Raw genomic sequence first — 142,991 nt, forward strand, 5'->3', positions numbered from 1 at the left:
TTTGCAAGGCAGAATGGAGGAGCAGACCCAGGCCCCAGCTTTGCAGTCGGTTTCCACAGCAGCCCAGCTCCTGAGCAACCTTAGCTATACCTGGCCCATAGAGATTAGCTAGGATGGATTCAAGGGTTAGAATCGACTCACAGAATGCCCAGTGTATGGAACAGTTCCTTCCGTATGAGCTAGGGTCATCTTTCAAGTCATCAAGGAAACTCAACAAAGTGTTGGGAATAGAGAATAGATTTGATCACCATAACTCCTTCCCACCCACACCCCCATTTCCCCACGCACACTCATGATCAATGCATTTTTAATTGGGATCCATGCCTGGCTAGTCAGGTCTCAGAAGCCCCTTTGAGCTGAGTGGCTCGGGTAACTCTGGTCCTTGGACTGAAGGTAGCTCTGATTTGGGGTGACTGGAGTGGGAATGAGGCCACATTCCTGCCTTGGCCCCTGTAGAGTTGGGGTAGGGGCACCTGCTGGCTCCCCAGTTACCTGATCTTTCCAAGCTTGCCATTTCCCTTCTTCTCTATGGTAGCCTGTTAGCTCGCACACAGGACTCCTGGGATCCATTTGCTCCTGGGCAGTAAGTACTTCCCTGCTGGGACCTTGGGTCTGGAGGTCCGTTAGGGTCTCTGGAGGAGCAGCCAGAGAGCTCCATGGGATAACCCTTCCCTGTTTCCATATCCAGCCTCTTGGCTTCTGAAGTGTCTGAGGGGAGGCCTCATGGCAGCCGAGTGAGAGTGGAGAGTTTTCCACGCTGGAATTCCAGCAACGCAAGTCTCGGTGGAGGAACTCTGCACACAGCCAGAGGGTACATTGTGCAGACAGTACCTTTTGTGGGTCTCACTGCTTGGGGGCTATGAGCTCTCCGAGTGTTGCTCTGGAGATTGTAGTCAAACTGCTACCTCTGCAACCGGGAGGGATCCCATGGTGGCTTCCTCACCTCTTGCCTCATGTCTGTCATGGCTGCAGGTCTGTTCCTTCTACCTGATGCCACTGGAACAGAAGGCATCCAATAGGTGACATACAACCTCTGTTTTCTTCTTCCCACAGATGGATTGGGTCCAGGAAGTCAGTCATGGAAGGTTCCCTGGCCTCCAGTACCCAGTTCAGCATCCTTCCCCACATTAGGGTCCAGGCAGCTAATAATAACTGGGGGAAGTATCTGACTGGTCCCCGTGAGTTCAGAGACGCAGACCTGTCATATGTATGCATGTGCTTAGCCTCTGAGCCTCCCCCTCCCAATAGGACACCCGCCCCATGCTGAGCCTCCCCTCCCAAACTTGCTTCCAGTGCCTGACTCCATGTTAAGGGTTAGCTTCCTCTCTGTCACTTTTAGACAGGCTCTCTCCTCATGGTGGCAACAGGCTGCTGAAGCCCAGCATCATATCTTCCAGGTTGGTACGTAGCATAAGACACCCAGATCCACAGATATTTGTTGCCAAGAGGATAGAAGGAACTGACAAGCTGGCCTGGGTCAGGAGTACAGCTTTGTCATCCAAGTGAGCTGAGAGTGACCACCCTGGGGCCCTCCGCACAGGGCCCAACTCCATGTTCTCAGGACTGTCGGGTCTGCAAAGGGTCCCATAAGTCTCCAGGGTCTCCTCTGGTTTCTTGCAAACCCACCTTCTCTTGGGATGAGGGAGCAGACCAGCCTCCTAGGCTGCTGTGCATGTTCTCATGGAGAGGGATTTCACTGTTACCTCTGTTATTCCCCCAGCCCTACCTGTCCTGAAGACCCCAGCACCTCCCTCTGAGCCCTGGAGCCCCGTGCTACAGTCCAGGGCTGCAGTCTCTGCAGTGAGCATGTGCTGCAGTCTCTGCAGTGAGCATGCACGTTGCGGTTTCTGCAGTGAGCATGCGTGTTCTGCACAACTTCCTTTCTATTCAATCCACCATCTTTGGACAGAAGGCCGCCATGGGGCCTCCTGCATGCCAGGCTTGAGTCACCTCTGGAATGTGGATTCTCATTCGGGGCTCAGGGACTTGAGTCATCTCTGGAACGGCCTATGGAGATTTTTGAAAGGTGGAAGGGCCCTCTGGAGCGGGTTGCCTCAACAGGGCAGTTGATGGATGGGAAACACAGTGACTCAGAGAGTCACAGTGACTCACCTAGAGTCACACAGCACAGAGATGACAGGAACATGGCTGGAGCAGAGGAAGCCTGTGGGGACGTCCCTGGCTTCTGAGGCTGCTCAGCTAAGAAGAGGTGAGGTTAGAGCCCAGGCCAGCTGGAGTGAAACCTCAGGCTCCTGCTCACATTTGGCCCCCGTGAGTCTGGTTCTGTTTGCAGCAAGCTGGCAGCCAGCTACAAGCAAGCCAAGGGCTCGTTTCTCCAGACACAGAATGTTCCAGGTCCTCTGCACCCATGACTAAGTACTGGCAATGTTCTTTCCTTCCTGGCTGGTTCTGCCTGATATGCCCTGAGCAAGAAGAAAGAAAACAGTCTAGATCCTTCCACTGGACATGAGGTATTGTTCCTGCTCCCAGTGAGTCACCCCAACAGAAAGCTGCTGTGTCATGGTGTGTGTGGATTAGCCAGGACCCCCCTCTTCAGCTCATGTTACCATTGAACCCCAGACTAGAACATTCTCTTTCACTTCTCTTGTCCCTGTTCCTCACCTCATCTCTGCTCCTTGCATTTCCCCAGGCAGACGTCACTGTCCTCCCGTGACCGGCCCTGTGCTCATCTCTGAGTGTCTCAGGCTGTGAATGGTGAGTCTGGATTTTGTGTTGACAGCTGTTGCTCAAGGTCCTCTGAGCGAACCCACACCCCTTCCTTGAGCTGGTCCACTGCTGTTTGATAGACAGCTGCCATCACTCGCATGCAAACCCAGGAGTGCAGTGTAAGCAGTGAACCTCAGCACTGGGCCGGGCACAGCCTGTGCAGCTTACAGAGAGCCTGGGTGCCCCGTGCGCTCAACAATGGGCAGTGATTGTAAACACGGTGCTGCTCAAAGGCTCAGATATACAAACCGAATCATTTAAATAACAAACTGAGTTCTTGCTTGGGGCTGAAGAGTCCAAGCCTTGGTGAAAAGGGAAGGGAACTGGGTCAGTGATAAATAGACTCTCGTAAAGAGGCTGTTTAGACCCTAAAGTGGGTCAGGGCTCAACCCTGTGCAAATTAGCTACTGTTTATTTAGCGGCTACTCTCTGGTGCGTGTGGCTGCGCTGCTGGAGACTTAACTCATTTGAGGATTGCATTTCAGTAGAATATCAAAGTTCCTTTTCTAAAAATAGCTTTCCCAGGCTGGTGAGATGATTCAGTGGGTAAAGGCACTTGTATGAGGTCTGAAGACCCAAGTTCAATTCCTGTACCCACATGTCGGAGAGAATTGACCTGTAGGTTGTCCTCTGACTTCCAGAAGTGGCACCCACATACCTTCACACACACACATACACACACACACATGTACACATACACACATGTGCACACACATGCACAAACAAACACGCACATGCATGCACTTAATGTAATTTAATTTTTTTGAGACAGAGTTTTTTTTCAGTGTAGCTTTGGAACTTGTCTTGGCACTCTCTATGTAGAGCAGGCTGGTCTCAAACTCATAGAGATCTGCCTACCTCTGCCTCCCAAGTGCTGGGACTAAAGGCATATCCACCACTGTCCAACTGTAATTTAATTTTAAGAAAAGATTTTTGGCCTGGAGAGGTGACTCAGTGATTAAGAGCACTGGCTGTTCTCGCAGAGGACACGGGTTCAGTTCCCAGCACCCACACGGTGGCTCAGAACAATATATAACTCCAGTTCTAGGAGTTATATATCCTCTTTTGAACTCCTTGGGGACCAGTAACACACATGGCACACAGACTTTCACGCAGACAAAACATTGCACGTTTTAAAAAAAGTCTTCTAGGGACTGGAGAGATGGCTCAGCAGTTAAGAGCACTTGCTTCTATTCTAGAAGGCATGAGTTTGGTTCCTGGCACCCATGTTTGGCAGCTTACAACCACATGTGATTCCATTCAAGGGGAACTGAGGCGCCCTCTGTTGGCCTCCAAGGGCACCTGCACACACATACACATACACAGAGGAAAGACACACACATCCTCTTTCTCTCCCCTCTTTCCCTCCCCCCTTACACTGGTGGTGGCATGTGTCTCCTCACCTGCAAGCCTAAACTTAGACTTCTAGCTATTTGTAGAGAAAGCTTGCTGACACCTTCTGAAGCCTCAGGTTTCCTGCCTGCTCTGTGTGAGCAACAGAGAGACCTCTCTTGGGGCTACTGCTAGGTGGAGTGAGATCACCTGCGTGTGGCGAGCACCCTCAACACAGCCCTGCTCATGCCCGCAGCTCCCTCTTACCCCCACTTTGTCCCTGCTGCTGACCACCACTGTCCAGCTCCTTCTATGGATGAGCATAAACCAACGTGTGCAATGATGCTCCCGCAGCACCGTCTAACGCGCAAGCCGAGGGCTGACATACTCCAGAGAACTCAGGCTGGCTCACAGGATGTCACCCTGATGGAGAGGACAGCGGGCTTTGGTGCTTGGATTTGAGTACCACCTCCCACACTCTGCAGCTGGCACTGGGCATCCATCATGTCTGTCTCATGCCTCAGTTTCTCCATCTACAGAACAGGCATGTAGGCAGTACCTACTACACAGGATTAAGTCAAGTATGGTGCCTGGCATGAAGGGTGGAGGCTACAGGGTACACGGAGCCCCCTACGTGCAGGCGTACTAGTGGTGAGGTTTAATTCAGAAATTAGACATGGTAAGAGTCGAACATCCTTCACAACAGAACACACATGGCACTACGCTGCAATTAGAGAGGCTAGAAAGGATTTCTGGAATGTTCTGTGCAATATTTTTGGACTCACGGCAATAGCTGGCCCTCTTTTTGAGTGTTGCTTATGACTTGAACCCCGCAGTGTCCAATCTGACTCTTGCCCAGCAGGTAGCGGGATAGAACCCGTCCTCACCCTTTTGGCCAGCTTCTAGTGTCTCAGTCAACATGGACTGGACTTCTGTGAGTGCCCTGTGGCTCTGTGACCCGTGTAGATGGGCATGGGACACAGACTTGGGAGGGAACGATCAGGGCCACTTGCGGATCTCCTCCACTGCAGGAATCATCAGCAGGGCAGGGTCCTCCGCTTTTTGAGAAGGTCCTGGAGGAAGCAGTCCCAACTGCCACTGGCCCCTGTGCCCTATGCAGATGGCTGTGCTGGAGACAGTGTGAGGCAGGCTCCAGTTGGGGACGCAGAGGCAAGGCTGGCAGTCAGAGCAGCTTTCTTCATGCCACTTAGCTTGGGCGGAGAAGGCATGACAGATGAGCTGCCATCCCGGAGAGCCAGCTCTGAGCGGCCCACAAACAGTTTTTATAGAACCAGGCACTCACTCAGCGGGGCCGCTGTGTGTTTACCGACATTTTAAACGCATGTCTTCCACCAGCCTATAAAGCCACAATTAGCTGGAGCCTAATTTATGAGCATGAGCTGTGGCTGGGGGAGAGCTGGTGCTGTCCTGGCTCGCTGTGAGTAGCTGGGGACTGCGGGGAGATGGTGGAGGGAGGCCCTCGGGTGTCTCCAGAGCAGGAGGGGTGCAGAGGGTACCCTAGTGCAGGGGTGCACCCTCAGCAAAGCATGTCTTAGTTCTCAGATCCTCATGACAGCTCCCGGGGTCACCTCTGATGTTCCTCCCAATTAGTAAGTGAAGAAGTCGAGACTCAAAGATGTTAAGTGACTTGGATGCGGGTCACACAGCCTGTAGGATTTGGGCAGGCTAGCAGTTCTTGGTACTGTTAGGGACTCTGAGAGCTGACAGTCCTGTCAAGGCTTACCAGTCATGACCATATAGCCAATGGGGAGCAGCTCACCCTCTCTCCACTGTGGCTTCCTATCTCGTTAAGATGACGATGGTCAGAGAACCTACGTCCTTAGGCGAAGAGTTGGGAAGAAGGCCTCAGCCACAACTGGTGGGCTTAGAACTGTGAAGGGGATTGGCTTCCAGCTCTGGAGGTCAGGGGTCTGAAGTGGTTGCCCAGGAGGCTCAGGGTGGGGGGAAGGGGAGGCGAGCTCTGGTTCTGGGGGTACCTGTCCATCCCTGGTCCTCTGTGATCGTCTCGAGTTCTACCCATCTTCACCTGTGTCTCCCTGAATTTCTGATCGTCTTCTGTCTCCTGGAAGGACATATGTCACTTGTCATGGTTAACACAGAATGCTGTCAGAATGCTTAATTTTGGGCCAGAGAGATGGCTCAGGTGGTAAAGTGTTTGCCACACAAGCGTGGGCCTCGAGTTTGATCCCTAGAACCCACGTTTAGACAAATCTGGGCTCCATGGTGGGTGCTTGTAACTCTGTGCTGGAGAGGTAGGCAGCAACATCTGGGGCTCTCTGGTCAACCAGCATAGCAGTGTTCCGTGAGCTCCTTGTTCTGTGAGAGAGCTTATCTCAGGAACTAAGGTGGGGGGCGATGGAGGAAGACACACAGTGTCAACCTTCAGCCTTCACTTGCACACGTGTGCACACCCCAAATGCTTAATTGTGTCCCCAATTTTCCAAATTAATTATATTCACAATCTTGGAATGGCCATGTCTTTGGGGACCTCCAACTGCTGCGCTTGTGATAAGGGCTCCAGCTGTGTGGTTCCTGCTATCCCCAAGGGCCAATGAGGAGTCTGTAGAGTTGCCCCCATCCCACTCTTCCTGCAGAGCACACATCTGGCTCTGCTCTGGGTCTCCATCTCTGGGTCCAAAGACCCGCAGACTCCTGGTCACAGACCTCTGCATGGGTACCAATGATGACAGCTGCTTGTACTGTGTGAGGTGATGGCTGGCATAGGCTGCTTGGCTCTCAGGAAGCTCCTAGATTCCCCAAGTGCTGACGGAGGGGTGATTGTGGAAATGTACTCCAGCTTCTGCTGTGGATTCCCCTGGGAAGTTTTGAGGAGGCTGTTAGAGGTTGCCCAAACCCAGGGCAAGACACAGTAGCCTTGGACCAGCGAGACTTGGGTGGGAAGGTCCCCTGCCTTCCCGGGCCTGTCTTTTCTTGTGGGTAGCAGGATGGGATCAACACAGTGGACACTTTTGTTCTTGAAGTGAATGTTGGCTAGCTGTTAGCCGTCTCAAGTCACACAGAGCTCAGACACTGAACTAGAAGCAGAGGTGACTCAAGAGTCTCTCCTGTCCTCAACACCCAGTGACAATCATTGTCTGTTGTCAGTGAGCAGTAAGGAATTCTATCCCCTAGCTTTTGTTTAGTTTTTTTTTTTTTGAGAGATAGCCTCAGTAGCCCAGGTTGGCCTTGAGCTCACCCAGTTGCTGAGGATGACCTTGAACTTCTGACTTCACAGATGGGCTCCAATGCATTGGCTCTCTTTTTCTATGTGTAGTTTTCATTCACTGGGTTGATGCCGCTGCTTTCATTCTGAATCTTGCTTTCTTCTCATTTCTTTTCATTGTTTCCCCACGCAAGGAAAGAATCTTCACAGACGCCATTTCTGATAACCAGATCGTATTTCGCACGGTGACTGTGGAGCCGTGACTTAAGTCAGTATTGTTGAACATCTTGGTCTTTTCCAGGGTGGTGACCATGTTCAGAGTGGGTACGGGGAGTGGGTGAGAGCTGGGGGGAGCCCGCAGCAGGGCTGGGGACACAGTGTGTTTGAAAGTCTGCCTGAGCTGTGGTCATCGGCCACCTGCTCAGCTGTCTGCCCAGTGGGAGCCACAGTCCCTGCTGTCAGCCCTCCTCCCTGGCAGGTGGCTTTATCTTCATTTCTGATGGCTCCGCAGTGGTCCAGCCCTGACACTTCCTCGTTATGTCTCTCGATCTGGGAGCGTCTCTGTCAAGTAGCTAATGAACTGTAAACAGACACTCCAGTGTTCTGGGGACCCTCTGAGCAGCTCCGGAGGGAGGGGCTGCGAGTTGCTACCAAGAAGAGCACAACAAAAGCAGACTGTGACAGCCTCTGGGGAGTCAGAGAGTGGGTTCCCCTCATGTTCTGTCCCTGTCAGCATCTAGGACATGGGAGAGTGGGGTGAGTGGGGAGCTGCCCGGGTTTTGGACCACTCCAGGGTCCCTGTCCTTGTCTTTTCCCAGATGTCTTCAGTCCAGACCACAACTGACCTATCCAGGGGACCATGTGGATTCCTGGGTCCCCAGATTACAGAGCAAGGCTCCTGCGGTTGCGTGAGGTTCATGACTTGACTCAATTATCAGAGTTTGCTGGGGAACACTGACCTCGATTGGAGCCCCACAAAGCTTGGCCCAGAAGTCCCCTCTCTGGACTCCACCTTCTCAGAACCAGATTTTCTGCACACAGGTCTTCTGGGACGAGTCGATTTTTGTCCCCTCACTGCTGCTTCCTAGGACCAAGCTTCCCACAGAGTATCCAACCAGCCCCCCTCATGCTTACGCCATGAGGCCTTTGTCTTCACCCCCACATTAGCAAAGGGAGTGTGAAGGTCTGTGGGGGCTGTGGGCACAGTGCTACCACACTGGTTTAGAAGGGGTGCCCAGGATGCCTGCCTCCCCCTGAGCCACCTCTGGAAGGAGAAAATGGACCAGCGGGGCATCAGGCTTGCTTCAGCCCCTTCTCCGCTCTCAGGACTTGGCTGTGTAATTCTCACATCACACAGTAGCTGGTTCAGCTTCCAGCACTGCCTCCCTGCCTCTGAGGACGCCTCGATCTCCTCAGCAATCGCTGTTCCCCACCCACCCCCAGGCCCCTGACAATCGTTAATCCTTTTCATCTCCCTGGCTTTCCTTGTTCTGGACATTGGATATGAACAGAGTCACACCGCGTGTGGTCCTGGTGTCTGGCTTCAGCCTGCTCACCTGTGTTGTAGCAGAAGTCAATGAGTACTCCTTTTTCTGTTGAACAGTATTCCATTGTATGGCTAGTCTGCATTTTGTCTGGTGGAATTTTGTGTATGTGTGTGTGTGGCGGGAGTGCGTGTGTGTATGAGTATGTGTGTGAATACATGTGTGCATGTGTGCACGTGTGTGTGAATGCATGTATGTATGTGTGTGGATGTAGATGTGGATGTGTTTGCATGTGTGCATGTACATGCATGTGTGTGTATGTATGCATGAATGTAGTTCAGGGGACTGAGCCTCATGAATACTGGACAAATCCTCTATCACTTCGCTATGTTCCAGATGGACATGGTTTTTTTTTTTGCACCTAGGGGCTTTTACCATTAGTGCAGTTATGACTATTTATGTACAGAGTATTTTCTTCCTCATCCTCTCCTTCCTTCTTCCCTCCTCTTCCTTCTCCCCTCCCATTCCTCCTCCCCTCCCATCCCTCCTCCTCTTCTCCCCTCCTCTTCTTTCTCCCCTCCTCTTCCTCTTCTTCTATTCTTCATTTTCTTCTTCTCTTGCTGGGAATAACACCCATTTGCCTTTTAAATTTTATTTATTTATTTATTTTTATTTTTGTGGCAAGATGGTTTAGCTCAGGCTAGCCTCAAATGCATTATGTAGTTAAGGCTGGACAGCCCTGAGTTTTAGGCCTTCCTCACTCCATCTCCTAAGTAGGGGGATTACAGGTATGCACCACCATCCAGGTTTATGGGGGGGGGGGCTGGAGCCCAGGGACTCAGGCGTGCGGCAAAGACTCCGTCCACTGAGCTACCTCTCCAAGCTCTCTTTTCTGTTTTAGTAGATTTGCCCTCAGCAGGCTGTTCTCCCTCTCGCATCAGCACAGCCCGATAGGATTTTGATACCTGGTCCAGGCTCTGTTGAGACCGTACTTCAAGTAAAAGACATTTCAGTGAGATAAGACGAAAAACAAACTCTCGACTTTCCCTGAAGCTATAGAGAGCTGATTCTAATCGGCTTCCGAAAAATCCGCCCTTGCTGATGCTATCCCTAAGAAAAGAGTTTCTGCGGCACGCTAGCCTCAGAGATGGCTGGGCTGTTGGCAAAGACTCTTCAGTCTGAACAGAACCCAATAATCCTGGTTGTTTGTTTGACTTCGTAATTTACTACCCTTTAAGTGACTGTCCTTTCTCTTTGTGAGTGAGTGGTTCTGAAAACAGAGGAAAGCGCTCTGTCAGCGTTGGTGAAAGCCCCTGGGGGGGGGGGGGCTCTGGGGATTCCTATCTGAAGGAGAAGCTGGGGGCCCGGGGGGCGCACTGAGATCTTCATAGCCAGCCAGATGGACTCTGTTATAACTCCTTTCCAGACAGGACAGGGAGACGTAGCAGGGATGACAGCATGCCACAGGCTGCACAGCTGGCAGATGGGGAAACGCAGCAGCTTGACCCAGAGGCCACACTGCTAACAGAGGGTAGGGCAGTGCTGCTGGGCAAAGCAGCACCGTTTGTCTGCTGGACTGAAGAGTGGGAAGCAGAGAATAAAGAAGTCAGCAGCTGAGGAATCAAGCGTGTGGGAAAGGGGAGGGTGAGCCTCAGCAGCCGGAGCTCTGGAGCCAGGAAGGGAGAGGGAAACTCAGAGAAGGGGCGGGAACTCAGGAGTCTCAGGTCAGGACCAGGCAACTGGGGGTGGGGCAGGCCTGGGAGACAGAGAATTGCTCAGGAGGTGCTTCCAGAGTAAATGATGCTGGTCTGAAGGGTAAGAGAAGACTTGAGGCTGATGCCAAAGGCGTGGCACAACTCAGGGGACTGGGTAGGACCTGGGTAGGGTGCCGACCTTGCTTGGGCAGTTTCCTTAGTATAGTACCCAGGTCATTCATGAATGACAAGGGAATGCCCAGAGAAGAATCTCAGTGTGTTAGCCCTCTGCCAAGCTTACCAGGTGGGCAAGACTGCTACCCAGTGTGTAGCCTGTGTTCCTGCGTCACTTTTCCTCTAGGTGAAAGCTGACAATCTAACAACGGAGGGACTGACCAAGTGTTATGTCGCTGGGTGGAAGGATAGCTCCAGTACAGGACTTCTGGGCTAGTCTGCAGAACCTTGTGAGGCACTGTTAAAAGAAATAGAAAAGAAAAGGGGCTGGGGGTGCGGCTCAGTTGGTTGAGTGCTTGCCTCCTTGCAGGAGGCCCTGGGTTTGCCTCCCCAGCCCTGCAGACATGGTGGGCAGCACAAGATGGCAGGAGAATCAGAAGTTCAAGGCTACATAGTGAGTTTGAGGCCAGTCTGGGATACATGAGACACTGTCAAAGGCAGGGAGCTATGGAGTGGGTGACAGTGTGGGAGGAGGGGAGACAGAAAGAGAGGGAGGGAGGGAGGTAGGGAGGGAGGGAGGGAGAGAGAGAGAGAGAGAGAGAGAGAGAGAGAGAGAGAGAGAGAGAGAGGATGTCTCACTATGGGATCTCATTTGAATCAAGACTGGGGAACCTTTTGTCTCACATCATGTACCTCAGAGGCTATATATTGGGAGCTGAAGCTTTGAAGATCTCTTTCCAGAGGAGTAGGGAACAAAGCCCTGGCTGTCCCTATCCTGGAAAGTTACTCTGTGCCGAAGATGTCATGCCCATCTTCCCAGGACACCAACACCCCCAGCTATTTTAAGCCAGGTCAATCAAAGGTCAGCTACTAATCCACTCAGTGTTGCCAGCTGGCCAATCTGTGGGACCGTTTTCTCAACTGAGGTTCTTTTTTTTAAACGCCTAGCTTGTGTCAAACTGATATAAAACTAGCCAACACAGAGCTTAAAATCAACATTGAGCATCCCACAATCACCTCTGCCTCCAGCTTCAGTGTATCTAGCTCCCTCTTCTGGCTTCCACAGACACCTACACTCAAGTGTGTGCGCGCGCGCGCGCGCACGCGCGCGCGCGCGCACACACACACACACACACACACACACACACACACACACACACACACACACACACACACACACTTAAAGCAGGACTTCAAGTTTGACCCAATTGCAGTGCAAGGCACACAGCAAACCCTTGGGAACCTGACCCGGAGGTGATATGGGCTCTTTATCTGAACTCTGCCATGCCAGTTCAGAGACCTCAGTGTTTGCAGTTCAGCCCTCTTCTGGCGCTCTAGTGCATCTGGGGAAGGAGTGGAGCCTGCAGGAGGCTCTAGGGAAGATTTATACGTATGGGTGAGTGGTAATTTCCATAACAGACATCATCCTTCCAGACCTGGAACCTTGAAGGGAACACCTTCTGAATGAGCACTCTCAGGAGAAGCCCACAGTGTCCTCCTCCTCTTCCCTAGCTAATGAGCCGAGACTCCAATTACAGCAGGGGCCTGTGTGGTGAGCAGCTCTGACAGTGGCCTTGAAGGAAAAATAGCAGCGCCTGGGGCAGGGGCAACTTCCTAGCCTCATCACGCCTGCTGCAGGCGAAGGGACTTTGCTGGACAGTTAGGGCCTGACAGGGACTGGAACGAGCTGGGAGGAGGGGGTGTGGACATCGGGAGAGTGACGTGGGGGAGACCGTGTCGGTGCCCTCCAGTTCAGTTTGCTGGGCAAGCTGCCATGGGTCCCCATTTAGCACCCTGTAGCTGAAGAGTGGAAATCTTGTGAACAGTCTCATGTGGCCTTCAGGTCTCATTGTCCCCGCTTGGAAAACAGCGGGTTATTGTTTTTCCTGACTCGGCAGTCTTGCCTCTGATGAGGTTAGAAGTTTATTTTGGCTCTAAGTGGGAGGTCCGTTATAATGGAGAAACTTTAGTAATGGGAGTGACTGGTTGCCATGGCAGCCTGCTTGTATCTTGGTGGACCAGGGAGCAGAGAGAACACAGAAAGTGGGACCTGACTGTAAACCTCCAGACGCCCCCCCCAGAGCCCCAGCGATACACTTCCTACAACTAAGCCCCACATGCTGAAGGTTCTATGACTTCCTAAACAGTCTAGCTAGGGACCAAGTGATTAAACATAGACATTTTACATCTAATCCACGATAACAAATGAGCACAATACATGCAATCTATACTTTGAGAGAGTTTGGGAACACAGGAGACACTGGATGTGAAAGTCAGTTACAGGCAGAACATGGGGTCAAGGGCCATTTACAGACAGATGCTGCAGCTGGGGGTCACAAGGTCCAAATGAGTCCCTTGTCCTTCAGATGACAAGAATGAGTGTTAGAGAGAGGAAGAACTGACCTGATGTCCCCCAGTGAACGAGTGAGATGGGACCAAGAACCAGGGTCTTGATGCTAAGTCATGCCGTCTCTGTCCTTCCTGTGGTTCTGCTGGGTACAAGTGGGTTGTCCAGGTGTCTGTGGCTGGCAAGATGGAGGACGGGCTTGCCAGCTGTGGTCTTTCTGGTCTTGTGACTGCAACGTGGTACCCCTGTTGTATGTTGTATGTGTTTATGTGTGTGTAGATATACATGATGGATATGCATGTGTGTTCCCGTAGAGGTCAGAGGATTCTTCAAATATTATCCACATTGTTTTGTTCTATTAAAAAAGGTTTTGAAAACTGTTGCTTATGTCTATGTGTGTGTGTGTGAGAGAGAGAGAGTGTGGCATGAATGAATGCTGTGTGTGCGGGGATGTCTACAAAGGCCAGAAGAGGCAATCAGATTCCCTGCAGCTGGAGTTGCACATGGTTGTAAGTCACCTGCCATGAACGGTGGGAACTGAACTCGGGTGTCTTGCAAGAGCAGCAAGCGCTCATACCCTGAGCATCCCCCAGCTCCTTCATCTTATTTTATGAGGCAGCGTTTCTCCTGGAGCTCGCCAGGCTAGCTTGACTGGTTACAGGTCACAAAGGCCTATATGTCTTTGCCCTGATGCTGGGATTACATTCATACAGTGCCATGTTAAGCTTTGTCATGTAGGTCCTAGGGATTGAACTCAGGACCTTGTGCTAATACAGCAAGTTCTTTGCTGACTGAGCTGCCCCACAGCCCACCCACAACATAAATCCATACTGCCACTTTTGCCTACTCTTAACTGTTAGTGTGTGGTCTCTGTGGTTGGCATCCCATTGGCCCGAGCCCACATGTCCCACTGTCTACGGTGAGAAAGAAGGAAAGCCCAGGAGAGAATTAAAGGCTTTGCCTGCTCTTCCTTTCTCTATGACCTGCAAGCCCCGCCCCCATCCCAGCCTACTTCCATGTCCCTGGTTTTACTTCTTCTATGTCTTCCTCTCCTTCATTCTTTTGTTCGCTGTGACATCCCCCCTTACTTTGCACCACACTTGTGCCCGCATCATCCCCTTTCTGGTAGCTGCACTCTTCTCTCGGGATGCATTTTGTCCAGCTGGCCCCATGTCTGACTCTTCTCGTTGCTCAGATCTCATCTCAGACATCACCTGATCATAGCCGTCTCTAGCCACCCAGTCAGTGACTCCCACCCAAGACACAAATGGTCCCAGTTTCCAGTTATGTTCATGCTCCCACCCTTACTGGAGGGGAAACGGCCCGAGAGCAGGAGAGTTCATTGGCCAGCATATAGTAAGCTTTCAATAAGCATTCAATGTATTGGGGCTGGAGAGATGGCTCTGTAGTTAAGAGGCCTGGTTGCTCTTCCAGAGGACCCAGGGTCAGTTCTCAGTACCCATATGTGGTGGCTCATGACTGTCTGTAACTCCCTTTCCAGGGCATCTGACACCCTGTCTACCCTCAGTGGGCACTGCCCACGGGAGACACACTATATACATACACCCAGGCAAAACATTCATACACATAAAACAAAAACAAATCCAAAAATAGTTAAGAAAGAGTTCAGTGTGTAAATTGCTCTGTGTGTGTGAGCACGCGCGCACACACACACCTGCAGGAGTTTGTGTGCACTATGTGTGCATGGGTACCAGAAGAGGCCAGAAGAGGGTGTTGGATCCCCTGGAACTGGAGTTACAGGAGGGTTGTGAGATACTGGATGTGGATTCTGGAATCTGAATTCAAGTTCTCTGCAAGAGCATTACCACAGAGTCATGTCGTCAGTCCGAGGTCATATATTTATTAAAAAAAAAAACAAAAACCTCTCCTCTCACTCCCTCAGAAAGTTTTCTCAAGCTGGAGAAGTTTAGGGTAGAGAATGGGGTAGACCAGCTAGAAGGTATGGACTGAGGATGCTGGGGGAACCTGGCAACCAGGTTTGCTTTGATATGTTAAATAGGCACCTCAGTTAGTCCTGTGTCCCCGGCTTGATACCTAACGGGCTAGATCTTATTCCTTTAGCTGACGAAGGAATTGTTTTGTCTCAGGGTTTCAGAGGTACAGGACAGCTCAGGGTAGCCAGGGAGGACACAGAGGGGTGAAGGGCAGGAGAGACCAGGAGAGGCAAAGGGGGAGGGGGAAGGAAAGGTAAGCCCGAGTTCTCAGACGTCCTTCAGTTATTCCTTTTACTCCCACCAAGCCCCCCACCTATAGATGTTGGTGGACACATTCAGAGTATATCCCCCTCTATTAACCATCTCTGGAAAAAATCCTCATAAATGTACCTTTTTAGTGTCCGGGCTTTAAAAAAAAACTCTCTATAGAAATCAACAAAATAAAAGATATCAAGAAAAAAAAAGAAAGTTTTCTCAAGTGTAGGTAAATCCCAAGGGTCCTGGGTTGTTTTTTTTTTTTTCATGTACTCTGACAGTTCCAGCTACCAGGAATGCCTGTTACCTGAGTATTTGCTGGCATGCAGAAACCCGGGGAGAGACCTGAATTGGAGGAAGAAGGTGTCAGTGGGAGGTACAAGTTGGGTGTTTTCCAAGCCAATCTTCTCATTACACATACATTTTTAACGCTGCCAGGGTTTAATTTGTTATATAAAGCTGGAAACAGCAGCGCCGCATGTAAATAGCAAACTGTGGGAAGACGGCTCTTTGCAAACATGACTTACGGAGCCTCGCCTGTATCCTTAGCCGGAGAGCGAACGGAATCTCTGTCCACGGTGCTGAAATAATCAGACCCAGGACTTACCCTCTGTCCGACGTGCTGAAGCGACCCTTCCCATTTCCTGTTGTGGGTTTTGCCCTAGCAGTGTGTAGTCACTAAATCGTGGGGTCACCATGCTTCACCATGGTGAGGTCATGTTCCAGTAACCGATGAAGGTAGTTGCAGGCTATAAAATAATCCCACACACCTCTGGCATCTCTTGAAACCCACTCAGGAGTTGCCACTGCTGTCCCGCCCCTCCCTAAAGGGGCCCTGTTCCACCGGAGTGAAAGAGTGATAGGAGGCAATGTTAGTTGCCTTTGTTGCTGTTATTAGACACCATGACGAAGGCAACTTGTAGAAAGGGGGATTTATTGGGGCCCTACAGTTCCAGAGGGCGGATCCACGGATGTCATAGAGGGGGTATGGCAGGAGGCAGACAGGCAGGCATAGTGTTGGATCAGCCACTTAGAACTCACATCTTGATACCACAAACATGAGGTAGGGAGGGAGGAGGTGGAAGGGAAAGAGGAGGGGGAGGAGAAGGGAAATGAAGGAGAAAGAAATGGGGGGGGGGGAGCAAGAACACTCATTGAGAATGCAGTGGACTTTCGAAAGCTCAAAGCCTGCCCCCGGTGACACACCTCCTCCAACAAATCCATACCTCCTAACCCTTCTCAAATGGTTCCAACTGGGGACCAAGCATCCCCAAATATGAGCCTATGGGGGGCATTCTCATTAAAATCATCACAGATTCCAAACCCTTTCAGCCTCTCCGTGGGGCATTTTGGAACACATCAAGATTAGTTAAGGACATAGGTGCCACAGGCCTTGGCTCACAGGCCCCACTTACCACAATTGTCTCCCAGACTTAGAATGCAAAGTCTGTACTGACCCTGTGTCTGGAGACCCATGTTCAGGAACTCCCGCATGTGACACAGCTCCCCTCGAAATGGGACATCAGGATCCCGTGTGGCAGAATCATATAAAAATCATATAGAAAGGACACATAATCTCAGCAAGGGAAGATGAAGCAGGGGGATTGAAAGTCCAAGGAAGGCTAGCCTGGGCTACAAAGTGAGACCCTATTGCACGTAGAACTTCTTGCAAGGGTAATTGTTAACCGCTTTTCGGAACTCTGTCCCCACAGATTAGCCTTTCTTATTCCTTCACTTCATTTCATCTGGATTCTTCCGGTTTCACTTCCTCCCTTCCACACCATGTCTTCAGTTCCGGTATGCCGTGCACCGGTATTTGTTTTTTGTGGATGTGAAACACTTTTCTGTGTACAATCAGCACATTGTGATTCATTTGTTCCTTCATTGATAGGCAATGGGGCTGTCTCCAGCTTGAGATCTTTGGAAGAGAGCTGAGTGTGGTTTTGTGCATTTTTTTTCAGATGGGCTAAACACCCGGCTGTATTGGATATGCATTCAGGATTGGGATCGCTGGGTCACAGGGTGGACATCAGTTTTCAAATTGGTCATATTGATTTACAGTCATTAAAAAATTTAATTCCTCCCTCCTGGCTTTTTCTTTTCTCCTGACCAGCAGAGACAATGTTCTGGAAGTCTCCGTTTGGATAATTGTGGCCTGAGAGTTTCTGGGGCACTTTGCTGATCAATATTGATTAGATGACTTCCCTGCTAACCTCTGCCTGGAACAGAGACATTTTTCCTTCCTCCCTGTCACCGACATGACCCTTTCTGTAATGGAATCTGAATGAGATGATCCTAGCTGTAAAATGAGTGACCCCCCCTCTTCTATCTTTCACATCCTGAGCTAGAATGTGACTGAGAGAAGAATCCAGTCAAGCAGGACTTTGTTCTCCACCCTCGGAGCCACAGTGTGGTCCTGGGAACTCTGGACACTCAAAGGCTGGCCTCAAATCTGCAGGAAGCTTTCTGCTCCAAGACCAAGATGGGCACAGAGGCAGTAAAAAGAGAAAACCATTGCTTCCATTTTCATCTTTCTCAGGCATTCTGAGATTCACAGAGACCGTTGCTGCAGTTTTTAGGAAACTGTGTGTGTCTCTGTGTGTGTATCTGCATGTGTTCATGCATCCGTTTGTGTGCATACAAAGACCATAGAGGAAGACATTGAGTGTCCTGTCGTCTTATCATTTTCCACCTTATTTCCTTGAGATAAAGTCTGTCACTGAACCTGGAGCTTGGCTGTCAGCCACTGAGCCCCAATGTTCCTCCTGTCTCCACTCTGCACCCCTCCAGTCCTGGGGTGACAGGGGTGCATGTGGCCATACCCAGCTTTAGTATCTGGTCCTTGTGCTTGCACTGGCTCTTAGCGAGCCATTACCCAGCCTCCGAGTTTAAGTAATTCTAAAGCACAAGCTGGATCTGTGTCAGAGACAGGGCAATAAACCCAAGGAGCCTGTGGAATATTTCTCACGGTCCTCAACATTGATCTGCTCGTGAGGACCTCATCCCCTTTGTCCTGCTGACTGTGTATTCTGACTTTGGAGTCACAAGGTTTTCAGCTATGTAGTTACTTTTCTGTGGAACCTATTTGTCCATGTATGTCTCTGTGTTTATATATGTGTATGTCTGTGTATATGTCTCTGAGTATGTATGCATATACCTGCATGTGTCTATCTTTCTGTGCGTATGTTTCTATGTATATGTATGTGTATGTTTATGTGTGTGTGTCCATTTGTGTATGTCTGAGTGTTCATTAGTCTGTATATGTGCATATGTCTGTGTATTATGGCTACTTCAATGGTTCTCAACCTGTGAGTCACGACCTCCCACAGGGGTTGCAGGTTAGATATTTAAATTATGATTTGTAACAGTAGCAACATTACAGTTATGAAGTAGCAACAAAATAATTTTATGTTTGGGGGGGGTCACCACAACATGAGGAACTGTATTAAAGGGCTGAAGCTTTAGGAAGGTTCAGAACCACTGGTCTCTATGTTTATGTCCATAGGTGCATATGTCTGTATATGTGTGTGTCCATCCACACATGTGTATATCTGCCTGTGTCCATTTGTGTGTCTCTGTGTTTCCTGCTGCTGCCTGTGCCTCTTCTGTGTCTCCTAGTCTCTGTGTGTCTTATGTCGGTCTCCCTCTCCCCTCTCACTCCAGTTTTCACTGGGTTTCTGGCCTCCCCCCTTCCCTTCCTCTGGCCTCCTTTCTCCCTCTCTGTTGCTTCTCCTCCCACTTCGCTGCCCTCACTTACTCTTTGGAGAAAAGATCTCTGAATTCAAAATATCCAAAAGGCTGGTGCAGAATAAAGCAAAGCTCCTGAGTTCTCTTGAGATGGAGCGTAGATGCTCACGGCCCCTTCTGTTGCTACGGTGGAGACAGGCAATGCTTTGTGCTGAGATGTTGACCCAGGGCTGGGTCAACAGCAGTCTCAACGTTGCTCTGTCTTCTGAATAGATATCCAGGGAGCTCTTGGCTGGGCTGAGTTGGGGTTAAAGGACTCAGGGCATAGCATGGGTGTGTGTGTGGGGGGGAGCAGAGCTTGTTTGTGGGGCCCCTTGGTTTGGGTTTGCTCAGCCTGGACAGTTGGGGGTCAGGCAGATGGGGTGAGTCATGGTAGGATGCAGTATTTACCCTGGGACCTTGGGGATCTTGGAGGGTTCTGTGGACTCCCTACACATCTTGGGATATTCTGAATCTGCGGTTGGGGACACTCTAAGTCTCAAGGGGACTTAACTTTCTCATCAGCCATCCAGGTTACCTGCAGGTCTTACAGGAAGTGCTTTCAAATCTGCCACAGCTGCAAGAGTCTCAGTGGCCCTTCTAGCCCCGCTGGCCCAAGGATGGTCGCTGTCAGCACTTTCTCTCTCCGTGAGGATCAATAGAGCCCTTGGATGTGACCTCGAGTTCAATTATGGCTTCAATTATGGAATAAAGAGGCTGTTATCACACCTACCTCTTATTAGAAACGCCATGCTGGGGGCTGGAGGAGACCGGTCCTGAGGGAAATCATTAGCCCACTAATTTGAAATCAATTTAAAGTGCATTTGCTTAATGATATGAGCATTGTGAATTATCTATAAATTGTTAATTTAGTTGAATGTCACACCAGATTTTCATTTTATGAATTGGGTTTGGGGGGTTGGCCGATGTGAGGGTGGGTGTCACTTCCCTTCCTCGCCTCTGATGCGAAGCTCGGCCATCTCTCTTGTGCTTTCAAGTTTGTGACCTGCAGCTACTCAAGAGCCTTTGAGTGTTTGAAGCAATTAGGGCAGGAAAGGGATGGTGGTAAGTGCTCACACGCCTGCCTGCCGCACACCCCTGTCTACACTGCAGTGACAGTTCGGGAGTGAAGGCAGAGCAGGGCTGACCCCCTCCCAGCTGCTTCTGCCTGCTCCCCTCACTAGGGTTCACCACCTCTGTCTGAACCGGGAGACAGGAGTCTTGCCTGTGAAGCAGATTCCTGGGATGAGGGAGCGCGCAGTGATGGGAGCCTGTGGGTTTTCCACAGCAGCTGGCATGGGAACGAGGCTGATGCCGTCAGAGGCAGCTTTTCTTCCTACAGACTGGGCACCTGCAGAGAGGAGGTAGCACCAGGTGGGCCCCTGTGGGCAGGCAGGGACCTCAATGCCAAGCCAGCTGGAATTCATTAGCCTCTGAATTTCTGCTCCATGCCAGCACTGTTCTGAAAACTGCAGTTAAACCGTGAATAAAGATCTTGGCTTAAATAAGAAAACAGACTTCCACCTATGGTCACTTTGTACCCACTGCGCCACATGCCCTGCTGAAACTGTGCTGTAGCAACACTGTGTGACGTGTAGCCTTGCCTTGTTCAACTGGCCACGTCTGGGAATGGTTGATCGTGACCCGGGGGCTGCTTTCGTTTCTCTCACAGAATCCGAATCTTCAAACTATCGCAGAGGACTTTTCAGCTCTTTGGTAGGACGGACAGACAGCCTCCCTCCACCGCATCTGACCCAGCAGTCCCCACCTCCTGGTCCATTTGAACTTGACACCAGGCCTGGGTCAGAGCCTGCCAGCATCCTTCTACTGGAGAAAAGGATGCTGGCATCTTGGTTGCCTAGCTGCCCTAACAAAGTACCCAAAGTGGGTGTGTAAGAGCTTCTGGTTCTGAGGCAGGAAAGCAGGATGCTCACAGCCCATGGCCCGGGGAAGCCTATGGGTTCCATCTTTGCCTCACCCCAGTTTCAGGTACTTTGTGGTCCTTAGGTGCTCTCTGACTTAAAGATACACTGCTCTGGTCCTCCACTTGACCTGGCGTGTATCTCATCTGTGTGTGTCACTTGTGCGTCACTGAGCCATCCCCTCACCCAGCCCCACATTTCATTTTATAATATTCATTTTCAGTCATAACAAAGTCCCACAGGCTGGGGCTTCTACGGCAGACATTTATTCCCTAGACCTGGTGCTGGCGGGGCTGGTTCTGCCGAGGTCCCTCTGTTTGGCTTGCAGATGGTAACTTGACCTGTATCCTCCATAGTTGGCCCTCCACGCTTTGTGTACTCTTGATTTCTACATCGTGATTGCTTCTCCCCTGTAGGGACAGCAGCCAGATTGGGTCAGGGCCCATGTTGTCAGCCTGGTTCCTACTCCCTCCCCTGTCCCCCACCTAAAGGCCCCATCTCCAACGAAGTCACACGTGAGCGTCCAGGATTAGGGCCTCGGTATATGGCTCTCGGGATGGAGTGGAACACAGTTCAGCCCACAGCACCAGCCACACTTCATTAAAAGCAGTTTACTCTAATAACCTCACTTTAACTTGGTTCAGTCTGCGAAGAGCCTGCTTCCCAGAAGCGAGGCCACGTGTTGAAACACCAGAGGTCAGGATTTCTAAATATCATTTTTTGGAGAGGTGATGTTCAGCCTATAAAAGGAGGCTGTGTGTACATTCCCATACTCTCTGGGAACCTGTCATTATGGACAAGCCTGAGCTTGTCTGCCGGGTGCTAAATGACCCACGGCCTTGTGACACATCTTTCAGTCTAAGAACCCACCAAACCTCCAACCCTTGAAAATACAGCCACCCAGCTAACCTTAGCTGAGTGCAGACTCATGAAAGAGTCCTTCTAGGGTCACAAAACCACCTAGAGGAGGCCGGCGGGACCTAGCTTTGTGGTCCTATGGGATCATGAGATAATCATGGAATTTTTAGTTTCTTTATATTGTTTTTAAGTGATGTGTGAGGTCAAAAGAAGTCGCTGAGTCCCCTGGAACTGGAGTTGTAGGTGGTTGTGAACTGCCCAACATGGGTACTGGGAATCAAACTTAGGTCCTCTGTAAGAGCAGCAAGTCACTTTGACTGCTGAGCCATCTCTCCAGCCCTGTGTGCTTGTTTGGCTTTTGTTGTTTTTGTTTTTTGAGACAGGGTTTCCTTTCCTGGCTGTCCTGGAGCTCACTCTGTAGACCAGGCTGGTCTTGAACTCACAGAGCTCCACCTGTCTTCTGCTTCGGAGGGCTGGGATCAAAGGTGTGTGCCACCACTGCCTGGCATGTCCTTGTTTTAAGTCAGTAGACTTTGAGGGAATTTGTTGGGTATCAAGAAATAATAGATACACTGAGCCTCAGTGGCAAAGGGAAGGTCACAAAGCTCTGAAGCCAGGAGCCAAAGGGTCGTGCCTCAAGCATCAGGCACTGTAGAAACATTCTCTTTGAGCCCCTCAGGAGTCTAAGCAATGTGCTGGGCGCAGTGATGCTCACCTGTCATCTCAACACCCAGGAGGTGGAAGGAGGATCGGAAGTTCAAGGTTGTCTTTGGATACGTGTTGGGAGTTTGAAGATAACCTGGCTATGCATGAAACTCTACTTAAAAAACAAGAAAGAGTAGAGGGTAATGGGTGAGCAGGCGGAGCTGGGAGGCAGGGCAGAAGGCACCGTGACACCTCCTACCCCAAAACCTGTTCTGTCCCTGTGGTGGTTTGAATGAGAACGGACCCTGTACATTTGAATGCTTAGTTTCCAGTTGGTGGACTATTGAGAAAGGATTAGGAGGTGTGGCCTTGTTGAAGGAGGCGTGTCACTGGAGATGGACTTTGAGGTTTCAAAAGCCCGGTCTAGCTTTCTCTGCCCACTGCGGTGGATCAGATGGGCGCTCTCAGCTACAGCTCAAGTGCCATGCCTGTCTGCCTGCTGCCACGATGCTCCCAGTCACGACTGTTAGGGACTCACCCTCTGAAACTGCAAGCAAGCCCCAATTGCATGCTTTTATAAATTGCCTTGGTCATGGTGTCTCTTCATAGCAATAGAACAGTAACTAACACAGCCGCATCATGAGAGCTCATCCGGTTTCTCATGTAGATGGAGGTTTAGTGTGTGTGTGGTATTCAGGCAGCATTCACAGTGAACACATCATGCAAGAGCTTGGACGCCCATCCTCTGCCTCCATGGTGCACCTCCCTAGTGGAGGAGCCTGCCAAGCAGCAGGTCCTTAACAGCACAGAAGGAAGGCTAGGTGCTATGTGTTGACGAACCTACACTTGCGGTCCCCACAAAGGCTTCTGGGTGAAGCCAGCTCCTGCGGGAGAAGATGGCACTACACAGTGCAGTGGCTTCAAGATGAGGCTAGCCCATGCAAAGGCTGGGCTGAGTTGTGGCTTCAAGATGAGGCTAGCCTGTGCAAAGGCTGGGCTGAGTTGTGGCTTCAAGATGAGGCTAGCCCGTGCAAAGGCTGGGCTGAGTTGTGGGTTCAAGATGAGGCTAGCTTGTGCAAAGGCTGGGCTGAGTTGTGGGTTCAAGGTGAGGCTAGCCTGTGCAAAGGCTGGGCTGAGTTGTGGGTTCAAGATGAGGCTAGCCTGTGCAAAGGCTGAGCTGAGTTGTAGCGTTGCTCATGTTAGGGGTGGAGCTTGGTTAGTGAGGCCTGAAGGTGAAGTCGAGTGGCATGAGATGATGGGGGGCATGACAGTGAGACCCCAGAAGCTGTGTGAAGAACCCCCATTTGAACTAGAGCTTCCAGGAAGTGCTTCAGTTATTGCTGCCAGAGTGTTGCGTAACCAGCATCCCCAAACACAGGATCTTTCTGTTCTAATCATGTATTGTCCACTGGGAGTCTGATCTATGCTAGCACCATCGAGGCTTGGTGGCAGGCCAGAGGAAGGGTTAAGCTGGTCCTGCAGGCTTCTCAACTTCCTGGAGCCAGTAGGCTTGGGGACCATGTCTTTTACTCAGAGAGGCAGAAACACAGAGGGGCAGCTATATTTCAAACCTTTACTGCTTCCTGCTTGCGGTATTCCACTGACTAATGTGGGTCCCACAGCCAAGCACACTGTCACAGGGAAAGAAAGCATATTCCGCCCCAGTCAGAAGGACAGCTGGGGAGGGAATAGCTCCTGCTTATTGAAGAGCTTTGGGATGCTAAACACATCCATCTACTCAGGGTTGGGAGAGACCTGTCTGATAAGAAAGACGACAGGGAAGATGGCGTGACAGGTATTAGTGTGGCCAGGACCTGGGCAAACATCATCTTATTAAGGCACAAAGACCACGCTCAGTAGGTATTATTCTATTTAACGGATGAGTGAGCAGGTAAAGATGGAATTGTGACTTGCTCAGACACAAGGCCAGCAGGGACAGAATGAAGGAGCTATTGTGAGAGCATGGCAGGGGGGCAATGAGCTGAACTCTGACCTCCTGCTACCCAAGACAGCCCGTTCTGGGCATCCTCACTGCCCCTTCATCTACACCTAGGCGTGGTGTGGGGGAGGGGGTATCAAGACCATCGTTGCTTTGATCTCACCCCAGTCTCTCTAGCTCCAACCCTGTCCTTGCTTGGGAAAGGTGTCGGGGTGGGTACCTGGCATTGGCACCAGCAGCTCCCGGGAGGGTATCAGATGCAACTAATGCCAGCTTGTGTTTGTTGAGGCCTTTAGTGGGACCCCTCTCTCCCTCCTGCTGCTGAAGCGAGCTTCTCAAGAAGCCGGTGTCAGCCACCCCACTCTTTACAAGAAAATCATCTACATGATCGATTCCTGCAGTCTGAACACCGAGCGTGCAAAGATTTATGGTAGGAGGCTTTCTCCACGGCTCTCTGCCTCCGAGTAGCATCCCCACCCCGGTGCACACAGGTAACCACTGTGCCGTCTCTCCCTGTATTGTTCTCCAGAATTATTTAATGCATATGCAAAAATGAAAAAAAAATAAGTACAGGTTCTCTCCTGTTTGGGTTTTGCTCAAACACATAAGCTAGTGGATCTCACAGTTTTACAACCTCTCCTCTCATTTAATCTTCGCTGGCAATTTTTCCATCCCGGCACCGAGGAAACTCCCTCGTTAATTTTCGGCTGCAGAGCACAGACCTATGGAACTCACATCCCCTGTCCCGGTGCTGATGGATGCGGAAGGTTCTGGTTCTTTGATAAACCGGACCAAGCTTCAGCACATACCTTCTGCTCTCTGCCAGGGTTAAATTTACCTGCAGGATAAATTTGCAGGAGCAGGGGTGCTGAATCTGAGGGGCGGCATGGCTATCACTTGGTTACACACAGACAGCCCTGCATGGTTGAGCAGATTACACACGCCGACAGGCGGTACCTGAGAACTCGCTTCCCCAGAGCCTCGTCACCAAAGTCTACCAGGCGGCTAGAGAGTGGGCTTCTGTTTGGAAAGACTGTCGTTGTTCCCCCATCCTCCCCAGGACAAAACAGCATCCTCTGGCAGATGGGGAGGTGGGCACAGCCTTGTCCATTCTCCCAGCTTGTGGTCAGCTAGCAAGGAGGACAGGGGCACATCTCTGGCAGCAGCTTCCTTAATGGGACAAGACGAAGGCACTTTCTGAGGCACACTGAGCATCCTCAAGGGACAGGCGGCACCCCTTAAGAGCAGAGTAGGCACCCCTAAAGCAGCAATCATTGACATCTGGGCTTGGTAGAGAAGTAGGGCCAAGGGGTCTTTGGTGGGTGAAGGGATTTCACTCCCTCAGACCTCACTAGTGCCCTTGGCCCCTCCTTCGTACAGAGGGCTGTCACCTTGGCACACCGATGCCTGCACATGGTGGGTCCCCCCCCCCCCCGCAGGCTGGTTACTGAGCTCAAGTGAACAGAGATCTCATTAAACTCAGCGAAGCTCATTAAGACTGCAGCCCACATTGGCGTCAAAGGAAGGTCAAGCCTCTATTCACGGGAGCTGGTGCCTCTGGGACCCAGTGGTGCCAGAGCTCACAAAGAAGATGAAGGGGATCAAAGAGGCAGACAGCTGTGTGGCCCAAGTTCCCTAGGGCACCCAAACTGTTACCACCATCTTCTCCCAGGCCTGCTTCTGCTTTGGGAGAACTGCATGGGAACTGGGTCTATCAGCCCCTACACAGGGAAGAAGTATGACTGAGAAAGTACAGTTGGATGTTGAGACTGCCATCCTTGGAGGAGACAGCAAGCCTGGCCAGAAGCCACTGTGCCATACAGACTTGCCCTCTCTGATACCCAGACTGCGCATCTGTACATCAGAGGCTAATTTATAGGCACCCCAGGGGTCACAGAGTTGCCCAGAAGCTAGGGAATCTGAGCCACAGTCTCCTCCATCCTCGGCCCATCTATCCAGCATCCCCATAGCCCTCTGAAAAGGTAGCGGTCCTGGGAAGAATGAGCTATTCCTTTGAAGTAATGGGCCAGGCAGGGCTCTCCCCGAGGAAGCGAGCATCAGGTAGAGGGCATGTAAATGAACCAGCTCTGTATTAAACTGGGTTATTGGGAAGGGCTCAGGAGACATCAGGCCTTCTGGGATATACTGTCAATCTGCCAGGCCCCTCTCCGACTCTCTCGACCTGCCGGCCATTCATTAGCACCACACTCATGTTGTAGTCAGCTAGAAGGGCCCTGTATAGACAGCTACCACACAACGAGCTCCAGAAGCCCTGGGTCAGGACCAGCCTGCTCCCCGGGACCTTTTCCCCAGTGACAGGCCTCCCGCGGCTCCAGCTTTACCAAGAGGAGAGTATGTTAGGCAGCCCCTGAGCTTGTTTCAGGAGTCTAAGAGCAGGCTCCTTGGTCTGACTGTAGCCTCCAACCCCCTAGTAATATCGCCCGCCTTTGTGAGAGGTTATATGCTTTCATGGTTGAGGATGCACCTTGGGGACACACTTAGGCTCCACGTCTGGCTCATGATCCAGGAAATCCCATCTCTTATGTGCTGGCTCTTTTGAAAGCATCATCTATACCTGATGACCAGAAGAGCTGATTCCTCCTGGGTGTGGTAGTGCAGGGGCAGAAGCAGGTGGACCCCTGAGTTCAAGGCCAGCCTGTCTGTAGAATGAATTCCAGGACAGTTGGGCTACTCAGAGAAACCTTATCTTCAACTCCCTGCCACTCTGCCTCAAAAAAAAAAAGGAAGAAAGAAAGAAAGGAAAAGACCAGACTGTGTGTGACAACCCTGCCCCTGTGTATGATGTCTGGTCCTGATGTCTAGTTCCACAGACAAGAGCTTATTGGGGGTGAGGTCTCTGAAGCCAACAAGGTTAAGATGGAGCCATTAGGGTGAGGTCACCTCCAGCATAGCAGATGTCTCTCATAGAGAAGGTTGAGGATATAAAGTGACAGGCACATAGAGGCCGGGAGACGCCCAGCAGCCAGGGGAGGGGGGCTGGACCAGATCCTCTCTTTGGATCCCCAGTGGAAACAGGTCTGCTATGAGAGCTGAGGGTCTTACATCTGTGATGCCATCATGGCCCCTCAGGAAAGAAATACCAACTCTAAGAAGAGCATCTGCTATATCACAGGCCAGCCCGTACCAGGGATCTTTCCATTTCTTCATGGTGGATGGTGGGTACAAAGGTTCGACAATCCCCCAACAAACACTGGGCGCTAGGCCATGCCAGGTGTACACTGGGCAAGGACACAGTGGTATCTGTCCTGCATTCCAGCCCCCCCTTCAATATCTACTAGTGACTGGGTGAGCTGGTGTGTAGACCACCCCGGATTCCTTTCTCACCCTCAGGGATCTGTCCCAGCTCAAGCCGTGTCCAGCTTTATATAACTCAAAGGTCACGTGTTTGTTCCCGGGAAGGCCAGTGTCTGTCACAATGCCAGGCTTTCAGAGATGCCCAACGATGGGGCTGAATGGGTCCCATAAAGTCAGAAGCATCTTCTGAGCCCCAACCCCCACTGGGAGGCCCCAGCCTCACACTGAGCCCAGAGTGCTCCATCTCCATACTGGACACCCCCATCTGTCCAGGTCCGGTGCCACCCTGGGTGGGGCTGCGCGTGAAAACTTAAGTTATTGCATTATTAAGAACATGATGGAGCCAGTGAGGCTGGAAATGCTTGTGTTAATAGCAGTGGTTTGCAGTTTCGTCTCACTTTAATAGGGACCATCTGCCGTGAGCAGGCGGCTGGCACAGCCAGCTCCTCCCCGTGCGTGCAGCACCCCAACACACATGAGTCATCCGTTCTCAGTCAGGTGAGGGAGATGAGGTTTAGGAACTGTGGGGGTAGCTGAGCCAGAACTCCAGGGAGGGATGTTGAGGCTCCCTGGAGGTTAGGGCTGGGGCTAGGACATGCATGACCCCAGGAAGTGCTTCTGTCTCTGCTGGCCTGGACACAGGCCTGGCGATGACTACAGGGTCATCAAGCACTGGCTGCATAAAGCTGAGGGGGCGTGGCTCAGGGGGTGTGTCCCCCTGGATCCGCTGTGCTCTTCTCGCAAAGGCCCAGGGAGACCTGTGCTCTGAGGCAACTTCGGCTCTGCCCTGATCCAGCCACAGGGCAGCCCCTGCCTCCTGGTGCCTCAGTTTCCACATCTGTAGAGTGGGAGTCCTGAAATGTCCACCCAAGCAGGCCGTGAACACTGAAGCGGCATGAGAGAAGACCCTGGTAGGGAGCCACCTGCTTGGTGGTGACTAGATACGGGAGGAGGGCAAGCATCCTCCACGACCGGGCAGACCTCAGTTGGGGAGAGAGGATGGAGACCAGAGAGTATGGAGCTGTCTGACTCCACTCCCAGTCTGAGCTGTGATGAAGGTGGTGTGGCCCACACAGCTCTGAGTCCCAGTTCCACGAAGCCTGCGAGCGGAACTAGTTGGAACTGGGCCAGGAAACGGAGAGCCTCTGCGTCTCAGCTCCCCTCGTCCTCGGCTGCAAGGTGAGATGCTGGAGACGGGACCCAAGCACGGGGCTATAGTGTAGCCCCACTGGGCAGGGGGATCTTGTAGCCGCTGCGCAAGAGCACAAGGCAGGCACCCAGCCCCAAGGCTCCCGCCAGCAGCACGGCACCCAGGGCCTTGAGGAAGGAAGTCCTGGTCCGGGTGAAGGAGCCCGGGGCCATGATGCCCAACAGGGCGGTGCTGACGGTGAGCGTGTAGAGAATGGATACGCCCGTGTTGAGTGCCACGATCTTCCCAAACTTGGCGAATGGGGCGATGATGCAGAAGAAGAGCGGGACGGTGGCGATGACGGTGGTGAGGGCGCTGGACACGATGGCCACGCCAACATGCCGGACGGCCTCCAATGTCCTCCACTGGCGCTGAGAGCTGGCATCCTGAGGCAGTGGAGAGAGAGTGGGGAGGGCTGAGCACCCACTGCAGGCATTAGACCTGGGCTTGACTTTGTGTATGCGGGTGAGCATACACTGCTGCCCCAGGCTGGCTCTGCCTGAGACTGGCTCCCACCTCTAAGTGGGACTCTCACAGGGAGGGTCATAGGGCACAGACATGCTGAAAGGATGTAGGTAGGAGGATATGCACAGTGGATCCTTATACATGGGGGCTCTGACTGGAGTTATTCCAGTCTTTCAACCTGAAAGTGATTAGGAGTGTAGCTGACTTAATTCTGTCACCTTTTGGTCCATGTCTTCACATCAAACCTAGGACAGGTAGCTTTAATTGTCTACTTGATACAGCCTAGCGTCACCTGGGAGAAAAGTCTCAGTGAGCGGCTGTCTGCATTGGGTTGGGTTGGTGGGGATGGTTAACAGATGTAAGAAGACAAGTCTACTGTGGGCAGCACCACTCCCCAGGCAGGGGAGGTCCTGAGCTGTGCAATAGTGGATAAGTCAAGCTGAGCTCAAGCAGCAAGCGAGCTAGCAAGAGAGCATGCATTCAGTTTCTCTCTGCTCTAGACTGAAGAAGTATGTAACCAGATGTTTGAAGTTTTTGCCCTGATCCATCTATAATGTTGGACCATAAAGTGGAGTTATAAAGCAAATAAATGTTTCCTCCTCTAAGCTGGCTTTTGTCGGGGGGATTTTATCACTCAATAGGCATTTAACTAGAGTAACCCCACCTCCCATCCCTTCCTTAGGTTCACAGCAAGCTTTGGCTGTTACATGACCCAAGGGCTGCAGGGCTGTGCTCGCATGGCTGGAAAGACACCCCGTGCTTCACAGGGCTGTGGACTGCGACGCTGCATGTTGGGAACAGCTCCTAGGATGCAGCTTGCCTGTGGGTGGAGTATGGGATGTTCATCTGTTCTTATGGGCCCTCCCACTGACCCAAGGTGGGAGCTGAGTCAGGGGTCAGGCATACACAGGACAGCTTACCTCAGCCTGGTGTGGGGGTAGATTTTCCCCAGCTAGCAGATAGCCTTCTACCAGATGGACACAGTAATCCACAGAGGAGCCGACCAGGATGGAGAGCGAGATAGCCTCCACGGCTCCCATCTCCCAGCCGCTCCAGTACATGATGGTCACCACAAGGCAGACAATGCCTGCAGGAGGGACGGCAGAGGTACACTTAGACATCCCCCTATCCACGTGGTCCTAAAGGGTCCCTAGGAAACGGGGGCATCCAGAGTCAAGAGGGACGAGGGTCAATGGCAGAGAGAAGGGAAGAGATGAGGGAGGGGGTGGGTACAGCAGCGGGTCACTCACCTGAATGATGGCACAGAGATACCTGGTTCCACTCAGGGAACACAGGCATGTAGTTTCTGTGTGTCACGGTCACATAATGCCAAACTGAGGGTCTTTTCATAGGGGTGAGAATGGCAACAAGGCCTTTTCTAGGACTGGGTGGCCAGAGGCTCAGAGGTCCAGAAGACTCTTCCCTGGTCCCACTCCCATGAGCCCGGCCTGTTGTCGCCTGCCCCAGACCCTTACTGACCTCATCCCCAGGACACATCACCCTTGGCACACATACCCAGGATACTGAGGAGCACAGGCAGCAGGAGGAGGACATGGGTGGTGAACACGGCCACCGCGGCCACACAGATGAGAAGCGAGAGGACCAGGCCGTACAGGGCACTCTGTACCCCTGCAAGGGAGGAAAGAAGGGACTCAAGGGCTGCAGTGTGAAGAGACTGTGTCCTTGACCCCAGGACAGAGGTTATTGGCTTTGTAGGAAGAGGCAATCACAGCTAGTTTCGCCATCTTGAGCTTTTCTCTAAGGTCTGCCCACAAGCAAAATTTATTTGGAGTTCAAGGAGTTAAACAGGGCCCCAGAGCAGAGCAGACCCTAGGAAGGGCCATGACCCTACTTTTAAAATTATTATTGTATGTGAGCCCATTGATCCAGCACACAGGTAGGGGTCAGAGGGCTTAGGGGAGTTCGTTCTCTCTTTCTGCCATGGGTTGGGGGACTGGCTCAAACGATCAGGCTTGCACAGCGAGTGCTTTTATCCGCTGAGCCATCTCACTGGTCCAAACGTTCCTTTCCAGGTGGCCAAATTCAAGATCACACATGGCCAGATGCCACCGGCAGGAGAGGACCCACACTCTGGCCTCTCATCAGTAGTCTGGCCTCTCATCAGTAGTCTTGGGTTCTGAGCCAGGACTCGGGATAGCAGCAGAGGAATGGCTACTCACAGCCGGCCTGCAGGAGGGTTGGACTCACACCCACCTATGATCTCCATGAAGATTTGCTTCCAGTGCTCGCAGGTCTGGAAGCCTCGGCGCAGGGCTGAGCCCTCAGGGAAGGTCTGCAGCTGCTGCCGGAGGAAGCTCTCCCAACGCAGGTAGTCCGAGTAGGTCTGGAAGGAGGACTTGCCCTTGTATGTGGTCTGCAGGGGACATGGGCTGGTGAGACTAGTGGGTCTTCTTGCATTTCCTAAGAGACAGCTACTCTGTGGCCACCAGCGGAGGTGTCCTGCGAGAATGTGGGGGCTGAGCCATCCCCCATGAGCTGCCGCTGGCTCTGAACCAACATAATTCTCTCTTAGACTCCTCCATGCTTCCTCATGTCACCCTCTGCCTATTCGGGAAGCCCCTCCACGTGACCCTAAGACTGGTTTCTTTCTGTTCATGACGTGCCTCCTCTGGGCTCTCAGAACATCTGGGCAGATGCTTGCCTCTTGGCTGGTTATGCAAGCTTGCAGTGCTTGGGCAGCCTGCTAGCTCACAGTGCACAGCCCTAAAAGGGACCTAGAACTTTCTTTTGTGTTGCCTCACTGACCTAGTTCTGCTATGATCTAGACTCAGCATGTCTACTCACAGGTGTGTGTGTGTGTGTGTGTGCACATGCGTGCATACATGTGAGTGAGCGCTGCTGAGGTTCAGCTGGGAAGGGGATGACCTGCTTGGTCGTGGAGATGTTCAAGGGCATCTCCAGTCTCAAGTTGGCTGTGGCATCAGCTTGTAAAAGGGAAGACGGTTCCACCACATGCTACGAGACGGACGGATCTTGAAGGACATGTTGCTCATGAAAAGGACAAATCTGTGATTCCATTTATATGATATATTTAGTATAGTTAAACACAGGCAGAAAATAGAGTGGGGGTTGCCAAGGGTTGGGAGGAAGGGCAAGAACTTGGCGATTAATGGGGACAAAGCTTTTGTAGATGGATGGTATCAACGACAGTACAACTGTGACAATGTATTTTTCTTTCTTTCTGAGACAGGGTCTCACCATAAGGCCCTAGCTGGCTAGAAATTCACTATATAGGCCGTGCTGGCCCTGAGCTCACAGAAATCTACTTGGCTCTGCCTTCCAAGTACTAGGATTAAAGGTGTATGATACCATGCCCAGTTGCCAATGTCACAAAAAATTTTATGTTTAAATATCATGGGAGGTCTGCCCCTTTCTGAACGGAGATGGAGGAGGAGTGGATGGGGTGTGTGTGTGATAGATGGAAGGTAGAGGAGGGAATGGGAGGAGAGGAGGGAGGGGAATTGTGTGTAAAATGAATAAAAAAAAGTCTAAAATGCTGGGATGGCCAGTCTTCGTTGTCAATGTGACTAGATTTAGAGTCACTAAGGATTCGATGAGACACACCCCTGGATGTGTACGCTGAAGGTATTTCCAGGAAGTTACAGTATTGAGAGGAAAAGACCCACTTTGGGTATGAGTGGCATTGTCCCATGGGCTGGGGACCTAATTAAATAAATGTTAGGAAAATACTTCTGAAATGCCCATATTCTTTCTCTACTTCCTGGTTCACCATGACAGGAAACACTCCGTTCCACCACCCTGTCTCAGTCATGAGGGAGTAAACTCTTCCTCCCAGTCAGGTATTTTAGGTCATAGTGATATCAGAAAACTGGTACCAGGAGTGGGGTTGTTACTGTAACTAACCCTGACCATTAGTTCTTATGCCCCTAGAAGTTTGAAGGAGGAATTAGAAAAACTCTAGAATGTTCTAACCAGAGTTTATTGGGCCATTCTGGTTGGAGCTTGGAAGATCAGAATGCCGACAGGAATTTGGACAGTAAAGACTGTGTGCTTGAAGTTTCAGAGGAAGCAAGGACTCCTTTGGAAGTTAGACTTTTATTCATGTTATATTCTGGCAAAAATCACTGTCTACATCTTGTCTATTTCTCTTCATGGATAATTTTTAATTATCAATTTGAAATACCTGCAATGACCTGAGAAGAAACTCTCAGTGAGAAGCTGTCTGGGTCAGGTGGACCTGAGGGCATGTCTGGGGGATTATCTTGATTATATTACTTGAGATGAGAAGACCCACTCATCTTGGCACCATTATCTGAGTAGGGAAGCTTGAACTGTATAAGACTAGAGATGAGGAGGTGGAGAGATGGCTCAGTGGTTAAGAGCACTGGCTGGTCTTACAGAGGACCTGGGTTTGATTCCCAGCACCCACATACTGGTTCACGACCATCTGTAACTTCAGTTCCAAAACATCTCATGCCCTTTTCTGTCCTCTATGGGCACTGAATACATGTGGTATACAGACATACACATAGGCAACACTCATACATTAATAATATTAATAATAATAATGATAATAGTAATAATTTTAAGAGAGTGTAGAGATGAGCTCACACACACATGCATTCATTACTTTTTGCCTCCTGACTATGACGGAGGTGTGCCCAGATGTCTCAAGCTCCTGTCATTGTGACTTATTATGACGGACTGTGGCCTGGAACTCGGAGCTAAAACACACCTTGTATCCCTTGGGTTGTTTCTGTCAGGTATTTATCACAGTGTGACGGATAGTTTCATGTCAGCTTGACACAAGCTAGGGAACCCCAGCTGAGAAAATGCTTCTGTTAAGACTGGGCTGTAGGCAGGCCTGGAGAGCATTGTTTTAAATTAGTGATTGATGGGGGAGGGCCCAGCCCGTTGTAGGTGGTGCCATCTCTGGGCAGGTGGTTCTGGCTTCTATAAGAAAGCAGGCTGAGCAAGGCAATAAGCAGTACCCCTCTCTGTCGGCCTCCATGTTCCTGTCCTGTTTGAGTCCCTGTCCTGACTTCTTTCAATGGACAGTGATATGGCAGTATAAGGCAAACTCATCCTTACACCCCCAACTTGCTTTTGGTCATGGTGTTCCATTGCAGCAACAATAACCTTAACTAAAACAAACAGCAACTGGGAAGATATTAAGCAAGTCTCAAAACATGGTGAGAGGACTCATTTAAGGGTGACGGATTAATTAATTTAGCCAAGGAAGTTCCAAGGCACAACATTGAGGCTGTGGCATAGTTAATGCTGCCCATTTTTAGCCAAATTTATGGTAAAAAATGAGCATTCAAAAACAAAAACAGAGTAGAAGGATTCGAAAAACATGGAGTCTTCTCACAAAGGTAATCAACTGAAAGCTGTAGGAGAAGGATTGTTTCATAGATTAGCACTATCAAGGAAGCCCAACCATTTTGAACTAGGACAATAGGGAAGGAATTAGACTCTGGGGCATAAAAGTGATAGCTCGTTTGGAAGATTTTCCTTGGCAAACACAGGACCACCCAGGGAAGTGTTTTTCTGAGTTCAGCCACCTGGGCACTTAAAGGCTACTGAAGCCATGGCCCAAGGGGGGGCCATATACTGCTCAAGTTGGTGTCAGACAGTGGTATCATCCACACGTGCTGGTTTGCAGGTATGCAGGATGCAAGAGGCATAGGTCATGGAGCCTCACAGGGGCTCACAGTTGAGCGCTTCCTTGAGTCTCAGAGGAGACTCTGAAAGCAAGACTTTTGAAAAACATCAGAACTGTTAAGAATAATTTTTTTTTTGAGACAAGGTTTCTTTGTGTAGCTTTGGTGACTGTCCTGAAACTCTCTCTGTAGACGAGGCTAGCCTCAAACTGAGTGCTGGGATTAAAGGCCTGCACCACGACTGCCTGGCCAAGGATCATTTTTTTTTTCATTGTGAGATGGACATGAGCCTAAGAGGGGGCCAGGGTTGGAAGAATACAACTTAAATGGATACATTCAGGTGTCAAGATGACAAAGGGGTGGACTTGTAACACATTATCTTTATTGTTAATGTCATGGTGTTTAGAACCGCCTAGGAGAGAGCGTAGGTTTTAGGTTTCTAGAGAGTACTGAGTGAGGTGACTCACCTTGGATGTGCATGCCTCCCCCCCCCCCAGACTGGGGTCCCAGGTGCAACAAAAGAGAGGGCCATTGGAACCACCATTCTTACTATGTTACTCTGTTTCCTGGCCTATCCGGTGTGTTCTGCTGCATCTCCCTCACCATGGTGAACTGAACCCTCCCAAACCCTGAGCTGGAATAAAGATTTTCTTTCATCAGTTGTTTCTTTTTTTTCTTTCTTTGAAGAGGGAGGGTAATCAGCAACAAAAAGGCAACTAATTCAGACACTAAGTTTTATAGAGGAGGAGAAGAAGAGGAAGAGGAGGAGGAAGAAGAAGAAGAGGAAGAAGAGAAAGGAAAAAAGAAAAATGAAAAGGTTAGGGGTCTCCAGCCCCCTGACCTGCACCAGTGGCTTCATGGTTTATAGGACAAGTGACATTGACTGTGGGAGGGTGCATGAGTGGCCGGAGAGTAAGCACTCGCTCCCGCTTGTCACCTGGTCTCAATTTTACCACTCCTAGCAAGATGTGCTGTCCCCATTTATCTCCATGGAGCTATGTCTCCATAACAGCCAGACTGGGCTGGGCAGGGGAAGACTTTTTTTCCTCCAAGACAAGCTTTCTCTGTGCAGCCCTGACTGTCTTAGAACTTGCTCTGTAGACCAGGCTGGCTTCAAACTCACAGAGATCTGCCTGCCTCTGCCTCCCGAGTGCTGGAATTAAAGGCGTGCGCCACCAATGCCCAGTTATGGGAAGGCTTTTAAACCCTGCTTTGTAGGCGGAGAATCAAAGGACAGAGGGAACTGGGGACCTGATCTACAGTGTCACTGGCACCAGGATCAGGTAGAGGCTGGGACCCTGGTCTGCACAGGGAGGCAGCAGGACACCAGGGAGGGAGGCCAGACCAGGTGATATGACGGTGTGCATGCATGAGTACACTTATTCCTGTACCTCCCTTGGCGGAGCCGAGGGAACATAAAGATGAAAGAAAGGCATCTCCTGGGCCCCTTTCCTCCCACAGACAGTTAATCTATGTGGCAGAAAGGACGAAGCTGTGTAGTCAGATGGGTAACGCTTGCCACTGACAACTGCTAGCTGTGAGCCTCAGGCCAGAGCCGAGGTATTTTTCCCTGGTGGGGCAGAGAAACAGGAGTGTAGGGGGACATGCATTCAAGACAAGCACACTACGCAGCGCCCCCAGGCTCACCGACTCAAAGGCCATGGAGATCCACTGCACACGGCCCTCCTTGACACCCACCGCCCCGTGGGATAGCTGCCCTGGCAGCAGGTTGGGCTCAGGCAGCTCCTTACACTCGGGGTGCAGCATCTGCAGGAAGGAGGAGATGCTGTACCCTGTAGGAAGAAGCAAGAGGAGGTTGTGACGGGAAGAGTGGCCAGTACCACACATTACACCCCTCACCTGCCTCTCAAGCTTCCGATGTGTCTGTAAGCATTGGGCAGTGTCACTGAGAGACCTACAGCCTCACACTTGCTGCTGAGGTGGGAAGTAACATTTTGGGCCACCTCAGCCAGGTAGTCTTTGGACCAGCAACTGAGCTTGCTCTCAGTTTTGGGAGGGCCCCCCTCCCCCGCTTGAGGTATTCCTATACATTACACTAATACACATATCACACCTTAGGTGTGTGTGCCCATCCACTCGCAAGCCCGTGCATATCGGGAAAATGTTTGTATGGAGTTGTGAGCGTTGTATAGGCACGCTCCAGCACAGACATCCAAACACTAGGCATGCACTATCGCGCCGTGTCATGTGAACCACGATCACACATACCTGAGGGCAAGCACTGGGCCCCGCCCGGCTTCACCAGCTCCGAGTTGCCCGCGATGGCCTTGCAGAGGCGACACAGGTGCCCGATTTCTTTGAAGAGGTCAAAGCTGCTGTCGTAGATGACGCTGCCCTTTCCCAAGGAGACACACCGGCCCGGGCACTCAGTGAGTTGTGGACTCAGTCCCAGGCTCCCCTTTCCCACTGTGGGCTCAGACCCTTCAGCCGCTCCCCTTAACTTTATTACCATGTCACCCCCTCATGTGGTGCCCACTGCTCCCCTTGCTCTTGCCCTTCTGGTGCCTCTGCTCCAGTAATAGCTCATCCCGCAGTCCCCTGCCCTTGTCTCTGTTCTTCCTCTCAACTGGACACAATGCTTTCCTCCTTGGCTTCCAGCCCGCCCTATCTTGCCTGCCTGTCCCCTCCTCGGTCTCCCACCCCTGTTCTGCAGACGGACACTGGAAAGACAGAGCTCAACTTCTTCCTTTTGTTACAAACATGTGCTGCCATGTCTGTGCCCAACCCAAACATGACCTCTAGTGACATTTTAAGTACACCTGCAAGGTCGTTCAATCACACATGTTCAGTGATGTCTCCATACTTCACCCCGGAGGAGGACCAGAGGACAGGTTTCACATGTGACTCCTCTCATCTCTGTTCCCGCCCCTAAAGGGGCCATATAGCCAGCGCGGGTCCCCAAATGTACCCATATTCTTGAGTAATTCTCAGTCAGTTCTGCTCAGTCCTCCAGGGGAACAACGCCCCCTCAGGGCTGCCATGAGTGTATATGAAGGACTGGACGGGCAAGCCATGCACATGTGCCAGTTTTCAAGGTTGCTGCTGCAGCCGGGCCCTCCTACACCTGTCCAAAGTGGCCGTACCGGGTCCCCGATAACGTGGTTGTCCATCTGCTGGGTGCGGTTGATGCCAATGATGCCGAAGACCACGAAGACCATGGCCCCGGTATCCACCAGTGGCCGCACTGCTGGCTTCCCACAGCCTGTGTTCACACAAGGGTTGAAGCCAAAGGTGGCAGAGATGCGGGCCTTGGGCACTGCAGGGGGGAGTCAGAGCCGACACTGAGGGGAGGGCCCAGGCTTCTGAGGCCCCCCTCGGTCCCCCCAGGGATGTGCCCCGACAAGTACCTTTGTCACTAGGCACGAAGAAGAAGCCTTTGGTGGGCCCATCGGGGCTGGAGCTGAGCAGGCACCCGGGTGGCGCCACACACAGGCGCCCGTGGAAGGGGGGCTTGTGAGACTGGGCAAAGTACAGCTTCCTGTGGAGGCAGGGAGGCCAGGCTGAGTAGGGAAGGCCAAGAAAACTCAAAGGATGTGAGGTGAGGAGGCCTGGCTGGCCTAGGAAGTCCAGGAAAGGTCGGGGAAGACGAGGCAAGGAGACCATTTCAGGGGTCACAGAGGGTGGGAACCAAGCTGTGTTTCCCCTGGCACAGGAGCAGAGGGTACCCAGGGCTGGGAATCTCATGGCTTGCTTTATCCCTGCCTTTGCCAAGACTAGCCTGGCCCTGATCAAGGCTCTTCCCCCGGCTCTCAGTCTCCCACACTGGCACGGGTTGGGGAAGCACAAATGTCCAGCTTTGGAACAGCCCTCCAGAGTTCAGGAAGGACCTAGGGCCGGCTTTAGTGTCCCACCTCAGCAGCCTATAGACCCTTTGAAACCCGAGGAGTCAAGGAGCCTTGAGTTTGCCACCGGCTTCTAGTTTCTTCTAGAATGCTCATCCAGGGAGCTGCTAGGCTCCAGGCCACATCTGTGCATACAGAACAAGCCCAGTCCTGGGCTCGGCAGCAGTCAGTCCACCCTGAGACAAGGATATTTAGCGGAAAGGACCCCGCTAGAGCCACCTCAACACCCGCTGCCTCCTGACTTCACCTCTCTGCTCCAAATGAAGTCAACCCGTGGTGATGGGGGAGCTGAATGCCTGATGCCAGTTCCCAGTCAGACCACAGTGCCCAGGAAGCACACTTACCATAGGCCTGGCACTGAGATACCCTCCTGGAATGGGGCTGGGCTGTTCCCGAGTGTGAATCCTAGTCTGCCAGCATGCAGCTGCCACTTGGTAGTCTCCTGTCTCCCAGAGAGGTGCTCGCTACCCCATCCTGCCTCCAGCATGTGGACACACAGCTCACATTTGGTGTTAGTGAAATGAATGCCTGAATACTTATGCCAAGACAGCCTTACCTGATAAATAAGGCTGTGTTCAGAACACAAGGGTATAAAGCTGGGGACATATCTGCCTTGGGGGCTTGAGACTCCATGTGGTGCAGAATGCAGCTCTCATTCAGCAAGAATTAGGTGCCTGCTGCATGCCGGGGGGGTGGGGAGACTGAGTGTAAAGCAGAAACTGCACCAGATACAGTCTGCGCCATTCCCGGGCAGTGTAGGAGAGGGCGCAGGAAACCAGCTGCTTGCTTATTACAAGTGAGTGAGAACCTCGGACAGGAAGTGTGTCACACACTCATCCGGCCAGCGGAGACCTACTGAGTGCCAGACACCACACCAAGTGTGGGATGCACCAGAACAACCTCTCAGAGCGCCCGAAGGGCACCTTTCCTGGGGTGGGACAGGTCACCTGCCAGACGAACATGCCTGCATGGAGAGTTTGGGGTGATGTGGGATGGGGCAGGGGCTCTGCTCAGGGACAGCCTCCCCCAGGGGGTGACATCAGGCTAGAAACTTGGATCTGGAGAAGTGAAGCTCAGAAGGACTTGAGCAGAATGTTCCGAGTACAGGATACGGTGACCGCCAATGCCCTGAGGTGGATCCAAGAGATGGCCATGGTGACAGGAAAAGCAGAGCTGACAGGAACAGTGGCAGACTGGGCTTGGGGAATCGTGGGCCCGTAATCTTTGCTAATATCTCCTTGCCTAGACTGAGAGAAGCGAAGAGAAGCAATGGTCTGGGTGGTGCACACAGGTCTATCTGCCTGGCTCTTACCGGGTATGCTGTTGCTCCTTGGTGGCCACGTAAAAGCTGAAGTCAAACTTCCAGCCCCGCTTGGCGTCGCAGGCCAAGGCCGTCACCATCCATTTGCGGGAGGGGCTCGCCGCCTGGAGCAGCCCTACTGTAGACATACAAGCGGTCAGCTTCTTGGTGAAGTCACCAAAAGGCGCTCTATACACCTAAGCAATGGGTTGACAGAGACAAGACACGTGACTCGGGGAGGCTGCCTGGGCCTGCCCGGCCTCAAGGTCTGTCCCCTCCCTCCTTGGCCTATCTCCCACCCTGTCCTGCTTCCCAGAGCTCAGAGGCCTAGGCTTGAACTTGAAAGCTGGGCAACCCTTCCTCTCTCCCTTTGCTCCCTTTCTCTCTGAACCTCATTTCTTTCCACCAAGAACTCACTGGGCTAGGCCTAATTGTCGACTTGACACAACCAAAAGTCATTTGGGAGGAGAGTCTAAATGAAGGACCCTCTGCACTGGGTTGGCCTGTGGGGAATGTCTCGATTAAGTTAACTGGTGTGGGAAGAGCCAGCCCACTGCGGGCAGCACCATTCCCTAGAAAGGGGGTCCTGAACTGCATATGAATGGAGAAGCAGAGCTGAGTACAAGCAAGTGAGCATGCATGCATTTATTTCCCGCTGTTCTTGACTGGAGATTTGATGTGACTAGCTGAAGTTCTTGCCTTGATTTCCCCACAATGATAGACTGTAGCCTAGAATTGTCGACTGAAATAGACCCCGCCCTTTCTCCCCTAAGCTGCTTTGCATCAAAGCATCTTATCACAGCAAGAGAAACTAGGAAACTAGGTGTCTCCCTGGGACAGGTTCTGTGCCTGAATCTAAGGACTAAGCCTGGGCAGGATGGGCAAGGCCCCGCCCTCATGGACATGGCAGTGGGGATGCTGTCAGATTCCAGATGGGCCAGAGTCAGTCAGGCAGGGCCATCAGGTGAGAGAAGGGGCAGGGGAGAAGGGCATTCTGAGAAGGAAGGTCAGGCAGGGCCGTGGAGGGAGGGAGGGCATTTGTGGTGGACAAATCTAACCAAGTAGGTTCCTCTGTGCCAGACACCTAGACGGTGGGAAAGGGTAAAGGAACAAGGATGGTCCTCCTGTTGAGGGGACACTGACTGTGGGCTTATCCTGGAAGGCTGTCTTCTGGGCAACCTCTTGGTTATAGGATGAATTATGGGCTGCCAGAGGGGACACTGCATTCCATCTGTCAGGTGGCACACAACTCTTGTTCCCTGTCCATTAAACCCCATTTCATAGATGAGGAGACAGAGGCTCAGAGAAACGGAATCACCTGCTCAACAACATGCAAGTTGCACATGCCAGAGCTAGGACTCAAACCAAGGTCTGCCTGGACGTCTGTCTACTATGGACTGGACCTCATGTGCCTGGAGCAGCTCAACCCTCAAGGGCCCTGCTACCTGCCTACATGGCCAGTATCCACCAGCATGGCACCAACGGCCCCTCCTCAGTGCCTAACTCCCTGACAGCCGAGGCTCACCTGGAAGGATGGCACCTCTCCATCTCCAGGGGATACAGCTTGCCAGGGGGCTGGTAGGCTGGCATTGAGGGACAGCCTGTAGACAGCCGGACGTCCTTTGCTCTTCACTTTGGAGATGTACACAGTGCTCATGGACTCTGAGAAGAAGCAAGGGATGGAAGAGGAGTGGGCAGTGACCTTAACAGCTTCGGGTGGACAGAAGTCCACCTTAGCCCTGTTGGTTGAGGAGCTGAGCACTGAGCTTGGGCTCCTCCTCAAGGATTGACACTGGCCCTTCTACCAGAAAGGGTTTGTGGGAATGATAGTGGGAGGTGAAGGTAATGGAATGAGATCGTGGTGGTGACGGTCATCGGGCAGGTGACAGTGATGGTGGAAGGTGGTAACAGTCAGAGAGTCACACAAATGATGTTGGAGACACCAGCAATGAAGTAGGCTGGTGCTGCCATCCATGGGATACAGTGTCAAAGATGGGGCTAGGTCTGTAATGGCAATGGTGGGAACTGCCGGTGACAATGAAAGTGGGTGACAGGGAAAGGATAAAGATAACCGTCCACGAGGGTCACTTCCCCTTGTCCCAGCACTCCTTCCGGAAACCCCCGAGAGATGAATCAAGGCTCAGGACACCCTTATACTGACTCTCAGAATGGCCTTGGTGACTAAGGCAGGCTCATGGAGGCTGCAGTTGGCAGAAGCCTTGAGCTCCCCTTGAGTTCTGGGGGCTGTTGAGATGGCAGATGGGGACCCTGATTTTTCATATGTTGTCCTTAAACGACCCAAGGACACAGGTTCTTGTTCCCATGGAGGGGGGGTCAGCTCTAGGTGTGACCTGTTCTCCGTGTGGAGTCAGACACGGGAGAACCAGGATGCATCTACCCACCCACCCCACTCACCCTGTGCAGTGGCCTCAGGCCGGCTGGCCCAGGAAGCCCCAGAACCTCGCTTCTTCTTCTCCAGGGATGTCCTGACATTGTTCTGCAGGCTGTGGGGCTTCTCCTGGAACAGACCTGCCCCCACACACTGAGTCAGGGACATGGGGGTCCCTCTGGCCACGCCTGGTGGTCTAGGAGGACAGGCTAGGATCTGTGAAGGGCCCAGAGGCTGGGAGGAGTGGCTATCAGTGGTTTGAGGGAGAGTCAACAGAATCGAGGAAAGCATCAAATGTTTATTTTGTCCCCATCTGGCGATGTCCCCACATGCCTACTCTGCGCCTCACTTTCCCAATTATCAGGGGAGGGTAAGGCTGGGCAATGGCCTGCCTTATCGTAGCATGACAGACAAAATGTTGGTTTAAACTGAGAGAAATTTCACACATTAAAATATCAGCCCTCATAACCACCCAAGGTCAGGGTTATTAATCGCATCGGCAGAGGAGAAAGTCGTAGTTTCGGGGACCAGGGACAGCATAGGAAATGAGGGGAGTTTGGGAGAGGTCGCCCTTTGTAGATCCATAGCCCTCTTTGCTGCCACACAAAGAAGGGGGTGAGGTGGTTCTCCTTCAGATGGCTGCTCTGGCATCTGTCCAGCTAGCTGGGAAGTAGCAGGGGTCAGGCGGGGGGGGGGTCCCTGGGAGTGCGTGTTGTGAACATAGAGAGTGGCTCTGAGACCCAGGGGCTGAGCTGGGCTGACTATGGATGCAAGGCTCTGGGTACCTGTCTGCTCCAGTCTGCTATCATGCATTCGGCTCATGCCATGACCAAGGGGGAAGTCTGGGTTAATGGGAACAACGCCCTAACTAAGTGAAGGCAATTAAGCACTAGCAGCCGGGCTCCTCTCCTGAGCTGCAGCCACTTAGCTCAGTAAAGCATTCTCTCATTCTGGTTCTGCCTAGCAGGGCAGAGTGGTTTCACTTGCTCACCTTTGCCGCACCCCCACCCCCCACCCCCGGTCCTCCTGTCCCAAGCAAGGGCCTTGACCTTGGAAGCCACTCTTCCCCCTCTTGCTCATCAACACCTACTGTGTCGTCCTCCTAGAGGTACCAAATCTCTCCTAAGACAGTGACTCTTGAGCCCCTCCATGGCTCCTCCAGAGATGATGCCAGCCTCCTGCCCACCTCCAACTGGTCCACCAACCCAGCTCCCCCCAGGACTCTGCTCCTCCCATCAACACACGGGCCAGTCTCGGCTCCTGCAGCCACTCCTCTCGGGCTTGGCTCTGCTCTTCCCCCAATCACCGCCACTGCCCGCAGCCTAGAGCCCTCTTTCCTTGCCCCTGCCCACCTGGCCTCACTGAGCTCCTTCCTCTCCTTCGGCCTCACCCATGCCTTCCCTCCCCAGCTCTATTAGCTTGGTGACTCTCATTCTTTAAGTCTCTGCTTAGACACCACCTTCGGGCAGCCCTCCGAGATATCCATGCCCACAGAGCACTCTCTCCTCCCTCCACAAAGGCTCCTCTCTGCTATTGGAACAGCTTGTCCCTGACTCAGCAGTGTGGACCCCCAAGCCCAGGATGTCTGTCCCTCCTGCTCACTGCATCTCTGCAATAGTTCATCTCTCAGGCCAACAGTGGGCTCAGACACCACAGGATGTGGGCTCAGCCGGTGGGGATCCTCACCTGAGCAGGTGATGCAGGAGATGCCCTCGGCACTCAGGTTGTACTTGAGGTCCAGCAGCACCTGGATGTTGGTGTCAGGCCGGAAGAGCAATGGGGCCCGGCTGGCGGGGCGGAGCCGACTGGCGAAGACCAGGGACAGGATGAGGATGGAGGCGAAGAGTCCTGTGAGGAAAACGCCGTGGAAGGTGGATGAGGCTGGCACTCCACCCTGGCGGAACCACTGTCAGTGTGGAGAGTGGGCAGGGGGGAGTAGTCCCACCAGAGGCAGAGACAGCTATGGTGTTTGTGGAGTTGCTGGGCCCGGCTGTAAGGTACAAACTGACACTCATCCACAGGGCCAGTGTGGCACTTTGAATGTAATTGAGCCCCCCCCCCCCCATAATCTCATAGGGAGTGGTATGATTAGGAGGTGTGGTTTTGTTGGAGTGAGCATGGCCTTGTTGGAGGAAGTGTGTCACTGTGGAGGCAGGCTTTGAGGTCATATACACTCAAGATACTGCCCAGTGTCTCAGACCACTTCCTCTTGCCTACAGATCAAGATGTAGAACACTCAGCTCCTTCTCCCAGCAACATGTCTGCCTGCACGCCGCCATGTCCTGCCAGGACGATAATGGACTGAGCCGCTGAAACTGTAAGCCATCCCAATGAAATGCTTTCCTTTATAAGAGTTGCTCCAGCCATGGTGTCTCTTCACAGCAACAGAAACCCTAGTGAAGACAGCCAGCTAGTGTCTCAGAGCATCTTGACAGTCCCCGTGGACCTGGTACTTCCCCTTGACTGCAGCAGCTCTGATGAGCCACTGAAGAAGGCGAAGGCTCCTCATGCATACTGAGCACCTGGAATGCCCCACCTGTGCCAAGCTGAGACCTTTATAAACACATCACGCTCCTGAGAGCTGTCTTCCTAGACCCTTGAGACAGAACCCAGGCCCGGAACAGGCTTCTACCACCGAGTTATGCCCTACACCCTGGGCACCATTACCACCTGCATTTTCAGGACAAGAACTCAAGTGTCAGACTGCCTGGCACAGCCAAGGTCACGGTGGGCAGAACCGGGGTTCAAACTCAGCCAGGCTAGTCTATTCCAGGGCCAAGCATGAGGACTTTGCTCTCTTGCCTGGCACAGGGCAGCCTGTGAGCTGTGGTGGAGGAGGCCCAGGGGCAGCCTATGCAGGAAGAGGAGAAGAAGGCAGAGAAGCGGTCCCGCCCAGGTCTCTAGGTGCTACTCCATACCCAGTGTTTGTTACTTGTTCTGTTGTTGTTGTTTGGTTGGTTTTGGTGGGGGTGCGTCTACCCTCATGCCACTGTAGAGGTGGAGCCGGAAGGCGGAAGGGAGTGTTCACACTTACCTACAATCACCCAACGGCTCTTGACAGCTGCCCATAAGACCCAGTGGTGCAACAGCTCTTGCAGCTGGGCCAGGAGCTGGCCCCTGCTGCTCCCATCGGGGGCGGGTTGCAGACCCTCACGGGGCACAGATACCAGCGACACGTCACCCAGCTCTAGAGACACTGCCAGGCAGAGTGGTAGCCAGTCAAAGTCTGGGCCTCAACCTGCTCTGGCCCACACCTGCCTGGGGAAGGCCACACACCAGGTAAGGTCCCCACAGGCCATCTGGCCTGGCCCCCTTGGGACCCGCCTATCTTTGCACGTCCCTGGCCAGGCTGGCCAGCTCTCACCTGGCTCATCCTCCACGTTCAGCAGGGGGATGTCATCATCCAGGTAGGGTAACGGGCCCTGGGCAGGGCCACCCCCAGCCCGCTCTGGAGCTGCAAACAGGTCCCCAGGGAAATGCAAGGAGCTCTTGCGGCCGCACTTCTGGTGGCAGCTATGGAGGGCAGTGGACAGGCATGAGGCTAGGAGTCACAGCACCCAGAGAGGATGGGGCAAGGCCAGGAAATTGCATGAGCCCAGGCAGCACATGGCTGCTCCTGCCTCTCAGGAAAAGGCAGCCCCGACTACAAGAGCCAGCGCTGAGTTCTTCTGGGGCCATCTACCCTCAGCTGTCGCTCTTCCTTGGGGACACGAAGGGTCACGGCAGGTGAAAGAGCTGTTCTATGATACCCTATGCCTAGGTCAGATTCCACATTTCCATAAGAGGCAGAGTAAGAGGACACAGGTCCTTGGGCCCTTGAGGGGAACGGTGGCTAAAGATGGTCAGTCCATAAGGATGCCCACCTCCTGTCCACATGTGACCACAAACAGATGCTAGGCAACAGTTGTTCCCTCCCTGTCCCTACCTAGCCCAGGGCTGAGCACACAGAAGCCCAGAGGGTTTGGAAAGAGAGGGCTGGGTGCTGTGGCTACTCAGGGTGTGAAGGGTGCAGGCCACTCACCTGCTCTGGCACGAGCTCTCCAGGGGTGCCATGTAGAGGCTCCAGAGGCCCAGGGCCGCAGGCATGGTGAACAGGACAGCCAGCCAGCAGCAGGTCACAATGAGGGACATGAACAAGCCAAAGTCATGTACAGCTGGAATCTGCAACCAGGAGGCATGAGGACAGGATGATGGCTAGGCTTGGCTGTCTCTACAGCAGGAGACAACCCAAAGCTGGCTCTCTCCAGGATAAAGTAGGAACAGTTTGGCTGCGGGATGATAGCGCCAGGCCTGGAGGATGCCAGATTCTGGGGCTCTGCTGGACACAGCAGCAGAGGAAGAGCGTGCTCCACCCGAGGGCAGAGACTCGGGTCTACCTGCAGCCAGCTGGGAACAGCACCTCGCCAGAGTAAACATCCGAAGCGCTATTACCCAAGTCAAGACACATGCCCCCAATCCAAGCTGCCAGTTGTTGAGAAGGAACGGGTTTGGTAACCAGCAATGAAAACAGGATACAGGATCCCCAGAAATCCCACAGGAACCTGCCTGGGGCTGTGGCGATTGGAGGAAACCCTCACCAATGAGCAGGTAGACCTGAAGTTTATAAAACCACCTTACCACCTGCTCTTCTCAGCTCCAGAATAACCCACTGAGGGACTGAGGCCCAGAGAGGTTTATGTGAGCTACAGGGTCAGGTCACAGAGTCTCTCAAAGATGTGTTTGTAGGTACACAGGACCCACTCAGGAATATGGAAGTGGGAGCAGTGACGGGAGAGAGGGGGGAGAGGAGGAGAGAGAGGGAGGGGGACAGACAGACAGACCAACTGTATGAGGGATGAAAATGGGGCATGAGGTGCCAGGGAAAGAGCTCAGGCCAGGGGCGAGGAGACTGTAGAGGGGTCGCCATTTACCAGCTGTGTGACCATGAGTCACTTTACCTTTCTGAGCCCCAAGTTTCTGTGCTAGGAAGAAAAGAGACGGTGACTATACTTTTTTTTTCTCTCCAAAAACCCAAATTGTTCTCAGTTACACCTGTGTCTAAGGAATAGAGTTTCCCTGGGGTTGATTGCAATCCCTTTTTCATCTTTTTTTTATTTATTTATTGACTATACTTTTATCTTGGGTTGTAAAAATCACATGAAAAGAGCTTCAGAACCTGCCGGGTTCCCCAGGGCCACGGCGGGGTACCTATTTGTGAGCACCAATAACTAACGGTATGATTGTAATCACCCCACTTGTTGGTTTTGGAATGGGTGGTTAATCACAGAGATGGACTTTGGGGTCACAGCAAGGGTCCTGAGATGAAGGTGCTGGGGTCAGGAGCCTGCCATGTGTGGGCAGATGAGAAGCCAGGACAGGGACTTTGGAGCAGGCTTCCCACCTGGGAGAAGACGTTGGCTGCATAGGCAGCGGCCGTGGTCAGCGAGGTGAAGAAGGTGGCCTTGCCTGCTGTTTGGATGGTGTGGATCATCCTCAGCTGGGGGTCCTCCAGGTGGGTGGCCTGGCGGTAGGTGTTGATGAACACGAAAACATCATCCACACCTGTAGGAGGGAGGCCCGGCCAGAGGGCAGCTCAGCTCAGGCCCTGCCGCTGTGTCCCTGAGGCCAGGTGTGGGACAGTCTGGCAGAGCGCTGGCTTAAGGAGGGCTATCTGGCTACAGCCAAGCCCCACCAGCCAGTCTCCTTGGCCCCACCCAGTGTCTCCAAGCCCCACCCACTATGGCCAAGCCCCACCTACCAGACTCCTTGGCCTCACCCAGTGTCTCCAAGCCCCACCCACTGTGGCCAAGTCCCACCCACCAGACTCATTGGCCTCACCCACTGTCTCTAAGATCCACCCACTGTGGCCTAGCATCACCTACCATGCTCCTTGACTCCACTCAAGTCTCCAAGATCTACCCACAAAGTCTGAAGCACCACCTGTGCCAGAGTCCTTGGCCACACTCACTGAATTCAAGCCCCATCCATCATGTTTTTGGCCCCACCCAGCCCGCTTCCAAAGTTGAGTTGTGGTTTCCACCACCTTCGTCACCACCCAGGATACCTTCTTGGGGAATCGGGAGTCCTGTGCCGCGGCGGGGAAAACTCACCAATGCCCACGATCACAAAGGCGGCCACTCCATTGAGGATGCCAAGGTACTGGATGCCAAAGACCACGTGGTAGAGGAAGAGGGCCACCAGGCAGCTGAGACCGATGCTGGCAATCCCGAAGAAGGATAGGAACACTGGGCAGTGGAGGAGCAGAAGGGCCATGGCAGGGCCCTCATAGAACACGGGCCCCCTTCAGTAACCCTGACCTCAGCCCCTCATCTTGGCCCCCCTGCACCACTCTGTCTGTTCCCAGCCAGGTGGAGGGACAATTGGCAGAATTTGAAGCCCTTCATTCCTACAGAAGGCCTGTATGGCAGATGGGACCTCTTACAGACAACCTCACAGACAAGGAGAGAATTGTGAGTGTTTTATACTGTGTGTCACCTGAACACACAGTATAAAATCTATGTCCGGTTCACCACTGGATCGGGCATACAGCTAGTGCCCAATTAATATCTGCTGCATGGATTATTGCGTGCCTTGTCCAGTTTTCGATCTCTGCTCACTTGGGCAAGAGCACACACCTACTGTATACAAGCAGCTGTTAGAGGCAGCTGGTGCAGGTGAGGAGGTGGCAGCGGTGGGGAGGAAGGTTATGGGCTAAAGGGAAGCTGATGTGGTACATAGAGTAGGCTCTTGAGTAATCCATAACAGTCTAAAAATATCCCAGATGCCCCTACACAAAGTTGTCACGGTGTCTGAGCGTCATCCGGCCCAGCACCGACAAGCCAGATTCGAGGCCATTCTGGAACGCTTGAGCAGGCTGGCGCGTGCTGCGGGGAGAGAAGACGCTGGCTCACAAGAGCCTTCCGAGATGCCGTACCTGAGCAGGAGGTAAGGATGTAGACCAGGGCTGCGATGCAGCTGCTGCTGATGAAGGCAAGGAGCATGTCGTTATTGAAGGTCCTGCGCACCTCGTAGTCAAAGAGGTCTGTGCCCCCATAGAGGACCTGGACTTTGCTGGTGGAGGGAGGCCGTGGAGAAAGGAAATACAAGAGAGAGACTGAAGATGACTGTGGACACTTGAGAGCCGGAGCTGTGCCCTTCATCCACGGCTCTTTACCTTGACTGCTCGTTAAAATCACTTGAGCTTCCAAAAGTCTTAATATCTAGGCCTGATGCCAAGCAAATTAAATCTTAATTTCGTGGGTGGAGCTGAACCAAGTGTTTGTCCCTTCCCCCAAATCTCCCAGGTGATGTGTACATTGCATCAATCTCAGCCGAGGTTGAGAGCCACCATTCTACACCAATAATAATCAGTGACAACCAACGCCCATGTCACCTTCAGTTCTCAGCGGTCCACAGCAGAATCTAAAGGCAATCAAACCGGCTCCAGATAATCCCATTTTACACCGCTGTTCAGTGTGCACACTACAAGTTACTTACCGCAAGAGAGCCTACCAGGATGATCAAGCTGCTTTCTCTCGTGTGAATGTGGATGTGGTATGAACATGCCTGCTCATATGCGTGAGTGCACATGTGTGCACATGCACTTGTGTCTGTGTGGGTGTGGAAGCTCGCTCTGGGGCTCCATCTCCACTTTACAAGGTTTAGAATTACAGGTGGACTGAGACCGTCACCTGGCGTTTATGTGGCTTCCAGAGAGCCTGTGGATCTGGGGCAGGTGCCTGGTCCTCACAGTCAGGCAACAAACACTTAGCCACTGAGCAATCTCCCCAACTACAAACTGTATTTATTTTTAGTTTCGTCAGACAGAGTCCCACTATGTATCCCTGGCTGGCTAGAAGGTTCTATGTATACCAGGCTAGACTTGAACTACGGTAGTCTATCTGGCCCTGACTCGTGAATACTGACATTAAAGGTACACCACCATACCCAGCCCTCTCCAAACTGTATTTTTAACATTTATTTTTTTTATTTTATTTGTGTGTGTGTTTCTTTGTGTGTGCCATGGATGTGTGGGTGCCCACAGAGGCTCATGGAAGGCTTCAGATCCCTTGAAAATGGAATTACAGGTGACTGTGAGCCACCTGGTGTGCGTTCTGGGACCTGAACCCAGATCCTCTGGAAGAGTGCTGTATGCTCTCAGCCACCGAGCAACCTCTCCGGCACCCAAGCTGCTTTGAGAGGCAAGCAAGAGTGACGTTTTCAGCAGTGCTGGAGCGACGGCTTGACATCTGGACTGGCCTTACCACCGCAACCACAGAAACATGAAGAAAAGGGCTGGAGAGGAGGCTGAGTGGTTATAGCATGTGTGTTCCTACAGAGAACCTGGGTGTGATCCCGGGTACCCATATGGTGGCTCACAACCATCCATAACCCAGTTACAGGGGATCCAACAAGCACTCACATGGTGCACTTATATGCACGGAGGTAAAACATTCACATACATAAAAAAATAAAAATAAATCAATCTAAAAAACTTTTAAACTGTGAGAAAACATGAAATCGGACTCTGGACACCAGACCACAGAGGACTGTGATCCTCTGAGATAAGAGATAAAGTAGGTGCTATGGCTCCGGGGCAGGCACCTGGACAGGGCTGTGGATCTGGGGCAGGTGCCTGGACAGCGCTGTGGCTCCAGGGCAGGCACCTGGACAGGGCTTTGGATTCCAGGCAGGCGCCTGGACAGCGCTGTGGATCCTGGGCAGGCGCCTGAACAGCGCTGTGGATCCTGGGCAGGTGCATGACAGCGCTGCTGTACCCAGGACAGCCTCGCGTATCAGTTACTAGATTCTCCAGTCACTGGCAAATTCCTTAAACTTGATGAAAATGGTGAGCCTGTCGATTCAAGAAGCTGAACTATGAGCTCCAAAGACCAAGCAAGTACATGGACAATAGGGTGCATCACCTGTGAGCTGCTCGGATACTCTCACAAGAGAGAAAAAATGACAGAGGGAAAAGAGATGCCGCATACCGCAAAGAGAAGAGTGACAGCCGACGTCTGGTAAGAAATGAAAGTCAGAACACGGCACGGCAGCCTCCCCAGACACTCAGGGGAAACCCAACCCAGAATTCTATACCCAGCAAAAATACATTTCAAAAGCAAAGGCAAAATCAAAACTCTGTCCACCATACAAGCCAGAAATTGCCTCTGGTATGCTCACATACTGAAGATGCTGAGGGCGCCCCTCAGGCTGAAGGAAGATGAGAGCGTGCAGGAAGGAGGATCTGCACGAAGGACAAAATGCACTAGAGATGAAAATGCCACGAGCAAGAAATGCAACGTTTCCGCTTATCTCTACAAAAGACAACTGGCCACTTAAAAATAATAAGGTTGTGTGGGGTTCCTAACAAACAGAACGTGGACCACAGTAGTGTGAAGGCCACAGGAAACCCAGAAGGCTATAACTGTGTGCTATGCTACCATCTCAAAGATACACCGTGATACTTAAGGAGGTACCCTATAAATCCTAAAGTAGCCACTGAGAGTTATGGCTAAAAAATAGGATTAAAATAAAAGCATAAGAAATAATTCACCCTGACGAAATAAAAGAATTCCTCATTCCATCTGTTCAGCACCAGGGTCTGACGGTGTCAGCAAGCAAACGGGGAATGAAATGTATCTGTGCTGGAAAAGAAAATGTAGATCTGTCTTCATCAGTATAATATATGCTTATCTGTGTGGAAAATGCAACGGAACCTAAAAAACAAAGCAGCAACAACAGAAAACCCTAAGTTTGACAAGGTCGTAGAACACAAAGGCCATTATAAATTTAAGTTATAAATTAAAATTATATTATTGTAGGAGCAAGAAAATAGAAACTTCTTAGAGATAAAATGAAAAATGACATTAGATGTACCATGTTCATAGTTCCAAAGATGCAGTATTTTAAGGTGTCAATCACATTCAAGAGTCCAGCAGACTTTTCTGTCTCCTGGTACTTGGGACTGAACCCAGGGCAACCACGTTGGAGAATTCCGGAAGTCTCGTAAGTTAAACATAGGCCCACCATGATTGCTCGGTCATTTTGCTCTGAGGCATTTCTCTAAGGCAAAAAGAATTTGTCCCTACAAAAATGTATACACCAACACTCACGGGAGCTTTATCTGTAATGGTTCAACCTGGACGCAACACAAACACTCATTCGCCAATGTGTGAAGAGATGAACAAAATATGACCTCCATACAATGGAGTACTATTCTGTGTTCAACAATAAACTGTTGAAATATGGTAAAAACATGGGCACAATTCAAACTAGCTAGAAGGAATGAATGCGTTCCATCAAAAGAGAATATAAGACACCATGTATACAAAATTCTAGAAAAGGGATGTCTATGCATGCTGGTAGAAAGCAGAAAGAGGGGGCTGGAGATGTGGCTCGGCAGTTAAGAGCACAGTCTGCTCTAGCAGGGTTCAAATCTCAGTACCTGCCTGACAGCTGGCCCATGTCTGTAATTTCAGTTCCAGGGAGACAGATGCCCTCTTCTGGCCTCTTAGAGCATTGCATGCATGTGGTGCATCTAAATACATGCAGACAAACGCTCATACACATAAAATTGAACAAAACAAAAATGGAAATTGATTGCTAGGGCTGGGGCTGGGAAGCAGCTTGGAAGCAGGGTGGAGCATGAGACAGTTGTCAGTGGACATAAGAAAATGTGCTGGGAAATTCACGATCTTGACACTGGATGTGTTAGGAATGAAATGTAAGTATATACAGTGGGTCACGTGCCAATTATAACTCAACAATCTTTTTTTATTTCCTTAGCCTCATATATAATAGCCAAGAAGAAAATATCTCTGACTTTCTTACTTTGATGAATTAGATAGATCATTTTTCTTTGAGTAAAAAAAGCTGAAAGTTCAATGAATCATTTGCTGTGTATACATACATTTATACTTCCTTTACAGAGTGTCTTATGGGGAAGGGAGCCAGAGAGATGACTCAGTGGTTAAGAGCACTGGCAGCGCCTGCAGAGGACCTGGGTTCAGGTTCTAGCACTCACATGGTGGCTCAACACACACATGATATACACAAATGCACACAGGGAAAACACACACATTTAAAAAACAGACAGATCAACCTAAATGCCCTTCGACCCAAGAATGGATAAGGAAAATGTGGTACATTTACACAATGGAGTACTGCACAGCAGAAGAAAATAATGACATCTTGAATTTTCCTGGCAAATGGATGGAGCTAGAAAACATCATTTTGAGTGAGGTAACCCAGACCCGGAAAGACAATTATCACATATACTCACTCATAAGTGATTTTTAAACATAAAGCAAAGAAAACCAGTCCACAAATCACAATCCCAGAGAATCTAGACAACAATGAGGACACTAAGAGAGACATACATAGATCTAATCTACATGGGTAGTAGAAAAAGACAAGATCTCCTGAGTAAATTGGGAGCATGGGGACCTTGGGGGAGGGTTGAGGGGAGGGAAGAGGCAGGGAGGGGAGCAGAGAAAAATGTAGAGCTCAATAAAAATAAATTAAAAAAATAAAAGGAGAGGAAAAACAGTCATTTTAAGAAAGCAGCAATGCTGGACAGTGGTGGCACACGCCTTTAATCCCAGCACTCGGGAGGCAGAGGCAGGCGGATCTCTGTGAGTTCGAGGCTGCCAATTTGGGACATGGCACAAGTGAAGTCGATTAGAGAAATGAACGTAAAATAAAAGTGCTTTCCAGGCAAACAAAACAGAAGTCACCATCAGCAAATCTGCACTCAGAGAATAGTAAAAAAGAATTCTTCAGACACAGAGAAAGTGGTCCCAGAGGGAAGCATGAAACCGTAGAAAGTAATGAGGAGCAACAGGAAAGGTAAACACGAAGATAAACAGAAGTGAGCAGGTTCTGCAAGACAGAATGGGCTAGGGGGCTTTAAATGTATGTACAATTAAAACGCGCACAACAAAACCACAGGAGGATGAAGACAGTAAACGCCACGGACTGTTCTCAGTCGCTAGTGTTACCAACGAAGCCAGAAAAGCAACGCTTCGTGTAACTACGCCTTAAGTCAAGGTGTGTTTTCCTCCCCAGTCACCAATAATTCAACAAGAAAAAAGATTCTGTGAATCTGAAAGAAGGCATTAAAATTAAATCCTCAGGGCCCAGCTCTCACTTCCTGCTAGGAAGTGCCAGGGCAAGGCCTTGAACTTAACAGCCGAACATTTCAGCAGAGGTAGGTGTTACCCACACACAGGCACACACAGGCGTCGCTGGACTTCCTACCTCGTAGACTGCTTGGCTAGCATGGCCACATAGGTGACCACGAAACTCTGAAACTTGGCCCTCTGTTCCTCCCAGCGATCATCTACTGAGTAGTAGTTGGGGAGCGGGGCTCCAAACAGGATCTCGCTGCGCAGGAGGGAGCTCTTCAGATTATCCACCGAGAGGCCTTCATCTACGTACCAGTAGAACTCGGGGTGAGTCATGGCCAGCTCTAGGGAGCCTGCAGGGGACAGGGAAATCCAAAGAGCTCAGTGCACAGCTCCCACCAGCAGCCCTCCTTCCACTACAACATCTGACACAGAATCTACAGCTTCCTAAGGATGAGCCTCCTTTGCCTGAGCAGGCAGTTCCCACTAAGCAAATTACGTTTTGATTCCAGTTTGAACCCCACCTGATTCCAAGGCTCAGTCTATAATCCTGTTAAATCCCTATCCTGCCTGCACCCTCCCTTCATCCCAGACCCTACTCTCTAAAGCCCCACCCCCAGGATACTCTAAACCTTATGTCTCATATTTCTCTGTGTCCTGGCTAGTGTTTTGTTTTGTCTTGCAGTTTGACACAAGCTAATGTTATCTGGGAAGCTGGGAAGAGGAACCTTAACTTGGAAAACTGGTCCATCAGATTGTTTGTAGGCAAGTCTGTGGGAACATTTTCTTGATTGTTAATTGACAGAAGAGGGCGCTATTCTTGGGTAGGTGGTCCTAAGGTGTTTAAGAAAGAAAGTGGAGCAAGCAAGCTAGAAAGCAGCGGTCTTCCATGACCTCTGCTTCAGTTCCGGCCTCTAGGTTCCTGCCTTGAGTTCCTGCCCTACCTTCCTTCAATGATATATCATGATTTCAAAGTGCAAGAAGAAATAAACTCTTTGCTCTCTAAATTACTTTTAATTACAGTGTTTTTATCACAACAATAGAAACCTAACTAAGATACACTTCCTTCCAGGCCCTCTCTAACCAACCCCACCCCCAAGTGTCTCTTCATGCTTTCTCTCTCTCTGGACTCAACCAAAGTCCCAAAGTCCCACAGTCCCAGTGGCATCCTATTCTGTTCCTTTCTCTCCCAGCTGCACACCCCACTGATGTCACGCCCCCTGGCCACGCCCAAGCTCAGCGAAGTCCTTTGCCATCAGTGCACCTGCTCACCCCGGATATCCGCCAGGTCCTGGCCCATGCCGTCGTAATAGATCTTGCCGCCCCTCTCGGTGGGAAAGAAGTAAGTCATGAGTGAGCTGGGCGGGGAGCAGTAGGAATAGGAGCCGAGAGGTAGATCCTTGAGTACCTCGTGCGGCTTCCAGCAGAACTCCCGGAAGCCCGGGTGGTCCATGATCTTTCGTTCGATCTCGTGGATCGTGACCAGGCGCTCGCTCGTGAAAATGTTGCGCTCCGAGTCTCCCCGCGCCAGGAAGATGAGCTCGATGCGCCAGTGTGCGTGGGTCTGGGTATTGGCGCTCACATAGTTGCGCGAGTAATCCCAACGCGAGGTGCCCCGACGGGATCGGCTCTGATTGGCTACCTGGTCCCCCTGGGGCGGAGCCTGGCGTCGAGGTCGCTCACTCGGACTGGCTGTTGATCTCTGAGTGGCAGGGGTGACCCTCGAAGCTGAGCGAGGGGTCCGGGATGCCAGTCGCGAATGATTCCCCAGGTGCAGCTGCTGCAGTTGCTCTGTGATGAGGCGCTGCAGCGTTTCGGAGGTGAAGTCCGCCAAGTCCCGCCTGTTGCGCCCCCAAGATCCAAACTGGGATTTGAGGGCCAAGGCTAGAGCGTCAAAGCGCTGCGATGCCTCATGGTTGCGGATTTCGAAGGCATTGTAGGAGATGTCGATGTCCAATGGCGGGTAGTAGAGAAACATGAAGGCAGACAGCACCATGGGGATGCTGCAACCGAGGAACAGCACCAGACCTGCGCAGCATGGGTTGGTGAAGGCCCAGCCCAGGGTGCTCCAGAACCCTGAGGCTGGGGGCCGGGAAGGCAGCGTCCAGCGTCTCCAGCAGCCCTGTGCTCCAGAGGGCAGCCGTGCCCCAGAGACACCTCTATAGGCCTCACCCGAGGTCTCCTCCTCCTGCTGTTCCTCGTCTAGCCACACATCCTGCAGCAGGGGGTCATCCTCCGAGTCCATAGCCTAGGGGAAAAGGATGGGTCAACAGCCTTGAGAAGGGAGGCTTCGCCCAGCCTGAGTACCACAAGCAGATACCAGTTCCGCCATGGGATAGAATCACGTGCTCACTATGGTCTAAGGAACCCAAGCACATGTGCACCTACCTGGAAAAACACGGCCCGTCGTCCCTCCCTGTCCCCCCCCCCCCCCCCCGCAAATTGGTCTTGGATTTCAAGACAGGGAGGGGGTTGCTGGGGCTGGAGATAGGGTTCAGTGGTTAAGAGCACTGACTGCTCTTGCAGAGGACCCAGGTTCAGTTCACATCACACACACACACACGGCATCTCACAACGATCTGTACCTCTGGTTGCAGCAGATCAGACTCTAAGGGGCACCAGGCACACATGTGTGCACACACATATATGCAGACAAAATAGCCATGTACATAATAATAAAGAAGAAAAGGAGACTCATAAGCCAATTGCAACGGAAAAAAATTCTTCTTGTGTGTAAAAGCCAGCCAAGACTTCTGGCTATACGTAATTATGTGATTTTTCAATCTTTGCTGCGTTCTCTGTCCAACTCCAGAACTCAAGGCCAGTGTAAGATGTGGTTCCATAGCAACTGTGTCTGTATAATGAGCAACTGTAAAGCACCTTCAGGAGTCTGTCAGGGTAGAGGGAGAGAAAATGATCTCTGGAGTCAGACAGGCCTGGGTTTGGGTCCTGGCAAGACTTGCAGCCACCCTGAATTTCAGAGTTACCCTCTATAAACATTCCTGTCTCAAAGGAGTGCAGGGTCAGAGGTGGAAGTACTTTGCAGTCTGTCAGACAATCACAATTCTTTTGTTCCCCTTTGGAGACTGTAACGCCCTCAGCCATTGCCCAGGGGACTGTGCCAGGACTAGGTGTCTGCCACAGGGCCCTCCTTCTATCCCCACCCCGTCCCTGAACGCACGCGGCAGCAGCTGCTGCAGCCACCATTTGTCAGGCTTAGACCACTTAATATGCAGCCCTGGCAACCGGCAGCCCTCTGAGCGCAGGCAGGGGCTAGGCATCTCTCAGAGAGATGTGAGGGCTCCCACGGGGTGGCCCAAAGGCCACCTTCAGTGTCACTGGGATGGCCGGCCACCTCGATGGAGGGAGACTCCTCATCCAGATAGACCACAGGCAGTGGGCTTGAGGACGCCGCTCTTCCCACTGGCGTTCCTTGGAGCACTCAGCTTCAATTAGCTGGTCAACCGGGAGGAAGAGGGTGCTGTCAGTCCAGAGGACATAAGGGAGAGGGAGGAGGGAGGAGTAAGGGATAGACTCATGAAGAGAGCAAGGTAGGGGGGTGGAATAATGGGAGGAGAGACAGATGCAATGGAGAGAAGAAAGAGAAAATGACTGAGGGAGCCTCCGTGTCCAAGACTTAAAAGAAGGAAAAAATCAAGAGAAAGACCCCTTCGTGGAGAGCAAAGAAAGAAAAGATGTTCCCAGTTCTCCTCCTCCCTGCTTCCCCCTCTCCCTTCCCGCCTTTTTATTAGGTCTATTCTGTCCCTTCCCCACTGTGTGTACGTGTGCATATACTAATCCACAGGGTGCATATGGCATTCAGAGGACAGCCCTCCCCGTCATCATGTGTGTTCCAGAGACTGAACTCGGCTCGCAGGCTCGCCTTTCCTTCCTAAGCCATCTCACCAACACACTTCCTGTGTGTGCTCACGTCAACATGTGTGAGTTTACGTGCATCATGTGTGTGCAAGTGCCCACAGATGTCAAATGGTATCGGGTTCTCTGGAACTCAAGTGATGTGGGTGCTGGGAACTGAACCCAGGTCTTCTCAAGAGCAGTAAGTGCTCTTAACCACTGAGCCTTCTCTCTATCTCTGTCCTTGTGACCTTTGATGCTGGGTCTCATATAATTTAGGCTAGCCTCAAACTCTTTATGTAGCTGAGGATGACCTTGAACTCCTGATCTTCCTGCTTCTACCCCCAAAGTGCTCGGGTGCCAGTCATGAACTACCATGCCTGCCTGGCTGATGCAACCAGTTTCAAGGCCAGTCTTGCTGGGACTCAAAGCCATATCTGAAGCAAAATTCCACTTTTATAACCAGAGGGCGTGGTGGGGAAGGAATCTCATATGTATGTACTTTAAATATAGCCCAATGAGAATGATTATCACTGCCCAGGAGGATTATGGATGATTTTTATTTTCTCTTTTATGTTTGTCTGTTTCCAAATTTTCTGCAATGATCAGGTAAGCCTTGCTTTTGGAATCAGAGATAAATGCTATTTAAAAATAGCGTGTGTGTGTGTGTGTGTGTGTACTCGTGTGCATATTTTCCCAGCTGTCTTTACCTCTTTAAAGAGTCATGATAATTCACACAGGGTGGGGGAGGAGAGTGCTGGCCTCTAAGAAACAAACCACAGAGAGTGGACACAGGACACAGGACACAGCAGTAAGAAAGTGTATCACTGGGTTAGGAGGGAAAGGAGAGTAGACACTCCCAGTCCTTTGAGACAGAGAGAGCAGTCGTGAAAGGAAAAGGAAGTAAATCACAGCACATAAAACCTTAGCAAAGGCACTGTGAATGTGGCTTGGTTGTAGGGAGCTTGCTGCACACTCATGAATCCCTGGCTTCCACCCCCAGCATCCATAAACCACGGCACATAACCTCCAATCCCTGCACTCAGGAGATGGGGGCTGGAGTGTCAGGAGTTGAAAGGCTAGCCTCAACTTCACTGCAAATTCGAGACCAGCTTGGGCTGTATAAAATCAGGTCTCAATAAACATATCACATACAGCACTTCCATTGTACACACGGGAAAACCGAGACCCAGTGAGCAGGGTCATGACACCCAAGGTCATTCCAGCAGCCAGCAGTGGGGCCAGGATTCTTGCGTGGAAGGTTTCTATTTTGCCACTAGGTTCTGGGGTAATTTTTCTTCAGCCCCAGGGGACAGGCAGGTCTGGGGATGATAAACATATTCAAAGTAGAGAGAGAAGCTGTTTAAAGTCTACAGGGAACGGACCTGTGGTGGGGGGCAGAGTGGCCCCCACTTAGCACCCAGGCAGGAGGCCCAAGCCAAAGCTCTCTGTTTACAGCTTCCCTCTTTCTAGCCAGGGATGACAGACTCTTTCTTTCTTCTTTCCCTCATCCCAGCCAGACTATTAAAATGTAATCAAAAACTCACATTAGACATGCAGAGTCTACTTAAAACACATATATGTATATATATAATTTAACGGCAATTAGGAGCTAATCAGCTTTTTTTTTTCTCCCTGACTCGGTGTTTTGCTTCCTTGGTTCAGCGCTGGTCCACGAACAGCTCGGAGCCCTTAGAATCCCTCACTCTTGGGTTGAGAGATTCGGGCAGAAGTTCAAACCGAGATATTTTGAGTTAAGTGGTTCCACTCTGGGGCTGTGTTGGAGAGGACACTGTGTGTCTCTCCTGCTTGTGGGTCTGCCTCTCTCACGAGCCCAGCTCATGCAAAAGGAAAGGAAGAGGTCACAGACACTCCTCTGTATCGCTGTCCTGAGTCTTGGTCCTGTCTTCCTGATGCTCTCACTATGTGCCTGTAGCCCAGCATCCCCAGCCCTTTCCGGTGACCTGAACACTCCGCTTCAAACTAGGAGACTGGTGACAGCCAAAACGCTCAAAGGGGCAAACCACACGCCTGGGGTGAAGCCAAAGCCCGGATAGCTTAGCTGGAATCTCCGACACTCGTTAAGATAATTATAGCATCTTAATTAGTTCTGCATCCACCGGGCCACCAGGATTTTCTATCCGTCTTCTATCAGTTTTGCACCAACCTTGCAACAGAGGCATGTGAACAGCCCCATTTTACGGAAGAAAAAAATTCACAGAGAACATTGATATCTATACATATCCAGAGGCTCTGTTTCACTAGAGAACTCTAACACAAAGGAGTAAGGAGCGGAGAGAAAGTGGGATTGACACAGAAAACCCTCCTGTAGCAACTAGGTACTAGGGCAGTTCCAGAATTTTCTCCCAAAAAACCCAGACCCTAGTCTGGAGATATAGACCAGTAGAGAATGCTTGCCTAGCCAGTGTAAGGCCCTGGGTCAAACCCCAGTAGCAGAGAAAAGGAAATTCCAGACCCTCACTGGGGAATGCCCCCCAGACCTCTAGACGAAGGCAGATGGTACTTCCCCGAGCCCTTCATTCTTCCTCCCACAAGACCCACTCAGACCTCTGCTCATCCCTGGGGCAGGCTGGCTGTGCCCAGCTGAGGCAGATGCCTAGACATCCTCCATCAGAAGTGCTCCCAGGAGGCTCCATCCTGCTGGCTCAGAGGGGCCGCGGCTTGCTGATTAGAAGTCTAGGTGGGGTGGAAGAGGAAGAGGGTGGTGCTGTGGTAAGCCTGCCCGAGCCCCCCATTTCTCAGAGAAGGACAGGCTGCTGAGATGGCTTAGATGAAGGATGGCTGTCCTCCCAGGCTGACAGCTGCTGACGAAATGGGGCACCGACTCGTAAACGCAATAGCTCAATATATACTGAGCAAACAAGCTTTGCCCTGGGCGGAATATCAGCCAGGGCACTGTCCCAGAATCCCCAGAGAAACCTCACAATCATGGCCCGGAAGCTGCTTCCTTCCTGACGTTCTGTGGATTCCCTCTGGTGGGCTCAGTGGGACAGGACTGGTCCCCTGACAACAAGAGGTTATCAGAGACTCGAAAGAACCATGGCTTGATTTCAGGAGCGAAAGGTAAGCTGAGCAGCACAGACTGTGTAGTTAGTAGACCTGGGTTCAAATCCCGGCACTGCCACTAGCTGGGTGTTTGGAGCAGGAATGTTTCTCCCTCAAAAAAAAAAAATAGCGGGAGACTTGCCATCAGCTGGCCTTACTGTGTGGCCAGCACACACTATGTGCTTTTAAAATATTACATTTATTTATTTACTGTGTGTGTGTATACAAAGGTGTGTCAAGGAGGTCAGGGCACACCTCGTTGGAGTCAGTGCCTTTTTCATCGTGTGAGTCCTAGGGTTTGAACTCAGGTCGTCGGGCTTGGAGGCAAGCGCCTTTAGTTGCTGAGCCATCTCACCGGCCCTCTCCTCTCATCTATATCATTTCTCCTCTGCCCTCAGCTCACAAGGCAGCTGGCTGCCTGCGGGGTGGGGCTGGATTGAGCTCCTGCAGGCTGGAGCAGAGGCCATCCTTTCAGCCACCCTGTTTGGCTGCCGAAGGGACAAGGACGGCACACACTGGTCGCTCCTCCTCTCCCCCTTTCCTCCTCTCCTCTCCTACCTGTGCAGCTCTTCCCAGCCTCTTCCCAGTCCCATCAATCAGCCCAGACTCTGGAGCCCTTAAAGCAGTTTCAGCGTCACAGAGAATAAGACAATGAAAGCGTAATGTGCCCAGCAGCACGGATAGAAGGTGGAAATTAGAACATGCTCCCAGGTATTCCTGGTGGGAGGGTCAGAAGGTTCCAGAAAGCCCACCCACCCTGTCACCCCTTCCCATCACATCCTGGCCACCGCCTGAAATGCCATGTGGGGCTCTGGAGACCGGAACCCCTGAGGCTCAGCAGTCTCTGCAGTGCCCCAGCCCCAAGAAGATTGCATTAATAAAAAAAGAGAAAGAGCCCACAATGGAGGGTGAATAACCAGGGCTATAAAAGCCAAATTGGATTCCTTCCTGGCTGATGAGCTCAGGGCTCCTCTCTCTCTCTCTAAGACCCGATTAGCAAATATGTAAAACCACTCTTGCTTTCCTGGTTCCAGGCAGCTCTTGCTGGAGCTTACTCAGGGGCAGGGCGGTGAAGGAAGCAGCGATGGGCACCCGCAGCAGCAGGATTGGTCCTGGCCTGCCACAGACGTGCTGTGTGACCTAGAGCCGGTCATCGACAGTCTCTGGTCAGCAGTTCCCCAGACAGTGAGGGGGAAAAGTCGCCTTAATCTAAGTGGGGGAAACAGTGGTGTGCTGGGGGGAAGTCTGCCCCTTACCCTGATCACAAGCTACTGTGTAATGGGGTAGCGGGAGTTGGCACTCAAGGACAATGTAATGCCATCGCACTGTGTGGCAGAGATAGCTGAATAGCCAGTAGCTGTGTGCTGGGTGCCTTTGGCTTCCCTGAGACACAACATAGCAGGTGGCCATCTTACTGTGCCCAGTTCTGGGGAAGGCCTCAGATATACCCAGACCCCACCCATGGGCCCAAGCATGTGGCACTACTCTTCAGGGCCAAAGACCTCTCAGAGAGAAGCTGGAAGGGACAGAGAAGCTGTAAGAGAAACAGGAACCTAAAGCAAGGTGCTCCAGCCTTGGGGAGTACTGTGACTGGTTCTGGGTGAGAAGGAAATGAGATCTCTGGGGCAGAGCCCCTGCCCTTGAGAACTTGGGGCTCCTGACTCCCAGGCTTATAAAACATCAGCACCTGATGAGAGGCGGGAGAATGGTAGAGGCCACCCAGGCTCCACGTACCCGAGACAGAGCCATTTCCTGCACAACTTTGATCTTCTCAACCTGGGGGACTTGGACACTGTGGCTCTACGGCAGCTTCCAGATCGCAGACCGTTTGCTATCGTGTTTTCTACCCCGAGGAATGATTTCCAATTTGCAAAGCAGAAAACAGCATCTTTTAAAGGTCTACCGGGGCTCGTTTCAGCCTGAACTTCTCACTGTTAGGTTTTACTTGAGTTTGACATATTTGAAAATGCTGGGCTCTAAAATCAGCCCTCCCGACCCTCACTGGTGTGCACGCATCCCCACGCATACACTGCGCCCTGGCTGGTGTGCGCATTCCTATGTATAAGCTCCACCCTGGCTGGTGTGCGCATTCCCGTGTATACGCTGCGCCCTGGCTGGTGTGTGCACATTCCCATTTAAAAGCTGCGCCCTGGCTGGTGCGTGCATTCCCGTGTATACGCTGCAGCCTGGCTGGTGTGCGCATTCCCACGCATACACTGCGCCCTGGCTGGTGCGCACATTCCCATTTAAAAGCTGCGCCCTGGCTGGTGCGTGCGTTCCCACGTATACGCTGCACCCTGGCTGGTGTGCGCATTCCCGTGTATATGCTGCACCCTGGCTGGTGTGCGCATTCCCATGTATACACTGCACCCTGGCTGGTGTGCGCATTCCCACATATACACTGCGCCCTGGCTGGTGTGCGCATTCCTATGTATAAGCTCCACCCTGGCTGGTGTGCGCATTCCCGTGTATATGCTGCACCCTGGCTGGTGTGCGCATTCCCATGTATACACTGCACCCTGGCTGGTGTGCGCATTCCCACGTATACGCTGCGCCCTGGCTGGTGCGCGCATTCCTGTGTATACGCTGCACCCTGGCTGGTGCGCGCATTCACACACATACGCTGCGCCTTGGCTAGTGTGCGCATCCCCGTGTATACACTGCGCCCTGGCTGGCGTGCACACTCATCATCTACCCAAGTCATTCTAGCGACAGTCTGGGTCGGGCCCCAGATGGGAAAGCAGGACAACAGGGCCCCAGGCGAGAGGAGAATAAAAACGCCAGTCTTGGAGATGGACATCCTGCTTTGCATTGAGGGAGTCCAGTTGAATTTTCCTTTCTGTGCCCAAGTCAGTGGCTTTCCCCAGTGACTGCTGATTGACAGTTCCGGCATCCATGGAGGAAGTGTGGTCAATGCTGGAGGAGAGTATCCCTCCTTACTTGATATTGGCTCAGAGCCCATAGCATAGCTCTGGTCCACCCCATGATGACTCCACTGGCTACTGAGACAGGCAGGAGTGGGTCAGAGCTGAGCAGCTAGGGCCGAGGGCTCTGGGTGGAGAGTGGGACCTCAAGAGCCCACCTTCAACTCCGCAATTTTTTACCATAAAAATAATGGGGAGATTCAGGGCTCCACGGTTCAAATATGGAGGGACTCACTAAGGCCACCGGGTCCCAGCTCCAGCACCCATTCCACCTGTTCACAAAGAGATATCACCAAGTCCCATCCCTGTCTCCTATTGGTGCTTCTGTCAAATGGGAAGGCTGATTCCAGTGAGCTTCTAAAACAACCCAGTTCTGTCTTCCAGAGTCTCCAAAGGTCCAGAATGCAGGAGGTAACAGAAAAGATGGAGCTAGCTGGGGAGGGGGCTTCTGATTCCCTGAGATCTTGGGGTTATGGCATCTGTCAGCATTGTGCCCTCCTAGATAGATTCATAGGTGCCAGGGGAATCCCACAACTGAGGGTCCTTCAGGATGAGGTGGGGGCAGGAGATGTAGTGGGAGAATGAGGCTCGCAGGATCAGATCATCTCTCCTTATCCTGAGCCAGTGGTACTGTGGGCCCTGCATCACCACAGGGCAAGGAGAGCTATGTAAGGCAGGAGTCTAAGCATGTTTAATGGAGGACAGCAGAAGGAGAAGCAACCCACTTAGTCTTCTGGGCAGGTGAGGGCGGCAAGCAAACTGAACTGTCCCTGGCTAAACTGGCAGCCATGGGAAAGCAGCTGCTCCCCACCGCAGAGTGGCATGCCCTGCCGTGATCCTAGACTTGGGCGTGGCTTCATCTACTGTATATCCTTCCAGGAGAGGAATGTGTTAGGGTCTCTAATCCAGAGCGAAAGACCCCTCCACAGGCTTCTCAGACTCAGGGACCTTCTCTAGTGACAGGGCAACTCTTCCTGGAGTAAGGGAAGATGAGGAGAGGGACATAGGCCCTTCCATTCATCAGTACCTGGAGCCTGGCCCTGCCAAATCAAAGCCTTGATCACCAAAGTTCATCAGATCGATCCATCCATCCATTTATCCATCCATTTATCCATCCATTTATCCATCCATTTATCCATCCATTTATCCATCCATCCATCCATCCATCCATCCATCCATCCATCCATCCATCCATCCATCCATGTCTGTCCACCAATCTATCCATGCAACCACTTATCCAGAGTACACGAATGTGTGCATTCATCCATTATCTATCTACCCAGCCATACGTGCACCTACCCATGATGGAGGAAGGTCATTGGTTAAAAAAATAAAGAAACTGCTTGGCTGGCCCTCATAGGTTAAAACATAGGTGGGAGGAGTAAACAGAACAGAATGCTGGGAGGAAGAGGAAGTGAGCTCAGACTTGACAGCTCTCCTCTCGGGAGCAGAGGCCTCAGAAGAGACGCCATGCCCCGCTCCCAGGCAGACACACGCGACGAAGCTCTGACCCAGGATGGATGTAGGCTAGAATCTTCCCGGTAAGACCGGTGCTCACAGATTATTAGAGATGGGTTGATCGGGATATGAGAATTAGCCTGTAAGGGCTAGAGCTAAAGGGCCAAGCAGTGTTTAAAAGAATACAGTGTCCGTGTAATTATTTTGGGTAAAGCTAGCCGTGGGGGCCGCCAGGTGCCGGGGCCGCAGCCCGCTGCTCCTATCACTACATACCCATATATACATACATATATACACACAGCCATGCATCATCCATCATCACCCATGCATGCATCTACCTACTCATTCATCCATGCATCCATGCAACCAGTCATCCATCCATCTACTCATCCATCCATCCATCCATCTACTTATCCATCCATCCATCCATCATCCATCCATCCATCCATCATCCATCCATCCATCCATCATCCATCCTACTCTCCACACATTCACCCATCCATGCATGCATAAGCCTATTCGCTTTTTCATCTATCTATCTATCTATCTATCTATCTATCTATCTATCTATCTATCTATCTATCTATCTATCATCTATCCACCCATTATGCATTCTACCCATGCATTCATTCATCTATCCATGCATCAACCCACCCACCTACGCATCCATACAGGCATGAAACCATCTACGTACTATCCATCCATGCATCCATCCCACCTTATTGGTACTTTCTATATAAAAGGACTGTTATTTTGCTAAATCGTCCTAGTCTTGACTTTGTGGTGCCTGAAATTCTTCTTCCACCAAAGATTCATGAACCTTCTCACCCTGGATCCATTCTCAAGGTCAGTGATGCCCAAGGACATCCCTCAACTCAGACATGCCCCCACCTATCACAGATTCCAACTCTGTTGCTTCAGATGGTCTGTCCCAATCCTGTCTCACCTTCTAGGGCAATCAGGTTTCCTTGCAGGTAGCATGCAGCAGTTGCTACTTCAGTACTTGCCCCCAGCCGGACCAGAAAGGTTGCATCTGGCGGCTGATGCTTTTCCAAGGCCTGATTTCTTTCTGGCTTAATTTTTCTCCGGTCTGGATTGCAGACTAGAACCAAAACCAGTATCCTATTTTTGTGAAACCACACAACGAAGTTTTCAAATCAGGAAAGGCTTGCAACCAGGAATTATCAGATGTTATTATATCTTATAATAATCTATATTATAGAGGGACCTGGGACCCAACTGTGTCGATGAGGGATGGGAAGGGAGAACAATCTGGATGAAAGCCAGAGAATGTCCTGTCAGCTGGTCACATCTGAACATCTGGAAAGTGATCTGTTCGGCTACTTGGCAATCAGGACTGCAAATGACCAATTCCCATCCGGAGTCAGACATAAAAGCTACCAGGATCGCTGAGGATCCAAAAGGTACTTCTGCCCATGGTGTTAGCAAAGGCCAAGCCATGGGCTCCATTCTCACATAGTGGTCTGCCATCAGCTTGTCTGGTTCAAATCCTGCCTCGTTTGTTTCCCACTTCACCTCTCTGTGCTTCCCAGTTCCAACCCTTATGATGGTCATAGCGAGTGCCACCTGTTGTCAGGTGAGCATGAGGACAAACTCCACAGAATGTTGCCCGAGTGGCAAACATTCAAAGTGTGCTGTGTGGGACTGGAGAGACGGCTCAGCAGTTAGGAGCACGTGTTGTTCTTGCAGAGAACCAGCACCCACATAGTGGCTAACAACTGTCCATAACTTCAGTTCCAGGGTATCCAACGACCTCTTCTGACCTCTCTGGGCACCAGGCACACATGTGGTTCACATATGCAAACAAAACACTCATACAAAGCTGGGCGGTGGTGGCACATGTCTTTAATCCCAGCACTTAGGAGGCAGAGGCAGGAGGATCTCTGTGAGTTCGAGGCCAGCCTGGAACTGTACAGAGTGAGTTCCAGGAATGCCAAGACTACACAGAGAAACCTTGTCTTTAAAAAACAAAACAAAACAAAACAAAAGACCACCATCATACACATAAATAAAAATTTAAAATCTCAAAGTATGCTGTCTATTTTTGGAGTCATTCTTATCACTGGGGTGACCACACAGCACCTCAACCCCAGCAAGGCTCGTAAGAAATCCCCCACGATAGTACCAAGGTCAGGACTTGGAAAGCAATGGAAATATTACTTCCCAGTACCCCAGCATCCCAATTTAGGAACATCTTTCTGTCCTTGAACTCCATGTAAGCCGCCTTCCCGAGTCAGGCAAATCCCCCCCCCTCCCTCGGGACAGGACCGGTCCCATCACCAGTCTCCTCTTTTGCTGACCAGGTGGCATTCTTGTGCTGGAGATCAGGACCAGATGTCACCTGGGAAGACCCAGCCCCATAGTCCCGCCCATCACAGCCACGAAGACAGAAAACATGCCTGGTTATTATAGCATCCACAGAAACGTTCTCCCTGACCTGGAAAAGACCGCTTGCTTGGATCAAGTCCATAGTCCCAGAAAATACCTGGCCCTTTTCTGTTTCTGGTGGGGACACAAGAAAACCATCACCTGTCACCTTTGCTCTCAAGGCAGCAGGAGTCAGGCATGGTGTAGGGGACTCCATGGAACTCTACAAGGATAAAGACAGATCCTTCTGTTTCTGAATGCCCAGTGCCTGACACCATGGGGCTGTGCAGGCAGATGCTTAGCAGTGCAGGGAATTAAAAAAGGCCTTTTCTAGGAGGCTTAAGGCTCTGATACTGTCTCTCAGGACACCCCTCTCTGTAGGGACCCAGATGGCATAGGCTGGCATCAAAGCCTATACAAACCTTTCCTTTGTCCCTACCTCCCAGTTCCCAATACATTGAGACCTGGGCCTGTCACCAATGCAGCTCCAAACTTCCCAGGTTTCCAGGCTCTCTCCCTTATTAGAAAGAGGAAGTGGGATGCTAGACTCCAGGGCACATGGGGCCTACATGCCATGGCTCCCACTCTAGTGGCGACTCTACCTGGAATTTAAGGTGAAATGCTCCCACCCCTACGCTCTAGTGACATCTGGTCCCAGATGCTGCTTTGGGCTCCTTCCTTCCAGGGATTGGCAAGGACACAGTAGCTGCTGCTGCCAGCAATCGTGACAAGGCTGGAGAGGTGTCATATAAATAGGCTGGGACTACCCAGTGGCTCCGCCTCCCCCCTGGCTCTGGTCCCACATCTTTCCTTTCTTCACTCTCACAGTGAGCCTGCTCTCAAGAGCTCTGCTGGATTCCAGCTGGTCCCTAACTGTGTGACCTTGGGCAAGCAACTCAACCTCTCTGGTCTCACTGGTTTCCTTCCGTTGTAAAGTGGAACAAGATAGCCTGCCTTTGGGGTGGTTGTGAGGGTTAGAACATAAAGGACATCTTAGCACCATGCCCGACATGCTGTGTGACAGTTACTGGTTGTGATGTGGAGATGGTGTGAGCAGTAACAGCAGGAATTTCGTCTCTGCCCTCGAATGGGGCACTGTTTGGCTCACAGCCGCATGGGCTCAGTCCCCTGGACCAGCTGGACAGCTCCAGAAGCCTCTGCAAGCTGAGGAGACTCGGGTTCTGGCACCAGAATGCTGGGTGATGCTGGGAGACTCACTTGCCTTCTCTGAAGTCACCTCCCCATCTACAGCTTCTTGGGCACTGGTCTCCTCTGAGTTCAGTTGTCTTTCAGTGGGGCGCCACCTCTCAGGAAGCTGCCTGGGCTTCCAAGGTGGACAGTCTAAGATACACAACTGAGACATTCGGACCCAACCTCAGCCCCATCGTGGCTCAGAAGTCCTGGGTACCCAGCCCAGGGTACCGGCTCAGGCCACTCGGAGACGTGTTTGTGACAAAGCTAACTGAATCCCTCAGGAAGAGAAATTGACATTCTTTGAAAACAATCACATAGGTAGGTCTGTTTTTTTTGGTTTATTTGGTTTTTGAGACAGAGTCTCATTACATCCTCCAGACTAGCCTTGAATTTCCTAGTCTCCCTGACACCGGGATTATGGCATGCACTACTATGCTATCCATAAGTGACTTTCTTGACAAAACATATTAAATAGGCAAGAAAGAAATAACCACAACAATGCAGAATCCTGGGCAAAATGGAGCCTTTTGTTTCATTCAAATCAAAACTCGGTCCTGCCTTGTGTGATGGTGCGCACCTTTAATCCCAGCACTCGGGAGACAGGGACAGGAGGAACTTTGTGAGTTCGAGGTCAGCCTGGTCTGCAGAGCGAGTTCCAGGACAGCCAGAGATACACAGAGGAAACCCTGTCATGAAAAACTAAACAAGCAAACAAAAATTCTGTCTCAACTTGGACTCTTCGGACTGTGTGGGCTCAGACTAGTCTCTTTATTTCCTGGAGCCCTGTTTTCCCATGAATTCCTTGAGAGTAACAGCCCCCATGCCACGAGAAGATCTCGAAGCTTACAGACGATTGCCTGTGCAGTGTATTTAGTGTCTGGCGCACAGCGGGCATCCAACTACTGGCAACTGTCATTGGAGATACTATCATTGCCAGCCTCTCACTGTAAGCAGGGGACCCGAGGCCATCAGCTTCACACGGCCCTTCCCGAAGAGCTGGTGACTAACCCACAGGAACACACTAACTGCCATTCACCTCTGGCAATTTCCAGCCAGGGCAGCTCAGGAAGGTGGTCCTGTGGTCTCCTAATGTGAGGAGCAAGCTCTCTGGTTCTGCTGGCTTCCCTGGACTGGTCCCTGCAACATCCCTGCCTCTGGCCTTTGTTGAGCAGCTGGAGCGCGTGCTGCACGGTCTGCCCGTGAAATGCGGCTCATGGAAAACATGCATATTTGTGACTGGGTGCGTGTTTCTATTTCGGGCTGACACTGCTCTCTTTATTTATTTTCCCCGGGATATTGGTGCTTTGGAATCCAGCTTTGGAGGGCGTTTTGACAGACTTTGAAGGCTCTCCTGCTCCCTGGGCAGAAACAGGCTCCAGTGGGAGGAGGGTGGGCAGGGATAGAGAGGGTTTCAAATGACAGGCCCCCTCCCTTAACTAGGACAAGGGACAGTGACTCTCACTGCCCACACCTGAGCATTCAGGAAAAGGAACACAGAGGTGTACAGGTGAAGAAATAATTCCAAAGAGGGAAAAAGGGGGCCAGAGAACTAATCACCAAGCTTCCAATTAAACTCCACATCACCATGGCCATCATTTTGGGGTGCTTATATTTACAAACAATGGTAGATTGGTGATTCCCTTAGGGAGCCCTCCCTGTCCCTTGGCACCATACTGTGCAGCCCCCAAATCAAGAGGTTTTGAGAAACTGCTTAGCCAAACAGTGCTGAGGCCTGACATTCCTCCCTGCACAGATCCGACTGCCCATGAGCAGGCTGCTTGGTTGAGTCCTAGAGACTTGAGACTGACACTTGAGATAACACTGACAGGTGAGGTGCCTTGGCCAGTCCCTTCTTTGAGGCCGTGTGTCTGGGGACAAAGATCTTCAACCCAGCCGCCCCATCTGCCTTTGAATTGCCAGGTGTGGTAGGTAGTCAGGGAAGTCTTTCTTACCATAAAAAAGGGCTTGAACCTTCATGGCTTGACACAGTGGACAGCCATATCAGTGCCTGCCTCCATGGTGACTAGACCCAATCAGTGAGGTCCTAAGAAAATTGCTTGGCATCTCTGGTCCTCACCAACTGGGCATCCCTTGCAGGGTAGCTGGGGCAGTAGTGAGGGTTTCTGAGGAAGTTGCGAGGCACTGTAACCTCTGGGAGCTGCAGCCATGATTTTCAATCCCAAGTCCAGCCACTCACGAGAGAGTCGGCGTTCTTCATAATCAAGTCCCCAAAAAGGGATCCCGTGGGCAGTGGTGCCCTTTTATAACGGAAATGCTGGAGCTGAGACTAGGGTGGGAGTCTGTCCAGGGAGCTCTGGGTACCTGTGACAGGTTGAGACCAAGATCTAGGTGTTTCCATTTCTGGCTCATTTCTCCCTCTATACCAGGATTTTCTCAAGCTTTTTCTGAATTTTAAGGACAAGAGAACGAGACTGTCAAAGGACAAGCCGGAGCATGGGTACAGATCCTTCAAAATGCCAATTCTCTAGGAGTACTAAGGCTTTCTGTGGCCCCAGAACTATCTCACTCTCCAGGTTCTGGTGCCCCCTCAAGACACTTTTTGAGGCTTCTGGCCCTGGAAAAATTTCAAAGATTGTCAGTAAGCACTGCTAAGGCTATTGGACAGAGAGGATATATATATATATATATATATATATATATATATATATATATATATATATATATCCGAAGAGGCAGGAAGGGGTGAATGGAAACTGCAGCTGAGGAAGCCATCCAAAGTCAGTGCCCCAAAGGCCAGCACTGCCAGCACGGGTATCAAAGTGCAGACTGGGTCAGACGCAAGCGAAGGAAACTCAGAAAAGGAATGGAGCCAGCCTGGAGGGATGATGGACAGGAAAGACCAAAGGGTGTGCATTTGAAAGATAACCCTGGGAAGGAGCAGAGCAGTGAACAAAGACAGCACAGGCAAGGACTGCAGACCCTGGAGGGAGAAGATATGCCAGGAAGAGGCTTGAGTAGGCATGGGGGTGGAGAGTACGAAATGGACACTGAGCTTCAAACCAAGACAGTGAGGCGCCTGCCTGCCTGGCTGGGCTGCTACCCGGAGCTTCCTTTGAGCCTAACAGCTGCTTCGCTCCTTCTGGCAGACACTGTGATTCCGGGGAGGTCTGCAGTAGAAGGAAAAAGGGAATGTTTGAGCCTGTGTGTTTGTGTGTACACACGCCAGTCTCTGTGTCCCACAGCCTGAGACCCTGTGTGTCCTTAGGTGTCAGCGGGAGTCCTATGCAGTGGTCTCCGGAGTCTGAGGTTTTAAAGGATCCTCCAGAGAGAGCGTGGGGTGGGATGCACTCTGGTCCACAAACTGGGGCTTGTGGAAAGATTAGGCTTGTCCACGTGGGTGTGAATCCTAGGTCTGTATTGCGTTGCGTGTGTCTATGAGCCACGAAGGGAGTATGTTTACCAGAATGGAGTGTGAATTTGTGCATAGAGTGTTGGCGAATGATCTATGGATAGTGTATGTGTGCATGTGCGCGTGCTTAATGCGTGCCTGGGAAGCATGGGGCTGTAGACTCCGGTGCGCTGTCCGCGGTACTGACTGAGGGTGCGGACAGGCCAGGACCCGCACTCAGATTCAGGAAACACCGCTGTTAGCTGGCATCCTCCATGGAGCAGACAGAGGTCCTGCAGAGGAAACCTCCAAGGAGACGTCTCCCCCGGGGAGTTGGGAAAAGTTCTCCCAGCGGCAGGGTTGGCTCTCGGGACTCGCCGTCACTTAGGCTGGGAATCTTCCCCTGACTCTGGGCTCCATAGCTGCTCAGATACCCACCCCATCATAGCCCTCACAGACGTTCTGAGCCGAGCCAGGGACCCTCTAGAGCTAGGCTTCTATTGCCTGCCGGAGCCTCAAAGGTTCCTTCACGCAGCGGCACCTGCAGCGGGTTAACCGAGCCCCAGGACTCGAAGAACGTCCCGCTGAGCGCATGAGTGCTCTCTAGTAGGGGGCAGCTGTTGAGGCCATCATTCACCTTTTCCTGTCCCCTCCCTCCCCTGAAGCCCGGCGAACAGAGGATGGGGGTAGCTGACGCTCAACTTTTATGGACCCAGACAGACACCCACTGGGACAAGCAGGGATAGGGGGGTCGGAATCCAGGCTGACTCTGGACGTTAAACTCGTTCCGGCAGACCGAAGCTGCAGCAGCTCCCTAGCGCCTTGATGTGAGGCTGGGATCCGACCTCGGAAGAGCCGGGAAAAGCTATGAGATCTGAACTCTGTCCTCATCAGCCAGCTTTCCTGGGACGCCGAGGCCCTCGCCCGGGGTGGCCCGAGAGCGGGAGAACTTTCCGCACTCCTCTCCCATCCCCTCCAACCCCCCGCGCAGGCCCGGGCGCGTGTGGCGCGTTATCCCCTTCCCCTCCTCTGAGCAGCGCATCCCCAGCCCCGATGGCGACCAACGGCCGTCCCACTCACCTCGCTGGCCGAGCTGAGCTAGGGTGAAACACAGGTGCGGTAGGGACCTGGGGGCTTCGGCCACCCCGCCGAGATTTGTCCCTTGTGGGGAGTCTCAGGGAGGAAGGTCCTCGGAGCTGCAGGAGCCCCGCGTTCTCCCAGCTCCTCTCCCGGGCGTGCAGACCGCGGGCAGGTCAGTGACAGCTGCGTCCCCAGCGCGCACCCGGAGCACTCGGCGCCGCCGCCGCCTTTTATCTGCCGCCCGCCTTTGTTTGGGTCCCGGTTCCTACCACGGGGTGCGGGGGGTGTCCCGGGCAGGTTCTGGAGTCAGGCCGCCCCACGGCCACTGGCGCCTCCAGCCTCAGCGCCTGCGGACTCTGCGTCACCGTCCCGGCGAGGGCTTGCGCTCCGCCGCGCGCTGCTGTCCCCCGATCCCGCCGCCAGGCGCCGCCCTGGCTGTCGCTCCCCCTGCGGGAATCGCGCGGTGGTACAGCCAGGCTCCCCGTGCTGGCGAGCAGGGGCTACGCATAGCGCAGCGACCCCTGGGGGTCAATCCCAGACTCTGCAAACGGTCCTGGCCATGCCCCCTACCGGCCCCCGAGGTTTCCGGGTGCCCAGGTCTCTCCCAGGCGTGCGCTCCTGCTGGCAGCTCTCAGCGACATCTGCCCATCTTTGGCATCTCACCAACCCGCTGGACACTCGAGGGCATCCCGGGATGCCCTCCGGAGGTGGCTGCCAAGCCCAGGCTCCTGGCACCATCCCTTCCTCCCTCCTCTATTCACCTCTCTGGCAGCAGAGCCCAGAGCCCTGCCAGCCCCTGGGACCAGGCACTCGTCCAGTCAGCACAAGGTCTGCCTGCCACCCCCTGCAGAATGGGTGTCCTAAGAGGAAGGAGCCCAGGAATCAAGACCCCCTCCCCCCCCCCCGCAGCCGCTCCGGGCCTCATTTCTCTCTTTCAGGGCTCTGAAGGCATTGGCCTTGATGTCACTCAAGGAGAGGCAAGCGAGCCCTCAAAGGGACCTAGTTCCAGTCTCATGCTGCAGGAGGGATGCCACTCAGGTGATTATAATGTAAAATCATAATGTAAACTGCTGGAGAACCAAGAAGATAGAGAAATAAGTGAGCTGAAATCTCTACCTTCAGGAAGTCTCCTTTTATAGAGGAGAATGCAGGAGCGTTATGACATAAAACTATTGAAAGCCCCACACCTGGCTCTACGTACCGTGCCCCCATCTGTAATTTTGAAAGAGGAAACCTAGGGGCCTGGACAATGGCTTAACGGGTGCTTGCTGCCAAACCTGACAACTGAGTTCGATTCCCAGGGCAAACCCACTCCGTGAGCTGTCCTCTGAGCTCCACTCACGCACTGTGGTACACATGTGCATCCCCTCCAAACACACAACAAACAAACAAAATTTCAATTAAAATGGAGACAACCTGGGAGTTCTCTGAACCCCCCTATCTTTGGGGTTCTACAGTGAAGCCTATTGTCACTCACCTGCATCACCTGCTCAGCTTTCTTAGACACAGTCCCAGGGGACTGCACTCACTGACTGGCTGCCAGGTGGAGGTATGCGCACTTATGATCCTGAGTGCCCCAGAGCTCATCTGTACGGAAGCAAATGACCAGAGCTAATTTTCCTGCCCTGGTATTCCCCCCCCCCCCAATATGTTTGGGAAGGAATTTTAGAGGACCCACTGGCCAGCCACCAAATCTGTCAGAAGATCTGTAGTGAATTCATGCCACCCTGAAGACGTTAGGGTTAGGCTCTGTGCCTGGCAGGAAGAATGCCGAGAAAGAGAGAGAGAGAACTAAGGCCTAAAATGGAAGGTGTGTGTATTCCGCCACAAATGCAGAGGCCAAATGTGATTCTCCAGACAGAGCAGCCCAGCAGTGCCTTGCAAACGTCCATCCGTCCATCCGGCTCCACCTAATACATCCCAGAGGGAGGCAGAGAAAGAGGAGCCATGGGGGGAGGGTGGGAGGAAGGAGAACCAAGGAAATTCTTGTTTCTAAGAGAGTAATGGGAGACACAAAGTGTGTTCCCAAGCCCAGCTGAGAGCAGAGGCTTGCTCTTCTGGGTGAATAGCTGCATTCTTTTCTGCTTGTTTTTAAGACTTCTTGCTTCTAAGAGCTCCCTTAAAGTTCTCCAGAGGCCCTGAGCTTTTTCCTGTAGTCTGGCAGAATCACAGGGCACCCCAGTTTTGCCCCCAGGGTGCTGTGCCTCCCACTAACCCACACTGTGGATATGACCCCCATTCCCAGGAACTAGATTTGCTAAGAGCCCCAATGTCATCCTCCCTACTCTCATTAAAGTCCTTTCTCCCCCTCCAGAGTTCCGGGTAATCTCCAGAGGGCCAGGGCTCGCTCTGCCTTTCATAAGGGACCCTCTTCAAAGGGAAAGTACAGAGGCAGGGGACCTGACCATCATCGCTCTCCCCACCCCACCCCTCTCTCTCTTGTGTGTGTGTTTTGTAAGGGTGATACCGAGAAATCCTGAAAGGATATGATCTGCCCAGGCCATCAGCAGGGTTTTAAAAATGCAAATGGAATCAGGCCTTTGAAATATGTCCGCTGTAAGGGAGAGCCTGTGGTGGCAGCAGAAAAGCCGCAAGTGTGGAAAGCTGAGCGAATCCTGCTCAGGGGCTGTTGCCTTCCCTCTCTCCCTGGCTGTCCCCGTCCTCAGGCACCTCTCTGAATCCCACCCTTTACCTCCAGGATCTCCCCAGAGATGACTGCAGTGGTCTCATGATGGGCCCAGCTCTGAGGCAGCGGAGATTGCCATTTCCCATCGTCCCCTCGGTGTCCGAATTCCAGTGCCTTCTGCCTGAAGTGTTTCCTGGGTCTGATATAAATTCCTCGTGGTGCCCAGGAGCTGCTTCCCTTGTTCTTGTCTTCCCAACTAATTGAAAAGCCTTCTCTTGAAAGGGATGGGAGCCATAAAGAGCCACTTTGTCCTTGGTTGCCATTCCTCTACTGCCCCTTCTGTCTGGTCTCCAGCTATGCAAGAGCAGGGCCTCCAGTCCAGCTTTCTCCGGAGATCTGTTTTCCTGTTCCACTCCCTACCAACTGCTGTGTGACCTTGAGAAAGTTACTTCACCTTGCTGAGGTCTCACCTCCCCCCTCCATTTATAGAATGGAGACGATGAAAGTACCTGGGCCATGGCAATGGCTATCAAGGCTTTCCAGATAAGAGCATCCCTATGAAAAGCTGCATTTGACACATCTGCACGGCACAGATTAAGATGTGGGTAAGTGTCAGAACCGTCTACATACTCCTGGAGCCAGGACGCCAGTTCCTCCTATTTCTTTGCTTCACCGGTGAGGAAGAGTGTGCACAAATCATCTGGTTATTTCACCAGATGGCTGAGCAGCTCAGGGTTAAGCATATAGGGAGGGTTGGGAGTGTTTATTTTAAAAAAATATGATATATTAAGACACTGTCCCAGCATGGTGGAAGGGGATAAATACTTTTTGAAATGTTCCCTTTTTAATCTACTAACACTCTGACTTTGGGAAAAGTTGGGGTTGAAGGTGTGTGTGTGTGTTGTAGTAACCATGTGAGCTTGGGTGAGCTGACACTTAGTTTACCCATCTGCAAAATGGGCTTAAGGAGGACCTCCACTGCTACTACACTTGCAGTGAGTTTTATCGCCTATGCGGACTGTTCAATCGTCACTTATATAGAGTTTAATCCAATGCAGTCAGAAAGATAAATGATAGAATGATTGGTTGTGTTTCAGCAATTGTTAGGTTGGTGAGGAAAGAGCTTGGTAAGGTTGCCCAGGTTCTCTTTGAGGAAATCGTCCTCTTGAGCTCACACAAGGTCGTAGGTGAACTGGAGTTGAAGTCCAGGCCTTCCAGAGTCCAGGTCTGCACTTCCTCTGAAATACTGTCTTTCCTCCCCCCAGCCCCCTCTTCCCTAAAGCTCCATTTAGGAGTCTGAGTTTACAGAACTCTCGTAAGGAGAGAATAGATGAACTGATCATTTAGGAGAAGAAAGAGGTTTGGGGAAAGCGACAGTGCCAACCCCAGCTGGGTCGCTCTAAACAGGCTGGTTTGGGGGGCTTGGCAGATGGGTAGCACCCTTCTTTCTCCCCCAGCATTCTGCAAGCAGCCAGGGCTAGCATTCCTTTCCCAGCCTCACCGGCCTCCTCCAAGGAAGCAGGCAGCCTGCGCCAGAGTGAATACAATCCAAGTTATTAATTGCCTGCAACAATTAGCCCAGTGCCTGGGCCTGCAGACGCCCAGGCTCTGAAAAAGGGAGCCAATTACAGCTTCATCAATATTCACGCTGCTGCATAATCTTCTCCTGACATGAGGCCCCCAGCTCCCCACCCTTGTTTCTAGAGGCCTTTGCTCTAACCCACAGCATCTTCAGAAGACCCAATATTGCTGAAGCCTTTGAGAGGAAATGTCACTCGGGGCCAGACCCAGAGGGATGTTTCGTGTAGTGGAGTTGTACCACTGGGAGAAAAGACAAGGACTGTGCCAAAGACCTAAAGGAGTGGCTTCAGCCAGTATGGTCGTATTGTGGGGGAAGCATTGGCGTCTCCAGGTTGTGGATATCAGTAGATTCCTTGCTGCTCTTGTTGCTAGAATGGCTCAGAAAGGGGAGGTAAAACTTCTGGGGCTTTTCATCATGTGTGTTTATGTGTCTGTGATGTGTTTGTGTGTTGTGCGGGCCATAAGTCCACATCGGGGTCCTCCTCTATTGCTCTGTATCTTATTTTCTGAGATACGCTCTCTTGCTGCACCTGAAGCTCACTGATTCTGCTAGACTGGCTGGCCAGCAAGCTCTCAGGATCCTCCTGTCTCTTCTCCAGTGCTGGGATTGCAGGCATGTGCTCCTGGTTCAGTCCAGGGGTCTCTGAACTCAAGTCCTCAGGTTTGCACAGCAAGCGCTTTGCTGACTGAGACATCTCCCCAGACCAAGCTCTAGTCTTAATTCCAGTTCTGTCACACACATGCTTCATGGCCTGGTAAAAGTTCACTTCTCATCTCTGGGCTGATGTCCTTACCTGCTCCCTTCCTCATGCGGGAAGGAAGATTTCAGAAGGGGCTAAGCAGAGCCCACAGTGAGGGGTACACAATGAGTTGGAAAGAAAGACAGTGTTTCTGTTCTGTCTAGGAAAAAATAGATCTAAGAGGAGAGACCATGACCCAGGGAAGAGTGGAGCTATGGGGATAGGACAGATAGGCAGCTAGAAGCACTGGATGCTGGCCCCAGATTTGCTGCAACTCACTCCTTGGCCTCAGCATCCTTTTGTACCTGGTCTCTTGCTCCTACTTGCCAAGTGAGGACACCAAAATAGATGTGCACAGAGGTGCCCTGGTGGAATCTCCCAGGAAAGTGTGGGAGGCACGACGAATGTGCAATGGGTCCACAGCGTCAGAGGAACAGGAAAGCCCTGTTCAAAGGGCAAACGGCAGGGGCAGTTCCGTGAAATGGCCCAGAGAACACAAGACGAGACACACCGCTCTCGCGGCCCAAACTGTGCACCTGTGTTTCTGTGACAGCCAAAGAAACAACACACTTTTAAAAATCAAGATAGAGAATAAAATTTATCTCCTGGTGTAGAATTTCTGAGACAGGCTACATTAAGAATCCTTGGACAGAGCCTAGCCCAGGATTGTTTCAGCACCGTGGACAGTGACCAGCGCTTGCTGTGGTCAGGTGAGGGCTTTACAACTACGGAGTCCAAACTTTGGAGGTGGTATGAGGCTTGGAGCCAGTGGTGTTGAGCAGCACTCGGGTTCAAGCCCAAGTTTGTGTTGCCTGGCTTTCAAGTGCTCAGTGAAGCTGCCCAAACCTTGAGAGGACAGAGGTCATTCTCATGGCCTGTCTCTCTGCTCCTCCAGGGATACTACTCAAGGCTCAGCATGAAACCTCAGCCTGGCTTCCCATCCTGCCCTTTATCTGTCTGGTTTCAGCTTCCTGGTACAAGTTGGCCAGCATCTTGTGCTCCTCTCAGCTCTGCTGGCCCACTGGCGCCAGGAGACAGGGCAGCTTTCACCCTGGCCACCAGGATTCATCTAGAACTCTGCAGTGACAGCAAGAAAGAACTTTCCTGGCATCTCCCCAGTCAGGAATCTGTATGGCTCTGATGGGCTGCCCCCAGTGCCAGCTTCTATTCCTGCACGCCTCGTGTGGGCAGGGCGCAGAGCTGTCTACTCCAAGACACAGTGGTAGGGCACTGAGCTGGAGTGGAGGGCTGAGGGACAAACCCGAGTTTTTTCAGGTCATACACCTATTAGGTAACAAGAAGGCTGCCAACCATATCTGTCATGACCCTAACCAATGGCTGCCATGGACTGGGAGCCAGGTCCTGCATACATATGCTTTCACTGAAGCCCCGCCCCCAGGAAGTGAACTTTCTTGTTCATCTATTTTCAGAGGAGGAGTAACTAGTGGTTTCAGGTCACCGGAGTCAGATTCAGGGAATTTGATTCTGTAGCCAAGTTCATCTTCACATTCTGCCCACTTTACAGTTGTGAAGACTGAGGATAGGAGCTGTCAGGGCACTCACATCATAGAAATGAGAGATGGTGCAGCAGGTTTGAACCCAGGGCTGCCGCTGTCTCCTCTCTGTCTCCCAGGGGGAGCACATGTCTTTCTGCTCTGGTCTGCGGACCTCAGGACTCAGCAAGGTCTTGAACACAACTACTGTAATATCTCCGCACGTTTTTAGAAAAGTCATCACCAAGTTCACATTCAACTTGGTTGCACTTGAGATGGTCTGAGTTGACTACGACCTGCCTCAGGAAACCAGAGGGACCAACCAGCCCCAAAGAGGAAGAGTCACACCTTGTCTCCCTAGGACAAGATCCAGGGGCAGGACTAGTGACTTCCCCTGGCCCAGGTCCCCAGGTCATCCAGCCTCTTCTGTGAACAGCAAGACTGAGGCCCAGGCAGAGGATCCCACGACCGTGTTTACTTCACAGCATTGCTGTCCTTTTGGCCACTTCTCTTCTGTCCCCTTTCTGCCATCTCCAGGTCCTCATTTTGCAGCTGGGCACGTCGGGGGACAGCTGCTCTTGTTGGCAACCTCAGCCACATCTGGCAGATGTGTCAGCAGGATGCAGAAGGGATGTGTGAGTAGCCTTAATATGATGTGGGGGAGCAGCTGTGGGCAGAGCTGTGCCTGAGGAACCGGCTTGATGGCCTCCCCCCTCCCCCTTCTTTTCTCATCTCTTCCCTGCCTCTCTTCCTTTTTCTCATCTTCTTTTTTTGTCTGTTTCCACACTCCACACCCCCTGACCTCATCCTTTACCTGTACCTCCTTCTATATTGGTCCCAGTAATGAGGTCACCACCGTCTTCCCTCATCTTTCCATGACCGAGGGGAGGATAGTTATCTCCCTTTTATAGGCAGGAAGGATGTAGAAGTCAAGATTTGTAGGGCCCAGAGAGTTCAAGCTCAGTCCCTGGGTCTCTGCTCTCCCAAGTGCTGAGGGAAGAAGCATAACACCTCAGCCCTTTGGGACAGGAAGGCCAGAGCTGGTGATCCATGCTCTTGGTCTCAGAGAGGTTGTTGGGAGGATGTGTCTCCCTTGAAGCTCGGAGCTGGTCTCGAACCCAGCCTAGACTGTGAGTCTCTGAACTCCAGCTTAAACCCCCTCCCTGCCCCATGCATGGGGTCAGCCCAGGGTCCATGATGCTTATAGGATGTAAAACCAGAGAAAAGGAAGTAGAGACAGAAAAAACACAACCAGGCTGTTCCACAGGGACCCAGGCACAGAGGACTTCTCCCCCTGGGATTCTGTGACTGTCATTTCTGCACTATGACGGAGCGCTTGGTACTGGGTGAACCTGAGTGCTTTGATGTCTGTGCTGCTCACTGGAGGATGTTGTCTGACCTCACCTCCAGCTGTCTCATGGCGGCCATGACTGTGATGCCCTCACTCAGGAGGCTGAGGCAGGAGGATCCTAAATTTTAGGCCAGCTTGGACTACATATTGAGATAATATGTCTTTTAAAACAACAAACACACCAGGCAGTGGTGCATACCTTTAATCCCATAACTTGGGAGGCAGAGGCAGATCTCTGTGAGTTTGAGGCCAGGCTGGTCTAGAGAACGAGTTCCAAGACAGTCAGAGGTACACAGAGAAACCCTGTCTTGAAAACACCAAAATAAATAAATACGACAAGCACGCGCGGTTGGTAAAGTCGAGTGAGGTTGCATGCGCGTGGTTGGTAAAGTCGAGTGGGGTTGCATGTGCTGTTTCTAGGGTGCATGGCAGACCCCAGGAAGTGTCGCTGCTGCCTCCTAGGTGCCGGGATTGTCCTCCTCCCAGCACCTGCTTCAGTGCTGTGTTCTCAGCTGCCTGATCTTAGTGTTTGCTTGTTTAGTGGGGTTTAGATAACAAGGCCCCAGCAAACAGGTTGTGATCTATCAGCTGCCCACACAAGCCCTGCAGTCTAACGATGTGGGCTCAAACCTCAGTTCTTCCAGTGACTGGCAGGCCACTCTGTCACATCGGGAAAGTCACTAAACCGTTCTGTGCATCGATTTTCCCACCTGCAAAGGAGGCTCACAGTGGTGCTTGCTGACGGAAGCGGTGCCGGGGACAGGGGGAGTGGGAGAGATAAGTCAGGTGAGCAAATGCTGGCTGGCATCCCAGAGGGTTTTATACAAAAGGTAACAGCACCAGACTTGGGACCTGCAATCACGGGACTTGCGGAATAGAGGTTGGAAGACCAGAGGTTCAAGGTCAGCCGTGGCTACTAGCAAGTTTCAGGCCAGCCTGAGCTACATTCGACCTTGTCTCAAAAAATAAACAACCGTCACTATCGTCAACAAAACAAAAAAGTTAATGATGAGACTGAGTCACAGGTACAGCAAATAAATGACCTAACTATTGGAATGCAGGATTAGAATCCAGGACTGCCTGGTTCCCAGGCCTATGCCTTTCACCAGCAACCACACACCCAGAAGTATGAGCTGGATGGGGATCCGTGACCCCCGCTAGGACTGGAACAGCACAGGAGCTTCACACCTGCCTGTCTGCTCCCCCAGTCACTCTTCCTTAGCTGGGAGCTCACCCCTCCCACTGTGTCATTCATTTAAACTACACTCCTTCCTGCTTAACTGCAGCTCCCTAGGGTCCTCCCACCTGCCAAGCCTGCTTACCTTGCAGGTCCCAGGGGGCCTACAGAGCCCTGAGCTCCAGCCTTGTTCTGGGTCTGGGCCTGGTATGAGGCTCTGGGAGAGCCAGGAGAACTCCCTTCCCCTCTCCCCTGATGGTGGGAAGGTCCATGTTCCAGGAGCAGCACTGCCCCCCCACCCCGCTGCCTGGCCCTCCAGGACCCTTCCTCTTGCCTTATAACCTGCCATTGGCTAGTCTTCCTCTGTCTCTGTCAGCCCCCACCCCGCCTGTCCTAATACACACTGATCGGGCTTCTGCGTGTCCTAGCCAAGCTCACGTTCCTGCCCCCACCTGAAACGCCTTTCTCCTTCCTCACTGCCGGTGGATTCATCCATCCCTGGGCCAGCTCATCCTGTCATCACAGAAACCACCCCCATCCTCCCCACACCTTTCCTCCCCAGAGTGCCACCCCACCCCCTCCTGGCTCCCAGAACAAATTCACACATCTATTTCTGCACTTGTGTGTTCTTTATGGAGATTGTTGACTAAGTGTGGGGGCTCCTAAATCTTTGCCGGGGGCCACTTCCCAGGCAAGGGCTCCAGCATGGCTGAGGGGGACCCACTTCCCAGGCAAGGGCTCCAGCATGGCTGAGGGGGACCCACTTCCCAGACAAGGGCTCCACCATGGCTAAGGGGGTCCCACATCCCAGGCAAGGGCTCCAGCATGGCTGAGGGGGACCCACTTCCCAGGCAAGGGCTCCAGCATGGCTGAGGGGGACCCACTTCCCAGGCAAGGGCTCCAGCATGGCTGAGGAGGTCCTTGGGCAGCAGATCCTGGAGCTATGGGTCCATCTGGCTCCCACAGCCAGGTCAGACCCAGACACTGATGTCGTCATTTCAGAGAAGAGACAATGGATACTTCCTTGAAGGTACAGCTGTCCTGTGATCGCATGGCCTTTGCGGGGTGCTGCAGACCTGGGCCACTACTCCCTCATCCTACAAGGACCCTAAACCCTGGTGCAGGGCTGGGCTTGGGCACATCCGAGTCTCCAGTTTGCACTGTGAGTGTGGCAGCTGGGTTACTCTGAGACACTTGAGTCCTTGAACAAGAGGTTTCTGTTTGGCTCACAGCTGGAAGACCAATTGGGAGCTCTGCTGCGGGTCGTGAGTGAGGCCACCTCTGCTCTGGGGTGTTGGAGGGGTCCAAGGCTACTCTGACTATATTCCTCTTCTTGCTAAGCCAGGGGAAAAAACAACCGGCCAATTGTGGCCCATAACTATGTCTCAGACTAGGGGCTGCAGAGATGGCTCAGAGGTTAAGAGCGCCTGCTGCAGTTGCTGCAGAGTAAAGTTAAGTTCCCGGTGCCAGCGCCTAGCTGCTCACAGCCACTGGTAAGTCCAGCGCTGCCCAAGGGGTGGGAGACTCCACTCAGCTGTGGAGGGTGTTCAGGAGACCCAAGCACGGAGGCCACTCATGCAATCGTTATGCTGTGTCTAGGCCTCTCTTCGTACTTTCAGATGAAACTGATAACTAGATGGTCCTCCAAAGCCACTAGACAAGTTCCCCGTTTCCCCCTCAGAGCTACTAACTGCGGAGTCCTTGGCTCAGTCTCACGTTCCCTGTTGGAAGCTAAGCCCGGATGGCTGCACATCGGCAGAGAAGGGCAGTGGAGAGAGTGCCTCCCCGCCTGCAGCAGTGCCACATAGGGGGAGGGCACAAGGGTGCCTGGTGCTCTCGGTCCTGAAGAGCGAGAGAGCTGGGACCATGTGCTCTGGACCTTTGCCACACTGTCTTCTGGCACCATCTACTGTCCAAATTTGGGGAGTTTTGAGGTCTTTCCAAGGGACTGACTAGGTGGCTTAGCAGGTGAAGGCACTTGCTGCCAAGCTCAAAGATCTGATTTTGATTTCGGGGACCCACGTGATACAGGAAAGAGCTGACCCTCACCCAGTTGTCCTATGACTTCCTCGTGAGCACTGTACATGTGCGTGCATGCCATGTGTGCACTGTGTACACACACACCACACACACACACACACACACACACACACACACACACACACGGCATGCATGCACTCACATGCACGCGGGCACTAAGTCTGAAAGCTAAAAAAACCTTAGTATGAGGTTTTCATGGTGCCATTGCTCAGCACAGACTGAGAAACTGTGTGGGGGGTTTATTTTTACCTTCCTATATCTGTTCACCCTCTATTTAAAAACCACTTATTTTTATTTTTAATTATGTGTTTGTGTAAGTTCCTGTGTGGGTTTTGTGTACACGAATCCAGGTGCCCAGGAGAGGCAGGGAAGTTGAATCTCCTGGAACCTGAGTTGTCAGCAGTTGTAACCCTTCCGATGTGGCTTCTGGGAACTGAACCTAGAGGTCTTCTGGTCCTCTAGGGGTCCTCACAGCAAGTACTCTGAACCACCAAGCCATCCGGCCAGCCCCTTGTCCATCCACTTTTAATAGCAAATGACTACCACCCCTTCCGCTCGATCTCTGAATCACCTCTCCCCTTCCGGCCATTTGAGTTGGATGGAGACAAGCATTTGGGAGTCGGATGAGCAAACAGGGTAGTCCATTATCCCCTTGACCACTGTGTCTGGTTCATGGCCATGACGCCCTGGTGGCAGATCCAGTTCAGTAATCAATCTTAATGCTTTCGTCACTTGGCTTGGTGAGAGACCCTCATCTGAACAAGGGAACATGGGCTCTTTCTTTACTACTGGCTGTCATACCAATGTATCTGTTCTCAGAATAAAGGCACCATGAACTGGGGGGCAGAGAGGGGAGAGAGAGAGGCAGTTTGAGGGGCTGGATCAAGCTACGCCTGGAGTCTTGGCTCTACTTTTGAGTTTTTCTCTGGCCGGGCAAAGGCAGGATTTTGTCATTGATAACAGAAAGTGTCTGGTTAAACAGACTCAAAATCCCATTTCTCGTGTCACCTTTCCCTGGGAGACACAACAAATGTCAGTTCATTTCAGATAAAGCACCAAGGACAGACCAGAGAAATCATTCTGCCCGAGTCTAGATTGGTGAACCAGTGAGCTTTTGGGCTTGCTTATAGGAGCTTGGGTGAGGGGTTTCTTATGGAACTGTGGGCGATTCCAAATCAGTCACATCTCCAAAAAGTCTGACCCCAGCATGGATGATAACCTTCCCATAGCTGCATAGATGGAGGGCCTCCATCTTACTGCGGGTTTTTCATAGGGAGTCTCAGCTGATCTGAGTAAGATGGTAGTGTCTGCCATCCCCGGAGGACAGCAGCCCACAACGGCACATCATAAAAATTTGAACACTCAGAGCCGAGCAAGAGTGCTCAGAATCATAAGTTTGGTGTGGCCCAGAGAGGAAGCCCACAGTGATTAATCCTATCTGGGGGAAACATGGCAAGAGCTTTAGCTGTGGGTGTAGAGAACCAGTCTCTCCATACTGCGCTTGTTGCTGGCACAGATTATCATCCGCGTGCACACAGCTGGTGCTCAGTAAGTGCACGGGTTGACTGACATGCCCTGTAGGCAACCTAGCAGGAGGAATCCTGGTCAGAATGAGGGTGAGATTTGGGGGAAGCACCAGGAGTAAATGAGATGCCAATTTCCAGCTTGGAGGTTGGCTTTCCAAGCAAAGAATCTAAAGACCGGAATGGAGATGAAGGCAGCCAGCCCCACAGCGGCTGCTGGGTTAACTTCCCGCCTGCAGAGGCACCTGGGGCCTTTGTAGACCGTGATTGGGTGGTGTGCTCCAGAGCGGTCGTGCATTCCCTGCTCAGGGTTCACAAGGAGATAGGGTCTGCCAGGGACTCTGGGAGTTCCATCTGGGAAGGTCTTGCAAATAGTGATATTGATACTGAACTCTCTATGTGCAGTATCTTAAAATATGCCAGCCTGGGGTTAGGAGGCTCTCTCTCTCTCTCTCTCTCTCTCTCTCTCTCTCTCTCTCTCTCTCTCTCTCTCTCCTCTGGACCTTGTTTCTCAAAGTGCAGTCCATGGAACAGCAGCACCGGCAACTTGTAGGCGTTTGCTAAAAATGCAAGGGCTGGAGAGATGGCTCAGTTGGTAAAGTGCTTGTCACTCAGGCATGAGAACGTGAGCTCCATCCCCACCCAGCACCCATGTAAAGACTGTGGTGGTGCCCGCTTGTAATTCAAGTGCGGGGGGAGGGGGGGAAAGCGAAGACAGGCAGATGCCTGAAGCTGACTGGCCAGTCAGCCTAGCCTAATTTATGAACCCCAAGTCCAGTGAGAGACCCCCGTCTCTAAAAAGAAGGTGGGCAGCTTCTAGCAACACATCCAGGGTTGTCCTCTGGCCTCCTTGTATAACTGAGTACATGTTGTCACGCGGCACGCACGTGCATGTGCACACATATACACACACACTCGCACGCATACACGCACACCGTACCAGCTGACTGTGACGACTTTTTACATTAGATTCTCCCGCTGTCTCTCAATCTGGTTAGCATATCTAGAAAACATTGCTGGCTGGATTCCCCTACCCGCAAGGTTCTGACCAGGTTGCTCTGGGCTGCAACCTGGGCATTGGGAGCTCTGAAAGTCTAGTAGGTGTTTCTCACATGCAGCTGAGGCTTAAGACCACAGCTTGAACTGTATGGGGTGTGTTCCCCAAGAGAGGTTCCCACGCTAGCAGTGCAGCTTCCATGGAGCTTACTAGAGAAGAATCCTCTAACTTGGAGCCAGGGGCCAGCATTTGTGTTTTAATATAGAAAAGTCCTAGGTTAGTAGAGGGGTTCAGGCTCGAACACTCCACTCTGAGTCTGAGGGACCCTCTTTTCCCCTGAAACTGGAGTTAAAGGTGAGCCACTTGGCGCAGGTGCTGGGAACCGAACCCAGGTCCTCTGGGAGGGCAACAAGTGCCCTTAACCACTGAGCCATCTGTCCAGGCCCTACTTATCCTCGGTTGGCTTCAGTTTCCACATGTGTAAAATAAATAAAGGGTGGGAACCAGTTCAGAGCAGCCTGCTCCCTTGCTGTTTTCATGGCACACATGGCTACTTGTTACAAAACCCTAAATTTCTCAGCATCCTCCAGCCCTGGACTTGCAGGCATTCGGAACAGATAGGTTGGCACTGGACTGGATGCTTCAGGCTGTCGCTAAGATCTCTGAGCTCTGAGATCAGGTGCAGGCTTTGGACCTGTGCTCTGTCCCCAGGCTCCTTCTTTCCCTTTTACCCCAAGGAATGGGGAAGCTGGTGCACCCATGGGGCACAGGTCATGACACCCCGTTCTACACGCCCCATATCTCCTCTTCACTTTGGCAGAGCTGACCCTGCCTACTGGGCTTTTCTTTATCTCCTCCTCTAGAGTGAGCTGCAGCCTTCAAGGCCTAGGTCAAAGACTAGTTCCTCAGGGAACTGTCCTGATGCCTGCAGACAGGGACTACCCAGTATCTGCACTGTGGTCTAGGGAACATCCTACCCAGTAGCTTCCTGCCTGCTCTGTGCACCTTCACTATGGTCTGAAGTATCTGGAGGCCACCAGGGTGCTCGGCACAGCCTGGTGGGCTTGCTCCTTCCCAAGGAGATCGTGGGAAGAAGAGGGCGACAGGAAGCTGCATCAGATCCCCGGCCATCGACAGGAAGCAAACAGGCAGATGAGTGAGGTGTTAACTACAATCACTGAACCCTGAGGTAGGGGCTGTCAGACCTGGACTGTATCCGTGCTTCACATTGGGCTGAGTTCAAGGACAGAAGGAAGCTACCTCTCTTCTCCTCTTCATACCCCTGCCCACTGTGCTCAATCCAGCTGGAAAAGAGGGTGGGAGAAGTCCATTCCTGCTACATTGACTGTGCTCCTACTGTGTGTTCAACCACCAGAAGCCACGGGGCCTTAAAGAAGCATGGATCTCACTCCCAAGGGAATGGAGAAGAAGAAAGGCATGTTGAATCCAAGAGCACATCCAGCCCTGTGTGAAGCAACCATATATGTAGCGCTTACCATGTGATCACTGAGTGACAGGAGGGTCTGCCAAGCATCTACCATGTGCAGGTCCCCAGAGAATATGTATGGGGCACCTAATGTATGCAGGCTCCCATGGGTCCCATACTGAGCCCCAAGAACAGAGAATGAGAATGGAGGCAGTGTACACTGAGCCCTGGATGAGACCCTCACATCATGGAAACCAATCACAGGTCTTCAGAAGCATGTCTGTATTTCCTGGCCTCTGTCCACCCCAGGGACCCACTTCCTCCTCTGCCAAGATCTAATTCCTAGGGTGTGCTGTCTCCGTGCAGAGTCTGGCTCCTGCCTTGGCTTGCCCTCTGCTTTCCCACGGCAGAGTGTTCAGGCAGTTCTGATGCTTCTGCAGACACACCTCTCATTGCTGAGATGGCTCTGTCCGGCAGGAGCTTCCTCTTTCCTCACGCTGTAGAGAGGGCTGCCGCTCGTTTTAGTCCTGGAAACCAAGGTTCTAAGAGGCCGGTGGATCCCACTGAAGTCATTTAGCCCAGCCAGTTCAGAGAGCTGGAGTGTGACTGGGCGTCCAGCTGTCCCAAGGGACACTGGGTGAGTGACCCAGGTTAACTGAGGGTCTCTGGTCATGCCGGTCCCCAGAGACCTCCTGATGGCCGTTCTGCCAACCATAGCTGAGCCTTGTTCTCAAGTGGTCTCTCTCTCCCCGTTATCCCCCTAGATGTCTACCCAGGAGCCCAGCAAGCCTGGGGGTGTTACAACCCCAAGGGGTGACGTATGACGGCATTTCTGAGTGAGAGACTGGCAGCAGATCACAGTCTGGGGGGCGGGGCTTCCCCCTCCCTTGGAGGCTTGCAGGCTGCATTTACCCACCAGGTTCTCCCGCCCACAAATGACTACTGAACAGCTTGCCTGGGAAGGAGAATTCCTGGATTATGGAGCCATGATTCTAAATGGCTTTTTATCTGTGTTTTTTTTTTCATTTCTTAGACAAAATTGTGAAAATTTGAGTGAGTTAAGTGCAGAGGAGATAAAAAGCTGTGCACATTACGGCATGGGGGACAGTGTCGGACACCTTGGGAGGAGGAGAAGGGAGACATAATGGCCGCCACTGCCTGCTGATTTTCTGAACTTATTCCCTATTTTCCCGGCATGGCCTCTTTCTCTTGCTCCGCATCATACACACAGAAAAGAGAGCCCAGAGAGGTTAAGTAACTGGACTAAGGTCACATGGCCAATATGTAGCCGTGTTACAATTGAAGCCAGGTGCTCTGTCTCCAAGGTCAAGTCTCCGACTCCCGGCCATGCTAAGTTGGATCACTGTGAGCCTTACTGAGAGGCTGGCCAGAATGATGCCCTCATCACACAGCTGGTGGGCCACAGAACCGGGGTTAGAACCCAGGTTCCGCCCTCGGTGGGCATGGCTCTGACAGAATCCCACAGGGAGAGGCAGGGGACTCTACCACACACCTGTGCCCCAGGCAGCCACGGCACGAATCCTCTAACACAGTGGCTCTCAACCTTCTTAACACAGCGGCCTTTAATACAGTTCTTCATGTGTGGTGACCCCCAACCATATAAAATCATTTTGCTGCTACTTCATAACTGCCATTTGGCTATGGTTATGAATTGTAATGTGAATATCTGCTATGCAGAATATGCGATATGAGACCCACAGAGGGGTCACGACCCACTGATATCAGCTCTTCAGACCCTGGGTACCAGCTCCCAGAGGCTAGGAAGGTGCTGTCTCTGCTGCTGTTTAACCGCACAGCCCTTTAAGGGATTATTCACACTGCCTGATGCGAGTCTCTGTCTCTTCAGCTTGTCAATCATCAGACCCGTATCCCAAGCTCCATTCCACATCTGGAAAAGGGGATGGAGACCAGTGCCTGCCTTCTGGGCTTCTTGGAGATGTATGAGGCCTCGGAACAGTGCCTGCCAGCAGGACACGGTACGTGCTCGGTAAAAGCTGGTTCTCTGTTCATCCCTTCAACCATGTCCTCGGTGTGCACTTGTGTGTCCATGCAGAAGAGTGCACACACAGCTCCCAGTCACTGCAGCTGCAAGCTCACAGCCTGCGGGAGTGGGAAGGGGCCAAACAGAGGAGCAGTCGGAGAAGAGCAACCTAGATAAATGCGGGGAACTTGATGAGCTTAGACAAGAGTCAGTGAAGACCACGGCAAAGAGACAATTAAGCTTAATCCTGATAGTATAGGGGCCTTTCACCTCCTGGACAGCCACGAAGGACAGGTGAACAGGGAGCCACAGGCTGGGCATCTAGAGCAAGGAACAGCATTCAGTGACCCAGGAAGGGAAATCTGCCCCCTTAGGGGCCTGTGAGTTCCCAGAGTGGCCAGATGTGAGCTATGTCTCTGGCAGTGAGCAGAGATTGTACACTGGGCTGTCAAGAGTCTTGGGAAATGTTGGGGGCTAAGAAATGCACCCCAATTCACCATGAAGAGATTAGTTGGTAGGGCTATAATCGCACCCCAAATCACCATGAAGAGATTAGTTGGTAGGGCGATGGAGACAGGAGGATCCCTGGGACTTAATGGCCCGCCAGCGTAACCTAATAAGTGAGCTCTAGGTTCAGTGAGAGAGCCAGTCTCAAAAATAAGGTGTACAAGCCAGGCGTGGTGGTGCACACCTTTAATCCCAGCACTCGGGAGGCAGAGGCAGGAGACTCTCTGTGAGTTCATGGCCAGCCTGGTCTACAAAACAAGTTCTAGGACAGTCAGGGCTATACAGAGAAAACATGTCTCAAAAAAAAAGTGTACAGTGAGTCCCCCCTCCCCCACAGAAAGAGAGAGATCCTAGCCCCTAGTGCCTATGAATGGGACATTATTTGAAATAGAATTGTCACAGCTACAATGGATGAAAAGGAGGCCACACAGCCATAGGGTGGCCCTTAGCCTAACGTTCATCAGTCTCCTTAGATGAGAAATGAGAGCCAGGGGGGTCAGACTTGGCGAATACCAAGACATACAGGGATAAAGGCCATTCAAGGCAGAGACTGGGAGGAACATCAGGGGTGACTGCCCCCCCAACCAGAAGCTAGAAGGGCCCAGAATGGGTTCCCTTCAGACTGCAAGGCCCTGTGACGGCTGGGATTTGACCTTCCAGACCCTCTGGGAAGCGACACCTCTTATTTGAACCACTCATCTGTGGGACTTTGCACTGCTGCCCTGACAAACCTACCTAGGCGCTGATCTGCCGCCAGAGTTCATCGGAGGGTGACCCAGAAGGTTCTCGCCCAAGTTGCTTCTCTGAGACTCCCATGATGCCTAGCACTCTGTGGCACCTCTTAGAGCTGGCACCAGTCCACTGCCTGAGCTGCCAAAACCCCTTCTACCTGTTTACTATTTCCCGAGGGGCCCAGATTCCTGGGTTCACCTCAGGGCCATAGCTTTAGCAGCGGCCAGGGGTCACCGCTGAGAAATACAGCTGGCCTTAGGTGGTGACGGGTCCAGCGGGTTGGCATGAATCATGTTTATTGAAGACAGGAGACAAAGGGAGGAAGAGAAGAAAGCCCAGGAAGGGGAGGCGGCAGGCAGAGGTGCAACGTGCGGTGGGGGCAGCCTGAGAAAAGACCCATTCATTTCCCGATGCTTGCTCCAGGACACCGCAGACCAGCAAGCTGGCGAGGTTTATCTGCTTGCTTCAGCTGTGAAGTTCACTGTGTGCCAGCAGCTTGGGTGCTTCAGGGATTTGCCAGCCCAGGAGGGGACAGGAGGCCCCCCAGAGCAGCTTCCGGCCCATCTTTTGGCCAGCAGAGGCCTGGCTTTCAGCGCTGTCCAAGGGTGAAATTGCTTTACATTCTGCCTGGTAATGAGGTGTTGCAAATCTCGGCCCCCAGCCAGGAGGAGCAGCTCTGGCCACTAGCCTTGGCCCAGCCATGCTCCAGCCAGGACCAGAATGGCTAGCACAGCCAGGGAGGAGGATGGGCACAAGTATCTGAGGTAGGGACAGAGAAGCGCAGAGGCAGAGAGTCAATGCCAGGAGGTGAAGGGAGGGGATTTTTCTGAGAACCACCTTATGCCCAGCACCTCGTACCCAGCATTTTGTACTCAGTACCACAAACTCAGCACTTGGTAGCTAGTACCCGGAAACCTGCTCAGTTATGTTGCTTTACACAGCAAGTCTCTCTCTGGTCCCCCGCGGCTGCCACAATAAATCAGCAGGAGCTACTGTCACCTTCTGTGGCTGTCAGTCCTAAGCCCAGGTGTTGACAAGGTCGCACCTTTTTGAGGCTCTGGGGCTGATCTATTTCACACATGCTCTTCTCCTTCAGTGTCCCCGGGCTGATACAATCCCTGGGTTGTCACTCCAATTTCTGTCTCCATCACCGTACAGTGCTCTCTCTATATGTCTGTGTTTGGGCTCAACTGTCCCTCCTACGAGGGCACTAGATTAAGACGATGCTAATCCTGTATGACATCATCTTAACCCCCATTTCCACATCCAGTCCCATTCCCAGTGTTAGGGATTTAGGACACTGACCAACAACTGATTAATACTAACTGACAGGTATTGTCCATTCTGTTCTGGGCTAGGAGCTATCTGTGACCTTGCTGGTCATATTGTCACACCAGAGAGATACCCATCTTACCGATGAGAAGATTGAGGCTAAGAGAGAACACACACACGTGCGTGCATGCTTGCACTATAGCTACAGCTGGGAGTGTTTTTATTTATGCTTTAATAGATAAAAGTTGCCTGAAGATCAGAGGGTAAAACTAAGCCACCAGAGGCCAGGCAGTGGTGTCACACACCTTTAATCCCAGGGTTTGGGAGATAGATGTAGATGGATCTCTGTGAGTTCAAGGCCACCCTGGGCACACAAGACCAATGCAGAAACAGATCCAGGTGGTTGTGGCTCATACCTTTAATCCCAGCACTAGGGAATCACACGGCTTTAATCCTAGAACTAAAGGGGAATGAATATAAGACAGAAGGAGACAGAGGCTCAGGGCTCAGTCTGCAGTTGCCCAGCCTTGGTAGAGGTAAGGCTTCTCTACTGGCTTGGCTGCTTTGCTTTTCTGATCTTCAGGTTGAACCCCAATATCTGTCTCTGGGTTTTTAGTATTCATGATACATTAGATCTCCTGCCTACCACACATAATGCCTGGGCTCTACCCACAGTTATACAAACAAAACAGAGACCTGTGGCTAATATGTAATGAGTTTAGACCTTGATTCAGTAAGTCGTAACATAGTAGCCAGGCAGTAGTAGTGGCCCACGCCTTTAATCCCAGCACTCAGGAGGCAGAGGCTGGTGGATATCTGTGAGTTTGAGGCCAGCCTGGTCTATACAGTGAGTTCTAGGACAGGCTCCATAACTACACAGAGAAACCCTTTCTTGAAACGTCAAAAAAAAAAGTAACATAGTCATGAGGTGGATGGAACATCATAGCAAGTGTGGGAAAGTAGAGAAGTGAAAGCATTTGAGGCGGGAGTGGGGACCAAAGAGGCTTCCTGGAGGGAAGGAAGGGCAGGCTCAGGGTCGGTGATCAGAGTAAGGTGTGGCACCTGAGGTGTGGCCTGCTGGAGGAAGTACATCACTCGGGGCGGGTTTTGAAGTTTTAAAGCCATATGCTATTCCCAGTGCACTCTCTGCTTTTTGCTGTGCAAGATGTGAGCCCTCAGCTTCCCATTTCAGTCACCATGCTCCTACTCCGCCATCACAGGTGCTAACCCTCCCTTTTGCAAGTTACCTTGGTCGTGCTGTTCTATCACAGCAGCTAATAATACCCAGGTCCTTGATGCTTTGACTTCTGCCTCCCCTTGCACATGAAGGGCTCATGATCCGATCCCTCAGATCCATCCCTGGCCATCTTGGCCATTCTTCCAAAAGACCCTAGAAGGACACTACAGCAGGGACAGGCCCCAACTCTGACCCTTCTCAGCTATGTGTCCTTGGGCCCCATTTTCACCTCTCTGGGCCATCACTGCAACAAACCCTAAAGAAGATCAAATTTAAGGTGGCCACAGTGCAGGTGATTCGAAGACTAAAGGCTCTGGGGAACTGTCCTCACTCCTTTGTGACAGACAGCATCCAATGAAAAGCAGGGTCTTGGCTCCACTCGGCAGTTCACCCCACTGCACCACCTGCCCACTGTTCTTTGAACGAACACTCCCTTCACACCTCTGGGCCTTTGCAGAGGCCTTGCCCACTCCTGGAGCCCCCACCCCAATGCCTATACACACTCAATGATCAGCATGCTGGGCAGTCTTGGCGTTGTGAATTTCCTCTCTAGACCTCAGTTCCCATACCATGGGGAAAGCACACAGTCTCCTCCGCGGGGCTGCTGTGAGGATTAAATATGGTAAATATGCCTGAAGCACTGAGCATGGTAGCAGACTCATTTATCAGAGGAGGTGGGATGGTTACTGCCTGGGTGTCTGGGAGGGTGTTGGTGACTCCCCCACCTCCACAGACAGGGAGTGGAGAAGGGAGAGACGGGCACGAGAGGAGAGGTGAGGTATAAGAGCTAATTACAGGGACAGGATCCTAGTCTAGCACCTGAGGCTCCTTAACTCCTGAGAGTCCCTGCTACCTGGGAGCCTCTGCCTCCCAAGGGTGTCTGCCTCCTGAGGACATGAGCCATTTAATCTTCCAACTCCGACCCCACTCTGTTTCAGTCTTCCCTGCCCCAGTTCTTCCAGCTGTTTCCCTGTTTAAGCCATTCTTGGAACTGCCTCATCCTGGTCATTCCCTTTTTCTACGAAGATGGTTTGTACCTTTGTCTTCCCCACACATGATTCCTTGGTCTGCTTACCGATTCTTAAACCTGCACCCTTATGAGGCAGCACTGAACTCTATCCCTGACCTCAGGGCCCAGCAAAGTTTTGTCTGCTTCTCCGAGAATCAGTGAATGGAATGAATCCATGAAGGACTGCGTGGGAGACGCAGGGGTTTACCAGTCCCTACAGCCCTGGCACCAGCCCCTTCCCCCGTCTCCAGCTGCTCCTGTGTCTACCTTCTGCCCCAGGCGGACCAGTCTTCCTCTGTACGGGGAAGGAACCCTGACTGCATTGCAGTCACCGCAGTAGAGATGGTCCCAGAACGCCGGCTCCACCAGGCACAAACGACCTCACGCTCTTCTTCTGCACCTGATCTTCCTGCGGCCTCAGTGAGTTTGTTACTGGAGAGGAGACATGGATGATCACAGAGAGAGGGAGTCAAATGCCTAGACTTGGGAAAGGGGTGCAGCTTCCCCATGCTGGCCCTGGCCGGGACACACGTGTCCTCTCCTGCTGGGAGAGCCACTCCATCTTCCATCACCCCCCGATATTTAAAGAAATTAAGGTCAGGTCTGGCTGCTAAATATTTGTCTAAGCGGAACAGAAAATGGTGCCAAAGAAGGCCTTCAATTTTATGAGCAAATAAATCGTCGGAAGGAGATGAGTTGGGGAGAGGCAGGCGGCAGGGACTCAATTATTTAGAGCAGAAAGTGCCTCCCAAAGTCTGGAGGGGCTGTCAGAGTCCCCCTTTTGGAAATGCAGTCTTTCTCCTTCACTTTGCTGTATGGGCTGAGGCAGGTCACGTACACACTCTTCTTGCCTTCCTCCGTTGGATCCCTAGCAGGTAGTTCAGGTTCTCCTTCCTGGACGGCTGCACCTTCTCATCCCCAGAGTGACTGAGCAGAGGAACTTGGCCTCTGTGCTCCACTGAGCCTGCACCTGCCTCCAGAAACAGTCGTCACCTGCCCAAGCTCAGCTCTCACTTCCGTACCATGGGATGTTCTGGCGCAGCTTCTTGGAGTTGCTGTGGGCTTAAAGAAGGGGATTCTTGCCAGTGCACAGGTCCCCGAAAGATGTTCTCATTCTAATTCCCAAAGCCTGAGGCTATCATACTTCATGTCACGAGGGTGAGAGGTGGTATGGGGGAATCCAGGCTGTAAATGGAATTAAGGTCGCCGATCAATTAGCCTTTGGATAGTAGAGGATGTGGGAGGGTGAGGATCGATCTGGGAGGAGGAGGAGAGTTTGTACTGGATAGGAGACAGACATAGCCTTGCTGAGTTTGAACTTGGAAGGGACCATGAACCAAGGAATACAAGTGGCCTCTAGAGGCTGGATCAGGCACAGAAAAGGGTTCTTCTTCAGAGCCGCAGGAGCTCAGGTCTACCCATACTAAGGTGTTAACCCAGCAAGACCCATCTGGGACGACAGACCTCCAGATATGCCAGACAATGCTTTGTGTTATTGACTCATTTTACTTTGGGGGGAATGCTCAAGTATGCATGCATATGTGTGTGTGTTCAGGAGTTGGTGCTCGCCTTCCACCTGTTCATGTATGCGTGCATATATGTGTGTGTTCAAGAGCTGGTGCTCACCTTCGGCCTTATGAGATGGAGTCTGCTCCTCATTTCTCTTGCTGTACTGCACACCCCCAGGCTAGCCGACATGGAGCTTCTAGGCTATTGGATCTGCCCCCGCCCCCCCCCATCTCAGTAGGAATGCGAGAATTACAATGGAGCTGACTTTTTTTTGGGGGGGGGGTTTCGAGACAGGGTTTCTCTGTGGCTTTGGAGCCTGTCCTGGAACTCGCTCTGTAGACCAGGCTGGTCTCGAACTCACAGAGATCCGCCTGCCTCTGCCTCCCAAGTGCTGGGATTAAAGGCGTGCGCCACCATCGCCCGGCTGGAGCTGACTTTTTATGTGGGTTCTCGGGATCTAACTGATGTCTTCCATCTTCCAAGACTGGTGCTTTTATCTCCATCTTCTTGGCCAAAGGTGTTAGTTTTTGGAGACAAGGTCTCCTGTGTCTCAGCTAGTGTCAGACTTGCTAGCCCCAAACTCCTGATCCTCCTTCTAGCTCATGAGTGCTGGGATCGCAGTGGTGTGCCACCGTGCCAACCTTCATCCGTGCTGTTTTTAAACCACTCTGTCTGTAGTAATTGGTTACAAAAGCCAGCAGAACCTAATCCAGTACCCAGTAAACACCAAGTGTCAGCCTTGTCCCTGTGGGGCTGTGCAATGCAGCCAGCTCCCCCACTGCTCTCTAGACAGAAGAGCAGGGATTCCAAAATGAAAGTTTTCTTGGTGTAATTGTCCCCTAAAAGATCATCACAGCCCATCCAGCCTCCTCCACGCCCCTCCTTCCCTCAGCAATCTGTTCCCGGCTCCCAGCAGGGTCTAGGCTGGGACCTGTGGTGCCTGCAGCCCCTGGAGGAGACAGTTAATAAAAGCAGGAGGAGGAGAATCAATGTGTGCTGACATCCCTATGACAGATCAGCAAGGGAGACAGATTTAATATCCTGCCGTTTCCCTTCCTCAGCCTGGGGGCCGGAATTGATTAAATAAATTAAAGCCATGCAGTTGCGATGTCTGGGTAAGGTCGCCTGGTCCTCCCGCTGCCACTGTCCAGCTACATGGCTTATCCCGTTCCTGAAATCTCACGTATCCCTCCAAGGATGGAGTCCTACAAGTGTGGGCATCCTCCCTTTGTCTGGACCTCCTGGCCTGCAGAAGACCCTGGGCAGGTGAGGAACGTGGTGGTGGGGATGGTGAAGTGGGTGGAAGGGAGAGTTCAGAGCAAAGGGGGCTGGGACGCCGCTGAGTGCCAGACACGGGGCTGCAGCAGTGAGCTAGCTGGGCAGGCGCTCACGCTGTGCATGCTATACCTGGGTTTGGTTTCAGCTGAAGGTAGTAGTAGGAGCCCTCAGTAAAAACTCAGGTGATCTCACGTCCTGTCTCTCCACCTCATGAGCCCCAGCACACCAGGTGGGGGGTGATCTTATGAGCAGAGCTACCACCCTACAGTACCCTATTCCTTCCAGCTCTCTCCATGACCAGTTCAGGGAGGGCAGGCACCGAGCCTACAGGACATAGGGTAACTCTGGGTTAGAAATGTCAGTGGGTCATGTGTGATGGAACTCTTTGCAAATCGGATACTTGAGAGACTAAGGCAGGGAGACTAGAAAGCTGAGGTTGCCTAGGAGAACCTGACGACAACAACAATGATGTCCCCCCCCACACACCCGTGCACAACACTCAAAGCATCTTCAGCCTCAGCAAAAATAATGGGACATCTGAGAAGAGCCTATACATGAGCTCCGCCCGCCCCCCCAGCACAGAGTGGATTCTCCTACAGCCACAGGGCTCCACTGAGAGTCCCAATCCTCCCCTTGGTCTATGCACAGCCATGGTTTTGAGCTTCTCTCTCAGCCTTTCACAACTGCTGGACCCCATGAGCCCCTGGTGATTTTCCCTCCAAAGCTCTCAACATTATCATCCCAGCTGAGCTGATGACACAGCCCCCATTTCACAGATGAGGAAAGTGAGGTCAGGAAAGGTCTCCCAAGATCACAGGGCAGCAGAGCCAAGAATGCCTGGTCTGCCCCACACCAAAGTTCTTTCCACGTCACAGGAAACACCCTAGCGTCCAGCGTCTGGGGCAGGGCCAGAGATGCGTCAGCACAGCTGGGGACACAGCGACAGAGCTAGAGGATGCAGGGATGCTCGCCATCTTCAGCCTTAGTTCTGGAGCTTCCCTCGCGGTACCTTGACAGGGCCGTAGGTGACCAGTAGACCAGCCTCTAGGGTTGGATCAACCAAGCCCCAGCCTCCCCACTGCCCACAGGCCCTCGAGCAAGCCACCAGCCGCTCACAGCCCTTCAGCCCCCCTATCTGTAAAATGTCAATCATGAGGACATCAGCTCCACACCAAATGGACCCCCAGAATTTCACAAGAGGTGACACAGTCAAGACGTGAACTGGGACTTAGCCATTGCCAGTCTGAGCCGGTAATGCCATCAATGTTCCAGGAGGAGCATCTAGGTGGAGGACACACAGGGTCCAGGAATGGACAGGCAGCGAGGAGAGTCCGGGACTATCACATGGAGATGGTTTCCTCTCCCGCTTGCTGAGGTCAATCATTGGTGAGGCACGGTCAGCCATTGGTGAGGCACAGTTTGCCACTGTAGTGGGCCTTACATTGCTGCCCTCCCAGCTTCCATGAAGGTTTTGATCAGCAGCCCCCTGATGCTGTCCATGGTCACTGAAACTGCCCAGTCTCACAGAAATGGCAGGAGGAAGCTGGGGCTCCTGGTTCCGGCTCCCCTCCTCCCCTTCAGCATACCAAACACTGTTTTCGCTTACGGCTTATGCCAGCTGCGAGCCAAGTCTGTCATTAGACCTCGATTTTCTCTTGCAATCGAAGCGGGATGCTGGGAAGGGAAAGACAGTCAGGCGCTTGGTGATTCTAAGCACAGCAGCCACGTTTAGCCATCAGCCTGTCTGCCAGTTCCCAATGTATCTCCTAACCACGGCACACAGGGAGGCCCCTCTCCCCTGCTATTAATTCTCGCTTCAGTTTTAATCCTGCCCGGGGAATGTTAGGCAGCTGTCCTGGGAAGGGGTGAATCCTCGAACAGAGGACAAGTCAGGACAGCAGAAAACAGGGCATGAGGCGACAGCAGGCCTGGGGGTGCAGAGACCATGACCAGTGGTGGCACCCGAGAAGGATGAGGGTTCCTGGGACCCATTTTCATATTGTGCCCCTAAGTTCAGGGTCAAATTCACTACTGTTCTCTCAGCTGGCCTCTGTTACTTCGTCACTCCAGCTGGGTTCCAGGTCCTACCAGCTCTTCTTTATTCTGCTTCCTTTAGCTCCAAACCCACTAGCAAAGATACAGATTCCGGTGGCAACCCAGCAGCAATAATCACAGCCCCTGGCCACGCTCTCCCAGGAGGAGCGCACGCCGCCTAGGTTCTACTTATCACTTCACTTTAACTTTAGCTTCCAAGCAGAAGGTGTAAATCTGCAGCTAGATTATAGAAGAGGAAACCGAGGCAGCAGGCAGTGATGGCTGTGGCATAGTTGAAGATTTGCACATGGGTGTGTCTAGAACCGGCTCCCTAACAGCGAAGCATGTCCTTCTCCAGGACCTCCCTTCCTTGCCCCTTTTCCCAAACGGGCAATGAGTCTGCCATCTTTGTTTCCCAGCCTCAGCCCTCTGCCTCTCAGGAGACATGCCAAAGCTATGTACGGGTCCCCTGGCATCCTCTATGGGCCTGCCAATCACTTCTCACAGGGTCCCGTCCTGATAGGACAGCCATCACCCTGACCTGGGTGCAGAGCCCAGGCTCTGTTCAGAATCCTTGCTGTATAGCTGGGTCACCGAGGACAAATGGCTCCCTACTTGGAGTTCCAGTCACCCTGTCTGGACAAAGGAAGAGACACATCCCCAAGAGCATCAGGTCTGTGGCAAGGGCACCTGCCTTTGCTTGGCTAGCTCCAGGGAGCTGCCAGGAAACTAAAAAAGACAGTTTTTACTTGAGGTAGAATTTGCTTCCAGCAGAGTCCACCGTGGACGGCAGGGACAGAAGATGTGGTCTGGGGGGAGCTGAAGGGCTTAAAGACGCCAATTTGAAAGCGGGGGTGCCAGTGGCTGTCACTGATCACTTATGACTTCTCATCAGAGCTGTCGTTAAGGTTGCTGCCAACTCCAGACAGAGGGCAGACGACGTGGCCCCCAAGGATGCTCTGCCCGGCCAAACTGCTGTCTGTTTGGCCCTTTATCCTGCTCAACCGTGTCCTGATGGCCATTAACCATGAGTGGAGAGTTAATGGCTGCAGCCAGGAAGGATAGGCCAAGCTAGGGCCTCCTCTTTGCACTCATGGAACTTTAAATCGCCAAAAGGGAAGACCAGGTGCCCCCTCCCCAGCTCACACAGCAAACATCATGAGAACTAAGAACATTTATCTTGTGCCAAATCACCAGAACCCTGGCTTTCCTGAACATTCTATGACCCCAGGGCAGGAGGTGTCATGTGACCAGTGAAGGTAGAGAAAGAGTCTTCATAGTGCAACATTTAAAAATAGTAATTTTGTGATACATGTATATGCATTTCACACAGAAATAGTACGAAAGAGTATAGACAGAGATGAAACACCTCTCCACAGTTGAGCTGGCCCACAGCTTACAGGGATTCTCCTGCCTCCACTTCCTAATTCGTCACAGTGCTGGGATCACAGGTGCATTCTGGGGTTCTGAACTCGGGTACCTCAGGTTTGCATGGCAAGGCTTCCCCTCAACCATCTCCCCAGCCCTTTTTTAAACATTCTTAAGTGAGACTGTGAATTGGGGACATTCCCATGGTGGCTCAGCTGTCACCATTGTCCTTCTCCAGTACCTTCTCATTTCCCCAAGCTGGATCTGTCCTACGGGCTCAGCTCTGCCGTCCCCTCCCTCCCTCCCTCCCTCCCTCCCTCCCTCCCTCCCTCTCTCCCTCCCTCCACCTCACCATCTCTTTTCTGCCGTGAGCTATTGCATCTGAGGGCTCTGGAGGTCTGTCCTGCAGCCTTGTGTGGTTCTCAACTCTGTCTTCCAACACTGTGAGCTCGGCCCAACTACAAAGACGTTCCCCATCCCTGCCCCCCTGAGCAGAGGACCCTGGTCTCAGTTCCCACCACACTCACAGCCATCTCTCTCCATCTCTACTTTCATTCCGATGTGTGACTGAGCAGTCAGACACACGGGCATCTGCTACTGCTTACGGTTCCAGAGGGAGGTGTCCGTCATGGCAGAGAAACATGGCATCAGGGAGGGAGGGAGGGAGGGAGGGAGGGAGAGAGAGAGAGAGAGACAGAGAGAGAGAGAGAGAGAGACAGAGAGAGAGAGAGAGAGAGAGAGAGAGAGAGAGAGAGAGAGAGCAAACTGGATGCAGCATGAGATTTTAAATCTCAAAGGCAGCTTCCAGCAAGGCTATACCCCCTAAACCTAGACAGCGCCACCAAAGGGGGATCAAGTACCAAGTGTTCAAATGCCCAGGACTATGGGGGACATTTCTCATTCTAGCCATTGCAACATCACACAGTCTCTAGACAAAGTCTCCAGTCTCTTGTTGTGAATGAGGCTCACAGCATGTGTGTATGGTGTACCTCTGAAGTAGAATTGCATGTCCATCCTGGGAGCTACCTCCAGCCACCCGCACATGTAGTAAGAGCAGCTAGGAGACACCAAGAGGGGAGAGGATAGAAGACCCGGATGACTGAATCAGACCTGTCTTCTCCCAGTTCCACTTCCCTTTCTGGCTTGGCGTCTATCCATTGCTCCAGGGACATAGCTGGTCTCCTCAGACTCTGGTTCCTACACAGGAAAATAAGGCTGTGTAGGCTCCTGGGCAGCCGTACAGGCTTCTCACACTCCCCACTACAGGCCTGCAGCCCAGGGCTCCTGTGATTGCAAGGGAGGCCCTAGCTGAATTATGGTTTGCACGATCCTCCGGCGGATTCATCCAAGGGTATTTATCTTGGGCCTTTCTTTCCCTGAGATAAATGGAGGAAATTTACAGCCTGCGGCTCTCCAGGGCAAGCTGAGAGTGGGAGGCATCACCAGCCCGGGAGGCCATCAGGTTCTCGTGAGTAGGCAAAATGGGCCAGGCCTAGCGAGGGGGCAGGCAGCCTGTGAGCCACCGAGGCCAGCAGGGTAAGGACCGCAGCCCATTTTCTCTGCTTCTGGTAAAGTGTTCTCTGCACGTGTGAGGCTCCTCGGGGACAGCAGAGGACGGTAAACAGGAACAGCAGATATTGCTCACTGAGCCTTCTCTGGTTATCAGCCCCTCACTTCATTCCCCTTCAAACTCTGTACCCCAGAAATGGTCCCATTTTATAGAGCAAGCAATGAAGCCTGCCGAGGCCTGTCCATCACAGCCACAGAGCAGGTGAGCAGATAGAACTTAATCTAACCTAGGGCCCCAGGCTCTGTGTCTTAGCCCTCAGCCCCATCCTATGTGAGAGCCAATAAGAAGCTTCCAGAATAGAAAATCAAATTCCATCTGTTGGTTACTTCCTTCTCCTAGCCGCCTCACCCAGATCCCTTCTCACTGCAGACAGACATGGAAGCTTCCTGAATGTTTCTTCACAGCTCTCCCTGCTCATCACAGGGAGTAAATATCGCCGAGAGCCCCTGCTGTGCTGAGCAGGTACTGGCCCTCAGATGGTGAACAAGGCAGAAACTGCATCAGCGGGATGCGGCCACCAAACCCAGCAGAAGCCAGGAGCCATGCAAGCTCTTGGAATCCAGCGTGGGAAGTAGCAATCTATTGCCACTGCCTGGCACATCCCTGACCCTGCCCTCTGCCCTCTGCCCTCACAAACCAAATCTCTACCAGACAAGCACAAGAAACACAAAAATGCTGTTTTCCCCTGAGTGGGTTAGGGGTGCTCTCCCTGGAGCCTGGACTAAAGGGTCAAAGATCAGAGGTTGACCGGACAATACCTCAATCCTCAACCTGGAAAGAGTTAGAAACAAAAATCCCCGATGATGGCAGGTTAGGGTTCCCTAGCTGAGCCATCCACCTCTTAACCCTCTTTAATAACCCATCTGCCTAGCGGCATTTAATCTTGACCTTAGGCCATCGGGGTCTCAGTCCCAAAGGTCACCTGCCTCTGACTGGATCCTGGCCCCACCTAACCCTGCAGTCTTCTTGGATTCACTGCTGGCGATAATTAAGTCTCGCAGGATGAAACGCCAATGAGTCGGAAGCCTTCGGGGATGGTATTAGCACACTAACTCTGTTTGTGGCTTAAATATTAATGTTGGGGTGTAATTACTACCCCTGTGTCGAAGGCAGTGATGTGGAAATCGGCTCAGCCAGCAAATGGGATCCATCCATCCTGAAAGGTAAAGCACAGAAGGGAAGATCTCATGTTCTGGAGCTTTAAGAACTCTGGGCACTTAGAAGAAGGGTCACACACTGACAATCTGGTGGACTAATCTGTTCATATACCTATTTGTAAATTCTAGCCTTTTGTCTGCTTTCCCACAAAGTGTGGACTTTATAAAACAAACAAACAAGAAACAAAACAAACAAACAAAGCAGACCTGGAGCTGGAGCTCAGCGGTAGAGGGCTTGCCTCATATGATGCTGCACTAGATTCAGTCCCAAGTACTACCAAAAAATAAAAAATCTAAGAAACCCAAATCTCCAGCTTTTATTTTATTTCATGTGTGTGAGTGTTAGGTGGCATGTATGTCTGTGCACTGCATATGTGCACACCCAGTCCTCCCAGTTAGTTACACAGTCTAACAGGTGCTAGTCACACAGTTTCAGGAGGTGCTAGCCACACAGTCTTGGGAGGGCCAGAGCATATGGACAAGGGGAGGTTAATGGAAGAGGATTTCTGTCTGTGTAGCTATGGGAAAGCCACCAACCATGCTGGGTAAGGACTTGGCAGTATAACTGTAGGCAGGGCCTCTCCCGAGCTCTGGAAGTAAGCACAAATAAATGCATCGATTCCCCAGGTCGGACTTTGGTGGAATTGCACTTTGGTTGATTGTTGGATCCTTATAAGGAAGGACAAGGAAGGGGTAGGCATTGCTTACACCTCCACAGAGGAGGAATTCTCACAGCGGGACAGCAGACAGCAGAGGGACCACTAAGTGAGAACGAGGATGACCCTTGCCATCTTCCCCAGCTGGATGAACTTGGGCAAGGCTTGCCTCCATTCATTCTGCTCTCCTACACATTGCTATGACAGAGGACCGAGGGGGCGGTTAACGGAACCTTAGGCCCAGTACCCAGAATGACCAGAACTCAGAGATCCTGGGCCCTGGGTGTGGCTTGCCCGACAGGAGATGACGCTGTGTGAACTGAGAAACCCTCAGGACCCTAGCATTGGGGCTGGGGGAGGACACAGATGAGGGAGGAAGACAGCATGTGTTCCCTGCAGCAGGGGTTGGCCATAGTCCCTGTAGAAGCCCAAGAGAATCAGGGTCATGTTGGGGCCACAATCCCACCTAGGCTTACCTGAACAAAAGGGGATTATCAGACAGTTTTAAAGGTTCTTTATGGGACCAAGAAGGGGGAAATGGGAGACTGGATGGTAGACAACTGGATGGGAGGGGCAGCTTCCTCACTGTCTTTCTGCCTTGAGTGTGGACGGCCTTCCTCTCCCCTCCTACCTGCCTCCCTCGCCCACCCCTTTCTCTGTCGTTCTGTTGGTCTAGCTCTGTCTTTATCTCTCTGTGGTCATTTCTCTTTCTCCGTCTCACTCCCTACCTCCTGCATTTCAGATTCAAACCATGGCAGGGGATAAACACAGGGTAGTTTTTCTGAGATGGGTCCCCACTGTGTGGCCTAGCCAGACCTTGAACTCTTAGATTGCTGTGATCCTCCTACCTCAGCCTCTGAAGTAGCTGGGACTGTAGGCATGAGCCACTCTGCCTGGCGGGAACCACAGATTTTAACGGAGCAGATTGGAAAGGCATTGAAGCGGAGCCCACGGGGCCTGGGTGAGGGCAGTGGGAGGGGGAAGGGGTCTTGGGACTCCTGAGGAGGCTGCTGGCAAGTGAAGGAGAAAGAGCAGAGAGGGAAAGGAATGCTGTAATTCATCTCACTTCATCTCAGTTCATTGTGGACAAACAGAGCAGAAACAGCAGACCACGGAGGGGAGAAACAGGGCATGAAATTGAACTATGCCTTGTAATAGCTCCGCCAGCCGGGCGGTTGGGGCTAATAACGCACCAGCTCAGGCCCCACCCTACCCTGCACTACAGAGTGGGTGCTCCGACCCACAAATGACGACAGGGGACACACAGCTACCTGGCTCCTGCTCTGGCATCTTCTCTCCTGTGTAGACTCTTCCCACTTCCTGAGCAGTTCCAGGGCCCAGACGCTGGGCAGCCTCAGCCAAGGATGCTCCATGGAGCCCAGAGGGGAACCTCTACTAAGCACCAGAGAAAAGGTTTAGAAGTTGAAGGAGTTTGGCGGCCAATCCATATAACCCAGACCGAAGTGGTCAGCCACATGTCTTGAGGCAGGGGCATGGAAGCCTCTGGAGATTCCTGGCAGGATAGGGCTATAGAAAACCTCTCCACCTGCAGCTTTGGTAGGTAGGATTGCATGGGAGGAGACAGGGCAGTTGGGATATCTAAAGAAAGGGGTGTGGGCTTGCTCCCCACTGCCCAGCCTTGGATGGCTCCCTGGGGTTATGTGCATCATCAAAGGGCATAGGCATTCAGGATGGGGTGGGAGTGGGAGGACAGATCCCTGCTGAGAGCTGAAGCCTCGGCTCCCCAGGTGGTCCTTCCTTTAGGACTGGATGGAAGACTGCGATGACGGAGAGATGAGGTCATCCATCTTCTCCCTTCCATATTTGTAGCTAGGTCAGTGGCCACCAAGGTCCCCAGTCCAGGACTCCACTCACATCTTCCTGCAGGCTCCCTGTCACCCAGTCCCAACCCCAACGCTCCTCTGCTTAGTGGAACCCACTGGCTTTGGGACTAAACTGTATGACCCTAGATAGCAAGTCTCACCATGTTTCCCTGACCCCAGAGAAGGTGCCAGAACTGGCACAGGGTAGCCTTTGATGCTGTAACCACCTTAACACTTTCCAGATAAGCATATCACACCCCAGAGACAAAAGCTCCGAGTCAGAGATGTGGAAACACTGGGAATGTTGGGGAGTCAGGTGTGGAGTCAGGGCCACCAGCTCCAGAGCGGGTGCTCCAAGCAGGGCTATGAGCTGAGTGTAAGGATGGAAAGATGATTTGGGTTAGGGAGGTGGGCAGTGGGCAGTGGGCAGTGCAATGATGGATAGGTTACACAATGAACTGATTTTTAGGGGCTGGGATCATGGGTGACTGGGTTTAGTGGATTTGGGGGATGGGGTGAGTGGAAAGGTTTATCGACTGGCGGTGAGCTGGTGTGTGGGCTGGGTGACTGGATGAGTAGAGAGGATGAAATGGTTGGAGAGTGACCGAAGGACAGACAGATCCAGGCTCCCTGGTCTTAGTGCGCAGGGTGCCCCTTCTGGCCTCTAAAGTTTACTGTCTGTTCTCAGCCAGCCCTCATCCCCACTCCCCTCCCCTTCCAATCAAGACCCTCTCAAGGGCCCATGCAGAGTCTCCCCCACCTTCCCACTATGACTCCCTCAGGCTCACTGAAGATTCCTTGCCACCATCTCCTGCCTCCACAGCAAACGGAGTTCTCCTCTGCAGCAGCCCGAGCCATCCCTGTTGGTGCTGCTCACCTTCACCTCATAGCCTCTGGCCACTTCTGCCTTCCAGGGAAGCCTGGGACTTCTGAGGGCAGACAGGCATTCTGTATTCATCTCCATCCCAGGGCCTGCTCTGTGCCAGGGGTGCCAGAACGGGTAAAATTCTGGTCAAAGTGAGGGAGAGCTGGGACCTCCTTCCCAGAAGCTCTCTGTCCTGCCGCCTTCAGGGTCAGTGGCCAAGATGTAGCAGGGTGCGGACAAGACCCCATCCAGGCAACACAAGCTGTGAGGTCCTGCATCCCAGTTTTGACACTGGGTGGGTCCTAGGCTGCAACAGGCACTCAGAGAAACCCATGCAGGGGACCTTTAGCAGCCACTGAGATCAGCACAGAAGTCAGAGCCACAGTGAGACAGCCTTCCTCTAGGTCACTGGTCCCCACAATCTTCCTGTCCTCTGCTGGTGCCTGTCAAGAAGTGTCCCCCCCCCCATCTGTTTACCTTCCCGTGGCGACAGCAGTGTGTGTGTTGGGAGGAAAGTCTGCGGTGGAGGGGGGGCAGCATCAAGGCAGCTACTCTCCTGTTAATTGGTATTTGCACGGCAAATCCTGGTGAAGATGGGATCATTTGCATGTTCTGGGGGTAATGATATTTGATGTTGTCAACTTATTACAACCTTAATTACCACTCAATTTCCTGCTTTCCAAGCTCCCAATCACGCTGCCACCCAAAATAACCACCTCTTTGACACTTGCTCAGAAGCTCCTTGGGGAGAGGGACACATGGAGATCCTCAGTCGAGGGGACTGAATGACAATTGCATATGGTAGTGATCCCTTCCTGTGCTCCCGCCCTGCTTCTCCCCTTCTCTCCTTCCTCCCACTCCTTGCTCCTCACCTCCCCCTCTCCCTGCGCTTTTCCCTTCCTTCCCTCCTCCTTCTGCACTGCTGTCTTTATTTCCTTCCTCTCTTCCCTTCTCTTATCTCTCCTTCCTCCTGCCCAGGGGCTGCTCCTGCAGGGAGCCCCCACTTTGCTAACTGTACTTATTTCTCAGGGGGAAGCAGGACCAAAGAGTCCGTCTCCATGGCAAAAACAGGAAAAGAAACTCCTGTAGCAGGGGCAAGCATCTAATTGGGCACTGTTTGTTTCTGGAAACACGAAGGGGCCCTTCTTCCAGACTACAGAAAAAAAAATCTTAAAGGGATAACAAACATGCAACAGACACTGCCGGGCATGGCCCTGGGCTCAGAGGAAAGCCAAGGTCTTCAGGAATACCCAAGGTACCCCACCCTCCACCCCACCCCTGCCAGTCTCCATCTCTGGGGGATGCTGGTTCTCAGGCTCAGCCATGAGGACCTCAGGCATCTCCCCCACACCCACTCCCCACTTACTACATTAATGAGGCCTTCTCTCATTAAGCCTTTAACCTGTCTTTTTTCTCTTGTCCTTTACCACAGCAAGGTCCTCATCTTGCTCAGGATGCATAGTCTCCATCTCCTGCCCTGAGACCATGGCTGGGATCCGTCAATCCGGGTGAGCCATAGGCCTAACAAGCCCTAGGCCTGAGACCAACCTTCCTTACCCCAACACTGCACCCTAGTGCAGTGGGCTCCAGCAGCTGAGGCCCCGCCCTCTAGCTGGAGTGATCTCACTGCACCCAGCTAGCCGTGATGGAGTCAAACAGACTCATCATGAAACACCTGCCACCTGACCCTGAATGACTCTGAGCAGTTACAAAGTCTCAGCCCGCCTCAGTTTCCTCATCCAGGAAATGGCATCTTCTCCTAAGGTCGGGGAGGACTCAGGGAAGTCAAGTTTGGACATCACCTACACAGACCATGGGGACACTGACTTCCCTGGGGAACCTGATGTCACTGCGGTGTTTGGAGTACCCAGATTATCACTGAGATCTCGGTGGGGTGGAGTCACCAGCTCAGTGGGAGCCACTGGGAAGGGTCAGCTATAGACTTGACAGACTTTAGACTTGCTGGAGAGATGGGCCTCTGAGCCTGCCTGTGGGGATTATCTTGGTCAGTTAATGCATATAGGAAAACTGACCACTGTGGGCGTCACCATTCCCCGAGTGGGACCCTGGACCATGTAAAGTGGAGTGCGTGCTAAGCAGCGGCAGCAAGCATTGCCTTCTTCTTCTGACAAGCTGATGTAAGGTGACCAAGCTGCTGCAAGCTCCCGCAGTCTTGACTTTGTCACAAGGGACTTGGCCCTGAACCGGGAGCTCAAGCAAACCCTTCCTTCCTTGGGTTGCTTTTGTTGGGCTATTTTATCAGAGCAACAGAGAAAGACATGAAGACAGTGACAACTGAGTCACGTGGCAGAGCCATGGAGAGAGCTGAGCTGATTCAGGAGGCCCCAGGTGCAGACCCCTGTCCCCAGGGTGCTGCGAGTCTCTATTCCAGGGATGTCTGCTCGACACGACCCCAAGGTTCCCACAACACACAGAATTGCTTCCGGGTCAGGTCACTCTGTGCACACTTCCGACTGGATGTGGTTGTGGAATGGACAGGCTGAGGGATGACTATAAAGAAGGAAGGGGGGTGGGACACAGGCTTCCAGTCCTGTACACAGCACAGCTGGCCAGAAGAAAGGAAGGGAGTCTCCCAGCTTGACAGGACCTCTAAACTCAACTTGGGTTCCTCAAAAACACAGGAAGCTGGAGTAGGGACCAGGAGTCAGTAAAGATCTGCACACCCAGACAGGCCCATCCTTGGAGACGTCATGGAGTAGGAGGGCTGGTGTCCACAAGCCCCCATATAAGGGAAGCACCTCCCCAGGGTCCCATCAGACCTCCAAGGGCAGCCCTTCTCTTCTAACAGCAGGGCAGAGGACTGGGTTCCTCTCGGTTCCTTTGCAGAATCCTGTGGAGTCAAACCCTGTGTGTGTGCGCACACGCACCTCAGGATTCCTAAGCCTCTAATCAGCATCATTGGCTAATCAATGCCCTCATTTTTTGCTTCTAAGCGGCCGGCTGGGGAAGATGGTCATTAACTACTCTTGTAGTAATTCAACAAATCACCGCCTTTTAAAGCGTCTGAGGGAGGCAACTCGAGGCGTGAACCCAGCCGCTCATTCCTTACAGATGTCTCCAGCTGCCTAACATTGCCACAGCCACGGGGAGGGGCACAGGGCAGGGGCATGCGGCGCTGCAGTTCCAGAAGCAGGGCAGCAGCCCTCGTGTGAGGAGGGTTTCCTGGGAAAGCTCTCTGAAGGAAGGAGGTGCTGGGGGGAGTTGGGGGAGGACCGGCTCTCGGAACTGATGAATTAAACATTCACCACACTTTCTAAGCAGCTGCTACCAGAGAGGGGGATGTTTAATTAATAAAACACACTCAGGAAGAGGGAGCTGTTTCCCCACACGGAGCACTGGGACTCCCAGAGCATGATAACTAGTCAAGACAGGCAGTGCCCCTCCCAGAGGGTCTGGGTGACACGGCTGTTCACATGTGATCCCAAGAAGTGGGGGCTATGGGGAGATGCCCTCTCTTGGCCTCAAATCTCAGGTCGGGGCTAAGGCCATCTGCTTCACAGAGACTCTGAAACTACAGCAGGAGGAGCTGGGAGCTGGGAGCCTGCCGCTGGTGTTGTGGTTACCGTGTGACCTTGGGGAAGTCATTTCCCATTTTTGGACCTTGAGTCCCTCATCGGTGGTTTCCAGATTGGGTTCTGGAGGAGCTATTGTGTGTCTTGGAGGCATCTCAGAGAAGCCTTTGGGAGAAGGCATGCGGACATGTGAGGCTCTGAGCCCTAAACCCAGCGTGGGCCAGAGCAGCCTCCCTTTGCTTTCATCCCCAATAAGCCATGCTTCAAGGAAGATGTCCTTTGAAGAAAGAACACGGAGGACTTTTCTGAAAAACTGAAAACTAATGGCTTAGATGTTCTCTCCCGTCTCTTCAGGAGCCTGGGCCTCAAAGTGGAGCCATCGTGATTGGTCAGTCAGCCAACACCAAGCACGGGCAGACAGCTGGCCTATGCTAGCTGCCAAGGCTCTGCAGAGGAAATCAAGCCCTAACTTATTCCCAGGAGCTTCCAATCTGATGTGGCAGGGATATAACGCATGTACGATGACTTCTGTGCTCACAGCAGACATTACTAATCAATCATAGCCCTCTGTCCTCCAGGGATCATATGTAGACTCATACCCTCTCTCAGTCTAGTGCTGCAGTCTAGTGTAGACGCCCCTCCCCTGTCAGTCATCTACGTCTGCTCTAACGAATGCAAGTTTCACAAGGTGCTATGGGCTCATACAGGAGGGAGAATCTCATGAGATAGAAAAAAAGTCTACAGAATGGAGAGAAAATGGCAGACTGGGGCTGAATGACTCTTGAGAAGCAGAATCAGGAGGATTTAGAGGTTTTGTTCTGTTCTGAGTCCGGAACAGTGGAAGCCAATGGAGGGGAGCCACAGGCCATGATTGATTTTAGGTTGACCCTTCCACTGGGGCCACTGTAGATGGGGTTGTCTTCTTTAGGAGGGAGTTGAGATAGTGAGCCCACCATGGGGTCTATGTCTTCTCTGCTGTAGTCAAACACCAAAGACAGCTGCATACCTACATCATTCCACCTCCGTCTCCAGCCAGTTCTACTGGGAGTTCCTTCCTCCTGCCCTTCCAAAGGTTCTCCCCTGCATCCATCAGACTTGCCCGGCCTGTGTTCTGCCCCCTCCATCCAGGCAGCCCACCCACGCTGACCTATGTGTGAGTACTCTGCAAGGAATGGCTGAGGGTTTCCTGTCCAGGTCAGGCCTGGAGTAGGCAATAGAGGCCAGAGAGAGGCTAAGAGATGCTTAAAGATGGGACAACCAGAGAAAATAAACAACTTATCCTGGCAGCAAATCCTACTGGAACACACAGACACATTGCGGGCTACATATGGACACACTGTGAGCTACATACAAACACACTGTGAGCTACATACAGACACACTGTGAGCTACATACAGACACACTGTGAGCTAATACAGACACACTGTGAGCTACATACAGACACACTGTGAGCTACATACAGACACACTGTGAGCTAATACAGACACACTGTGAGCTAATATAGACACACTGTGAGCTAATACAAACACACTGTGAGCTACATACAGACACACTGTGAGCTACATATAGACACATTGTGAGCTACATACAGACACACTGTGAGCTAATACAGACACACTGTGAGCTAATACAGATACACTGTGAGCTACATACAGACACACTGTGAGCTACATACAGATACACTGTGAGCTAAATACAGACACACTGTGAGCTAATATAGACACACTGTGAGCTACATACAGACACACTGTGAGCTAATATAGACACACTGTGAGCTAATACAGACACACTGTGAGCTACATACAGACACAGTGTGAGGTAATACAGACACACTGTGAGCTACATACAGACACAGTGTGAGGTAATACAGACACACTGTGAGCTAATACAGACACACTGTGAGCTACATACAGACACACTGTGAGCTAATACAGACACACTGTGAGCTAATACAGACACACTGTGAGCTACATACAGACACACTGTGAGCTAATACAGACACACTGTGAGCTAATACAGACACACTGTGAGCTAATACAGACACACTGTGAGCTACATACAGACACACTGTGAGCTACATACAGACACACTGTGAGCTAATACAGACACACTGTGAGCTACATACAGACACACTGTGAGCTAATACAGATACACTGTGAGCTACATACAGACACACTGTGAGCTACATACAGACACACTGTGAGCTAATACAGACACACTGTGAGCTAATACAGACACACTGTGAGCTACATACAGATACACTGTGAGCTTCATACAGATACACTGTGAGCTACATACAGACACACTGTGAGCTACATAGAGACACAGTGTGAGGTACATACAGACACACTGTGAGCTAATACAGACACACTGTGAGCTACATACAGACACACTGTGAGCTACATACAAACACACTGTGAACTACATACGGACACATTGAGTTATATATGGACACAATGGGAGTTATATTTGGACACACTGTGAGCTACATATGGACACATTGAGTTATATATGGACACAATGGGAGTTATATGTGGATACACTGTGAGCTTCATATGGACACACTGTGGTCTCCATACAACACACTGTGGGCTGCAGTTACCCCTCCCAGACCCCAAGAGACAACACTGGTCATTTTCATCACCTCCTCCTGACCCACACTGGCCACAGACCCCAAGAGGCCATAGCTTGATGACAAGGGGTCCCACTCACGCTGACCCGCAAATTAGATACATGAAATGTCTGGTCACCTACCTATGACTGTTTTTTTGTTTGGTTTTGAAGATAGAAAGACACTTGTATTCATAAAGGGGGAATTTATGGATGCATGTCTGCTAGACTCACAGCCGGCTGTCATCTGCAGTGTTAGCAGGCAATGAATGAGAAAGCCCACTAGCACAGCACGGGACCCCACGGACCGGCTGGATGGGCATGGGAGGGGTGTCTCAGAATGGCATTCACAGCACAATCTGTCACCACCTGGAAAAGCGGTTCCCAGAGAAGTGGATACAAAGGAGCCCATGTTGGCAGGCATGAAAGGAGAAGGAAGTGGAGGCCACAGTGTGATGCAGAGAAAGGATCGGCAGGCTCTGACTGCAAGTCTTTGCGTTCATCCCCTATCTTAACAGTTGTCCCTGAGATTTATCCCTTAAGCCACAAGCAGCCCTTAGGGGTCCAGGACAGAATCCTGCAAATCTTTGTGCCCCACGAGGAGGCAGCCAGCTGGTTCCTTGGGCCTGGCTAACAAGGCATGGGAGGCTGGGGGAAAGGGAAGGGAGGGGCACAGTCAGAGCATCAGGGTTAGGAAGCCCCGGGCTGTAGAACTTGGAGGGTGCCTCCAGAGGTAGTCCAGGGGGCAGAAGAAGGAAAGACTCCCAGCCCTGTCAGCCTGTTCCTCACACTGTGCCGGACTTCTCAGGCTCAGATGACAAGACACCCCCTGCGTTCCTGGTCCAGACAGGAATGAACGAATGTCTACAGAACTCCTATGGGCAGTTTGCGCCCTCTCCACCTTCCAGATTATTTATTTCACTCCACTAGCAAATTTCTCCTGGCGATTTTTGCTCTGGATGAGTCTCCCTGGTTTCAGTGGGTCAGAAGGTAGCCTGCCCTCACACCCACCATAGCCTGGCCTCCCTCAGGGACGTGACAGATGAGAGATACTGGTGGGCAAGCTCCGGCAAGTCCAGGCCCCTTGCTGTTGCCAGACAGGCGGATGGAACCTCATTCCCAGAGACAGGCTCCGAGAAGAGGGACTTTCCTGGGAACCCCTGGCCCAGTACCTAAAGGAGCTGACATCCAGTTGGGGGCTTGGCTTCAGTCCCACGTGTCTCTGATAATGACCCTGCCTAGGTCTCCTTGGGCATTGATGTTAGGTGTAAGCCTGGGAGAGGACAGAGGTCATGTCTCTCTGAGCAGCCTGGGGAACTCCATGGCTGTACCCTAGCTCTCTGCTCTCTTCTCCAGGGGCGGGGGTGGGGGCAGAAGAGCAGGGCCAGGTTGGAACCCCAGGTAGCTCAGAGGGTGATAGGCGATTTGGTGGTCCGTATGTCCATGGACCTTTGGTCCTTATTGGATGAGTTGCCCCTTGGTTTTTTGATCCAAAACATGGCACTGTCCCCAGAACAGAACCACTCCACTGTTTTGATTGTCCTGGCTGAGGTGAGTGTACTGTCTGCCAGCCAGCCCATCTCCACAGTGGCTTGGATGCCTGGGGTTGGCACAGCTGAGGGTCTAGGCTGCACAGCAGCTGGGGTTCCCGAGGTGGGACGTCAGTTGGTGGTACAACTACTTTCTTTCGTGACACACACAGAGAAGTCCCTATACATCATATTTTGCACTTCGGACGGGGCCCTGGCATACTGACATACCAGAGTTATAGACCGAAAGCTTCTCTTCTGGACCAGTATTCGCCTCCATTGTATCATCCACGCAGGGGGTGAGACACTCATTCAGCGAGTCTTTGCCGAGTACCTGCGGCGCGCTGGGCACCGTGAAGAAAGCTCGGAGAGGCACAGACAGGATGGCTCTACTCCTGAATCACTCCTCACTGACCTCTTGGCCTGGCTGCAGCCTCAAGCTTACAGAGAGGATGGAAGCACCTCCCACTTTTGCAGCCCAGGCTGGCCTATTTATGCGTTCATTTATTTATTTACCAAGTGTTTTTGAGAACCTAGTATGTGTTAGGCTTGATTTGAGACAGTGGAGTCAGATCAATGAACAAAATAGACAAAGCCCCTGTTCTGGTGGGGGTTCATTCTCCCAGCCAACAGGAAGTAATAAGCAAGCAAAGCCATCTCTGCAGCAGACGGCGAGTGAGCTGGAGGAAAACGAGACAAGAATGGGAATGATGGTGGCTTTGTCAACTTAACACAACCTTGATTCGCCTGGGAAGAGGGTCTCAGTGAAGGACTCTCCACATTGGCTTGTCCTGCAAGGGGATTGCTGGTGGGACGACCTCGTCCACTGCAGGTGACACTGGTCCCTAGGCAGGGACCCTGAACTGGATGAGGATGGAGAGATCAAGCTGAGCACGTGCAAGCAAGTGTGCATCCGTTTCTGTCTGCTCCTGACTGCGTGCGTGCGTGATGTGACTAGCTGTTTGAGGTTCCTGCCTTGACTTCCTTACAACGACAGATGTAACCTGGAATTATGAGCAGAAATAAACTCCTTCCTCCCCTAAGTTGATTTTCACGCAGGTTTCCAGTCATAGCAATAGAAATGAAATTAGGACAAATGCTAACAGGGTTTTAGAAGGTGGCCAAGGACATCGTTGCCGAATGAAGGCCCTGGGGGAGGTTTGGCTGTAGAAGAGTGGGTAAGGATATTGTTTAAGAAATGGCCAGGGGAGCCAGGCGGTGGTGGCACATGCCTTTAATCCCAGGACTCGGGAGGCAGAGGCAGGCGGATCTCTGGGAGTTCGAGGCCAGCCTGGTCTACAAGAGCTAGTTCCGGGATGGGCACCAAAGCTACAGAGAAACCCTGTCTCGAAAAACTACAAAAAAAAAAGAAAGAAAAGAAAAAGAAATGGCCAGGGGACCATGGTGCTGGAGTGAGGGAGGGACACTCTCTTCGAGCTTGTGGGGCTCAATGGTGTTCCCCAAGAGGTATCCCTACACCCTAATCTTGGAGTTAAGAAGTCAGTGTCCTTCTGAGAGAGGTGGGAGAGGAGGAGTCAGGACTGGCAGGGAAGTAATACGAAGAGGAGACGTCTCAGGAAAATACACAGAGAGATGCACCTGCAAGCCAAGGAATACAGCAGCTCCCAGCTGAAAGCTTCAGAAAAGATTGTCCCCTGTACAAAGCGTAGCTCCAGGGCTAAGGATATAGCTTAGTGGGTAACAGGACTTGCTCTGTAAGCATAGTGACCTAGCTCAAATTTGCAGCACCCATGTAAAAAGTAGGGCATGGCTGCATATGCCTGTCACCAAGGAGTAGGAACAGTGAGTGATAGGCAGGGCCTCCAAAAGGCGCCAATGTGGCTGAAACTTTAAACTTTGATTTAATGAGAGAGCCAACCTCAGGGTAGTTAGGCAGAGGGTGACGACAGAGGAAGACTTGTTCTTACACACACACACACACACACACACACACACACATACATACACACACATATGCATACACACACGCACAGGCATAGATATGGTCCTGAATTCAGACCTCTGGCTTAGTGAACTAGGAAAGAATCCTTTTCCACTGTTTGGGCTGAGTTGTCATAGCAGCCATCTAGGAAACTCCTGTAGGTGACAGGTGCATGCTCACAGCCAACCACATCCACTCTGAGATGGACAGGAAGTGTCAAGAGTGCTGAACAGGGAGTGGGGGTGGTATGACCTTCACTTTCGGGGCCCTAGGGGCTGTCACATTGAGTCCAGCAAGAGGCGGGTTGGAGGCAAGAAAAGGGACCTTCTGTTATGCGCAGACACCGGACAAGCAGGTGTTGAAGTTTAGCAGGGGGCTAACACAGGGAATGGCAAAAGAACCCCAGGACCTGGGCTGGCTCCCCAGACCTCGCTGCCCAGGATGGTGTAGAGATGGGACTCCATGAGGCCGGGCTATGAGTTGGCAGGGAAGAAAGAATACTACTCGTACCATGACAATGGTGACTGCCTGCACCTTGCCAACTGCTCTCCGTGTGATTCTTTTTCATGTTGTCCTTGGAAGAACTACAGGAAACGGTGGGCAGATTCTGCAGATGAGGAAAACTGTGGCTGGCTTTAAAGCGTAGGACGAGTGAGGGCAGATCTGAAGTGTGAAAAGTACGATACGGAGCCAAGCCTGAGACTCTCTTACTCTCAAGGTGGGAAAGAGCTCGGCCACCGTCACCCAGCCAGCCAGGAAGAAGAACTGGGATTCTAACCCAACACCTTCATGGTTCACAGAACACAGATTCATGCGTGCATGAAGCCCCAAAGTCACCCTTCTGAAGCGGGTAGGGATTCAGCTTTTGGGAACCACAGGGGCACAGGCATAGGACTTGGGAAGAACAGAGCAGGCCAGGTCAGACGGTTTTCTTGGACCAGCCCTACCCAGCTAGGCAAGCACCAGCATCCTAGGAGGATGGTACTTCTGCCCCCACCAGGTCTAGTGGCAAGCCTTTAAGGAGACAGGGTCATTGTCCTGGTGCCATGCATGCACCTGGAAAGAGAGGCAGGACTCAGTGAAGGCCCGCTTCTGAGCGGGGACCCTCCTGGGCCCTGATGACCCCTCCCAGGTCTTCCGGATTAACCTCATCAGCAAGGCCTCGGCAAAATGAGCCACATGCCAGCAACTTGGTTCTAATGGTTTCCAAATCCGCAGCCTAATCACTATGCGGTTCTAAATCAGAAGCGACGGCAGGAGCATCGAGTTGGTTTCAGTGACACGAGGAATGAGGGATTACACGTTCTGAGCGGCTGCCTGGGGACCCCAACCCCCACCATCTCGCCGGGTATTTTGTCTCTTCTTGTAGCTGTTCCTAATAACTACATCAGGCCGGAGAGTGGAGTGGGAGGCTGACACCTTCCATAAAACAACTGTGGAGAGCAGGCCCTAGGGAGGCCCAGCTGATGGGCAGGAAAGAAATGAAACATGGCGTGGTAGCCGGCGGTGGGGCCAGCCAGCGGCGTGTGGAACACATGCATTTGCCCAGCTGGCCTTGTGATGCCACGGGGCTGGAGAGGGACAGCAGAAGAGCAAGGAGCGGCATGGGCTATGATTCAGGCTATGATACGCTGAGAGCAGGTGCCAGCCCTGCCTCTCCAACCACCTCACACTCACGCATAAGCACATGCCTGCACACCCCTTGACTAAGCTAGCCTCCAGTATAACTGGCTACCCGATTTATGTCAGTCACAAGCCTGAGACTTCTTTTGGGAAACCTTACACTGTTCTGAGAATCTGATAGAAAACAAACAAACACACACCTGTTCTCTCTCCATGAAAAGCGTGTACATGCAAGACATGCAAGGCTTGGGAGTTCCCATCCCAGGGCACCTCTCCAGGTCCCTAGATAAGCTTTGGTTGGGGCTAAGATGCATTGCTAAGAACACAGATATATGGGACTTCTCCAACTTGGCCTTTCTGACCCCATGATCTACTGAGGAAAGAGAGTAAGGTCTGGGGCTACTCCAAGGAGGGGTGCAGAGTGATTTCGGCTCGTTTCTAGTAGTGATGTGGGAGAGGAGGCAGGCTTTGCTAGAGCCCCACCCCTGAGGGTGGAGGTACCAAAGGGGGCTGTGTAAAAGAGTTCCATGAAAGGTACTGTGCAGGAAACCCACACTGCTACAGGGCTACACCTTACTTTAGATCTGTGCCTTCTAACAGATACACATAATTAAACTAATAAATTTGATATTATAAGTAAATATGTAACTCCTTTTCCCAGTGGCCTAGCAGAATACACATTCAAGTTCTCTTTAGGGAGAAAGAAAATCCCTTTGTATTCCGGGCTTCGTTCATCACTTTAGTCTGTGGTCTGCTGGCTCTCTCACTGGGGCCTGGGTAAGACAGAGACATCAGGGCAACCACTCTGGTAAAGGAGACTGGAAACTGCACCTCTTACGATGGCCAGGGAGCAGAGGGAGATAGGAAGACCTGAGGAGAAGGTAGCTCATTCCAGGGCCCAGTCTCAATGACCTATTCTCTCTGACCAAAACCCACCTCCTCTTTTCCTCAGCTCCCAGTCATGTATCTCACTGGTTAACTGATGAGGGCAGAGCCTTCAGGAGCCAATCATCTTCTCCAGTGATTGGCTGGAGAATGTACTTTCAACACATGAGCCTTTTGTGGGATGGATTATGTAGCAGGAATTCTTTTGACCTCCAGTCCCCAAATAATGGCATAGAGGCTTACTAATTATGAATTCTTGCTTATCTTAGGCTTCTTCACAGGTAGCTCTTATAACTTAAATTAACCTGTTTATATTAATCTACATTTTGCCATGTGTATCGTTACCTCTCCTCCATTCTGGACATCCGACTATCTCCGTGTCTGGCTGGCTTAATCCCACTTGCCTCAGAGTCTTCCCGAGTTCCTCTCTCTCCCTGGAAGTCTCGCCTAGCCTTTCCTGCCTCACTGTTGGCCATTAAGCTCTTTATTAAACCAATCAGAAAGTGTCTTAGGCAAAGAAACTTCTTCACAGTGTACAGAAAGATTATTCTACAACAGTATTAGTTGCTGTGTCCTTGACAAATTATCTGGCCAAAGCGACTTGAGGAAGGAAGTGTTTATTTGGGTTCACAGTTGGAAGGGAAAGTCTGGGATGGTGAGAATTCATAGCAGCTGGTCACATGGCATCCACAGTGAGGAAGTTGGAGGTGCTGGGGTTCAGCTCACTCATATATATATAAATTAAATTCAGGATCCCAGCCAGTGAGATGCTGCCATTCACAGTCAAGGTGGGTTTTATTTGCCTGCTGGGTGAGTCTAGATCCCACAGGGTTTACGATGGACACTAACCATCACAGGGCAGCACTTCACATCCTAATGCTAGCCTCTTTACCTGCCTCAGTGAGCCCTAACATCCTCCGTCTCTTGGTAGCACTGAAGTTATAAATGATTGGCACTATTCAAGCTGGACCCCAAAGGAGGGGGTTTTTCGTTCCTCCATTAAACCAATGTTTTTGAGGACTGTGTGCCAAGGACTCTGGATCCAGCTGGGGAGAGCATAAAAATCTCCACCCTTGGGAGCTGACACTCCCGTGAGAGACTCAGCTGACCAATTCAGAAATAAATAAAATGTATACTGCTGAGAGAGAAACAGAACACAGGAGAGGGATAGGAGAGAGTGGAGAGGGGACATTTTAGGAAGACAGGATGGCTTTGCCAAGGACGGAGGATGAGAAGGGCTGGAGAGATGGCTCAGTAACTAAGAGCACTGGCTGCTCTTCCAAAGGGCCCAGGTTCAGTTCCCGGCACCCACATCAGGCGGCTCACAAGCACCTATAACTCCTCCTCCAGGGAATCTGATACTCTCTTACAGCCTCCATAGGTACCTGCACATGTGTGTACACACATATACACATAAATCAAAATAAAATAAACATTTAAAAATAAATAGAAGCAGACCTGAACTCCAGCTGTGCCATATAAATATGGCAAAACCCAAGAACCAGGGAGAGACACGAAGCAGGGGCTGGAGAGAAGACACTCTGCCAAAAAGCAGGATCCCGTCTCCTGGTGAGTCCCTGAACTGCAGATGATGAGCATTAGACCCAAATGTGTCGCAGCTTTCTGTGACTATGACAAAATGCCTGAGGTAAGCGGCCTGAGAAGAGGAAAGGCTTTTGGCCTTTGCCTCCAGAGGGTTCAGTGCACAGCTGGTTGGCTCTATTGCTTTGGGGCCTGTGGAATCCAGAACATCATGGTGGGAGGATGCGATGGATCAAAGCTGTTCACCTACTGCAGCCTGGAAGCCAAAGAGAGGAAGAGGCCTGCACGCCAACATCACCTTCAAGGCACTCCCCTAATGACCACCTTCCGCCCCCTAGTCCCCACTTGTACAGCCTCCCATGCCTCTCAGTGGCATCAGAGGCTGGAGACCAAATCTTCAACACTTGGCCTTTGGGGAACAATGAGAATTCAAACTGTGAGTCTGTGTCTTCCAGACTCTCTTGCAGCTAGGGTTCTGGGTTCAAAACTGATCCTGCCAATCTAGTTAATTTTTAATGATGGACCTTTAAGACCCTGTGACCCAGTGACGACCTATAAGCCTCTCCAAAAGGCCAGCCTGGCAGACTTAACAGCCAGGAGGGACAACCTATCTGCCAAGGGCAAACACCACTGAAAAGACATTTTTGGGGCTGGGAGGTATTAGGGTGTGGGGAAATCGGGAAATATAGGAAAGCCAGAAAAGAGACAGATGACAAGAGGTAGCGCAGCCCAGTGGCAGTCACAAACCTGTTTTAATCTGTTTCCCTTGGCTGTGTGATTGAGCAAGTTATTAACCGCTCGGGGCCTCCACATCCTTATCTATTTAGAAATAACAGACCCTGATTACTGCCCTTGCACAGCTGAGATAAAACAGATCAAAGTCCAGTGCGTGGCAACACTCAGCAGTAGAAGGTGTCCCCAGCACATCAGAGGGGACAATCATAAGCTCCATCATCAATGGGAGTCCTGGGGGCAGCACCTGCCACCCTCCCAGGCTCTCTGTGAGGCAGGTAGCATCACTTCTGTTGTAGAAGAGGCTCTGGGAGGTAAGCCTGGCCAGTTGTGGGTGCTGAAGAGGAATCCAGATGCCCCGATCCCATGTTTGTCTCTCAGTGAGGTACACAAGGGTCCAGCTAAGACTCTTCAGGGGTGGGGACTTCTCAGGCACTTGAGGACCTGAGGCCCGGCCTCTTCCCAACCCAACTACAAAGGGAAATGCTGACTGCATTGTTTCCTGGCCCTGCAGACTCCCTGCATGGAGCCAGGACACACCCCATCCAGGTTGAGCACAGCAAGGTAATTTCTCTCTCCAGCCTCCTTCCTCAGCACTGGGAGCCCTGCAGTCTGGAGCGGGGGACTGTCTCCTTCTGAGAGGGTTGCCAGAGTGCAACAATACCCTGTCTACCAGCCCCTTGGAGTGTCATGGAGTCATGATAACTGCCAGGAGGCTAAGGTCTGGCCAGGCAGAACCACAGTGAGGTGCCCAGCGGCCAGAGGCAGGCTCCACACCTGGCCTTTGGAGTTTAAGCAGATAGAAGTAGATTCACCATTGAGTTGCAGCATAGACCTGAGCTTATCTGGGACTTGTGCCTTTCAAAGGACCTGCTCCCTGTCCAGTGGAGACAGTGGGCAATCTTGTGCATACCTGCATCCGCCAGGATTGGTAGAAGGCTGGACTGTGCAGAGAGGCATGGAACCAGGAGTGACCTTGAGTCTTCAACTCTGAAGATGAGGCCCTGAGAGGAGGGAGGAGGGGGCAGCTGTCAGTAGCTCTCGAGCCCAGCATTGGGTTGGGTGTAGGTTCTAAAGGAGGTGAGCTGGAAGGCCAGTGTAGTACCCAGCACACCCTGTGTGGCCTTGAAGAAGGCCCTCTCTTCTCTGGCTCTGGGATGCCCATCTGGAAGCCTGGTGTGAGGTCTGTAGTGGGTAGGAGGAGCCCCTAAAGACATGGGGTCCTCACTCCCAGAATCTACGGCTCAGTGCCAGGTATGGGAAAAGTATTTTTGCAGGTGCATGGGTTTATGAGTTAAGTGCTTTGAAACAGAGATAATGATATGGGTGGATGTGGGCTGGGGTTCTTAACTGTGGGGTACAGGGAAGAGGACAGAGGGACCTTGCTGGCTTTGAGTACAAAGGGGGACCAAAGAATGCAGGCACTTTTATAAGCCGGAAAAGCAAGAATCATATTCTGCCCTGGAGCCAGAAAAAAAGTGCCCAGCTCAGGTAACACCTCCACATCAGTCTGGTGAAATCCATTCTGAATGCCATAGCTACAAGCACTCGGGTTTGTATCCCATTAAGCCTGCATCTGGAGCCTGTCCTAGTTAGTTTAATGGCAACTTGACACAATGCTGAGTCCTCTGAGAGGAAAAGCCTGGCTGAGGAATTGTTTAAATCAGATTGGCCCGTGGGCACGTCTGTGGGGGACTATCTAAACTGTTCATTGATGTAGGAGGGCCCAGCCACCATGGGTGGCCATTGATGTTGGAGGGCCCAGCCACCATGGGCGGCAGCATCCCAAGGCCCTGCTCTGGGGCCATAGAAGAAAGTTAGCTAACCATGAGACTGTGGATGAGCCAGAGAGCAAGCCAGCAGGCTGCATTTCTCCATGGATTCGCCTCCGGGTTCCTGCCGTGAGCTCCTGCACTGACTCCCCTCCCTGATGGAGTGTAGCCTGGAGGTATAAGCTGAAATAAACCCTTTCTGTCCCAAGTTGCTTTTAGGTCAGAATGTTTTATCACAGCCACAGAAAGGGATGTAGGACAGGACAATTTATTCTAACAGCCACAGGAAATGATCCCTCGCTGCTCAAAGATATTCAGCACTGTCTAGAAACAGCTGCAGAGACTGAATTGGTGCCAGAAGGCACAGAGACCCCAGGTCTACATAACTTTCCTCAGGGATGGAAGGTTTGGACTCTGCTGTCTGCTGGCCAGGTGTGGCTGTCGAGTGAAAGGCGGGCTGCAGCCTAAAGGCAAGTGTTTATTTCTTTTTAATTTTGATTTAAATTGAAATATCTAATCATGGAAAGCAACCCCTGTGTGAACAGAAAGTTCAGCTACAAAGTGCTGGGCAGGGCTTGGAGCCAGAGTCCAGGAGAGAACCTAAGCCAGGCTGGGGGTCGCAGGGTCCAGATGTCTGCCTTTCCTTGGCTCTCAGCGTAGCTGGGCTGCTTATGCAGTGACCTCTTTGTGTCCTCACACCCTGAGGTCCCAGAAGAAGGCCCGCTCCTCTCTGTGGTGTTAACTTGGGCACTCTGCCACTTTCAAAAGCCAAGATGCAGGTCTTGGCTGTCAGGAGACTGTGCAGGCCAGAAGACTCTGGCAACACCACCCTGGACCTCTGCACTCTGCCCGTCTCGGGCACCGTTGCTCTTGCAGCAAGGTTGCATTCAACTGCACACTGGCCACTTGCTTTGTAACTGGGTCCTGAAATCCAGGGCCAAAAACACTGGAGGAAAATGCTGTGCCACTGGGGTACATTCCCACCCTCACCCCAGCCGTGTGTGTGTGTGTGTTGGGGGGGGGGCAGCTGCACTCACACATGCAAACAGATGTGGAGGCCAGAGGTTGATACTGGCATGCTTTCCTTGACCCTTCCGCACCTTGTTTTCTAGACAGGGTCTCTCCCCAAACCTGGAACCTACCATTTTGACTAGACAGCCCTGGGACTCCACTTGTCTCCACTCCACACACACTGGGGTTACAGGCACACAATACCATGTCCAGCTGTTTATGTAGGTGCCGAGGATTCGAACTCTGACTCCCGTGCTTGCACCGCAAGCCCTTACATACTGAGCCATCTTCCCCGCTACCCTGCCATCCTTTTTCTTCCTGTAAGGCAGGGTGTTACCAGGTTGCCTGAGTCGGACCTGGACTCTGCAACACAGGCAGGCCTTAGGCTTGTGGTCTTGCTTCTGCCTCCCACCTAAGAGACGACACAGGTCAGCATCACCACTCATAGCCCCTTGACTCTTGGAGATGAAAGAATGTCCTGAGTTACCCAGACTTTGTCTCTGTGGCGTTATCTGGGCTCTTAGGAGGCCAGCTGCTTGTTCAGGCTCTCAGGATGTAGTCGTCGGAGCACCCGAGATTTGGAGTGCATTTTTCCAGCTAGAGGGTTGATAGCCTTCCCTGGATTTGCAGAGGGTCAGGAAAGGGCCAGTGAAAGGGCTCAGAGAGTAAAGGCCCTTGCTGCCAAGCCTGACGACCTGAGTTCAATGCCTAGCACCGACATGATAGAAGAAGAGAACCACTTTTTCTGAGTTGTCCACACTCGCCTAGGCATGCACACACATGGACATGCACATAAAGTATACAATTTAAATATAAAAATACCAGGGTCAGAAAACCTTGCTTTCTCATGGCTTGACCTGGCAGACACCTGTTTCTGCGCCCCCCCCCAGTATTCAACAACACTGGACCCACAGCCTTTCGCCATCTTTGGGGTCCCCCTTTCTCTCCACCCATCTCCACTTCCTATCTTACACTCCCCACCCACCCAGCCAGGCTCATCAATGGGAAGGAGAAAGCCACATCAGGTGGAAAGACAAAGAGAGATACAAAGGGGTGCGTGTACACACAGGCCGGTCTCGAAGAGAGGGATTCCGGGAATTACAATTGATTTTTCCACCATTAATGAAGCATGAGCCCGTGTGATTGCATCTTGAAGAGATTTATAATTATTCATCGAATCTGGAAGATAATTAAACTTCATTAAACGCAGACATGACAAGCCTTCAGAGCGAGCTGAGACCTCTGCTCGGGGTTCAAGATACGAGCAGGCGATGGGAGCTGACTGTCAGCTGGGAGGGGGGATGAAGAGGCTGGGAGAGCTGGGAGGGAGGCTCTTTTCTGAGAGAGTAGCCACTCCTGGGTCCAGCTGTCTCTGTTTTTACCTTCTCTCCCACCCCCTCCCCGCCTCCTCCCAGCTCCTACCCCCAACCCCTCTCTCCTTATCAAAGGAGAAGGTCAGAGGACCAGGTCTGCTCAGAACCCTGAGACGGGCTTAAAGGGAGAACAGAAATTATTCTAGATGCATGGACACCAGCGCAAAAGGAGGGATGGAGGAACCCAAGGTGCCCCACGTGCACACACTGTGAGAAAGGCCATCTGCTGAGGCAGTGCATGGTGCATGCACACAAAGCTATGGGGTGACCTGCTCCTGGCCAGCTCTGAGAGCACATGGCTCAGGAGTCCAATGGGACAGCGGGGACTTATGGGCAGTGGCTTTCTCTGTGGGGGGAGTGAGAAGGGGTGGGATTTAGGGGAGATCTCACCTCAGCTCCTTGATTCTTAGTGTTAAATTACAGAACCAGCTCACGCGGAGACACAACAAGACCCTTCACAATGTTTAGCTGGGTGTAGCCATGATCAGCCATGTGTGATGGAGAGCCAAGCTCTGAGTTAAGCATGTTAGCGACAAAGATAACACGTTTTCTGTTGGGTGTGCACATGTATGTTCTAACACATCCTCATGTGTGTATGTGTATGTACCCATCTGTTTGGTTGTAATAAACACACTTTACCTCTCTCAATAGGTCAATAGAGTCAGTCCCAGCTTGGAGATGGCTCGGTTCTGCCTTCCTAGGCGGCAGTGTGTCCCCCCCATTAGCCACCTTGAACGCTGTTCCCATCCTTCGGGTCCTCTTCTGAGCACTCTTCCCATGCCCCCACCCTCCCTGACCCCAGTGCCAGGCTTACACCTGCCCTTAGAAGTGATGCCACAAGCCCTTCCTGCCACATACAAAGCCCCTTCCCAGTGCCTCGCTGCTCCCTGCCAAGGAGACAGAAGGAGAATATTAATGAGATTGCCCTTGCCGTGCCCCCTCACAGGGCTGCTTCTGGCAAGGAGTCGTCTTTCTTAGAACTGGCTGTGAGGGAGGTGGCCCGAGCAAGGCAGAGCTCCAGGTCACTGATGGGCCAGGTGGTGACAGGGAAGTAAAGAATGGATGGAGGAGGGGACAGTTGGGACACTCTCCCTTTGCACGAAGGCTAAGGTCCCATTCCTGGACCCATGACCTGCTTTCCCATTGCTCTTCCATCCCACTGTTATGTTACCTAGGGCAGGTCACTTAACTTCTCTGTTCCGGTTTCCTCACTAGTGAGCTGGAACTATACTATGGCCATGGTGTTGATGAGAATAGCCAACCAACATGGAGTCCCTGGTGTGGCAACAGAGCTCAGTGAATGACGCAAAAGATGCAGATCTGTAGCATTTGAATTCTTTCTGTAAACGCCACTCATTCATCATCTTAGTTACGGTTTCTTATTGCTATGAAGAGACACCGTGACCACAGCATCTCTTACAAAGAAAACATTTAATTGGGGTGGCTCACTGACTGTTTCAGATCCTTAGTCCATTATCAACATGGCGGGAAGCATGGCAGCGCACAGGCAGGCGTGGCGCAGCGCAGGCAGACGTGGCGCAGACCCAGGCAGACGTGGCTGACGTGGCTCAGCACGCAGGCAGACGTGGCGCAGACCCAGGCAGACGTGGCTGACGCAGCTGACGTGGCTCAGCACGCAGGCAGACGTGGCGCTGGAGGAACTGAGTGTCCTACCTCTTGCTGGCACTGGAATATAAACTGACACATGGGCCGGTATCCTGACATAGAAAACCTCAAAGCTTGCCCCAACAGTGACACATTCCTCCATTAAGGCCACACCTCCTAATAGCGCCACTCTTTTGGGGGGGTATTTACTTTTAAACCACCACACTCACCTTCTAAGGATCCTTATTTCCTGGTGAGCTCTCAAAGGTAGAGATGTATCACATGACACCATATTGATACCAAGGAAGGAGTTGTATGGCTAAGGGAACTATGGATGAATGATACAAGATCAGAAGACTGGTTTCTGGAGTTCCTCTCCCGACACAAGACGCCCTAAGGTGGTCAGTGAACTACTTTAAAAGATTTTTAATGCAGGACCATGTTGTAGGAAAGTAAAGAAAATCTTTAGAGGTCTGGAAGAGCAAGAAAATGAAACCAGGTCCAGAGAAAGCAATGAGCTGGCCCTGAAAGCCAGTTTCCTTTGGGACATCTGGTCAACCCACTAGTAGCTTCTTAAAGAAGCAGGAGAGAAGGATTGAACCTGGGTCAATCCCATGGAAAAATCCCCCAGTAATGCTGGAGAAGAGCTTGTCTGAGCTCTGGTGGAGAAAACAAAGGGAAACATACATCATACATCATCTTCCGTGGAAACCATACTCTCTCCCTCATGTAGGTTTGGGGCCAGAATTCACTTTTCATGTGTGTTCTGAAAAGCTACATAAACAGCAAATTGGCCCACATGGGTTGAGGTACCTGGCAGAAACAGATGCAGTCTCTTGAGATGCATGCTCCTCCACTGGGGCCACAGAGGAGCCCTGCAAATACAGGCCACAGTGATGCTCTGTGACCCTTCAGAAAGAAGGAATCAGGAAGCCTGTCTTGCAGGGTGGGCAGAGCAGGCAGGGTGTGAGAAGCCATTACGCACACATATGTATGTATCAGAACACTACGTGGTATCTTATCCATGTGCACCTGTCTCCATTTTTTAAAAGATTTATTTATTTATTATGTATACAGTGTTCTGTCTGCATGTATCTCTGCAGGTCAGAAGAGGGCACCAGATCTCATTACAGATGGTTGTGAGCCCCCATGTGGTTGCTGGGAATTGAACTCAGGAGCTCTGGAAGAACAGCCAGTGCTCTTAACCTCTGAGCCATCCCCCCAGTCTCTCTCCATTTTTTAACATTTATTTACATTTATAGCCATACTTGTGTGTGTGTGCACATGTTTGAGGGTGCTCTTGCCCTAGGAGACTAGAAAAGGATGTTGATTCCTGTGGAACTGGAGTTACAGGCAACTGTGAGACATTTGATGTAGATGCTGATGTTTAGACACTTCTTAGCGGCTAGGGATGTAGCTCAGTTGGTGGCCTGCTTGCCTGGCATGCACAAAGCACCAGGTTCAATTTCTAGCACCGTGTGGTTTTACAGGTATGCACCTATAAACCCTGGAGATGGAAGCAGGAGGATAAGAAGTTCAGTATCACCCTTAGCTACATAGAGAGTTTAGGGCCAACCTAGGTTGTGTAAGATCCTCTCTAGAAATATCATTTAAAAAATAGTTCATACAAAAAATAAGTTAGAAAAACGTGAATGGATAATGGAGTCCAATCATGATGGTACATGCTTATAATTGCAGCACTTAGGAAGCTGAGGCAGGATGATCACAGGTTTGAGGATAACCTGGACTCTGAAAAAAAAAAAGTCAAAGCACACTGGACACAAACTTTAAGCAGGAGTCAGCAGAAGGAGCAAGCACAGGCTAACCTAGCAAACACTGAATTTCCACATGGAATAGAAAACATGCATATAACATATCTTTCTATGTAAAACTGAGCATCAAAAGATTGACAGGGCCAGCAAGATGGATCAGTGAATAAAAGCATTTGTTGTGTAAGTCTGATGACCTGAATTCAACATGTGAACTCACAGTGGAAGGAGGAAACTGACTTCCAAAAACTGTTTTCTGACACACATGTGCTGTGGTCATACGTGCACCTGTTACTCTGTCACACAAAGATAATGATAACAACCCTAGTTACATCCCCAGGACCCACACGGTGGAAGGAACCATCCCACTGCCTGAAACACAGATTTTATTTTTGTTTGTTTGGTTTTGGTTTCTCTGTGTAACAATCCTAGCTGTCCCAGAACTAGGTCTTGTAGACCAGGCTGGTCTCAAACTCAGAGATCCTCCTGCCTCTGCCTCCCGAGTGCTGGGATTAAAGGCGTGCACCATCACCACTGACTTGAAACAGTGATTCTAAAAAGAATTAAGGACCTGGGAACAAGCAATGTCATAACTGAAATCCAAAGTACAGTCTTAACTAGCTAGGATGAGCCAGAAGGTGAGATATGACTGAGAAGAGAATTTGTGACCTGAGAAGAAGCTAAAACCCACACTTCTCAGAGAAAGAAAAGGAAATAGAAAACACAACAGAGAGACTGGAGAGAAATCATGGAGTCATAGCAGGAGGAGGTGTGAGGACAGCAGAGACTCGAGTTCAAGGAGAGAATGAATAGCTGAAACTTCTCCAGAGCAGTCGAAAACATTCCAACTCTCAACGAATCCCAAACAGAATAAATAGATCCCTATCTGAGCACGCCTTGCCCTAACCGCAGCATATCGCAGACAAAGTGGAAATCTTAAAAGCAACGGGAGATAAAAGGCTGCTGAGAGGAGGCGTCGCGTCGACAGATGACAAGGTTCTCACTGGAAGACTCTGGAAGCCAGGACAGGAGGACAACACCTTCAAACAGCCGACAGAAGACAACTGTCATCCGAGCATTCAAAGCCTCTGAAATGGTTTTCCGAGGAGAGCAGAATCAAGACATTTTCTGACACACAGAAACAGCCGGAGTTTGCAGCCAAGAACCTCACTCAGCCGAGGCCTGGAAAACAAACCTCGGGAGGAACGGTTGGTACAAGCCAAAGCAGGGTAATCGGGACAGCAAATGCAGAAACACGGTAGTGTGCGTATGAGCAGTGCATTTGAGCTGGAAGCAGGCACAGGGCGAATGTGTACTCAAGGTCCTGGAATTGCACAAGGGGGAGGGTGCAGAAATTGTAGGTAACAATTATAATCTAAATATGCATGTCAAATTTTCTATGGTAATTATAGGAGATTAGAAATAGCATTATTATAACTGCTACATTAATAGGGAAAAAATAGAATAATGTAGGGGCTGAGCCTCAGTCAACAATGGGAGGATGGGGGAGGGAAGGAAAGAGGGAAGGGAGGAGGGGAAATCAGGGACCAGAGAGCAAGGGGTTCAAGGTCAACACAGTACATTTTAGATGTCAAGTAAAGACTAAATTCCAGGTCTCCCATCCCCCAAATCCAGTGCTTCCCCCCTTAAAAAAAAACCAGCATATTCCCCACCATCATTGCAAAACCAAAAAGATGCTGAATCCCCAGCTGCAAGGTAAGCACTCTGTCTTAGATTGCTTTCTGTTGAAGTGGTACATCTGTGGCCGGAAGCCACTTGGGGTAGGAAGGGTTTGTCCGGCTTACAGACAGTCGGTCATCAAGGGAAGCCAGGGCAAGAACTCAAGGCTGGACTCTGGAGGCAGGAACTGAAGCAGAGACCATGGAGGGGCACTGCTTGCCAGCTTGTACCGTTCCTGGTGCTCAGCTAGCTTTTTTATTTAGCCCACATCCACCTGCCTAGGGATAGCACCACCCACAGTGGGCAAGGCTCTCAGACATCAATTAGAAATGGAGAAAATGCCTCACAGAAATGGCCACAGACCAGTCTGACTGAGACAATTCTTCCGTTGAAGGTTCCGTCTTCCCATGTGACTCTGGATTTGTGTCACGTTAGCAACTGTGACGCGTACATTGCTCAGAAAATTATACTGACTGGTCTATAACAAAAGCACTTAGGGAGCTGGAAAGACGGGCAGTAGTTCTTGCTATGTAAGCATGAGGCGCTAAGTTCGAATCCCCAGCACCCACAAGTAGAGCCAGGTATGGCCACATGCTTTTCTGTAACATTAGCACTCCGGGAGGCAGAGTCAGGAGGACGGCTGGGGCCTTGCTAGGGCCGGTCTAGTTAGAGGCTCAGTGAGAAAGTCTGTCCCAAATATTAAGCTGAGAGTTGACATAGGATGGTTCTCAGCATCCTCCGAGGACCTCATTACTCCTACACTTGGACACACATGTGGACATGGATGACCACACACACATACACACACACACACGAACGTACGTGTGTGTGAGTCGGAGGACAACTTTTGGAAGTTGGTTCTCTAATTCCACCATGTAACATGAGGATCAAACTCAGGTCATCAGGATTGGTTGCAAGCACCTTTACCTCCGGAACCATCTCCTGACCCCTAGCCTTTTTTTTTTTAAGTGGGTTCTGGGGAATCTGTGTTTACATAATCCCCATACCTGTACAGTTGCACTATGATTTTAGTTCTTTCAATGCTTTGAAAGTTTCCAAAATAAAAAGTTAAAGACATGAAGCAGCAATAAGAAAAACAAGAAACCACCACATAACTGTTGGACTGACCACATTCCAGACATTGGGACCACCATTGCTGATAAGTACAAAGACAACAGAAGCTCTGGTCACTGCCGCTGGACAGCAAAGAGGTTCAGGCAGCCACCTCGGAAGCCCAGCTCGCCAACTTCCTTCTGAACGAGACATGCTCTGTGTGCAGATGCAGCATCCTACTCCTCGGGAAACACAAGATGACTGGAAATGTGCTGCTACCCCAAAACCTGCACACAGATGTATGTATCCCGCAAGCCTTGGTCGCTGTTTCAAAGCTTAGCAGCAGCCAAGACATCCTACAGATGGACGATGGACAAACTGTGAGACATACAGACAGCAGAATAGAATTCAATGCTAAGAATAGATGAGCTCTCGGTGGGGCTGCGGAGACGACTCTCAGTTCTTGCTGCACATCCATGAGGACCTGAGTTCGTCCCCACCACCCACAGAAAAGCCCGCATGATGATAAGCCCCTGTGCTCTCAGCACTGGGAAGGCAGAGACAGGGAGAACTCTGGAGTTCATCAGGCAGCCAGGCTAGCTGAGTCAGTGAGTGAGAGACTGTATGTCCAAAAAGCGGAGGGGAGGCAGCTAGCAATCTAGCAATTAACTAAGACACCTGACATCATCAGCTTTTGGCTTCCACATGCGCATGTGCGTATACATGTGTGCCTGTGCCAACATGCATGCATACATGTACATACATACATACAGAGAATACATTTTGCTGTTTTTAAGATTTATTTTATGTGTGTATTGAGTCTATCTACATGCATGTGTACCACATGTAGCCTACCATCCTGCCACTCACAGCATGTGCACCCCCGAGAGAGACCTCAGCAGTTTACCCACGCTCCACTTGAACGGAGGACTTGAGGATACGGCAGGCTGTCTATGCATTCAGAGGTCATAATAAGGGAAGCGTCTCCCGCTGCCTCGTAACCTTTCTATGGATCTAAGACAAGTTCTTAAAAAGAACGTTAAAGGGGGCAAAGGTCACAAAGAAGCCAATCTAATCATAGCCATGCTTTGCTTAAAAATTTGTCCTCGTGAGAACAGTTGCAGCGGCTTACCCAGCGAAAGCCCCAAGCCTGTCACCCGCAGCAAGAACGAGCTCGCTGTGAACTGTGGCGAGGGATTGAGAGAGGATGAACTTCTACATAGCACAGCAAGAGTGAATCCTGATGGTGATAATGACCAGGAAAGGAAGGGAAAATCAACGCCAGGGCCAGAGCGATGGCTCGACATGCAGGAGGCTTCCCACCAACTGATAACCTGAGTTCAGTCCCAGGAACCACATGGAAGAAGAAGAAAACTCCTTCCTGCAGGTTGTCCTCTGAACTCCCGTGTGTGCACAAATACAAGCACACACACGCGCGCGCGCACACATACACCAAGTAGGTAGGAAAAAGAAGGGAAAATCAAAAGCATGTTTACAGTATGAAGTAATCGTGTGAGGTTCAGGGTTAGAGGAGAGAAATGAATCTGTGGTCTTTACCTTGGGCGGTGTTTATCGGGAAGGACACAGGAAGTGATGGCCTGCTACAGATATTATGTGTATTGAACGGGCGACGGTTATATGAATGTGTGCGGGTGGGAAAAAAAATCAATTGTACCCTTAGGATACATGCTCTATAAGATGTATCTCAAAAAACACAAACGCACGCACACTCAAACTCTTGAAACTTGGCTGGTTTCTCCGTGACGCTCAAACAAGATTCGAATCTCTTAACATTCAATTTAATTTAGTTGCATTTAATTGAGCACGTTTCTTCTCTCCCCATCATGCCAGAAACGGCAAACAATATGGCAAACAAGATGCAGATTCTTGTTCTGTGTGGGAACCTCATGGGACCGGAGGCTGCCCAGACACCCCGATACCTTCCAGGCCATTTTAGTGAGCTTGTCCTTGTCATCCTGCAGGTGACCCCCCCCCCCCCGCCCTGGCTGCTGCAGCAGACCCACCCCTCAGCAGTACACACTTTACAGCCACTGTCAAACATAATGATTCTTACCCTGGAGAGAAATTGGGTTCCATTTTATATTTTATTGCCTCAAAAAGGACATTTTTTACCTTCCCACAGTCCGAAGCCAGCAGGAACAGGACGATAAATCTCAGAAAAGGTTTCCACCAAGATAGATGGTCCAGCCAGGAGACCACACTGTTCCAAGCAGAAAGCCAGAGAACAAACAAGCAGTAAGTCCTGCTTCACCACCCCCCACTGGTTACCTGTCCTCAGCTCCACCTATCCAACATCAGGGGACAGGGACGAAGGAGGGGCTGTGACTGCAGGTCCGGAAGACCCGCCTCTCACACCCTTATTCAAAGACATCAGTCCTTGGGTTCCATCCCCAGTACCGAATGAACCATGACTGGTGTGGTACCTGCATAAAAGCCCAAACTTGGAAACTGGCGACGGGGGATCAGTTCAAGGTCAGGCTAGTAAGGTGGCTCAACGATGACCTGGTGACCTGAGTCTGAATGCTGCAACACACACGTAAATGTGTGAGGAGAGTGCTGCCTCCACAAAATTGTCTTCCACAAAATAACCACATGGGCACCTTGGCACACACACACCCAACACACACGTCATGCACACATACACACAATATTTTTTTTATTTATAAAAAAGAAGCTCAAGGTCATCCTAAAATACAAACTGAATTTGAGTCCAGCCTGGGCTATATGAGCCCTGGCTCAAAATAAAAAGAGTCGTTTCCGCCGGGCGGTGGTGGCGCACGCCTTTAATCCCAGCACTCGGGAGGCAGAGGCAGGCGGATCTCTGTGAGTTCGAGGCCAGCCTGGTCTAGAAGAGCTAGTTCCAGGACAGGAACCAAAAAATAAAAGCTACGGAGAAACCCTGTCTCAAAAAAATCCAAAAAAAAAAAAGAGTCGTTTCCCCTAAGGAACACAGAGGGTTGGCCAGACTCTCAAGTGCACAGCTGCCTCCTGCTTGCTTGCACAGAGTTTTAGACAGTCCTGATGTGCTGCACTGTGTGGGTGGGGAGGACAGAGGCTGGTGTGGCCGTCAGCCTTGCAGTTGGTGAGGAGCAAGCTGATGAACACAAGTCTTTCTAGGATCCAATGGATGCTCCTGACCATGACTCTCCCCAGTAACCCAGGAGCTAGCCAAAGAGACCAGAGAGACTCTGAGAAGATGGTAGCAGAAGGGCCATTGCCACTACGAGGCCAGCCTTTGTCCTGAGCCACTCCTGGTGCTCCCACCTGCAGGTGCTCCTGTCTCCTGGTGCTCCCTTTTGGTGCTGCCGTTTCCTGGTGCTCCCATCTCATGATGCTCCTGTCTCCTGATGTTCCTCTCTCCTGGTGCTCCCACCTCCTGGTGCTCCCACCTCCTGGTGCTCCCGCCTCCTGGTGCTCCTGCCTCCTGGTGCTCCCGCCTCCTGGTGTTCCCACCTCCTGGTCCTCTGGCCTCCTGGTGTTCCCGCCTCCTGGTCCTCTGGCCTTCTGGTGTTCCCACCTCCTGGTCCTCTGGCCTCCTGGTGCTCCCACCTCCTGGTGTTCCCACCTCCTGGTCCTCTGGCCTCCTGGTGTTCCCACCTCCTGGTCCTCTGGCCTCCTGGTGTTCCCACCTCCTGGTCCTCTGGCCTCCTGGTGTTCCCACCTCCTGGTCCTCTGGCCTCCTGGTTCTCCCACCTCCTGGTTCTCCCATCTCCTGATGTTCCTGTCTCCTGATGCTTCCGTCTCCAGGTGCTCCCACCTGTCACAGAACAGTTGCCATAAACTCTTTCTTCCTGTCTTTGCCATATGCCTTGCACATCATCCTTGGAAAACCTGTGGCCTAATACAAGGTCACCCAGAGAAAGACAATGAACCATCTCACAGGAACAGAGCTCAAAACATCTGATGCCAGACTCCCTGAGGTAGCTGCTTCTAACCCAGCACTCCCCTACATACACACACACACACACACACACACACACACACACACACACACACACACACACACACACACACACACACACTGTCTTCCAAACATTAGCTGTCATTGCTTTTTCTATAAGATTATTTTATGTGTATGTTTGCCTGCAAGTGTTGGGACATCTGTGTGCAGTACCCAAGGAGGCCAGAAGAGGGCAGAAGATCTCCTGGAACTGGAGCTGCAGATGGTTGTGAAATGTCACATGGGTGCTGGGAACTGAATGTATGTCCTCTATGATTGCAGCACGTACTCTAGCCACCGACCCATCACCTCTCCAGCCTGTTGCTTGTTTATTTATTATCTGGTTTTTTATTTTGTTGTTGCTGCTGGGTCTCTTTGAGATGGGGGTCTAACTGTGTAGCTCAAGCTGGCTTCAAACTTACGATCCTCCTGATTCTGCCTCCAAGGGGTTACTAAAGTGCGCCTCTGTGTCCATTAACTATAATTCCCCCCTAATGCAGTTGATAACATGGGGTTTAACCATTAGTTATTTAATAACAAGACCACGGAGTTCTAAAACCCAGCATTCATGAAAGAAACTAGTCCCGCAGCCCCATATAGTTCATGATTTCCATACATATGAAATACCCAGAACAGGAGAATCCAGGGAGACAGGAAGTATATTAGCAGCTGCCTGGGGCTGGGATGGGCAGTTGTGAGGCATGGGAATGGCTCCTATGGGGGAGGAAAACATCCTGAAGCCATGACGCTGACAGCTGCCGGGTGCCGAGTCCACTAAAAACCACTGAGCCATGAGCTGCGGACTTTACGGTATGAAAATGGAATTCAATAAGGCTGTTCTTAGATAAAATCATTAGTCTTTCTCAGCCTGTGTGCTCACTATGAGTTGGCGGTTGTGAGAGCTTCGCATGCCGCCACTGTAAGGATACTGAGAGAATGCGTGGAGACATCCCAGCCCAATGCCTAGTGGGAGCACCCTCCTTTGTTATGGTTAGTTATAAAGTGTACTCCTCAAAGGGCCCAGGTGTTAAAGGCTCCATCCACAGCTGGATGGTACCACTGGATCTTGAGCAAGCCCATCTCATCCTTCCACTGGGTCTCTGGGGGCATGCCTTTGAAGGATCGCTGGGTGACCACCAGAGGTGGGGAGCATCAGGAGGCGGGAGCACCAGGAGTTGGGAGCACCAGGAGACAGGAGCCTTGAAAAAAAGGGCTCTTGCTCTCTTGCTCACTCCCTCCTTCTCTCCTTCCTGCCACAAGGTGAGCAGCCTCCTCCATCACGTGAGTTTCACTAATTTATGTTGAAGCAGCCACCTGAGAGCTAGGAGGCCTGACGGCACAAACCTGCAAATCTCATTAAGAAAAGGGTTACAGTAAGTTCAAGGCCTGTCTGGGTGACAAGAGCGGCCGACGACCAACTCGAGCGAGTTAATGAGGTACTGTCTCAAAATGAAAAGTAGTTAAGAAGAGGCACAAGAAGAAACAAACCAGATAAAGAAGCGCATTGGTTTTATCCTGGTTGCAGCCAACTTCCAGGATTACATGGTGTGTTAAATGGGAGGCGGTGCCGGCTGTGCTGGTCTGCGAGGCAGATAGACCTTCTGTGTTCCAGAAAACCACAGAGCCCAGGCAGGGCAGGACCTCCCAGATCCATCCTTAGCCTATCTAGGAGAGGGAGTGGATCAACTTCCTGAGCCTACCGAGGGCTCTCAGCCGTGTTCCTGAGGCTGCCCTGCTCCTGGCAGGGTGCCTTGCTCCCTGAGACCCTCAGCTTGTCCCCAGACAACAAGCAGTCAGTGGGGGGAGTAAGGACGTGGGGCACACCTGTGAGCAGGTTCCTCTGGCTCCGGTGAAGCAGGACAGTAAGGCAATAAAAAAATATATATATATATGGCTCAGAGTCCCTGAGGAGCAGGCTGGGTCCTAGACATTGTCTCTGCTAATGTGTCCACCCCCAATACATGCCCAGCTGCAGCCAAGGCCTTCGTGTGGGTGGCAGGCAGGAAAATAAAACTGGTGGGGGCCTAGGGCATTGGGCTGTGTCCTTGGGTTGTTGGGAACAGAGGTTCATCACTGTGGCAACCAAGTCCTCCTGGTGGGGGAGAGTCTGTGAGGCTCCCTCACCATGCTGGGATGATTCCCCAGCCTGGGACCCAGGGCTGGAGGGAAAATAGAAGTAAATTAGGGCCCCGCTAGATTGCTCAGAGGGTAAAACTCACAATCCGAGTTTGGTCCCTGGACCCGCAAGGTAGAAGGAGAGAATTAACTCCTCTGACTTCCACACACATGCTGTGGCCTGCATACACATATACAATAATAAAAAATAAATGTTAGAAAAAAATTTAAGACGAATGACTGTCAAGCTTCTCGCCCTTGCTCTTTGGAGAGTTCCGGTATGGTGTCCTGCATGAGTGATGCTCACGACAAGCCGAACAGACCAATGTGATACCCCGCCACGCAGACGCTTCTCAGAGCTCCACCTGTGTCCCCGCGGCCTCAGGATGAATTCTGGGATCCTCTTGTGCTCTATATGGAGGCCTGGGTGGCAGAAAAGATCTTTGGCCCAAAACAGGCCTCGGTCCCAGAAATAAAGTCGTGAAGCAGCGAGCTCTGACTGAGAGCAGACACTGTCAACCCGGAACGTAGCTGAAGTCACCATATATGAAGAACACACTCTAAAGAGTCGAATGAGAAATATTCTCTGGCACATGGAAGCTCACCATAAAAAAGAAGACGTCCAAGAAGCTAGGAAGATGAAAGAACTTGAGGAACTCTCGAAGAGCCGTTCCCCAAACTCAAACCACCCTCAAGAGCTGAGGCAAGAGGCACTTGCTGGCTGACAGGCAGCTTTCAACACGCGGAGGTGAAGAGAAACAGATTCTTAAAAATCTCTCCATTTGCTTTCTTTCCTGCCTTTGTGGATGCCTGTTTGTTTTCATTTCTACAAGTAGCAATTTGTAGAACTGTTCAAATACAGAAATGACTTTTTTAGGCCTGTTATTTTCATAACACACAATAAAGCAAACTTATAAACACACACAGAGAGAGAGAGAGAGAGAGAGAGAGAGAGAGAGAGAGAGAGAGAGAGAGAGAGAGAATGACTGTCAATTGCAGCAGAGGGCCACCCTTAAGTCAGGAAGGCACAGTAAACACGGTGTGATGGTGGCAGGTCCAGCTGGTCACCAAGAAGCTGCCAGGAGCCCATGGCACACCTCAGAGTCCTGAAAGAAAGTCCACTGCTGTACTCAAGGGTCAGCCTGAAGCAGCTGACCGCCTCATACCAGGCCATGGCTGGAGCCAGGAGGGACAGAGAATTGAGCTGGGGTGACGTCATGGTTGCCCGGGAGTTGGCATGTGGCTCCTATGTCTTCCTGTGCCCAGACGGGCAAGGAGGATCCTCAGAGGCAGTTTAGGGTGAGCAAGGACTGGAGATAAGTTAGGGCTAGAAACCTAAGATGGCTCAGGAGACTTTGTGTGTTTACGCACGTGCTTGCCCCCTCTGGGCCTTGAGGATCACATGATAAAGAGCTGTTTGCTTCTCCTGCCTCCCGGGGCTCCAGACTAAAGCGGGAAGATGTCATGGGTACTTCAGAGAGGTCAGGCGCACCCAGAGAGGTCAGCCCCACCCAGAGCGATCAGCCCCACAATCCTGCCCACCTTTCCCTTTGCGGCCTCCTGGGCTCAATTATGCCCCTTTGCAGCTCTAGCCACACTCAGCCAGCAGGAAGATCACACATCCCAGTTCTGGCTTCTCCCTCCCCAGTGTTTCCCCTCTACATATCCACCAACAGTTCCCACTCACCCTACAGCCAAAACGTCTCCTTGAGTCGTACACTTTCCATGGTTCTAATGCCCCCCATCTAGGATGGCCATCCCTCCCAGTCCCTCAGGCCTTTGACTTCACAGACGGATTTATGACACAACCACCTGCTCACCCCAGAGTCCTGCAGAAGAAGGTTCCATTTTTTATTTCTTCGTCCCCAGAACCTGTGAGAGCACTTAGAACATGGAGCCCTCAATATATGTTGGCCCAGTGAATAGATGGTTTGGGATAGATGGATAGTTTTGGTAGTTTGAGGTAGATGGATGGATGGGTGGATGGGTAGATAGATAGATTAAGGGATAGATAGGTGGATGGATGAACAGTTTGGAGTAGATGGACAGGTGGGTAGATGGGTAGACAGGTAGATGGATGGATGGTAAAGGAGTGGGTAGACGATAGATGGGAGGATGAGTGGGTAGATGGATGGATGAGTTGTTGGCTCGATGGATGGATGGATGGGTGATGGATGATGGATGGGTGGTGGATGATAGATGGATGATGGATGGATGGGTGATGGGTGATGGATAGATAGATGATGGATGGATGGGTGATGGATGGATGGGTGATGGATGGATGGGTGATGGATGGATGGGTGATGGATAGATAGATGATGGATGGATGGATGATAGATGGATGGGTGATGGGTGGATGGGTGATGGATGGTTGGGTGATGGATGGATGATGGATACATGTATACAGTCTTGAAATTTTTAGAGGAATGTGTTTTCTCGATGTACTAATTGATATCCTAGTTGTTTGATGTATTGCATACAAATATCCATTCCTGTTGGCATCAGAGCCCTGTAACCCAAGCACACAGGGTTTCCATCATGCACAAAAATCCAAATGTGGACAGTTTTGGGCTAGCGAGGGCTTTCCAGCTCATGGTTGTGACTCTAGGTCTTTCTGTTTCGGCTCCCCCATCCTTAAGGCCACCTCTTCCTCCAGTACGGCTGACAATACTCCGCCTGTCACAACTACACCCTAGGAAGAAGGAGGGCAGGGAGAAAGCATTCCTGGGGCCAGCGCTTCACTTCTTTCCTTTAAGATAGAGACGCCCATCTCTGGGACCTTTGCATGCTGTGAATTCCCTTGAGAGCTTTGGTGAACTGAGAACAGGGAACCTCTGGTGGCATGCCTTGGTGCTGGAGACGCCTGGCCTTGGTCATCTGTGAGCCTTCCCTCAGCCCAAATGGCCCAACCTACACATCTTCGCTGTTCCTGCTCATTGTGGCGTCAGAGTCTCAGTGAGTGTCTGTCATAGCTTCACCCTTTGCCAGCCATGTCACCCCCCAATGAGTCCCAGAGAAACACCTAGGAGCCTCAGTACCTATTCCCATGTGGTGGGAGAGTGACCTCCAGAGTCTCACTCGTGGAGAAAGACATGACCACACAGGTACAGAGGTCTAGACCAAAGCAGGTCAAGGATCTGCGTGGAACACACAGAAAAGATGATGGACCGCTGCCACCCAGATGTGGCTGTACACTGTGTGAGTGTTCAGTAGTGGGTCCCTGGGGTCCCTGTAGCACAAGCAAAGGAACTGTTGCCAAAAGTTGTTTCGTCCAAGATTTTCATCCACCAGCCAACTGGGGCTCCTCCGCCCTAACCTAATCAGTGTTGGTCTGGTGGCGCCTACTTCCCATCTCCTGTCTCTGGTTCAGAGTGCCGAACTCTCTCACCATCAGCTGGTCTAGAGAGAAGCAGACTGCAAAAGGGGGTTGCCCATTGCTATGGAAACCAAGGCCAGAGTCCAGCACCCTGCAGCTCCCAGGCACAGAGCAGATGTGCCGCTTTTGAGTCTCAAGTCCCTATACATCCTTCTACCCAGCAGATGCACGCACACACACACACACACACACACACACACGTGCACACACACACGTGTGCACACATGCACATACACACGCGCGCACATACACACACGCACACACGCACACACACACACACACAACTGACTCACCTAGAGGACTACCAGCCAGCACACTGGACTGTCCTCAGAGACCAAGATTATAGCAGGTAGGAAACTAGCCCCTGGGCAGAGGAGCCAGTCCCTGTGGTCAAGAACAAAAGAAATGTTGATCTCGAGAGTCTGAGACAAGCAGCTAAAGACTGAAGTAACCCACCTGGTCCCCTGTGTGGCCTTGCATATAAACCATACACCAGTAGGAGCGCTGGCCCTTTAAGAGACAGAGGAGTCTCCCAGCTCCCAACCAGGTGAGCAGTCAGTGAGTTTGGGAGAATATTCATAGGCCTCTCCATATCACCAAGATTACATGTCCGTTACAAATGGGAAGTGATGACTTCCCCAAAGGAACAATCTGGCCTCCATCACCTTCACCACTGATCCAATGTAGGTCACCAAAAATAGACAAACGGGACATTACATGCCCCGTTGGGTGATGCTGTAATAAGGACACGACATCCGCTATTTAGTATTCACAGCCAAAGGCGTTTGAACTGAACCGAATCAGGAGGAAACAATCAGGCCCATTCAGGTCATTGGCATTTTACAAGACATCAGATATGGGATCTTCAAAACGCCAGTTAAAAGAAGGGCAGGAAACCTAGAATACAGCAGACCAAAGGGACAGATGTCAAATGCAGTGTGTGGTCCTTACGTGGATCCCAAGAGCTAGCGTGGATACTTGGCCAGCAATCGGGAGATCTAAATATAAAGAGCTCAGACAAGAACATCGTCGGATCCTGGTTAAAGTTCTTGAGGATGCTAACCAGGCTACCACAGCATTC

The 142,991-nt window shown here is 51.7% G+C and overlaps 1 protein-coding gene and 1 long non-coding RNA gene across 2 annotated transcripts; one reads left to right on the top strand and one right to left on the bottom strand.

Annotated features, from left to right (window-relative positions):
* The first annotated feature begins 2,383 nt into the window (after positions 1 to 2,383).
* On the top strand, positions 2,384 to 31,327 carry LOC142833723 (uncharacterized). The gene is made up of 3 exons (XR_012907439.1): positions 2,384 to 2,471; positions 2,651 to 2,715; positions 31,245 to 31,327. It is a non-coding gene; the product is annotated as an uncharacterized LOC142833723 (long non-coding RNA).
* Positions 27,907 to 74,241, bottom strand: Disp3 (dispatched RND transporter family member 3). The gene is made up of 21 exons (XM_075945412.1): positions 73,827 to 74,241; positions 55,785 to 56,760; positions 54,646 to 54,865; positions 49,322 to 49,458; positions 48,498 to 48,632; positions 47,789 to 47,949; positions 46,430 to 46,569; positions 45,773 to 45,921; positions 45,443 to 45,604; positions 44,095 to 44,256; positions 42,435 to 42,548; positions 41,545 to 41,681; positions 40,032 to 40,216; positions 38,225 to 38,355; positions 37,961 to 38,133; positions 37,086 to 37,212; positions 36,504 to 36,649; positions 31,426 to 31,585; positions 30,727 to 30,840; positions 30,132 to 30,298; positions 27,907 to 29,132 (listed from the first exon to the last, which is right to left on the bottom strand). The coding sequence occupies exons 2-21, from the start codon at positions 56,755 to 56,757 to the stop codon at positions 28,770 to 28,772; spliced, it is 4,056 nt and encodes a 1,351-aa protein (XP_075801527.1). The 5' UTR covers positions 56,758 to 56,760; positions 73,827 to 74,241; the 3' UTR covers positions 27,907 to 28,769.
* Positions 74,242 to 142,991: the final 68,750 nt, after the last annotated feature.

The sequence above is a fragment of the Microtus pennsylvanicus genome, chromosome 13 (assembly GCF_037038515.1).
Source record: "Microtus pennsylvanicus isolate mMicPen1 chromosome 13, mMicPen1.hap1, whole genome shotgun sequence".
NCBI classification, from domain to species: Eukaryota; Metazoa; Chordata; class Mammalia; order Rodentia; family Cricetidae; genus Microtus; species Microtus pennsylvanicus.

Bases quoted from the DNA above. Each gene is read 5' to 3' on its own strand.
- Disp3 (XM_075945412.1), bottom strand. From the start codon at position 56,757: ATGGACTCGGAGGATGACCCCCTGCTGCAGGATGTGTGGCTAGACGAG. The intron at 54,866-55,784 runs GTGAGCAGGTGC...TGTCCCCTGCAG, and splicing joins GGACCTGGCGGATATCCGGG to GCTCCCTAGAGCTGGCCATG. The intron at 40,217-41,544 runs GTGAGCCTCGGC...CCCATTGCTTAG, and splicing joins GAGAGGTGCCATCCTTCCAG to GTGTATAGAGCGCCTTTTGG.